General features: G+C 33.2%; 9 protein-coding genes, 1 long non-coding RNA gene and 2 other non-coding genes across 22 annotated transcripts; 4 read left to right on the top strand and 8 right to left on the bottom strand.

Annotated features, from left to right (window-relative positions):
• Nucleotides 1-5976: 5976 nt before the first annotated feature.
• On the bottom strand, nucleotides 5977-9031 carry LOC115705704 (protein LNK3). Of its 7 annotated transcripts, XM_061108557.1 has the most exons (9): nucleotides 8772-9000; nucleotides 8665-8692; nucleotides 8209-8284; nucleotides 7883-8034; nucleotides 7687-7795; nucleotides 7334-7577; nucleotides 7129-7242; nucleotides 6875-7020; nucleotides 5977-6533 (listed from the first exon to the last, which is right to left on the bottom strand). In XM_061108557.1, exons 4-9 carry the CDS (start codon nucleotides 8022-8024, stop codon nucleotides 6230-6232), a joined length of 1059 nt encoding a protein of 352 aa, XP_060964540.1. In that variant the 5' UTR covers nucleotides 8025-8034; nucleotides 8209-8284; nucleotides 8665-8692; nucleotides 8772-9000; the 3' UTR covers nucleotides 5977-6229. The 7 variants fall into 7 exon arrangements, with proteins under 7 accessions (XP_060964540.1, XP_030488977.2, XP_030488975.2 ...); XM_030633117.2 differs by lacking the exon at nucleotides 8665-8692 and having other exon boundaries at nucleotides 8772-9031; XM_030633115.2 differs by having other exon boundaries at nucleotides 7687-8034; nucleotides 8772-9001.
• A 6293-nt stretch (nucleotides 9032-15324) lies between these two features.
• LOC115705540 (retinoblastoma-related protein) lies at nucleotides 15325-21608 on the top strand. The gene is made up of 18 exons (XM_030632895.2): nucleotides 15325-15539; nucleotides 15664-15771; nucleotides 15934-16076; nucleotides 16181-16277; nucleotides 16409-16455; nucleotides 16701-16935; nucleotides 17088-17154; nucleotides 17246-17425; nucleotides 17510-17700; nucleotides 17819-18695; nucleotides 18800-18959; nucleotides 19076-19148; nucleotides 19589-19765; nucleotides 19853-19972; nucleotides 20053-20197; nucleotides 20308-20420; nucleotides 20846-20961; nucleotides 21045-21608. The coding sequence occupies exons 1-18, from the start codon at nucleotides 15447-15449 to the stop codon at nucleotides 21196-21198; spliced, it is 3096 nt and encodes a 1031-aa protein (XP_030488755.2). The 5' UTR covers nucleotides 15325-15446; the 3' UTR covers nucleotides 21199-21608.
• A 963-nt stretch (nucleotides 21609-22571) lies between these two features.
• On the bottom strand, nucleotides 22572-26022 carry LOC115707040 (probable protein arginine N-methyltransferase 3). Its single transcript, XM_030634862.2, has 7 exons — nucleotides 25550-26022; nucleotides 24845-25381; nucleotides 24649-24746; nucleotides 23948-24026; nucleotides 23601-23861; nucleotides 23342-23509; nucleotides 22572-23215 (listed from the first exon to the last, which is right to left on the bottom strand). Exons 1-7 carry the CDS (start codon nucleotides 25862-25864, stop codon nucleotides 22757-22759), a joined length of 1917 nt encoding a protein of 638 aa, XP_030490722.2. The 5' UTR covers nucleotides 25865-26022; the 3' UTR covers nucleotides 22572-22756.
• A 1180-nt stretch (nucleotides 26023-27202) lies between these two features.
• LOC133033603 (uncharacterized) lies at nucleotides 27203-29229 on the bottom strand. The gene is made up of 3 exons (XR_009685749.1): nucleotides 28655-29229; nucleotides 27981-28045; nucleotides 27203-27454 (listed from the first exon to the last, which is right to left on the bottom strand). It is a non-coding gene; the product is annotated as an uncharacterized LOC133033603 (long non-coding RNA).
• A 453-nt stretch (nucleotides 29230-29682) lies between these two features.
• Nucleotides 29683-33045, bottom strand: LOC115708109 (probable U3 small nucleolar RNA-associated protein 11). Its single transcript, XM_030636302.2, has 9 exons — nucleotides 32837-33045; nucleotides 31886-31964; nucleotides 31694-31784; nucleotides 31492-31583; nucleotides 31286-31379; nucleotides 31072-31151; nucleotides 30356-30439; nucleotides 30097-30196; nucleotides 29683-30002 (listed from the first exon to the last, which is right to left on the bottom strand). The coding sequence occupies exons 2-9, from the start codon at nucleotides 31939-31941 to the stop codon at nucleotides 29910-29912; spliced, it is 690 nt and encodes a 229-aa protein (XP_030492162.1). The 5' UTR covers nucleotides 31942-31964; nucleotides 32837-33045; the 3' UTR covers nucleotides 29683-29909.
• Nucleotides 33046-39935: 6890 nt separating this feature from the next.
• LOC115704739 (two-component response regulator ORR4) lies at nucleotides 39936-41322 on the bottom strand. Its single transcript, XM_030631947.2, has 4 exons — nucleotides 40950-41322; nucleotides 40636-40850; nucleotides 40362-40432; nucleotides 39936-40264 (listed from the first exon to the last, which is right to left on the bottom strand). Exons 1-4 carry the CDS (start codon nucleotides 41059-41061, stop codon nucleotides 40087-40089), a joined length of 576 nt encoding a protein of 191 aa, XP_030487807.1. The 5' UTR covers nucleotides 41062-41322; the 3' UTR covers nucleotides 39936-40086.
• A 15669-nt stretch (nucleotides 41323-56991) lies between these two features.
• Nucleotides 56992-62067, bottom strand: LOC115707337 (uncharacterized). Of its 4 annotated transcripts, none has more exons than XR_009685747.1 (12): nucleotides 61448-61709; nucleotides 61117-61353; nucleotides 60977-61042; nucleotides 60679-60818; nucleotides 59851-59977; nucleotides 59076-59227; nucleotides 58718-58853; nucleotides 58237-58321; nucleotides 57912-58150; nucleotides 57634-57777; nucleotides 57395-57519; nucleotides 56992-57295 (listed from the first exon to the last, which is right to left on the bottom strand). XR_009685747.1 is itself a non-coding variant. In XM_030635265.2 (11 exons), exons 1-10 carry the CDS (start codon nucleotides 61529-61531, stop codon nucleotides 57634-57636), a joined length of 1410 nt encoding a protein of 469 aa, XP_030491125.1. In that variant the 5' UTR covers nucleotides 61532-62067; the 3' UTR covers nucleotides 56992-57519. The 4 variants fall into 4 exon arrangements, 2 of the variants coding, with proteins under 2 accessions (XP_030491125.1, XP_030491127.1); XR_009685748.1 differs by having other exon boundaries at nucleotides 57395-57515; XM_030635265.2 differs by having other exon boundaries at nucleotides 56992-57519; nucleotides 61448-62067.
• LOC115704079 (uncharacterized) lies at nucleotides 61876-62712 on the top strand. Its single transcript, XM_030631302.1, has one exon. The coding sequence runs from the start codon at nucleotides 61876-61878 to the stop codon at nucleotides 62710-62712; it is 837 nt and encodes a 278-aa protein (XP_030487162.1).
• A 29222-nt stretch (nucleotides 62713-91934) lies between these two features.
• LOC115708422 (small nucleolar RNA R71) lies at nucleotides 91935-92041 on the bottom strand. Its single transcript, XR_004009923.2, has one exon. It is a non-coding gene; the product is annotated as a small nucleolar RNA R71 (small nucleolar RNA).
• Nucleotides 92042-100416: 8375 nt separating this feature from the next.
• Nucleotides 100417-100523, top strand: LOC133033799 (small nucleolar RNA R71). Its single transcript, XR_009685863.1, has one exon. It is a non-coding gene; the product is annotated as a small nucleolar RNA R71 (small nucleolar RNA).
• A 3111-nt stretch (nucleotides 100524-103634) lies between these two features.
• LOC115705206 (protein unc-13 homolog) lies at nucleotides 103635-117370 on the bottom strand. The gene is made up of 26 exons (XM_030632471.2): nucleotides 117005-117370; nucleotides 116746-116921; nucleotides 116600-116664; nucleotides 116086-116449; nucleotides 114883-114949; nucleotides 114069-114222; nucleotides 113764-113931; nucleotides 113536-113646; nucleotides 113232-113441; nucleotides 112817-112918; nucleotides 112227-112457; nucleotides 111878-111949; nucleotides 111501-111584; nucleotides 110817-110999; nucleotides 110568-110723; nucleotides 109345-109437; nucleotides 108577-108648; nucleotides 107906-108023; nucleotides 107438-107616; nucleotides 106533-106614; nucleotides 105341-105445; nucleotides 105152-105258; nucleotides 104477-104554; nucleotides 104305-104400; nucleotides 104098-104193; nucleotides 103635-103991 (listed from the first exon to the last, which is right to left on the bottom strand). The coding sequence occupies exons 1-26, from the start codon at nucleotides 117010-117012 to the stop codon at nucleotides 103818-103820; spliced, it is 3351 nt and encodes a 1116-aa protein (XP_030488331.1). The 5' UTR covers nucleotides 117013-117370; the 3' UTR covers nucleotides 103635-103817.
• Nucleotides 117371-128940: 11570 nt separating this feature from the next.
• On the top strand, nucleotides 128941-132931 carry LOC115705383 (peptidyl-prolyl cis-trans isomerase CYP22). 2 transcript variants are annotated; one of them, XM_030632717.2, is made up of 7 exons: nucleotides 128941-129090; nucleotides 129253-129296; nucleotides 129834-130103; nucleotides 130271-130363; nucleotides 131787-131819; nucleotides 132223-132279; nucleotides 132504-132931. In XM_030632717.2, the coding sequence occupies exons 3-7, from the start codon at nucleotides 129840-129842 to the stop codon at nucleotides 132612-132614; spliced, it is 558 nt and encodes a 185-aa protein (XP_030488577.1). In that variant the 5' UTR covers nucleotides 128941-129090; nucleotides 129253-129296; nucleotides 129834-129839; the 3' UTR covers nucleotides 132615-132931. The 2 variants fall into 2 exon arrangements, with proteins under 2 accessions (XP_030488577.1, XP_030488578.1); XM_030632718.2 differs by having other exon boundaries at nucleotides 128996-129110.
• The last annotated feature ends 11248 nt before the right edge of the window (nucleotides 132932-144179 follow it).

Here is a 144179-nt window from a genome sequence, read left to right as displayed (position 1 = left end):
TATATAGAGGATCATTGATCAAATTAGGATTATAACAATGGATAATTAATGACGTGTCTATATGGTGGAACATATAGAGCGTTCTATATAGCTAAGAGTGCAATTCTAAGTTCTATGCGTGGATTCAACGAAGAATTAATAAGTCAGTGAATTTAAGATGTAAATTCTTGATCTGCTTATTGGAAGTTCGGATATATAGACCCATGGTCCCCACACTAGTTGAGACAATACTACTTGTAAGACTCATCTAATTGGTTTTGATTAATCAATTATAATTCTCAAATTAGACTATGTCTATTTGTGAATTTTTCACTAAGCAAGGGCAAAACTGTAAAGAAAGAGTTTCTAGGATATATTTGTTAATTAAGATACTTTGGTTGGTCTAATTAATAAATATAATAAATGACAATATTATTTAATAATAAATTATAGTTATTAAATAGTTGAAACTGACATTTAAATGGTTGAATTTGAAAATTGGCGTTTTTGAAAAAATGAGATGCAGAAATGATAAAACAGAAAAATTGCAAAAGTGGGGCCCAAATCCACTTGCCATGGCCGGCCACTTATGTAGGGTTTATCATTTAATATTTTCATTATTTTAATGCCAAATAATTCAAACCTAACCCTATGTGGCATACTATAAATAGATAGTGATGGCTTCAGGAAAAGTAAGATTGCATCTTATTCCTTTCAGAGAAAAACCTGAGCCATCTCACTAAACCTAGCCGCCACTCTCTTTCCTTCTTCTTCCTTGATTGTTTCGAAACCTCTTAGTGATAGAGTATTGCTCACACACAGCAAGTAGTACCTCAATCATAGTGTGGAAGATCGTGAAGAAAGCAATTCAACAAGAAGGACATTCGGGCTCAGATCTTGATAATACTCTGCGACAGAAAGGATACAAGGGTTAGAGATCTGAGTGGAAGGAGACATATTATTCCGCTGCACCCAATGTAAGGTTTCTCATACTTTATATGTGTTTACTTATACTCGTTTTAGAAGTTCATATTTAGGGTGTTAATCAACATACTTGTGAGTAGATCTAAGATCCTGGTAAAATAATTTCCAACACTCATTTCTCTCTAGCTCCGCTGCCTACAACCATTGAGGATGTCCGGCCACCTACTCGAACCAGCCCAACCACCGTGAAGGACGCCGACGATCCTTCATGCCTCATTCCGACCACCGCGCCGCCCCTCCTCGACCTCTCTTTCATTGTGGATTAATGGGTAAGTGTTTTTTTAAAACATTTGTTAAATAATTGTAAAAGTATAGCATATTTCAGTAAATCTATGGTGTTGTTCGTAAAATTTTCGTCAAAATTGCGAGATTTATTTTTTCAGAGTATTCAGGGTTTTGTATTTTTCTCGACTGATTATCAATTAGTTCTCGAAAGCTTCTCGAAGCAGATGTTCCAAAGTTAGGGATGACCTTTCTCGAATGCTTTTCGATAGGTTTTCGATAGGTTCTCAAAGCCAATATTTATCGATATGAGTCTTTTGGGTTTTGTATTTTTCTCGACTGGTTATCGATTAGTTCTCGAAGCAGATGTTGCAAGGTCAGGGATGACCTTTCTCGAATGCTATTCGATAGGTTTTCGAAGCCAATATTTATCGATATGATATCGATGATATGTCGATAGTTCTATATAGTGTCTCAACTACCTCAATGTCATGTTATGACATTATTTTTCTCGAATGGTTATCGATAAGTTTTCGAAAGATTCTCGAAGAAGATGTTTCAAGGTCAGGGATGACCTTTCTTGAATGCTATTCAATAGATTTTTGATAGGCTCTTGAAGCCAATCTTTATCGATATGTCGACAATTTTGTTGAGTGTCTCAAATGCCTCAATGTCATGACATTATATCGATATATTATCGACACTTTGTCGATTTTTCTCACTACTCGAAATCCTGACACTTCTTATTAATGGGATATCGATGAGATGTCGATAGGTTGTCGATTATATTAAATTTCTCTATTTTTGGTTTTTTATATTTTTTTGGTACTGTTCCCTAACGAACATTTTGTTGTTTCAAATTACAGGATCGATTGTGTTTCTTGTTATATCGTACGGTGGTGTTTTGTGTGTTGAGGGTTTTAATTGGGTTTATAAAGTTGAAGGCAGTTTGACGTTAACAATTAGAACTGACACAACCATACAACAATTGCGTCAGATTTTATATGAAGAGTTGGAGGTTGATCCTTTGGCGTATGATTTGAAATTGAAGATTTATTCCTTGTATATGAAGGGACAAATGATTCCGCCAGAGGTTATTAAGAAAGAACGCCAACTAAGAACGTTCTTAAAGATGAGGGCAACAATGTCAAACACAGAATTTATGCCATTATTTGTGACTAAGGTAAAAAAAGTTGGGAATTCGGAGTACAATCTAATATAAAAAATACTAAATCCTATCGAGAACCTGTCGAGAACCCATCGATAATCAGTAAACACATACCAAACATGAATTAATACTTTCGAGAACCTATCGAAAATCCATCGACAATATGTCGATAATCAAACTTACATAAATTAAAAGAAATTATCATCAAAATGAAATGTATTTCAACACAAATAATATATTATTGAACTAACTAAAAAAAACCAAAAATAAACTTTTTTTAACAATATCTTGTCGATAACCTATCAAGAATCTGTCGATAAATAATCGAGAACATACATAACCACCACCACCACACTAGATCGGAAAACACCATAACTACCATATAAAACCGACCATAAATTAAGAAAAATTCATCAAAATAAAATATATTTCAACACAAATAATATATAATCTCTCTAAATTAATCACAAAAAAAAACTAAAAACAAACTTTTTTTAAACAACATCTTGTCGATAACCTATCGAGAATCTGTCGATAATTAATCAAGAACATACATAACCACCACCACCACACTAGATCAGAAAACACCATAACCACCATATAAAACCGATTATAAATTAAGAAAATTCATCAAAATAAAATCTATTTCAACATAAATAATATATAATCTCTGTAAATTAACCAAAAAAAAAACTAAAAATAAACTTTTTTATTAACAATACTTTCTTGCTGCTGAAAATATCTTGAAGGTTAAGGGCTCCTTCATGATGTCATCTTCAAAATCCCCTTCTGCACCGGTGAAGAAGAACGCTGCGACTCCGAAAGCAAAGGCTTCGAAAGCTGGTTGCGAGAGAGGAAAAGTGGCTGGGGGAGGTGGGGACGCGGCTGGGGGTCGGCTGGGGGATGGCTGGGGTACGGTTGGGGGATGGCTGGTCGACTTGGGGAGGCGAAGAAGAAATCGAGAGGGGCGGCTAGAGAGAGAGAGAGATTGTTTTTGAGTTTATTTAGGTTTTGAAAATAAATAAATAATAAGGGTATTTTTGGAAAAAGAAGAAGTTAATAGATTACTATTGTACAAAATATTTTAGAGGGTATTTTTTAAAATAGGAGTTTTTTTTTTATGTATATTAAATGAAATTTCCCTCTAATAATCTATATTTTCTAAGTGGTAGATTTTTCTAATTTTTTCATTTCATTTTCTCTTTTTCAACATTTTTTATACTTTTAATTCTTTTGAAAAAGTCCCACATGTTTAAAAACCATAGTGAGTTTATACTTTTAGGTTATATATAGATCTTAATTTTTTCACTTTAGTTTGTCTCAAAATTAACTTTATTTATTTTTTTAGGTGGGTGATTGATAAATTTAAAATCATCCAATTAGCATAATTAGTTGTACATATGAAGCAACACAAAGAATTCATTAAAATTTATAGTTCTTGAATAATGAATTAAACTCACCTAATCAGGGTGGCAATTGTGTGGATCAAGAACATATCCGCATTTACATCTCTTCTTTTAGAACACATCGAGATGTGTTGAACGTTTATGCTTCTGTAGACCACTTTCATCTTTGAACTCCTTTTCGAAGTACACATAGTACAATGGTAATTGTCATTGGTATTTGCATTTGCATCATCCATGGTTTATTCTTTCTTTCTAAGAATTGAAAGAAAGAGTGGAAGAAAGAACAAGGAGTGGAGAGTGGAAAATAAAAAATAGGTTCAATTATGTAAGCAAATTTAAGTTATATAAACTTAATACATGTGTATATATATAATTTTTTTTATTTAAAAAAGCAAGGCTATTGGTGGCAAACAAAAGCCCAATGCCTAAAGTTATTCGGGTGGTAGATGGCGGGGCTCTAAGCCCAAAGTTCTGTAGCTCATATGAGAAGGAAAAATGAGGAACTGCATGATGTGAATTAGAAAATTTACACTAAATACTAATTTTTTTTCAAGCTTTATATTTATACTTTGAAAAGAAAATTTTTACATCTTTCCCTACTTAATTTTTTATTTTTACTTTTTTTTGTCTTTCTATCTTTCTCTTCTCTCTCTCCCTATTTCTCTTTGTTATTTTTTTTCTAACTCTCTCTCTATTTTTTTTCTCAGACTAATTTTTTTTATCTTTGTATATATATAAATATATATAATAAGTGTACATTTTTATATCTTGTTTTTTAACACTCTTTATCTCTCTTACAAAAAAAATTAAAAGCACTCATCCTATATTTTTGTATCTTTTACATGATTAATAAAAATAGTATATTTTCTTGGATGTCGTGTAGTTTATTCAGAGTTAATTTATGAATGATTTGCATATTTTAACAAGATTGATGTCTTGTTATTTGTTTGTTGATTTATAGTTGTCTTTTTGTTACTTTATAGTTATTTTTATGTTTTTTGTTTAAGTGTTCTGTTATATTGCGATTTTTTCGCCTAGAAACTCAAAATCAGTCTCCTATAAAATTGACACGTGGATCCAATCCTCAAAGGATAGATGAGTTGTTAGTTAATGACTCTCTGAGAGTTGACCTCGCTTGAACCAAACTCGCGAGATGATGTGGCCTTGACAGGGTCTAATCGCATACTATGTCTTGCGTAGTGTAAGATAAGCAAGGCCGAGAAGGATTTATACAAGTTGTGCATATATCGAAACATATGCGATGGCTAAGTAGCCTTCTCTTGCGACTAAGTAAAGATCGCTTCTTTACGAAACGATTTATCTAAATGACAAAACGTGTTCGATGACTTGATAGAGACTCACGTGTCTCATGTTGTCGACACATAAGATGTCCATCAATGCAACTCAGATAGAACGCAAACATCCTAGTGGTAGGCTCATTAGCCCTTTTACGAATATAGAGCGCACCTAAAGCCTGCGAGCTTGTGTAAGAATATAGAACACACCTAAAACCTGCAAGCTTGTGTAAGAATATAGAACGCACCTAAAGCCTTCAAGCTTGTGCGAGAATATGAACAGACAACTCGCATTCTATAGTTCACATACGTTGCTGCACTTATTAGAACAGATTAAACGGTTCTTTATTTATTCTAATTTAATATTGTTATATATTGTAAAACGGTTCTATAATCGATCAGTTATGTATAATTAAAAGGACACTTGTTTTCTATATAAAGGAGTGATCCAAGATGAATAAACTAAGCAGAATTCATTTGCAACAGTGGACTAAGCGGACTGTAATCTGACTGAACCACTATATTTCCTTGTGTTTATTTTATTTTTCCAGTTGTTCTATTATTTTGGCAGTTTTCTTTAAATACCCGCTATTCTAAGTTGAGTATTCGCTATTCAAATACAACTTTTTTCAATTTCTTTAAAATTTTCAAAAAATTATTTGGGCTCAAAAAGTCGTTATCATCTTTATTAGAAAGTAACATGAAATGCGAAAGCTCAAGGGAAATAATAATTAAACTCCCAATAAAATTCATGCATTAAGGTGTTGTATTCATATGTTTGAAAACAAAAGGACAAAGCTATAATAGAAATAAGAATTGTACAAAAAGAGAAGATAGATTGAATCATTGTAAGTGCCAAAATGGATTGTTACTCATCAAAGAACTCCTTTCTTTATCTCATCCAAAGAAAGAGAAAAAAAAATCAACAAATGGAGAAACATATATTATCATCATTATAATAAGAGACTGAGATTAGTTATTGATTATCTAAAATTTGGATTCAGGATCAAAACTGATACAGCAAGTTTGTATCTAAATCTTGCCCACTATAGCTAGCTACTAGTACTAATGATATTATTATTTACAAACAAAATATATAATAATAAAAAAGCATTCAAATGCCACTTAAAATCCATCATCATCATCATCATGATCATCAAAACAATGATTTAAACTCAAACACCATTTCCTGAAAAATCGCAACTCAAGCTTTCCATTTCCATATCCACCCCGCCCGGATACATTAACATTGGAAAGTCAGAATCATCAAGTACATTTGAATGCTGCTGCTGTTGTTGTTGAGATTGAGATGTGTAGGATTGGTACTCAGATGATGACGGTTCAACCTCGTCTTTGGAGCTTGAGGATGTTGCACCAGTAAGATCTTGGTAGTCCAACTCGGTTTTGTTGAACATCAAGTTCGCAATAGCTCTGTCAATGATGTTGGTCTCTGTCTCAGTTCCTTTATTTGTTCCACACCTGAGATCATCAAAAGTAAAAGTTGTGATCAGAAAGCTTATAATTATTGAACACATTCTTATGAAATAACATATGTGTGAACCTCACTTATTCGGCCACATGACCCAATAAGTGAGAGTCACTTGGCTCGGGCTGAACTCTGCCTCAGGGCCAAGCAACAATGCTCCTTGTACAAAAGTATCCTAACAATATTTTATAAACTGAAAAAACAGAAAGGAACAAAGATTGACTAATTGTAACCATTCCCTTCTCTGCAATCCCACAGAATTGTGTAAAGGGTAAACTTGACATGAACTAAAATTGGTATATAAAACATAGCTTGTAGAAACTATGTAAAATACCTTGTTGTTTCCATGCCAGGAGTCCACAAAGAATTATTTTCCACACAGTGGTTTCCATCTTGATTCTGTCTCATGGGACGTTTTTCTGAGCTTTTTGCAAGGCGATACAATGCATCACGGAGTGAAAGTCGAGTACTTACATTGAGCTGTGTTTGAGTTTTTGTCAAAAACTTGCTCAAGAAATAAATCCAATACTATACTGAGACCTGTCTACATTTCCTTTTTCAATATAAAAAACAAACTGAAAAAATCACCTGTTTCGTTACTGATTGAAGTCCTTGCAGTACAGTTTCTTCGGGGGATGGCTCTTCATCAGACCTAGTCATGCTGCTACTCTCAGAATTGACAGAGAACTCCATTCCAGTTGCCTTTAAAAAACAAAAAAAATATTGGTAAATAAACTTTTAACAACAGCAGAATTTGAGAAATGGGCAACTGAAAGGGAATATTGTATCTCACCTGATCTGGTAAGAAATCATTTTTCTGCAAATTGCGAGGAACAACAAACATCGAGGCATTGTTATCGTCGATGTCAAATGTTGAAAGATATGTTGGGTGCAGACTTGGAAAATCAGTTGAAGTATTTCTAGAATCTGAAGTCATGTCTTGTAGGGAATTTCTATTGAACTCTATCCCACCACATTGAGATTTAGGCGAAAAACAATAGGATCTCTCTTGATTATCCATCTCAGAAAAATAAGAACTGCATTAAGAAAACAACAAAACAAGTGATTCATGTAAGCAAGAGGAAAGCAAACAAGGCAATGGGAATGAAAAAGTTAGGCAAAAAATGAAGAGTTAAAGATTGGTACAAGAACATGTCATCAGTCTGAGAGGATTCTGCTAGGCCAAGCTGATGATTAGTAGGACTGGTAGATTGATACTTATCATAAAAACTATCTTCTTCCATCTCATGATGAGCTGTTCCATTGAAGCAATTTTCTTCAGCATAGAATTTTTGATCAGAATCACCATCTTTGTAATGTGTTTGAAATGTTTCAAACTCACCTACTCTTCCCCATTCCGACCATCTATCAGGTGATGGAAGTCTATCTGGCAATATTCTTCTTCCTTTTTGAACTGGAACCATACACTCATCATTAGCACCGCCGCCACTACCACCGCCGCCACTCTTAAGACACCAATCCATTACTTCAAATCTGTACCAAAACAAGAAAATAACAACAATTACAACATAATTAAATTATATGAGAATTGTACTATATCTCCAAACATGTAAATTGACAAGAAAACCTTTACTTACTTACAAACAAGACACATAATTTGCAAAAACTATCTTGTAAAAAGTGGAAACTATCATGTAGAAAACGTACCTGAGACAATGGTTACTTTACAAGTTGTGAAGTTGAGGTCTTCCATAGACTGATCAAGTTGAAAGAGTTCTCTCTCCTATGGTGGAGAAAGAGAACTAGTCAATGATTAGTCTTGGGAATAAGACCATAACTCTAAATTTATAAAAGTAATATTAGGTTAACTGTAATTTTCTGGGCTTATTAATATGAGAGCCCATTATACAAAATATTAATTTCTTCACAATAAATAAATCGTTCTTAATATTAATTAACTGTTTTCCCCAACTATAAAAGCAAATAAATAAACAAACCAATTACTCAATTCAACTAATTTTCCTACTTATGCCTTAATTTTTGTAAATTTTTTTTTCAGATTGAGAATTTGTCTCAACCCTAAATATTCAAGATAACATATTTAATAACCTTAAAATCTTATATGTGCTCTGAATTTTGAATCTCAAGTTCAAAGCTTCTTACCAAATTCTAAGAAGACTTTTCCTTGGTTCTGTACGGACAGACAGACAGACAGATCAACACAGAAAAAGAACACTTTAAAGTTTAAACCCAGATAGAAAAACACATACCTGTGATGAATTATAGGAGAAAAGAAAGAACCCAGTTGATGATTGAGAAAAATAAGAAGACCCAGATCAAGAAACGATGTAACTAAGAACAAGTGAGAGAGAAAGAGAGAGTGGCAAATGAAAAGAAGGCGGCTTTTGGTTCTTTAACAGAGTTTTCGGTTTCTTTTATCACAAAAATGAAAATTAACCAAAGCGAGTGTATAGAGAATTTGTATCTAAAAATTATATAATAATAAATAATAATGAAATATATATAACGAGTAGAGTGAGTCCAGGTTTTCACTCATGGGAATTTGTGGCTGAGAACTGAGACTCTAGACTAGTGGCTGAGACTGCTCCATCTAAAACTGCTTTCTCATTGGTCCACGTGTCGAATCCAGTCCTACTTGGACCCCTGAAAATCAAATTGATGGACGATATCATCTGTTGTGCTGTGACCAAGCAATTCTCGTCCAGGAGTTTTATTTACGGATTTACCCCCAACTGATGGAGAAGTTGACTCGTGCTGAGTGGATAACCACATGGGTAGTTTGGTCTTTTTGAGTCCAACATTTTGAGAAAACTTAGACCTAGAAAGAGAAAAAGGAGAATTCTTTTTTTATGTGTGTGAAGTGGACACGTGATTTATCAGATTCATGTCGATGGGTGACACGTTTTGTTTGCTTCTATTCAATTTCAAGGCAAACAAAAGCTTCTTTTTTTTCCCTTTGGAGAAACTTGTGTTATTAATTTAGAAAGATTCTATTACACCAATAGAATAGTTAGAATATCCTTTATTTAAATATATATTCCTCATCCATTTATTTTTAAAATAAAATATGCTAAATCATTAATGGTGCGTTTGGAAAGTCACAATGTAATTGAATTTATGTGTAATTGGAGGTAATTACACAATTTGTCATGTTTATCTGACCATGTAATTACACTGTAACTATGTAATTGGAAGTAATTGAGGAGTTCCAATTACACTCTCCAATTCTCATGGCCCCCCATGAGAATTGTTATTTTTTCCATGTAATTACTAACTATTTTGCCAAATAAGATATTATGAATTCATATGTAATTACCACCTCATATCCAAACATACCTTGCATTTTAAAATATAGTGTAATTACTACACTATGTAATTACCACCCTAGTAATTACCCTATCTAGTAATTACACAGTTACTTCCAAACGCACCCTAAAAGACACAATATTTTTATTTTTTTTATTTTGAGCATTGGTATTGAGTCTTATTGCTTAACAATTTCTAAACATTTGGTTACCTGATTGTTGGTAAGTTGCTCCTATATTCTTCAGTCTAAAGGACATAATTAGGTAACAATACACTCTCTTGTCTGTTCGGAAACTAGTACATTATCGGTCAGCTACATGCTTCTTAATCTGGTGATAACCAGAGTAAACATCCATGAAGCAAAACAATTTATAGGCGGATGTGGCATCAACCGTTTGGTCAATTTGGAGAAGAGGGAGGTAATCTTTAGGATAGGCTTTGTTCAAGTCTGTAAAATCAATGCACACTTGTCATGTGCTGTTAGGCTTTGGTGCTAGTACCACATTAGCTAACCACTCCGAGTAATAGACATCCTAGATGAAGATATTTGAAAACATCTTGTCTATTTAAAGCTTTTGATATAATTGGATCAAGGGAACGTCTTTTCTGCTGCACATCTGGCATATTCTTGTCAACGTTTAGAACATGGGTAATTACGTTTGGACTGATGTCAGTCATGTCCCTGTGAGTCCACGCAAAGACATTTGTCGACTCTTTGATGGTTTCCACTATTTCACTTATTTCGTTGGGGCCAATGCTTTTCCCAACGTGGATCACTTTTTTTAGATCATGCTCGCAAATTTGGATTTCTTCCACTTCCTCTGTAGGTTCAAGTGTGGTTTCGACTCTTATTCAGGGATCCAGCTCATCCTGTAACCCCCACTGGGTTTCTTTTTTCAGTTTGTTGGACCATTAAGACAGCTTGTTTGGTGGCCACACTATAACACTTTCTTGCCTCTCCTTGGTTTCCTCAAACAGTCCCCACTCCTGTGGAGTGGGTGGGAAATTTAAGGCACAAGTGCCTAATTGAGGTTATAACTTTGAAATCCACCAAAGTCGGACGTCCCATTATAGTGTTATAAGTTGTTGGACAATCCGCCACAACGAAGGTACAATATTTGAATGTGCTCTAAGGAGTGTCAGGACACAAAGTCATTGGGAGCCTTATTTTTCCCATGGGAATAAGGGAATTCCCATTGAATCTCATGAGCTGAGAACCACTCGGAGGCGAGTCTTGGTCCGCGAGGCCGGTGGCAAGAAAAGCTTCTTTGAACAGAATATTCACTGAACTCCTCTTGTCTACCAAGATTCGAGCAACTATCTTATTTGCAATGGGAGGCTCAATCACCAACGGGTCATGGTGTGGAAAATGCACCGTCTGGGCATCTTCTTCAGTGAACATTAGAGGTTGGTCAATGAGGCGAGGTCTTTGTGTCGGCAATTGGCCTACTTCCCATACCTCTTCATCATGATCCAGGGGTTCGGCATAGCATTTTAACTCATTACGAGTCGAACTCCCTATATGAGGGCCTTCGGAGATCATAGCCACTCTCCCGGTGGCCTAGGAAATTGTTCGAGAAGAGCTCCTTAGTTCAGTGGGAGTGCTCCCGAAGGAACCTACACATATGGAGTCTACACTACTCCTCTGGGTGGTGCTTGGGCTTCGACTTGTCATTCTCTCATGTGTGGCAAATGGTTTCTTATCCACTCGTACAAATGGCCTAGATGTATCAATCAACTCTCGATTTTGTCTTGTAAATTTTTTCGTTCATTGGTTGCATGTCCAATATCATTATGATACTCGCATCTTTTGTTGGGATCTTTCCAAGAACTGTCTCAAAATAAAGGAGGCAGCCTCTGATAATGAACATTCTATCTAGTAGCCAAATACACACGTTCTTGTGTGTCTACCAAATCAGTATACTGAGTATACTGAGGAATGTATCTAGAGCCTCTCTTTAGCTTTTTGTTCTCACTCTGGGTACTTCCTTTAGATTACCTTTTGCTTTAGGACACTTTAAGAGTTGCAGCTGCACTTGTCGCAAGTGAAGCAAATTGAATAGGATGCTGCATGCATGCTCTGGGAATGGGGCCACCACCTGGCAATCCGTAGTCAAATTGAGCTGGTGCCACGACAAGATTTTACGAGTACTCAGGCGTACACTAGGCATCCCACTTATTTAAGGAGCAACAAGAAGTGTGGTTCTATGGAATTGCACTCTGGGAGCATACCTGGGGCCTCCAATAGGGTAATATCCTCCCAAAGCTTTTATTTGGGCCTCTTTAAAGTTGATGTACTTTTGAGCTGTTTTCTGAAAATACTGAAGGCTAGCCACACCTTCTTGTTGTAGTTCATTCCAGAAGGTAGTTCCCGTCTAGATACCAACTTGTAACGATGCTAATTGTTGTTCATCATCTACTTTCTTTGTTTAGGAAGCCTCCTCTTTGAACCTCTTGATGAAATTCTTCAAAGTTTCCAAAGGTAGTTGTTTAATGTTACTCAAGGCACTAACTTCGAGATTTATCTTTCTGGCTGCAACGAACTGTCTTCTAAAATTAATCTACAACTTATTCCAACAATCCATGTATTCGGGATCTAACTTCTTGAACTATTCTTCTGTAAATCCTCTCAATGTTAGTGGGAAACATAAGCATTTAGCGTCGTTGCTAACCCTCATAACTCTGTTAAATCTATACAAGTAAGCACTTTGATCCATGTCACCTGTATATAAAGTCATTTTAGACATTTTGAAGTTTTTCGAGAGTTTAGCCTCAAGGACATTTCTGACACAAGGCTCCCAGTCTTCACAATCAAACTACGAGTCATCTTCCTTTTGTCTCTGAGAGACCCTTGCTATGTCCTTCTAAAGGATATCAAGTTCTACCAAAAATCCTTCGTTTAGGATACTCCCAGAGGCTAGAACAACTTTCTTTTTTTTGGTCAAGACGCACTTTGAGGAATCGTGTTTGGCATTGAGCTTTTGTCGCAAGTCGACCAGGGGGTCTTTCTAGGCGAAGCCCTTCTTTTCCTCTGGTTCTTGGTGCACGGACACACTCCTCTAAGCTTCACGGTCCTGGGGGCCAGTTTTCCCCTTGGAAAACCTACCCCTGTAGACATTTCCCTTTTGGGAGATAAAAATGAACTTTCAGTGTATCCCATGCCGTTTTGTTCTTTTTCATGTATGGTCGTAGGGTTCCCCTTTGGGGGAGGTCTTTCTCGAGGGTAACTGATGGGACTAGGTTCCCTATCCTTATGCTTTTAGCCTATCGCAGGCTGAGAAGCTCTTTCCCCTGTCTTCTCTTGTACATACGGGACTGCAATTGGATTTATATGAATGCTTACATTTTTCATTTCCTTTTTATGACAATCAATATTTCTTGCATTCTCTTATTTTGTTTTGCCAATTCAGCCTCATGGTTAGCAGATTTTTGCCTTAACTCAACTAATTTTGTATAGTTGTTTTCATCATACTCTTTTGTACTCCTCTTGGTATGTACACTCTTTATCACTGGTCTCTCATTTCCTTCAACATCCACCCAAGAAGCCGCTTCTTCTTATGGACCTTTTGGGTCGTTAGGTTATTGTGGATGTGAAGTTTTTCTTATTAACACCATTATACCACGAGGCTTTTTACGACTTCCTCTTATGGTAAGCTTCCTACAACTCTCAATGAAAGCTTCAAAATATTGACCGAGATTTTCAACAATTGTTAATTAAAGTTGTTTGAAGTAATTAATGAGTATTAGATAAGATAATTTTTTACGTGGTTAAGGCATTAATGAGCCTTAGTCCACGAGCCACTATTATTAATGAGCGCCTTTTCTTACAGAGAGTTCTGAAAAATCCCCTATTCTATACATCATTGGGGTATTTATATGCTCATAATGGTGGTAAAAGGCTACCATTGTCGTGATTGTATGAGTCATGCTTCGCACGATTTCTCAAATTTGATCGTAGGACATTGTTTTATGATTTGCTTAGGCTTCTTATAGGTGTTTGGTAAGATCTGACTTATCTCTTGCTTGTGATTTGATAGCTCATTATGCAGCCATCAATTAATGTATGTGGCATTGTGAAATTAGTGAATTATGAGTTACACACTTGAGCACGTCTTTAGATACGTATATAGTGACTTAACCTCGAGCAGTGTGCTATACTCCGTCTGTCCTTCCATATCTTCTTTAAGTCGAATTCACTCACGGAGAGGAAAAGACAAGAACCACCCGTCATCTAGGTAAACCCTCTCGGAGATGATCAATCCTTTGTAATTATTGCAGAATAACAAACTCCAGAAGTGATTAAAGATGACACGTCTCATAATGTGGGTCCCATTGCCACCTAACTTGCTCTTGAACTCACCTATTTTTGGAAAAATTTTAGGCAACACATCTCACCTTTTTAAGACTTGTTTTTTCCTGTTTGAATGATAATCTTCCCTCAAGAAAAAAAGGAATTGAGATGTATTGGTAATTATTTTCTTTTTTGTTAGTTGATATATTGATAAATTTGTGTTATGTAAATAAAATTTTGGATGATTCTACAATGCACCCCCTTAAAAGGGATGTACTGGTGCACCCTTAACTTGTTTCGGCATCTAAAAAAATTTTTTAGTCTAATTTTTTTTTTCATATTTATGTACGTTATAGCTATTTAAGATATCCTACAAAATTTTGAAAAATTCGGAATAATTTACAATATAAAAAATAATGTTTAAACAATTTATTTTACACGCGTATAAAATAAAATAGTCACGCGTGCAAAACACTGTTTGAACATAATTTTCGACATGTTAAACTTTTTCAAATTACTTAAAATTTTGCAGGATGTCTTAAAAAACTATAACGTTTATGACAATGAGAAAAAATTTAACTAAAAAATTATTTCGGATGCTAAATAGATAGGGGTGCATCAATATATCCATTTTAAGAGGGTGTATTGTAGAATTTTCCTAAAATTTTTATTTTGTAAAAATTTCATCAACCTTAAATAATTTCTACAAACCAAATACATATAATTTATTTAACAAATTTCATGAAACTATAGTTAATTTTATTTTTTTTTTGAAAGGTTTCGTAAACAATATATACTAATTTTGTTTCCATAATATAGTATTTAATATTCTAAATTTGAGTCGTCATAGCATAACTTAGTAGTTTCACACTTAAATCTCCTCCATAATATTAAAAAAAAATCTAAATTTGAAGTCTAAAAATAATTAGCCGTTTCAAGAGTAAAATAAAATAAAGAGATACCAAAGAGAATAGTAAGTCTATAATTTTAATATTTATTAAAAAATAAACAAATGAGTAGTTTAGTAGGTCACACGTTAATGATGTATGAATCTATAAATTTTTTAAATGAATACGAGGTATTTTCGAAAAATATTTGTGGAAAAATGATATTGGGCTTTATACAAACAAGGCCCATTATGATTGGGCCCATTAGATGATGGGGATGTTTCCCCCCTTTTCCTTAGTGTTTCCCTCCTTTTCTTCTTTTTCCATCATCATCATCATCGAGTTGTACTATCACTACCAGATCAGCCGTTGTAATTTCCCCGATAATATGCACCTTTTCTAGGGTTTCAATTCCGATTTCAAAACTTCTCACCTCTTCCATGGCCGATTCCAAACCTTCCAATTCCAATCCCAATCCCACTGCCAATGCCAATGCTAGTGCTGCCCGTTCTCGCTTCGATGATTTCTGCAAGGTCTTTTTCTTAATTCGATTTTTCTCGTACTATTGCTACGGCTACTTTTTTTCTTATTTTAATTCTTTTCACTTTCGTACTCGTTTCAATTTAGGGTTTTTATGTCTCTTTTTTGTGAACGCAGAATAATGGGTTTGCTTTGGATGCGACTGCTTTTAATGAAGCCATGAAACTTTTTGAAGAAACTAAGGATCTAGTACAGACGAACGCTTCTGCAATTGGCGGTGGAACGGTAGAATTTGTGGATTTTTTTTTGTTTTGATAGTGTGATTTGTTGTGATTAATTTGTGATGTTGAAATATGGCGGGAGATTTCTCTCTCATTGTTGACTAAATGTAGAAACTTTTTTTTTTAATAATTATTTATTTTTATTTTTTAATTTTTGGGGGCATAGCCTGAAGAAGCAGAACGCTACTGGTTTTCCTTTATTTTGTTCTCGGTGAAGAGGCTAAGTAATAAGGATGAAAGTGAAGTGAAACGTGGCTCTGAGGATGGTGGGGTTACGTTATGGCAGATTTTGAGAGCTGCGAAGCTTAAGTATGTTGATGTTGATGTTGATGAGGGTCTTTTTGTTTTGTTTAAACTTTTGGTTGTTTGTTGCGGGGTTTTGAATTGTATAATCGTTTTTGTTGGCTTACCAGCATTGTCGATTTTTTCAAAGAGCTTCCTCAGTTTGTTGATAAAGCTGGACCAGTCATGACTGATGTTTATGGCGCGGATTGGGAAAACAGACTTGAGGTATGACTTGGTACAGGTTTATGTTTACGCTTCATTAAGGCGGTATCATTCTCTATTATAATCTTTTATGCAGTTTATATCTCTATATGCTTTTGCTCATTTATTGTTTGTACATTATTTGATCTTATTAGGCCAAGGAGTTGCAGACCAATTTTGTGTTTTTGAACGTTTTAAGCAAGTGAGTATTTTGCTTCTCTGTAGTCTTTCTTTGTCTAACTAAATGTTCATGAATCTTCCTTGAAAGCTGTATGGTCAGTCATATGCTGTAAAATGTAAATATAACTCTTCTGTTGAATTATGTGGAGATCATATTTCCTAACAATTGATTTTGTTTATATGTAAACTTTTGTTTCTCAATGTGCCCTTCCTACTCTTGCCCAAATAATTAAATATCTGATTTTTTTTTCTTCTTAACTCTGAAAGGTTCTATAAGCGAGCATACCTGGAACTGTTTATTACTAGCGGTGCAAATATGGAAAATCAGTTAACAACGGCAAGCGATGCAAATATGGATAAGCAATCAACTGTTGGCAATCACACTGGTTATCTGTCAGAGTACCATCGTTTTGGATGGTTGATGTTCTTGGCTTTTCGCTCGCATGTGCTCAGCCGCTTTGTAGACCTGGTGACTTGCACCAACTGTTTGATTGCTATATTGGTCAGTCATGCAGCTTTTTTTTCTTCGTTCTTTCTTTACTTGATCAATTTTATCATATTAACGTGAGGATGCTAGGCTATGTATTTCATACAACATGTATTGTTAAGTCTTATTGCTTGATGTTTTTTTCTTTCTCGTTCTTCATTTTTCAGGCCGTACTAGTTATTCATGTCCCTGTTCGCTTCAGGAATTTTGACATCCATGACTTTTCAAAACTAGGTCATAATCTTTTGGGTTTTTAGAAGTTGTGTAAGATTATCATTGTATTTTCTATTAAAATGTGATGCTAATTCCATTGATCCTTGTTCAGTTAAAAAGGAAAAGAAAGGGGTTGATTTGCTTGCGTCACTCAGCAACATTCATAATGCCTCAGAAGATGAATTAAAAAGGAGAATGGAAGAGGCCAATACTTTGATAACTAAAATTTTGGGGAAGAAGCCTTGTTTGGCATCTGAAAGTAAAAGTGAAACGCTGAAGAACATCATTCCAGGTTCAGTTGAAATCTTTGTGATACATAGAATATGTTTTGTTATGCCATTTATTGAAATTTGTTGAATGTTCCTCGTTAATGCAGATGGTTTGACCTATTTTGATGATCTGATGGATGCATCACTATCATCAAATTTGGATATTTTAGAAAAGGATTATACTGATGCTATCTGGAATAAGTGTGGACTGGATGAGAGGGTATTTGTTAATGAGGATGACAGCGTTCTTGGTTCAGGGTGCCTATCTGCAGGTTCTATGACTATGTCTGGTGTTAAGGTTTGTTCCCACATCAAGTAGCATCTTTCAAGTTATGCATAAATATTAGTGGTGCTTTTTTTACTCTCTATTCTCGAGGTAAATTGATTTGGTGTGGCTCTTCTCTTGTTCTATGTAGAGGAAATTTGATTTAATGTCATCTCCAACAAAGACAATTACAAGTCCACTCTCTCCGCATCGTTCTCCTGCATCTCACTCTAACCGCACTCTTGGAGGTAGTAGTTCAAAGATAGCTGCTACGCCAGTGAGTACTGCAATGACAACGGCCAAGTGGCTTCGGACTGTCATTTCTCCACTACCAGCAAAACCCTCACCAGAGCTGGAACGCTTCCTGGTATCATGTGATAAAGATGTTACTAGTGATGTGGTACGTAGGGCACACATAATACTTGAAGCCATATTTCCTAGCAGTGCACTAGGAGATCGATGTGTGACGGGAAATCTACAAACTCCCAATCTTATTGACAAAATTTGGGCAGAACAACGAAGATTAGAAGCACTTAAACTATATTACAGGGTTTTGGAAGCAATGTGTAGAGCAGAGGCTCAAATACTGCATGCAACTAATTTAACCTCTTTATTAACCAATGAGAGGTTTCATAGATGCATGCTTGCCTGCTCGGCAGAATTAGTTCTTGCTACACATAAGACTGTTACAATGCTGTTTCCTGCAGTGCTGGAGAGGACTGGTATTACAGCTTTTGATCTTAGCAAGGTGATAGAGAGTTTCATTCGGCACGAAGAATCTCTCCCAAGAGAATTGAGAAGACATTTAAATTCCTTGGAAGAACGACTTTTGGAGAGTTTGGTATGGGAAAAGGGCTCCTCAATGTACAATTCTTTGACAGTTGCAAGACCTGCCCTCTCTGCAGAAATAAATCGCCTTTGTTTATTAGCAGAACCAATGCCATCTTTGGATGCAATTGCTGTGCATATAAACTTCTCGTCTGGAGCAGTTCCTCCCATACCTTTACAGAAGCATGAGACTTCACCAGGTAGACATCCAAACTAGATTCCTTGGTGCACTAAATGGTGGTGCATGACCGTATTCACTTACAAAAAATCATTAGATGTATCGAAAGTAACTAGTATTTTTCAGGTAAGAATGGTGATATGAGATCTCCAAAGAGATTGTCCACGGATTATCGAAGTGTACTAGTCGAAAGGAATACATTTACATCACCAGTAAAAGATCGTTTTCTAGCTTTAAATAACCTCAAATCAAAGCTTCCTCCTCCTTTGCAATCTGCGTTTGCAAGGTACCAAGTTCAACCCTAGGAAGAAAAAATATAATTTATTTTCAGTTTCCTTTTACATACTTTCTTCTTCCAAATGTTTCCTGAGTTGATATTATTTTGTGGTTTTTGTTGAACAGTCCAACACGGCCAAATCCAGGTGGTGGAGGTGAAACATGTGCAGAGACCGGAATAAATGTTTTCTTCAGCAAGGTATTATCCCAGTCCAAAGACTACTTCCATTCCACCGACTCAAGAATCTAGGAGATTATTATTATTATTGCTGTTGCTGTGCTTTTGTTGTTGTTGTTGTTGGTGGTGGTGGTGGTGGTGGTGTGGTTTTTCTTACAATGATATATCAAACAAGTGGGTACTCAAAAACAAACATTAAATGGTGAAAAGGTTGTTGGAGGTTTTTCATGATTATGACGTGGTTGACATTTGACAACTTTAGATCTTAATTATTAAAGGCAAAAATCTACTTTCTAATGTAAGCGCTATTTTGTTTTTTATGCTTTTTTCTTTGGGATTTATTGTTGTGGTGTCATACCTGAATTACCTTTAAGCAACCTTAGGAATCAATTTTGCGCTGTAGTTCCTCTTTTTAGTTCTGACTTACATTAACAGCCTTATTTATATCTTGTATCATATAGATAAATAAGTTGGCTGCTGTCAGAATCAGTGGTATGGTTGAAAGGCTTCAACTATCTCAGCAGATTAGGGAGAATGTCTACTGTCTCTTCCAACAAATACTCAGTCAGCGGACATCTCTCTTTTTCAACCGCCATATTGACCAGATAATCCTCTGTTGTTTCTACGGAGTTGCAAAGGTGAATTATTTTAGTAAACCAAAACCTTTGTGAATATATAGTCATATTGTTATATTATGTTTACCCGTCAAATGTTCTGGCTTGCAGATTTCTCAGCTGAAGCTCACCTTTAAAGAAATAATTTACAACTATAGGAAACAACCACAATGTAAACCCCAAGTTCTTCGGAGTGTTTTTGTTGATTGTCCAGCAACACGCTGCAATGGGGTATGTTGCCCAATCTAAATTCTCTTAGCTCTCCAGTTTTAAGCTTTATCTAATCTTTCAAATGCATGGCTGGATTGCAGAGATCTGCTCAAGACCATGTTGATATAATTACGTTTTACAATGGAACTTTCATTCCTGCTGTAAAACCTCTACTGGTTGAGCTTGGTCCTGCCGCGGCAAACACAAAAGCCAACAGAGCTCCTGAGGTTAATAATAACAACGAAGGTATGTGTTTGTGATTTTGGTCTGTATGCCTTGTCAGTGTACTTTTGTCAAGATGCATTGCCATTCTTTGAATACCCATCCCTGATAAGATCATTGTTGTGGTAAATCAGCTCAATGTCCTGAATCTCCTAAGGTGTCTCCATTCCCGAGTCTCCCTGATATGTCCCCAAAGAAAGTGTCTGCATCACATAATGTATATGTTTCACCATTGCGGTCTTCTAAGGTATATGTTTAAATATTATTCAGATATGCCTGTTTCTTAGTTTTTGAATTACTTAATATTGCATGCTTTACCAAACTCAAGAGTCATAAAAATGGAAAAGAACTGGTTGAAATTTGATTAAATTTTCACATCCTCTTATCCCTTGTTAGTGGTTGGTATGAAGCTCATATGTATTTCATTGTTAATAAGTACTTTTTAATAGTACTTTGGGCATGTTCAATCATGATATTTGCTAGTATGTATACCTAGTTGCATAACATATTTTAATGCTATGATTGATACTTATGCATGTTTCTTCTTTGGGGTTCTATTGATCACCATTTGTAGACATGTATAAAAAGAATAGCTTCGAAAAATATAGATAAATATATGCTCTTTAAATAATGAATTCATAACTTTGGGTACACTTGTGATCATTAAAACAGATGGATGCTCTAATCTCACATAGCTCAAAAAGTTACTACGCTTGTGTTGGAGAAAGCACTCATGCATATCAAAGCCCTTCCAAAGATTTGACTGCCATCAACAATCGATTAAATGGGTAATGTCTGAGCTCTTCTATATGTTGTGAGGGTGTTCTCATTTGTTCGAGTTCAGTAGTTAATATTTTCCTATGGTATCCAGTAATCGAAAGATCAGGGGCATTCTCAATTTCGATGATGTTGATGCTGGCCTGGTCAGCGATTCAATGGTAGCCAACAGCTTGTACCTTCAAAACGGGAGTTCAGCATCCTCATCAGGCGCACCACCGTTGAAAACCGAGCAACCTGATTTCTAATTCGACAGCTTCCCAACCTTTTTTTACTTTTACTTTTGCTGTATGTAAATTCTAATCTCATGTTAATCTTAACCTCCCCTATGTATCTTTTATTATAGTAAAGTAAAGCTTTCGTGACACGGGGTAATGTATGATGAGCGGTAAGTTATTGTAGAAAGGCCGCCACCCGCCCCTACGCGCCCCTCTTCTTTCCATCATGTGCTACTGATGTATGTTATTTGTTAGTAATTAGGTGCCAAACTTGGAAATTGTAGCCTAATCTCTACTCATTCAATAAAAATTGTTGAGTTGAAATTAGAGTTTTTCTTTTTCAGCTAGAAAGAGTGTTTAGAAATTTACTTAAGAGTGTTTTGTAGGTTGGTGTAACACGTTAACTGACCATTCAGGAATGGATTTTATGATTGCTTGTATTTAATTGTGTTATTTTGTTTTATTATTTCAGAGTAATACTAAATCACAATATCAATTATGGGTATTTTAAGTGGAGATTATATAATATTAAATTGTAGATAGTGCATTTATACGAGTTGTTAAAAATGTCTATCATTACTCTATTATATATTTATCATTATTCTATTATTGTTGGTGGAATTTGTTAATTAAAGAAAGGTGAAGGGTTATTTTGTAATGGTCACCCAATGCACCCATAAAAGGGGAAATATTGCTATAATTTTTTATTTATTCTTTATATATTATAAATATATTTAATATTGATTTGAGATGGGTTCTACTAATTTAAAAAGCAGTGCCATATAAGTATGTCTAATAATTTTGGTGTAAAAGGTGTGGAGATATTATTACTCTTTTTCTTATTTAGGAGGAGAGGTGACTTGGCCACAAAATTAATAAAATTTGTAATACAATTTTTTTTTTAATTTAAGAGAGATTTTTAATCTATTTTTTTTTTAATAATTATATATGTTATAATTTTTTAAATTTTCAAAATAAATGTTTTAAAGTATCGAAAATAAATAACAAATATTTGTTGTGACTGTTTTTCTGCTTAAACTTTATTATACAATATTAATTAATTTATTTTTAGTATTTATTTTTGAACTAATATAAATATAATACTATCGTGCATCATTTTGAAGTTAATATTGCCACTCTTATTAAATGAGTGTCATACACTAACAAAAGAGTGTAAAAAGTGTTGCACCATAAAACAAAATGTTTTATTTAATTTTCTCTAATAATTGAAAATCATATATCGTTTTCCTTAGAAAGTAATTATTATTATTATTATAAGTTCACATTCATAATATTATTATTCAATTCTGTTTGGTTTTATTTTGTTTTCAAACTTAATTTAGGAATAAAAATATATTCATATCCCAATATGGATTCCCTATGTCCCTTGGCCGAAATAACGATTAGTGAAACTTTGCTTTTGTAGTTTTGATGATAATTCACAACATTTTGCACCAATTCACTTCAAAAACTTTTATAGGAAAGGAAAAATGGTTGAAACAACAACAAGATGAAGCAGAAGGCCTCGACCAAAATCGAACAGCACCAACAGACCTGAAAAGTAGCTGCTGCCTTTGAAAGAATCAGATCATGACATATTAAAAAGTTGCACCGGCCAGCTACGTTTTCGACCATCAGGGCCCACTCCGACAGTTTCCATGGAAATGTCGATGCTGCGATGCTGTGATGCACGGGCAATGCTTATACGTAGACTGATCTTTACAGCAGGACAGCCATCACTACCAATCTCTGCCGATTTGTCCAAGTTAGATTTACCTGATGAAATGGCAATTGGTTCGCGGAATGTTAGGATTGTCTGTGACCAATGTGTTTTTGGGGTGTAAGGAGAAGTGGACAGATTGGCTGGCATTTCTTTGCAGAATCTGCTTGTAAAACCAGTCTCAAACCACAAAAGAGCACCGTAACACCACGTTGTTTTGGATGCAAAATCAAGTGAATTGGTTTCTGTACTGCACAAATTTGGTTCTAACTCAACACTGGCTGTAAAATCCACTTCATCTGGTTTCATCGTCACCAAGTCGAATGTCTGAATGGGAAAAATATAAACCAAATCAAGAAAGGAGTACAAGATGTTTAATACCGAATCGTAACAAAAACCCTACCACATAACGTGGAAAAGAACTAATATCTTAAATATCAAATAAGCACTAACCTTAAGAACTGCAGCATTTGTTACTAAATCATCTCCTTCAATAACATCAACGATCGGCATTTGAGCAGCACCTTCAACAAGTTCTTTGCCTACACAAGACATGTTGAAACCATATACATTTTCCCAAAAAGGTATACTAGTGCCACCTTTTCCAAAGCCAGCAACAATCTAAAGGAAAAATAGAAAGGCGACAATTAGCAACAGTTGTTGGGATAAAATTTAATCCGAACAAACAAGGAAACATATAGAAGAAACTCACAATGGTTGCTGTGTCAGGAAGTATTGCACCTCCAGGTTTTAACCACTTATCCCGTGCATAAAGCACAGAACTAAGCATGGACTCATAGAGTAGACAATATCCCATCCATTCACTTAATAATACATCAACACTATGGGGTTCAATTGATGTTTTTTTGTCAAGTTCCTCAACCATACATTGAACAATTTCTACTACTCCAGTGGATTGGCTAGTACCATCAGTTGGTTTCTTAATCCGCAAATGACCATTTTCTTTTGCTATCTGCAATTAAAAAAAATCTGAGAAGCATTCGACACCCAACTCTTAAAATCAAGAGGTTTAACAACAATAGTATTGAAAAACTTTACTTGAGTAGCAACAGCAGCCATCTTCTCACTTGCTTCAACTGCGATAACCCTAGATGCCTTGGCTTGAGCTGAAAATAAACTAAAGGCGGAAAAAGATTAGATCCAAACACACAGACACATAGAGAGAGACATAATACAAATAAAACAAAAATGATCTTCATGGTAAGAAGTGGAATATCAAATATAAATGCTGATTTAAATCAGTACTAGATGAAACTCCAAAAAGCACCCAGTACAAAATTCCACATTAGAAAGCTAAACGAACGACAAACTATGATAGCGTTAATGATGATACAGTGACCAAGGGGGAAATGTCTCAACTTGATTTGCTCAAATAAACATATGGGGTAACCAAATACAGCTCTAAAACTTAAAAGAAGGGGTAACTTTGGCTTATCTCTTTAAATTGATCTGAAACAGATAACTACACGACAACCAGCTTCAGAAAAGAAAACTCGAGGACCAATGAGAGTAGTATAATACAAAACCATATCAGAGTTGAGAACTTTAGTGTTTTCTTAATCAAGACATAAGCTCCTTAGAGCAAATATGTAATTACAAGAAAAATTAAACCAGTGTTTAGGACATCATCATTGGACAAAGTAAAGGTCAAATTTTTCCAATAGGAAGAACCCATATCTACACATAAACACATCTAATGATAAATACACAGGCAGAGCAAGCCAGGCCAGCCATCTTACCTAAGTATGCCAGTTCCGCAACCAACATCTATCACAACTGCACCATTCAGGAGAGATGGATTGTCCACGATAGCTTTCCTATAAGCATCCGTTCTTACCTGAACAACAAAAAAGAGTCTTAGTAATTCTATATACAGACACACAACTTGCATTTAAAAAGTTAAAAATCAAATCTTAGTTATCCAAAAACCCATGCCTTATCACTAAGCATCTCTCTGTGGATTCCAAATGAGCTATACGACCCAAAATAATCCGCATTGACAATCTTCACATCCTTCAGATCACGATTTGGAAAATAAGCTCTTAAAGCTTTATCATTAGTATGTCTTTCGGGTTCCCTTAAAGTAGACCCATTCACAGCACTCTTTCCAGAAGAACTGCCCACATTCAAATGGCTACCCGAAATAGAGTCAACATGTTCTTTCCCACATTGGTCATATGTATCCTGAATCTCACTATCAATGCAAATATCTTTAAACCTCCTCAGATTGGTCATAAGTTCCTCTTTCTCGGCGATATCAACAACAACAACATCATCACCATCATCTACAGCTTCCTCATCTTCATTAAAACTGTACAAGAGTGAATCATCTTGCAAAAAAGGTTTTAGGTATTGATCATTCTCCAAAAGAGGTTTAATGTCATCAAGACTGACTGCTTCATGTAAATGATTCCAAAGATCTTCCTTAGACTGAAAATTCAGTCCACAACTCCAACATCTCTTTTGGGAAACCTGGTAATTCAAAATAATAAATAAATACAAGTACTTCACAATCCTAGCTCAATTCACTGAAAATTGTAAGTTTGTTCAAGAAGTCACCATTTTGGTCAACCATTCAATCTCAAGTTCAATATCAAAGAAACCCAATTGAAGGAAAATGGGAGTGAGAGTGTATTGTACCTGGGAACGGACATAGTTAATGAGCTTGAAAGAAGCATAGAAATCCAAAGTAAGAGTTTTCCTAATGCTCTGAAAATCAAAATGGTGAGTGGAAATGCAGTGATGGAACAAGGCTTGGGTATCAGTGTAAGTGGAATCGCAGAAGAGACAGAGAAAGGCAGAGTCTTCTGTTTCGTCTTGGTCTTGGTCGTCTTCTCTCCAGTCATCCCAGCCATGGAGGTCATCATCTTCTTCTTCTTCTTGGTCTTCGTATTCATCATCGTGGTCGTCTTCTTCAATCCGTTTGGGTCGGAGTGTTTCTTCATCGTTCGCCATTACTAACCGAAAATGGTGTTCTGTTAAACCCTAAGCAAAACCCTAACAACCAACAACATGTAATAATAATTCTCAAATCAAATCTCAATACATATATTTACTTAGACACACTTAACTAAGTTTTTTCTTAGCCAAAAAAAATATATATCTAAACTACCTTAAGTTTATTATTATTATTATTATTATTTTTTTTTTTGTAAATTTGAAGCATGAGTTGAATATTTCCGTTAAATGACTATTGTGTACACCCAGGGGCGGACGCCGCAGTTGCCTCTCGAAAAAAAATTAGAAAAAAATGTATATATAATTTAATTAGGTACGACACATATTTGTAATAAAATCATTATATTTATAGGCATAATATTAACTTTAGGATAATAGTTAAACTAGATTACATATAGGGTAGAGGTTAATGGTTTAATTTCTATGAAGAGCATTGTTTTTTTTTCTTTTTATGTTTTTACAAAAAAAAAAAAAATGCCCCCACTTTAAATTCTGGAAGTAAATCTTTAAAGACAATACAATAATAATTTAGTTGGTATCTAACAGTGATATCCAACTGACACCTCAAATTTGCAAAGAAAAATGAACATAAAAAATTTTGCCACAAAAAAAAAGATAAGTGTAAAAAAATAAAACATAAAAGGATTTCGCTACAAATAACTCTTTTCTTTTCTAATATAAAAAGTTTAAAAATTTTATTTCACGTATAAAATAAAAGAAAAATGATCATGAAAATCTATCATGATATTGTATCATGAATGACATGTCATGTTATAATTATTATTTTATTAAGAAAAAATTATGACAAAAGTTCACTTTAATACCGATAAGTTTTCAATCTCAAAAAATAGCAATAATAGTATCTAAACTCGAGATTTTTATAAGTCCGTTGGTCTTCATTTTAACAAATTCGTTAGTTGCTCTCAAAATGTCACGTGTCGAAGCAACATAAATTCTCAAAAAGTTCACTTTGATGTAAATAAGTCCTTTATCTCAAAAAATTATAGTTATAGCCTCACGCTCAAGATTCTCGTTAGTCTGTAGGTACATAATTTAACTATTACATTTGTAGTTCTTAAAATTTCCACATGTCAAAATTTTATTTGTCCACATCATAAAGAAATGATTAAGATTTTAATAACTTTTTTTTTATTAAAGATAAAAAAAATTTATATATAAAAAAAATAAAAATTTTTACAAACTTCTACAATTTTCCACCCACCCTTCTTGCTAGTGGAGACTTACTGTAATCCCCTACTAATTTAGGCACGTTACAGTGCTTTCTTAATTATTGTGCGTTCCTTTACTAATAAAAGTTTTTATCGAAAAAACGTATTTAATTAAAACTTTCTTAAATAAACTTAAACTTTAATAATTAAACATAATTTACATAGTTTTGGGATCCCGATCCCGTTAAAAGTTTCACAACTGCTTTCAAAATATATTTATTACAAAGTTGTTGCCTAGCGACTATTAAAAAATGAGTCTAACTTGTTGCGAAGACCCGAACACTCCAAGTCTAATTTTCTTGATATGTACAATCTTCATCCAGCTCTAGACTCATTCTGATTTAATTCCGGCTCTTATCTGCACATGCAAATAATAATTGTGAGTCAAAAGTATAAAACATAAACATGTAACTGACGTATAACCAGGCACCCATACACCTACCTATAGGTCTGAAACTAGGTCATGAACGTTCTTGATTAAAGTATGACTAACCACGAATTTAGCCTATACTCAGTACTCTAGTCGTACTGATGTGGTAGCAATTAGTTCATACTTTCTGAAAGCCTAGTATATATTTATTGATATCTCAGTGCAACTCTATGTACACTTCACCAATATCCTGAAATGCTAATCCGATGGCTACTACTTCACCTAGCATATATCTATTGATATCTCAGTGCAACTCTATGCACAGTTCACCAATATCCTGATATGCTAATCTGATGGCAACTAAACATGCATGCTAAATATGTATACATATATGCATCTATTTATACTAATCTTACCTTGATTCTGAATGAAAGTGTACTGGTAACTCTGAATGGATGCTAAACATGCATGCTAAATATGTATACATATATGCATCTATTTATACTAATCTTACCTTGATTCTGAATGAAAGTATACTGGTAACTCTGAATGGAAACTGTTGCTCGACGATTTAAGGCCCTAAGTCACAAATTTACGTAAAACTGATAAGTGACCCGCTAACTCACTTTTTTGAGGACTTAGACTTAAAACTAAAAAAATTCTTATTGATAAATACTGTGGCAATACCTGAAATATCGATAAAACATGAAAAACTAAACACTAAAATTTAAAAAATCTAGTGAATCGAAACCCCAAACGGTGAACTATTTTATGGGGTTCTGTCTTGGAAAACGGTTCACCATTTCTGGAAAAACAATGGACCATTTTTCTACAAAAAAAACACCCAAAATTTGATTCCAATCTCAATTCTACCCCAAATTTCGTGAAACTCTCCAAAACACCTAATTTGAGTCCAATAAACATATTTCAACCACAACAAAACCCAAAAAGCCTCTGAATTGAGTTTTGCCATTAATGAGCTAAGTTTGAGCTCATAAACTCAAACTTAACTAACCAACACCAAACTCTCACCAAAACTAGAGGAACTAGCTCCAAACATCTTCAAACAACATTAGAAATCAACCCTCAAACATCCCAAACACTACAAAAACTAATTCTCAAAACAGCATGCTCAAACCTAACTTTTACACTTAAAAAATCAAAGAAAATATGAGTTTAAAAGCTTACCTTAGCTTGGCTATCACAATCCTTGAATCATACATTGAATACTCCTTGACTTATGGTCTCAAAATGGAGAAGTTGGCTTTTTCTTTTAGACTGATATTTATCAATAATAAAGCTTTTATTTTATTCAGCAAAGCTTATCCTAAAATAATCTAAAGGTTACTACAAAAAATCCACTATCTCCCAACAAAATCAATTAAAGGCCAAAAGACTGATTTGCCATTTACTTCACTAAGAAGTATTCTAATAACTTAGGGATAAAATAGTCTAAAATCATAACCACGTGACATCCCAATATTCCAAATGTCAAATTATCTTACCTCGCTAATTCTAAGATACTCAACAGTATTTAAGTGACTCTAATGACCAAACCGTTGCACTCCACTATCACTGGGCACAAAACATGAAAAACATAAAATTTTATATATAACATATATAATTACTTAGAATTCAAATATATCTCTATAATTGAGAAATTATTTTTATATACCTATTTCTGACAATAAGCCCTAATTTCTACTTGAAAACACATAATCACAACACTTACTGCAGACTAGTACCATCCCTTCATCTCTACCTTCTTCCTCGTCCTATCCCATTATCTCACTATCCCAAAAAATTAATTTAAGTAAAAGAAAAAAGAAGAGATATGATCGTGATAGAAATTAGGATCTTAGAGAAAGATAAAACTTTTTTTTTACTTTATATTTCTAAAAAACCGAGAGATATGGATGTAGTATGCAGTATAGAAAGAGAGATATGGGTAGTGGTGAGTAGTGAGTTTTGGTGGCCAATTCTTGACATCGAATTTTCTGGAGTAAGGTTTACTCAGACAATTTTTTGTTTTTTTGTTTTTAGAGTCGCCCCTATTCTTAATGGAAATTGGAGAGTTTCAGTAGAACAAATCGGGACTAGACATGTTGGGCTGAAGTGATCGGGAAGAAGAAGAAAGAAAAAAATATGAAAGATAAAAAAAAAATAAAGTTAATTAATTAATTTTAAAATTTATTTGCAAATTTATAAAGGAAGAGTTCATAAATCAAAATTTTGACTAATAATCATAGTTGGTAATACACCATACAAAATTGTTATATAAATAAAGAGATAACCGTTATACAATAATCTGGATTAACTAGAGCCTAGTTTTCCCAAAGTAGATGTCTTTGAAAATTGGCATGCCTAAAATGTAGAAGCAAACTTGTTTTATATAAACAAAATTGTTTTGATCCAATCCAACCACACTGTCTCACTATTCTTTTCAACGCTTCCGCTCTGCCCTCCATTTGAAAACCGGTTTGGATGTTGGCGTGACAATCTCATCCTCGCGTAGTTTGCGCTTCCGACCCTTTTTCTACAAGTTTATAAAGAATGGTTTATTTCTAGAAACTCTAATTTAGTTTCATATAGAGAAAGAAAAACATGGAAAAGTTTTTGTATGTCATTACCTGCAATTCCTGCTGCATTGACATATCCATGTAGATTTTCTCCAACTCATTGACCCTTTTCTTTCTTGCTTCTAGTTCTCTGTAGGAAGCTGCTGTTTTCCTGTCCATGAAAGATAAAATAGCATGAGACATGAAAATAATAGGTGATGTTTGGAGAATAATAGGTAAGAACTAATTAAGAATCTAAATAGTGAGTTTAGTCAGATTTCACAATGTGCACACTGACAAATATAAAAATTCTGTTCTACAATGGTTATACCTTTTAATACGCTCAGGAATGTCCTCAGACGCTAAGGGTATTCTAGGCTTTGAAGAACGTGACTGGATATCTTTAGCCTCCTCCCTACAAGAAATGATAAAAAGAATTTCAGCCGAGATATATTAGTTCATCCACAAAAGAAAAATGACCATGAAAAGATTGTATGAGTGTCTGAATGTGATCACAAAATAAAAATAGTTGATAATTTGAAATTGTAAACAACAAACACATGAAACACCAAGAAATAAACTATAAGTCAATGAGATTGGCACCAGTGAAAGATTTGTAAGATGTTCACTTTGTTAATAGTATTCCAAGTTTCCCAGTAAAAAGAGGTTTGAGTTAAACTTGGTACAAAGAAGAACTCACTAACAACCAACTAATCTATAGTTGGTAAAGGAAACAAGTGCTCTTTTCCCAAAAAAACAATCTGAAAAGTGTAGTGAACTTTTCTATTTGATGGTCTATTATTAGTAGAATGTAAACTTTGTTAATGAGATTGACACCAAGAAACAAATTTTTAAGCTAATGAGATTTGCACCAGCGAAAGACTTCTAAAATGTTCACTTTGTTAAAATTTCCCAGTAAATAGTGGTTTGAGGTTTTTTTTTTTTTTTTAAATACTCAAAGACTACCAACTAATCTATCGTTAGTAAAAGAAGAGAGTTCTTTCTTCCCCAAAAAAAAAAAACTATTTGAGAGGTAGGAGATCTAACCTGTCTTCAGCGTAGTAAACTTTTCTATTTGATGGTTCGTTATCAATAGAGTGTAGAACAGCATTCAGCTTTTCGATTTTCTGCAACAAACAAAGCACAATCAATCTACAGCAATTTTTTTTTTATAAAACTAGGACGATAAAGACAATTATTACTTTTGTCTCTTTTTCTGATAAACCTAATCACACCAAATACATCATTACTCAATTATTACTTTTTTCTCACTCTGAACTTTCTGAAGTATGTATCCTATATCTTGGCTCTTCATGAGCATAAGCTCTTCCGGAGTGTATTTGTTTGCCTCACTCCTGCATTACCCCCCAAAAAAAACACTTTCAGTAAATTAATGTACTAAAGTTAAAGGTAAGAATATACATTGACATAGAGAAAATAACAAACAACAAAACAAATATAACTTACTCTAATTTATGGACACCGCCAACAGTTCGAGTGTTGATCATCTTAAAGTAAAATTCATCAGGATTCCTGAAGGAAGCTTTCTCTTTAAGTCTCTGAGAAATAAACAAATACATAATATTAGAATAAACAAGGCCCATTAGTATTACCAGCAGAAACCAAAAAACTAAATATTTGAATACACAAAATTTATCCTAGTGTTTACCCGTAAAGTCTCCTCCTTTTTGTGGAATACTTTTGCACGCTCAACATAGTCCTTGTGTTTTTCCAAAAATCCAAATTTTTTCCTTGCTTGTCTGACAAACAACACACATAGACCTTAATATGAAAAAAATTACAAAAAATTGGCATTGTTTATTTAGAAAGTACACAATAAGATAATTATGTAATGACTTACGGTTGAGCTCGTTCTTTATGTGCCCGTCTGCTAATGGCATTCCTCAGGGATGACATTTTGTTAGTTACTAAGTGTATCACTGAAAACAGAACATAAAAAATGTTGATTCGAAGGGTAATAAAAACAATTGGTCAATAATTTCAATCACCATATATACAAAATGTTTTGGATTCCAAAGCCAAATTACTAATAGAGAAAGAAATCATACTGCTAGTTCTTGAGAGTGAAGAGAGAACCTAACAGATAGGGGTGAACTAGACCAAAACCCCTATCTATACTTGTGAAACACTCAAAAAATGTAAAAAAACAGCAGTAGAAAATCTCCAACCAAAAGCTTGATTTCAATCACCATATATACAAAATGTTTTGGATTCCACAGCTAATTACTAATAGAGAAAGAAACCATACTGCTAGTTCTTGAGAGTGAAGAGAGAACCTAACAGATAGGAGTGAGCTAGACCACAACCCCTATCTATACTTGTAAAACACTCAAAAAACGTAAAAAAACAGCACTAGAAGATCTCCAACCACAAGCTTGAGTGTTCTCCAATAATTAAGAAAAGATCATGTTACAGCATATCAATACTTCAATTTATATTCATCATCACTTCTTTTCCAGCCCAATTTAAGAAAACCAGAAACACTAGAAACCATATTGAATTAAAGCCAAATGACTCCAAGGCGATACAACGGAAAGGAACCAATCATACACTGCATCAAAGTTAACTTGTACTAAAAAAACAAACTTTACACAATGCTAAAAAAACAAAGTCTTTAGAAAATAAAGCCATGCACTGATGTTTAAATTTCACATGAACAACAGTAAAATTATATATCAAACTTAACCTAAAACCAATTAGCTTTATTCAAAACTATAACAACACATACATCAAATTCCCGGATATAAAGAAACATTCTTCTTCGTGTTGATTTGGGGAAAGAACAAATTACCTTGAGCCGAGACAAAAGAAGGAGTTGCAGGGTCGGGCGGTGGTGAGGGGTCGAGCGGCGGCGGTGTACGGACGGCGATGAGATGAGCGGAGTTGAGGTTTGTGGTTTGAGCGAAACAAAGAAAGGGGTTTTGATTGTTCTATTTTTGATTGACGAAAGAAAAAGGGCAAATATGTAATACACCATTTTAGTGGGGAGTTTTATTATAAGGGTAATTATATTTGCACCCCAAAAATATATAAGTACACCCCATATCTAAGTTTACCCCCTCTTTATTTTTAAAATTGTTATTTTTTATAAAAGCACCCCATTTTTATTACAAAAGTAGGTCTTGTTTAAATGGAGAAGTGCACCCCATATTTTTTTATAGAGACCATCTTCTTCTTTTAATCTTTAATTGGAAAATCTCTAACCTCCCTTTTAATCTCTATATGTTACTACTCAAAGGATTTTTTTTATAAGGTAACCGCAATTTTTTTTTTGAAAGAAAGGTAATCACCATTTTGATTTTTCTATATATAATCGCTGATTTATTTTTTTGTGTGATGAATGATCTTTAATTATTTAAAAACTCAAAGAATCGTGTTTTTTTTTTTGAGAAATTTTCACTATTATTATAAATCAAAGTTCATTTACAATAATAGAAAAAATAGGATGAGGTATTTCAAAGAATCATGTTTTGATACCATGAAACAGTACTATTTTTATTATTTTTGGCACAATAAAAAAGAAAGTTATATATATATATAGGGTGATTCTACAATGCATCCCCTTAAAAGGGATGTACTGGTGGACCCTTAACTTATTTCGGCATCCAGAAAAATTTTTTAGTCTAATTTTTTTTTTATATTCATGTACGTTATAACTATTTAAGATGTCTTACAAAATTTTGAAAAATTCGGAATAATTTACAATATAGAAAACAATGTTCAAACAGTCTATTTTACACGCGTATAAAATAAAATAGTCACGCGTACAACACACTGTTTAAACATAATTTTCGACATGTTAAACTTTTTCAAATTTCTTAAAATTTTGCAGAATGTCTTAAATAACTATAATGTACATGACCATGAGAAAAAATTTGATTAAAAAATTATTTCGGATACTAAAACAAATAGGGGTGCATCAATATATCCATTTTAAAGGTGTGCATTATAAAATTTTCCATATATATATATGTGCAGACAGCAATATAAATTTTTTTTTTGAAGTAATACAAAGAAAGTGAATACTCTATTTATATACAATCCCACTTTGTAAATGATTCATACAATGAAACTTTCATATGTGTTGTTATTTATTTTTCTATATGTAATTTCTAATTTCTTTTGGATAAATAATCTTTTCTATACTGTGTTACTATTTATTTTTCTTTTAGGATTTAAAATTACTCAATTTAACTAAGGAAATAGGGTCTCGTTCAAAAAAGAAAAAAAAAAGTAAATGAGGTGTATTTATTAGAAATAATTGATTTAATATAAATTCCTTAAAAATTAATTTTATTTAATTTTAAAATGTCTATTTTTGTCATTTTACACAAGGTTAAGAATGTATATAAAATGTTGGGGTGTACTTAATAATATTAGGGGTGTAAATATAACTACCCTTATTATAAATACACTCTATTATTAACAAAAATACAAACTTAAATAATTTTTATAAATTACTCTTAATAATTCTTTTAAATTTTTTCTTTATATTATTTTATATTAATTTTAATATGATTTTATTTTCATAATTTTTTCTAACTCATATATATATGTTTTTTTTTAAAAAAAATTATACAATTTTTTATTGTAATTTTTTTGTCATAATATTTAAATATACTTTATTTTTATTTGATAGGTATATTTTTTTAAGAATATAAATCAGAAGAAAAAAGTTAAAAAAAACTTAGTACAATTAAAGATGTAAATTTAATATAAAATAAAAATTATTAAAATAGAGTGTCTTTAAAAATTTTTGAGGTGCAAATAAAATTTTTCTTTATTATATTTGAGACTTGACCTAACAAAAATATATAAACTCATCCCTTAGAGCATTGTTATTGCGTATTAGTGGTGCCTAATACCTTTCATATGTGGTACCTTACGATTGGTTAGCGATATTTTCTAAAAGTTATTTTCTTAAGTTATATGAGACCCGCTACTTAATTACACTAATAGCGGTATGACACTAAGGAAGGTGCTAGACACCAATAATACCTTTTGATATTTCTCATATTATTATTATTATTATTATTATTATTATTATTATTATTATTATTATTATTATTATTATTATTATTATTATTATTATTATCAACAAAAAAAAATCAAATTAAATTATTTTCTTAAGATTTATTCTTCATTTTTTATACTACATTTTGTTAGTTTTAATAATATTTGTATTATCATTTCAAAAAAAAAAAAATTTGTATTTGTTGGTTATGGCTATAAGTTTTGTCATCTAAGATAGAAGTCGTTAATCCGAAAGAGCGATATCAGAAGCTTAGTGTGAATCCGAAAAGCACTGTGCAGAAGGTCTTATGGAATTCTTAAGGTACTTCTAGATAAGCTTGTACCGTGTATGGAATGTCTCTCTTGGATAGCTTGTTATTAATCCGGAAATACATTCCCAGACAACTTATTGTCAGTCTTGAAGATCTATCCGGGAAGGAAGCTATGTACGTATCCGAAAGGCTTGTTTTATAAAGCTTCCAGATTGTTCGAATTGAAAGTGTGTTTTTTAAGTTAGCGTGGATTATTATTGCTAGTGATGAGCTAGATCATTTAAGGTGGTGTAAATGTGTCACGGTGATTTAGGATATATTTTAGGCAATAATGCAAATCTATAAATAGTTGTAAATTTTTATAACCTATGTGAGAATTAGACCAGATTTGTTTGATTGAAAATCGTGATAATGTAAGGTTAAGAGAGAGAGTCTAAACTAGAGAGATAAACTTGTTCTCGTAATTTCTGAGAGTTTATGAGGATTCTTGTAACCTTGTAAACACTAATATCAATAAAGATATGGTTGTTGTTGTTCCGATCGAGATGTAAAGCATTGTACATGGCTCGAACTCGTTAAACCTGGTGTTATTCTTTTCTGGTTTATTGCTTAATTCATTACTTGAATCTTGAAATGTCTTGGTATATTATTTCTTGATTGCGTTGCGTGTTTGTTGATACTGTAAACTAAATCATAAGTCATTGATTATTTCTGTTTTGCACAATAAATTGGTATCAAAGCTTGGTTTGTAATCATGGTTGCTGCAAAATACGAAGTCTCTTCCTGATTTAATATCTGAAAAAGACAAGAAAAAGACTCCTACAAAGGCTCATAGTGTGATCATTTTGAATCTTGGAAATAAGATTATGAGAAAGGTTGCTAAAGAAGATGCAATCGCAGGTGTGTGGCTAAAACTTGAAAGTTTGTATATGGCTAAATCATTAGTGAATAGATTATATTTGAAACATGCCCTGTATTCATTTAAGATGACAGAAGACAAATCTGTTGGAGAACAAATTGATGAGTTTAACAAGTTGATTCTCGATCTTGAAAATATTGGTGTCACTATTGAAGACAAAGATCTAGCCTTGTGGTTGCTCAGTTCTTTACCAAAGTTTTATGTACACTTTAAAGATACAATGTTGTATGGAAGAGAATCGATCACAATCGATGATGTGCAATCAACCTTGAATTCGAAAGAGCTGAATCAAAGGAGTGAGTCAAAATTTTTTAAAAGTGGTGATGGATTGTAAGGGCAAAAGTGAGAAAAGATAAAGTCACAAAGATTCAAAAGTAAAATCTAGATCTAAAGAACAAGTATTTTTTTTTAAAAAATCTAAATCTAAAGCACAATCTGATAACCAGAAGAATTTTAGATGTTGGATTTATAAGAAAACATGGCATCTCAGAAAGGCGTGTCCAAAGCGGCATAAGACAGGTAATTCAAGATCTGAAGGAAATGCAACAATAAGTAGTGACAGTTATGACTCATCTGGCACTTTGCTGGTAACCTTTGAGAATTCATATTCTGAATGGATCTTGGGCTTTTGGTGTTCATTTCATATAACACCGAATAAATCTTGGTTAGAAGAATTTACATCTGAAAATTATGAGACTATGTATCTTGGAGATAACAAGTCTTGTAAGATGGTGGGAATTGGAACTGTAAGGTTGAAACTTCACGATGGTGTTGAAGGACGTCCGACTAGTACATGATTTTAAAAGAAATTTGATCTCTGTTGGTGTTATCCCTAGATGTGTTCATAAAATACCTAATCCAATCAGCAAAATACGGATATCTACACTTGTGCGGATTAGATTGGATTGGAAAATTTAAAATCTGTACTTGTGCGAATTAGATGTTGATTGATATGTAAAAGTAACTGATCCAATCCAATCTACACATATTTATATATCTATTTAAAAAAAATTATATATATACAATTAATATTTTAATATAAAAATAATAATTTGAAAATATAATACATATTATACAAATATATTTTAAAATATAGTATACCAAATGTATATTTCATCCTTACTTACAAGGAAAATATTATATAAAACAATGTTAAATATTTTTTTATACATATAATTATTTTCGTCTTGCTTTGAATATTTTTTTTTTTGTTTTCCTCAAAAAAAATTTTTGTTATTTTTTATTTTATTTATTTTAATTTTTTATTTGATACATAAAATAACAATAATTTATTTTATTTTGTTATTAGTTATGTAAGCAAAAATATTTTTGATAATAAATATTAAATAATTCAATATTAAAAAAGTAACCAATCTAAAATAACAGATTAAATCCGAACTTTTACGGATTAGATTGGATTAGATTAGAGTTACTATATGGATTGAATTGGATTCAAAATATAAAATCTGCACTTAGTGCAGATCAGATGCACTATGAGTAAAATAATACGAATTGGATCGGATGAACACCTATAGTTATCCCATTTTTTTTTCACATGACGTGCCATGTCTACATAGTCAAAACAAAAGACACGTGAAATACAACATGTCAACAACCGAACAGGTACACTCCGTGCAGCTTCCAAGTAAAACAAGACAAGTTTTTAAACCCTGGCCAGACCATTGCTGACCAACCAAGGAGGTTTGTCCGGCCAAGTTAAGCAGCAAAGTTGTACGAAGAATATGTATATAAAGTTGTACAAAGAAGCTGAACAACAAAGCTGTATAGAAACCATACCTGGCCGGCCAATGAAGCCTTACATGTCGGCCAGACCCTAAAAATAGAGTTGGTTGGCCAGCACATGCAAACAGCCTCAAAAAAGGCTGAACGAATTATGGGGTCCACAACAACCTTCTAGAGGATTCTCAAGCTGACCTACTATATCGGGACAGATAGATCCAACAACCCATGAAGATAGAGATATTCCCTCAAGATATTAGTCTTATATTTTAGGGATTTAATTATCCTTTTTTGTAATTCAAATACAAGATATAAAATATGTTTTCTTTTCTTATTTTAAAGGGATATCTTTGCCTATTTGAATTAGGATATTTTGTAAGTCCTACACAATATAAAAGGCATTAGATCACTCTCTCAAGGCTTAAGTCATTCTACACACACTAAAGAGTCTCCACAAGTCCTCTCACACGCACCTAAGAGCTTAAGCCTCTCTAAGTCTCTCTGTTCTTCTAAGTTATTCTCATATTTTCCATCTATAACATGCATTCTCACAATTGTAATATTGAGAGAGCCGTAGCTAAAACTCACAAGGTTTTAACTTGTGATTTGTATGGTATTATGTGTCTTTCTTATTAATTAGTTAACTCATATTTTATCTTGTCAATCTACCAAGTCGATGTTGGCCCATAAATTAAGTTGTTAGACTTTTGCACATATATATATACTTTAATAAATATAAATATTATTTTGAGCAAAAACAAATATATATAAATTAATATTTTTGTAAAAAAATTATTATCTTTCCATAGGACATGTAAAATTGTCTTCAATATATATGCCACAATTTGTTTATGATTAACATATGTACATATCATTGTTCTTATTTAAATTTTAAACCTTACAATTTTAAAAAATAAACACAAACTATAATTGTGCCACAAAAAAATTTAAACTAAATTTTTTTTATACCATGGATTATTTTATGAATACTCTTGACTTAAACTAATTATTTTTTATTAAAAAAAAAAAACAAATAGGCCATAATTAAGAATTTCAATATAAAACCGTATTTTTGCATACAATTTATTATTGTTTCTTTTTTGTTTGTAAGGAAGCATACAATTTATAAAAATATAACATATATGATTTCCAATATTTTTTATTTTAACTAAAAAGATCCTAATTGTAATTATTCAAGAATGGAATATGTAAAAGATACATAAACTCAATTGAAAGAATAAGTGTCAAATGAGAAAAGTAGACTAATAGATATATTACCATAAACTTATTTTACTTTTAAATTTACGATAAAAGTTTTCAAAAAATTTAGTTTAATACAAATAAATTTTTAATCTTAAAAAATAACGATAATAATTTTTAAAGTGATATTTTCCGTAAGTTCATTAATCCTATTTTTTAATTGAATGGTTTACTTATTAGTTTTTTTTTTTAATTTTAAATAAATTAAATCAAAATTAAAATTTAGACTAATAATAGGTGGTATTTTTAATAAGTAAACAACTTAATTAAAAAAGTGATTACCTACAAAAAAAAATATTATTACTTTTTTAAGTTGTGAATTTATTTGTATCAAACTAATTTTTTTTTAGAACTTTTGACATAAATTTTCCTATTATTATTAGTATTATAAAATAAATAAAAAATTGTACCTTTTCTACTTTTCCCTATTTTACAAAAACCACACTAATAAAGTTGGAACCAGCTATGAATGAGGTGGCAAAGCTAACAATTTCAATTATTATTATTCTCCAATCACTATTTTTTTTTTTAATTTTTATTTATTATTCAATATTTCCAATCAACTTGATTGAAATGAAATCATGCATTTCTCTTTCATAAGATCTTTGACTTCAAAAAACAATTCAAATCTTATTGCCCTGTTCAATTAATATCAATAGAGGCAAAAATTTAATGACTTAAAAAAATAAATAATTGTAAAAAATGTTGTTGATATTTGAATAATATAATAATACTAGCATAGATCAATAATGTTATTTCTCTCCACTAAATCTGATCTAATAAATACCTATGAAATAATTAAAACAACATATGTATATGAAATTCATATGGTTATTTTCATAGAGATTGAAATTCCAATTCAACAGCAGATTGGGTTTTTTCCATAATGTTGGGTTGATTTTCAATTATATGATGATCAGATCTTATTCCCTTTACCAAATGAGATCTTAGTTTCTTCACATCTGATAACTGAACTGGTTTCAAGAAGAATTCCTCAGCTCCATCTTCCAAACACCTTTATAAAGTAATCATTATATATATTATAATTTATATATTCAAACAAAATTTCAGATTATATGTAATTAATTAATTTGTATTAAAGATAAAATTACCTGTTGATTCTGGATGGTTCATTCTCAGATGACATGATAACAACTGGTATATCTCTAAGAGATTTTGATTCCTGCAATACCATATAAAAAAAAAACAATATCTAAATTAATTGAAATTTGAATAGTGAATTGTTAAACTAATTAAATTATAATATTAAGAGTATTATTATTTATTTTATTACTAATTATATTTAAGCGGTGCGAGGCTTCAGGCCACCGCCTCCTTCGTCTCAGATTAGGACTGGCACTGATAATATTATATAAATTATGTTACCTTAACTTTCTTGAGGAGATCATAGCCAGTCATTCCAGGCATAAAGTAATCTGTTATGATCAAATTAACTTCCATAATATCATGATCATGATCATCATGATCAGTTGTTGAAGAAAAAGATGGGAAATTTGTTACTTCTTCATTTTCTTCTTCTTCTTGAATAGTATTTAGACCAAGAAATTCTAGTGCTTTAGTTCCAGAATCTACTGCAGTAACTACAAAATTTCATAAATAACAACAATGCATCATTAAACAAAATACATCAATTCTTTTTGGAGATGAAAAGTTAAATATATGTATATATATAAAAATACCTTGATAGGAAGAAGTCTTGAGAAGAGTTTCAATCAATTTTCTATCTATGATGCTATCATCCACAGCCAACACATGAAAGTGATCCAATTCTAAGTTAGTAGCCAAACCCATGATGATAATAATGTTTTAGAGAGAAAATTGAGAAGAGAGAAAGGAGAGAGAAAAGAATTGAAGAGAAAGAATGGTGAAAAGTGAGAATATAAAATGAAGAAGAGAAGAGGAGAGGAGAGGAGACATGATGAGAATGAAGATAGGATACCAAATATTGACAGTTTGGAAAGTAAGATCCCACAGATTTGCTCAACAATCATCCGGATCTTCTACCTTGTCTTTTTTTTAATATTTGGTGAACACGCAAACAAGCTCCTCTAATCTTTATTCCTATTATATATATATAATAAATATACAAATAATAATGATATGAAAATTACCCTCAAATTTTACTATATGCACCTTTTCAAAATAAGTGTAATTGATGATTCTTCCTATATATATATATTGGTGTATATTATAAATATTTGAAATTATTGAGTTGAAAATATTGTGAAAAAGATTTGTTACACTGAGAGGATATTTTATTTTATAAGCATGCGAGATAGATTGTTTGAATTTCGTTTTTTGTTATACAAGTGCGTGTATCTAAATCTCAAAAATACATAAAGTAACAAGTTGTCAAATTGTTGCTACCAAGTATTTTTTTTATTGTAAAAGAAATGGATTAGGTATTTTTTTAAAAGGAAAAGAAATTCATTAAGAAGATAAATCATTTAACAATATAGAGATAAACTTAGCGATAACAGTACTCCCGCTAAAAATTAAATCGAGAAAAGAACAAGAAGCTCTAGCAATGAGCTACACTGTTAGCAAAACGATAAACAAACACTAAAGATACTTCGCTCATACAGATAATCAATTGTCTACTATCATTAGCAACTACAATAAAAGAAATGGTTAGCATTAAATGACTAGGAATGACTTCAACTACCATTAAACAATTTGTTTCAAGAAGTACAGTCAGCTATCCTTTGTTCTTTATCCAACTAAGAGCTTGAATTGTTGCAACTTTAGTATTTTTACTATGAGAAATGTAGTATAGTTCCTCCAAATGAAAATGTCTCAAGTCGAGTCTTCAAGAAAGTTATACGTCGTTCGAAAAGGAGTTTCGAAAGCAGTCTTGTGGAAAGCTAGTCGGCCGGAAAGGAGTTTTGGAAGGCTAACTTATCCATCTGGAAAGAAGTCTCGTGGATCTTGTAGTTTCTCTAGGATGTGGTTTAGGAAAGCTAGTCGTCCTCTGAAAAGAAGTTTCAGAAGGCTAGCTATTCCTTCCAGGAAAGGGTTTCAGATAGTATCTGGAACGTCCTTCCAGAATGCGCTTCAACAGTTTGGGATGTCCGTCTAGGAAGCGTGATACATGTCCGGAGAGAGCTTGATGCCCAGAGCTGACTTGGAGATCTCATTGTAAGGAGACAGATAAGTCTTAACCGAATTAACTTCTTAGTTGTTTGATGACACCACCTTTAGAATTCATATCCTCGATCTATAAATACAACCATCCTCTTCATTTGAGATAACAATGAGGAAACACCAGAAGTAGAGTACGCAAGTTCTTTGAGACAGAGTTTTAATAGAGAGGTACAGAGAAAAGAGAGGATTGGGTTTTGTAAAAGGAAAGCTTTTGTAGATGAAGAAACTTCTCATGAAGAGTGTTAGAGAGAAAACACTTTGAGAGAATCCAAACAGATTATCGTTCTCAACTATTTGTACCTGTGTTCTTGCCCAATCAATAAAGGAAGTTTCGGTGGAGCTCTAGAACTGGATTAGAGCTATAGATCACATTGATCTATCAGACTTGAACTAGTTTAATTCTTAGTGTTATTTTCACGATTTATTTCTAGTTTTATCGTCTCTGTTCTGCTTTGTTATTCTTTCAATTCTTAAATTGTGTTTGGTTTATTTTTGTCATCACTAATTGTGTGGTGATTCATTTTAAGTTAGTTTGATTTTACACAATAATTGAAATTTCCCACAAGAAAGAAAAATTAAAAGTATTTGAATCATAATTGTTATCGTAAAAAGGTATAATTAAGCGCTTGAATTGTAAAATCTTAAGTATTTTAACTGTCAATATCCTATCATTAAACAATATTATATCTTCGATACAAACTATTTTATTAAAAAAATAATAATAATTTATATATAATTATCTTATAATATAAAATGACATTTCCATATTTTATCTATAATTAGTATTTTTTCCACTTTATCTAACTTACTCCAATCCATATCGAGAAAATATTACGTATAGTTAAGAAAGAAAATAATTTATTTTGTAGTTAATATTAATTATATATGATAAGAGTATGTTCTTAAATTTATAGCTACAGGAGGTTATCTTTTTTCTTCGGTCTGGCCCGTCGGTGTTCCCTGGGTATAAGTGCAGCTTAGTCGGGATTGTGTTTTGCTATTGTGATTCATTTTTTTATATTGCGATTAGTCTTGTCTCTGTGACATGGTTAATGGAATTAAATTCCCTTACAAGATTACAGTACACGTGAACATAACTAGACTCATCTCACTTACAGTTAGTTGCATCTGGAGGCAACTTAAAACTATTATAACAAACATAACAGACCCCTCAACTACCAAGACTGCTATATATAGCAAAGTCTCTCCTTTCAGATTAAGAGATCACAGCCTGAGCAAGATTGAGCTCGAAGAGAGCTAGAGAGATAAGGATTCTCAAATGAGAGAAACATAAGAGAGTTAAGAGGAAAAATACTTTGTAAAAGAAAGATTGAGAGAGAAAGAGCGTGATATTGAAATTACAAGTCAGTGTGTGACTTGGAATTTCCACAACATTGTTGTAATTTGAGATTGATTATAGTACGAGGGAAAACTAGTTCTATCGCGAGCTCAACGGGGATGTAATCCTATTATTTAGGTGAACCTTGGGAAAATCTTTTGTTTGTTCTCTTCTTCTTTCTTACATTATCTTTCTTTATGTTTTCTATAATTACTTATGTTTGAATTCCTAATCCTACTGGTTTTGTGTGCAAATTGAATCCTCCAAGATTGTTTAATTCAGTTTGTGTTCAATGATTATAATTTGAATGTGAAATGTATACAATTTGTTATGTCATGATTGTGAATTGTTTGATTGAATACTATGGTTGGTTTGGACCTTGATGATCTAATGTGTATGTTGAGTTGGTGTAGGGATTGAGTCTATAAATCCCAACAGTGGTATCAACCAAATATTGGTTAAAGATTCAACTAAAGAAAGTGATCAAGAATCAAGCAAAGGCTGAAGAAAATTGATCCTCAGCAGGAAGTTCATGACATTGAAGATTTAATGGATGTTCATTTGAATGATCCAATAGAATACTCTCAACTTAAAACTCTGACTTATTTTGATTTTGTTAACATGAGTAATATAAAGATTGATGTTGATAGGTTTGATGGAATGGAGAAGAAACATTAGATCTCTTCTTGCACAACAGAAGCTATTGAGAGTGCTTGAAGATCCAATCGAGTGGCCACAAGATCTTACCAAGATTTTGAAAGAAGAACTCTTAGATATAGCCACAGAATCATTATCTTCAACCTTTCAGATTCAATTATTCGATTGGTAGATAAGGAAGAAACACCAGCTAAAATATGGAAGAAATTAGAAGATCAATTTCAATAGAAATCACTCACCAATAAGATCTATTTGAAGGAAAGGATATTGAGTTCAAGATGAGTCACTATAAATTCCTAGATTAGAATCTTGATGAGTTCTTGAGGATGCATGTTAAACTTGAAAACTTAGGAGAAAATGAAGCCTTGAGTGATGAAAATTAGGCCATTATTATCTTGAGTTCCTTTCCAAAATCTTGCAAGGAAGTCAAGACTGCTATCAAATATGGTAGAACATCAATCACCCTAGAAGAGGTGATTTCACCTCTCAAATCTAAGGATCTTAAAATGAAGAATGAAAGAATAAGCTCCTCAAATGCTGAATTGAATTACAATAAAGGAAAGAACAAATACAAAAAGCCTTACAGAATTAGAAGCCAGAGTAAAGAACCAAGTAAAGGATCTGATAATGGAAGAGGAAGATCTCCGGCAAAGGACCCTAAGGATCCAAATAATTGTTACCATTGTGGAAAACTTGGACAAATGAGAAGGGATTGTTACTTCTGGAAGAAAAGTAGCAATTACAAGGGATCCAGTCAAGACTCAAGCAACCAGAAAGAAGATAACAGATTCAGATCATATCAACAATATGCAAAAAATTGTGATGGATATGATAGTGGAGAAGTCTATCTTGTTGCAACTAATTTTACGGATGATTGGATTTTATATTTAGGATGTACATTTTATATGACCAACAATAAACACTTGTTGTCTGATTTCAGGGAATCCAAAGGTGAAAAATTTGTCTTGGGAAGCAATCAATCATGCCAAATTGAAGGATCAGATGCTATAAGTTTTAAGATATTTGATGGGGTTGTAAGGTCTTTGACAGGGGTCAAGTATGTACCTAATCTTGCTAGAATTTTGATCTCTATTAGTGTACTTGATGACTTAGGTATTGTGAGCAAGATTGAAACAGGAACTATGAAGTTGAGCAAATGTTCCATCACCATTATTAAAGGTATAAAACATAAATGTCTGTACTACTTGCAAGGAGAACTAGTTTCAAAATGCCACAACACAACAGTACACTCACCAGAGGATCAAAAGGCAATACCACGACACATGAGATTAGGCTATATCACTGAGAAATGATTGCAAATCATGAGTGACCAAAACTTGCTATGCAAAGATAAGGTTAGTAAGGTTGACTTCTATGAATATTGTGTCCTTGGGAAGCATCATAGGCTTAAGTTCAAAACTGGAACTCACAAGACAAAAAAGATCCTTGAGTATATACCCTCATATTTATGGGGTCCTGAGAAAACTCCTACACATGATGGGAGTGCCTATTTTCTATCTCTAGTAGATGATCATTCATGGAAAGTATGGGTTTATTTACCCAAATTGAAAAATGATGCTTTCAATAAATTTTTTGAATGGAAAATCCTCATGGAAAATTTAACTAATTTGAGACTTAAGAATCTGAGAACTGACAATAGCTTGGATTTTTATAATGATGAGTTTAGCATGTATTGTGCAAAGGTGTAAATTATAGACACAGAACTGTTAGGTTGACACCCCAACAAAATAGAGATGTAGAAAGAATGAACAGAACATTGACGGACAAAGTCAGAGGCCTCTTAATGCAAGCTAGACTGCCAAAATAATTTTGGGAAGAAGTAGTGTTAACAGCAGCATACCTAGTCAACAAATTCTCATGTAGTGCCATTAACCTTAAAATGTCAGAAAAAGTCTAGTCTGGTAAGCCCTTAGATCTGTCTAACTTAAGGGTGTTTGGGTGTGCAATATATGCACACCAAAGTGTGGGAAAGCTAGAGCCTATAACATTGAAGTGTGTGTTCCTAGGATACCCTAAGAGAACCAAAGGCTACAGGTTGTGGGTAAGGGAGAAAACCTGGTTTGAAAACTATGCTTAGTATAAATGGGATTTAAAGAAGATATATTTCCTTGTGTTACTAACTCCAATTCTAGTGCAGGTTTCAATTCTGAAATTAACCATGTAGGTAACACAACGAATTTTCAAACCAGACTAGATCATGGTTCAGAACCACAAGGACCTGACCTAGTTCAAGTGGAATCAGTTTAGGTGGAGCAAACTCAGAAAGAACAAGACGAAGCAAAAATTGAAGTGACAAATGATGACACTGGTCAAGTGAAACCTAATGAAGACAAACCAGAACCTCGAAGACCTTGCAGATTATCAACTCACAAGAGATAGGGCCAAGAGATCTCCAAAGCCAAACCAGAAGTTCAACTACAGTGCTTGGGAAGAGATAATAACATATGTTTTAACATACGTTGCTGGCTTGGACAAAGCAGAACCCGAATCTTATGAAGAAGCACTAACAAGAATTGATTTCAAGAAACGGTTGTAGGCCATGAATGAAGAGATGAGATCATTATTGAAGAATAAAACATGGATACTAGTATATGGCTCCGATATCATTTGTTGGTTATTAGGGTTCATATCAAAATCGCAATTGAAGTAAATAAAATAGGATTTAATAAAAATAAATAAATCTAATATGAACTATAAAAAGCAATTTGGATAATAAAATGCAAGTTTTAGCAATCTTTCGTATTTTACTCAAAAACAAATTTAATGATTTAATTAAATGCTACAATATAAAGTATTTTCACGGGAAAAATATATATAAAAGAAATTTTAATGAGCAGAAGTTCATAATTTGTATAAAAGATTGCATATAAATGCATATGTGATATTAATTTTTATTTATTAAACATATAGACTAGTAGAATAGAAAATACTTTCCATAAATAGTTTAATGGAGCACATAGAATTAATTATTATTGATATTTTTATACAAATTACTTAAAATTATATTATTTTTATCTATTTTTCATTTTTTATTTTTACAAATTATGATTTCTTTTTTATAAATTTATATTTTAACTATATTTTTATGAAACATCATACAAACAACATAAAAATAATATAGTACAAATATAAAAATAATATAGTATGAATATGATGTTGTTGCGAAAACAAAGTAAAAAATAAGTCCATATTTTTGTTAAAAAAAAACTTTAAATTTGTAAGAATATTAACTCTATTTTTGGGATTCTCGACTTTTCTCAACTTTTCCAGACTCTCTCTCTCGACTTCTCAGTATGAACACAGTTTCATCCTCTTCCCCTGCATGTTCACACAGATCTTCTGAACGTTTCCACAAGGTGAAACCCATGCCCAGCTCCAGATCGCTTGATCATGGTGGCTCCTCCTCTGCTGACTCCTCCTCTGCTGAGACACAACGCAGCTCGACTCGACCAAGCCGAGCAAGCCGTTCCCCTCTGCAGGTGCCCAACCACTCCAGTCGCGTCACCATTAACTCCGGCCTTCTCCCATTTCAGTTGAATCGTACCGTGATTAATGAACCTCTTACAGGTACTGATCTTCTTCTACATTTATCCCTATTCATTGTCAAATCATCTCAGAAAAAATGGTTTTTGATAGAACAATATAAATATTTGTTTGGTTTGCCCATTAAATTATACCCTGATTTCTGTACCTTACAAAGGATTTGGGGCCATGGGAACTTCCCTAAATCTGTCGACAACAGGCCCTTATTCCCTTTTGCCATTTTGAGTTTGAATTTATCATTTAATGTGGCCTGCAAAGATGTTCTGTCCATTGCTCTATCCCAATTTTTGGTGCAGACAATTTTCCCAGTATTTAATGCCATCGATTTGACTGTTACTGCCTTGCATTACTCTTCTACCGTGGGTATTTGCCTATATATAGTTAATCTCAGGAAAAACTTTGATGTGTGCGATTTAGTAATATCAAACTTACTCTCTCTGCAAAACTCTTTGATTATTAAGTTATGTTCTAGTAGGAGTTTCAACCGTTTGTCCCCTTTGAAAAATTTTCTGGCATTTCCTCGTCACCTTCCCCACCCGTGGACTCATAATCATAGTCTAGTTCTTCCTTTTCTTCATAAATTGTTTCATTTTCAGAATACCAATCCGGACAATCCCCTTCTCTGTGCTTGTGTTACCTTTGAAATTGTTTCTTGGCTTATTATTATTATTATTCCTGAAGCTGTGTCTATCTCTCAAAGCGGTTCTATACACAGAAAATTCCCTTCCCTGACTAACCGAGCTGTCATAGTCCTTTGCCCATACAAGTTTCTGTGTCTTTTAATATTTATTCAATTTCTTTCTATATTCCTTACTCGGCCGGGACCTTCACTGTCTAAGGTTTCTCATTACATTTTAATTTCCTTCCCTATGGATGATCTAACAAACTCTCTCTCTGTTGCTCTCAATCTCACAGAGACCGAATGTACTATCCAAACTCTGCATGAAATCACCCCTGCAACCACACCTGAAACCGAGATACAACAAGCCCCCCTTTTTCTCGTTGCCAAAGTGCACACAGTCAAGTCTTTTAACCGAAAAAACTTCATCGAAAAAATGACCAAGAATTGGAATCATATTTCCCGAAGCCCCGTAATTATCACCGAGCGCCCTCATGGCCTTTTTCTTGTGGAGTTTGGTTGTGACGGAGATAGACGTCGGGTTTTGTTGCAACAGCCATGGACCTATCTCAACCAAGCTATCCTTATGGATATCCCCAACTCTTTGGATGTTCTCAATGGGGATAGTTTACTCAAAATCCCTCTTTGGGTTCAAGTGTTCAATACCCCGTTTCTCAAAAGATCGGAAGAATTGGCGACTCTTGTTTCATCGTCGCTCGGCCACATGTTGGAATTGTACAAGCCGTCTCTTCGTGAGACATGGGGTCCCTACTTTAGACTTCGTGTCATGTTTGATGTGGCGCAACCCCTGCCTCGAGGCATTCCCATTCACTTCTCTGGTACTAACAAAGTCGTGTGGCTGGAGCTGAAATACGAAAATCTCCCCGACATTTGCTTTTTCTGTGGGAGAATGGGGCATAGTTACAATAAGGGCTGTATGGATTACATGAAAGCTTGCGATGAAGCTCCTTTCCCCCCGGAGCTCAGGTATGACATCAAAACCATTTCCGGGAAAGTTAAAGTTTCCACTAATGCTTTGCTTTGCCCTGAACAGAGTAACTTTGTCAACCCGCCGGTTGCTTCCTTCATGACCACTAATCCCGCTAGCGCTGTCTGTGTTGCCCCTCCGGAGAATATGCCTCCTTTCCCTACCTATGGCTCCCAAGAAATCGGGCCGGCTCAAGGCCAAACTCTGCAAGCGGGTCTATTCAAATCCGGCCCATCCACCCTTCCACCAAATTACTCCCATTGGAACCAACCCGATCCCAACACACCAACCCCTCAGCCATCACAGCCCCCCCCACCCGACACCACCACCCCAACGCACACTGCCCTCCTTCATGCCACTATGAGCAACACTAGTGTCCAAAAAGCCTCACCAGCTTCCACACCGAACCAAGTCATTACCTCTCAACACTCCAGTGGCTCAAACTCTACTAGCTCAAAATATTGCCATGTGCCTTTGCCTGAGAACCTTCCCCTCCTTGACACCAGCAAGAGACTCGAAGCCATGAACCTCACCTACCAACCGGGAACTGCTACTCCCACAGGTTCCAAGGCCTCAAGGAAGAGAAGCAAGCCTGACTCAAAAGAAAAATTTAAAAGGCAAACTGAAATGGTCAATGGAGAGCTTCGTCACCAAATCAAGCGCTCCCGCTCCGACACCCCTCAAGCCACGGAAATCACATCTGGAAGCGCAGGCCCTGCCGCTGAGCGGGCCTGCCCGCCGCCATGAAACTTGTCAGCTGGAATGCACGTGGTATTGGGAGTGATCGTGCATTCCGTAATCTCTCCCGTTTAGTCTATCTTTGTAATCCCACTTTGCTTTTTATTATGGAATCTAGGATGGCTAAGAATGCTGTTGACAATCTTAAGCACAAGCTCCATTTTGACTCGGGTTTGGAAATGCCTAGGTTAGGTAGAAGTGGAGGCTTGCTTTTATTTTGGACTAATGATGTAATTGTCACTTTGCTATCTCAATCTATCAGTCATTTTGATTGCTATGTCTCGTGTTCAATTACCAATGTCTCTTTTCATCTTACTTGTTTTTATGGCTCCCCGGTTGATTCTCTCAAGTCTCATACGTGGAATATTCTTAACCGTATTGGTAGGGGTAATCCTCGAGACCCGTGGCTTATTATTGGGGATTTTAATGCTTTTCTCTTTTCATACGATAAACAAGGGGGCAATCCCGATAGAGGCCCTTCCTCGGATTTCAGACATTTCCTTGACTCTTTTAATCTCTCCCCTCTCGATCCTTCTGGACCCTTACTCACGTGGAATAATAATGTTGCATCCCCAAAAAACATTCAAGAGCGTCTTGACTGGGGCATTGTCAACAACCACTGGGTAGATACCTTCCCTGATGCCACCCTTGCCCATTTGGGATTCTTCGGCTCTGACCACCGTGCCCTTGAACTCAACACTTCTAATCCTCCGGGCACTTGCCTTAATAACAAAAACAAACGTTTTCACTTCGAGAACGTCTGGCTCAAGGATCCAAATTGGAATCAAGTTCTTGACCGATCTTGGACTAGTCACCCGAACCAGCATGACCCCATCCTCAAGCTTGTCTCGACTCAAGCCTCTTGTGCTGAGATGCTTAACAATTGGAACCATAAAAAGGATTTCAATTTTAAAAAGCACATCACCAGGCTAGAGAGAGACTTGGAATTTGCCCGATCTGCTTCCGTTTGGGATGACAATACCATCAGGAAAATAAAGGAGCTCCAATCCAGGCTTGACTCTCTTCTGTACAAAGAAGAAACCTATTGGAAGCAGAGAGCTAGGACCCAGTGGTTAGCCCAGGGTGATAAGAACACCAAATTCTTTCACCGTCATGCCTCCCACAGAAAGAAAATCAATAAAATCAACAAACTCCACCTTGCTAATGGAGGTATTGTCTCTGATGATGAAGGCATCTCCCGCGAAATGGAATCCCATTTTAACCAACTCTTCTCGTCCACAAACCCCTCCGAGGAGGATTTCCATCAAGTTCTTCAAGGCATCACAATCTCCCTCTCCGAGATGGACAAATCTTTCCTTGCTGAGGAGTTTTCCTTGGACGAAATTGAGAAAGCTTTTTTCCAACTTCCTTCAGATAAAGCTCCTGGTCCTGATGGTTTCAATTCTAATTTCTACAAATCCAACTGGACCTCTGTCAGGCACGACGTCCTCAAAGCAGCTACAAGCTTTCTTAATGGGAATGGGGACATCACCCCTTTGAACGCAACCCTCATCACCCTTATCCCCAAGGTCAAACGACCCTCCTCCCTGTCCGATTTCAGGCCGATCAGTCTCTGCAACGTCATCTACAAAGTTATCTCCAAGACGCTGGCTAATCGGCTAAAATCTGTCCTTAATTCTTTGATCTCCCCCAATCAAAGTGCGTTTCTCCCGGGTAGACTCATTTCGGATAACATTATTATTGCCCAGGAAGTTGCGCATTCCATCAAGCTGAAAACTAGGGGAAAAAAAGGTTGGATGGCGGTCAAGCTTGATTTGGCAAAAGCTTTTGACCGAGTGGAGTGGCCCTTCATTGAGGCTATTCTTAGTAAATTCCAATTTCCTCCCCGATTCACTAACCTGGTGCTCTCATGCATCTCCACGGCCACTTTTCAATTCAACCTAAACGGCAATATCGCAGGCCGTGTTTTCCCCTCCAGAGGAATTCGCCAAGGCGATCCTCTCTCGCCCTACCTTTTCCTTCTCTGTGCAGAAGGATTCTCTTCTCTCCTGCGTCAGAAAGAGCGTGATAAGTCCTTCCCGGGTTTTAAGGTTGCTAGACGGGCCCCGGCCATCTCCCACCTTCTTTTTGCGGACGACAGTTTTCTTTTCTGTCCAGCTTCCATTAGATCTTGTAACGTCATCAAGGAGGTTTTGGATTTGTACGAAAGAGCCACTGGGCAAAAAGTTAATTTCCAAAAATCCTCCCTGTACTTTTCGCCCAATGTAGAACTAAGAGACCAAACCTTGATTTCTGACTTCATGCGGATCCCTGTTCGCCCGTCCTTTGAAAAATATCTTGGGCTTCCTCAACACATAGGCCGAACCAAAAAGCAACTGTTTCATTACCTTCATGACAAAGTTTGGGGCCATCTTCATAACTGGCGGAATAAAATCTTTTCCAAAGGAGGAAAAGAAATTCTCTTAAAATCGGTCATTCAAGCCATTCCTACCTACAGCATGGCTTGCTTCCGTATTCCTGTCGCCACCTGCCGCTCTCTCGAGTCAACCATGGCAAATTTTTGGTGGGGAACTAATGAAAACAACCGTCCTAAAACCCACTGGCAAAGCTGGAACAAACTCTGTCGCTCTAAGAAAGATGGCGGGCTTGGTTTTCGCTCCCTGGTCCATTTCAACCAAGCCATGCTCGCTAAACAAGCCTGGCGCATCCTAAAGCAACCAAACTCCACTGTCTCCAGAATTTTATCTGCCCGTTACTACCCTCAGTCATCCTTCCTCAGTAGCTCCACGGGGCATTCTCCGTCCTTTGTTTGGCGTAGCATTTGCTGGGGAAAAGAACTGCTCCAAAAAGGTCTCATCTCTAAAATTGGCAATGGACAGAACACTTGCACCACCACAGATTATTGGATTCCGGGATGTCGACAGATCACCACTTTACTCCCTGTCCCTGACAGAGTAGCCTATTTCATCACCCCTTCTTTATCCTGGGATACTGCTGAAATTCATCGTTGTTTTCCCCCCCATGTGGCCCATAATATCCTTTCTATCCCTCTCCCCCTTACCCCAACCCAGGATGACCTGGTCTGGGAACACACAACCTCTGGGATCTTCTCAGTCAAATCCGGCTATCACCTTAGTTTTTCATCTGCTAGCTCTCTTGATATCCCTTCCTCCTCTTCTCCCTCGCCTTGGTGGAAAAACCTTTGGCATCTCCCGATTCCTCCCAAGGTGAAACACTTTGCTTTTCGTGCCACAAACCTCACCCTCCCCACCGCTAAAAACTTAGCCATTAGGAAAATCATCCAATCCCCGGGTTGTAACCGTTGTGGAAACCATGAAGAATCGGTGTCACATGCATTGTTCTACTGTCAGAATGTCCGGAGAGTCTGGAAAGGTACGCAATTTCAATCTTATATTTTTTCCTGCTCTTCTGAAATTTTGTTCCATGATTTAGCTTACCAAATTTACACATCTTTCTCCAAGAACGATGTTGCTCTTTTTCTGTGTATCTCTTGGTTTGTTTGGTTTAACAGGAATAAAGCTCTCAAAGGTCAACCTCCAGACCAATCGCATGCAATTATCAGTCTGGCTCAAAGCTTTTTAGCAGATTACAACTTGACGTCCTCAGCCTCGTCACTCTCAGGCCGGCCAATTACGACCCCTGCCCCTGCTCCCTGGATTCCCCCAAAGCCCGGCACTCTCAAGCTCAATGTGGATGCGGCAGTTCCTAAGTATGGCGGAAAAGTGGGTTTTGGTGGAGTAATCCGGAATAGTGAAGGTTTAGTGGTTGCAGCCCTCGCCCAACCCTATCAGGGAGGTGGTTCTGTCGCCACTTTGGAAGCTAAGGCTCTCCTCTCTCTGCTTCGCTGGTGCATTGACGAGCACTTTCTGGTCCAAGAAGTAGAATCGGACTGTAAAGCTGTAATTGACGCCATTTGTCATCACAAAGACGATATCTCAGTGTTTGGAGATCTCATTCGGCAAATCAAGGAAACTTTGTCTCTTCTACCTGACGTTCATATCTTCCACACCAATCGTACTGCAAACTCTCTAGCTGATAAATTGGCACATTGGGCCTCAGGTTCAGATGAAGTAGCTGTTTGGATAGGCGATGACCCCTGCAATCTAGTGGATTTCCTTTCTCCTTAGCGGGCTCCCTTTCTCTCAAAAAAAAAAAAAAAAAAAAAAAAAAAAACTCTATTTTTGGAAGTTAGATTTTGATAGAAAAAAAAAAATAAGAAAAAAAAATAAAATTCTCATAGATAGTATGAAATGAAAAATTGTACGGAAAAATTCTTAATCAACAAAATTTTCCTAACACAAAAATTTGATTTTTTTTTTTTAATTCTCCATATTCTTTTTCTACATTTTTCTTACTTTTTTTTCATCACAAAAATTCATCTTTCAAACATAACTTAAAAGAACTTACATTTGTAATATTTTTTATCTTTTTTTGAGTATTTATAAAAAAAAATCCCATTATTAAAATTAGAAGAGAACTTTATGGACCAAATTAAAATAAGGGAGTATAAGGAGGACCACCATTCCATTATGCATCAAGATAAAATATTTTCAAAAAAGATCTTTGTTTATTATTTATAAAGGTGGTGCTTTGATTCAAATAAAGGAAACAATCTTATAAATAAATTGTTTATTTGTTGTCTTTTCGTTAAGGTTTAAAGGTACTATTATTTTCATTATTGCATGCACGTCACCAAGTGCATGACCAAAACTTATATATATAAATATAATAATGTTAAGATCTCATATGATACATTTAACAATTTCTTTGAGGCTTCCCTTCCTTTTGTTAGTTTATATATATATATTTCGAAATTAATTAATTGATTATTATTGACTATGTTTTTTCTCAGTCAAATACTAATTTAAGAAATTAATTAAGTAATTAAACAATGATATTGACAATAATATTATTTATTTCATATAAATTAAGTAATTACTTTCCTTACCAAAAATTAAAGTAATTACATTGGAAGGAATAATTGGTTTTGTGGATCAACGATTATGGCACACCGAGTACAGAATAACACTATTAAAAAGTAAGCCTTTGATTATTCAAACTAATTAATGGTCAAATATTTTAGAATATTAATGTATCTCCATTAATGGTCAAATATTTTAGAATATTAATGTATCTCCAAAAATTAGATTTAGATATTTTGGAATCATAATTGATTCTAAGTTCTAACCATTAACATGATAAGTGACACACTCAAAAAATATATATATAAAAAACTCTCTTTGTGATTAGGGTTTCTTCTGCAATTGGGTGACGACAATGGAATCATGCCTTCTGAAATCTCTGCCTAGCTAGGGCTTTGTTGGCTCATCTTTGGGCTTGGCCTTGGCCGAGTAGATTGGTAGGGGCTATTAGGCAATATATTCTCGGATCGTCCTGTTTATCCTTCTAACACGGTAGGCTCTTTTTTCCATTTGCTTGTCCGCGCTACTTCAAAAACGAATTTTAGAAGCAGTGTTGGAGAAATTCGCAATTGTTGGGGTTGCAAGGATTGCTAAATGGGATTAACAACTACAACCATAAGGGACCCTATGGCAGCAATTATTATGTAAGGCCCTTATGGCTCATGTGCAACTTCAATATTTTTTTTGTAATAGCCAATTCTTTTATTTAAAATTTGATTTTTTTTTTCATATATTATTAAGTATAAATTCTATAAAATAATCATAAGTAAAAATTACATTAAAAAAATTAAATAAATACACATTTACATTACTCTAAGTAAATATATTACACTAATATTCTAAATTACTCTAAGTGTCTAAGGGCTCATTCGGTATGACGTATTGTATTATATTGTATTAGATTGCATTGTTTTAGTATTATTTAATACAAGACTATGTTTGGTATTGACTTGCATTAATATATTATGTAAAGTTATAATATATTTCAATACACTCGACCCCAACACCAACTACGAGTCGGGTTCGGGTTCGGGTCCGTGTCTAGGTCTGTGTCCTAGATCCTGGGTCGCGGATCTGGGGTCCATGTCTCGAGTCCTGAGTCCGGGTCTCAAATCTAAGTTTGGATCCGGGTTTGAGTCTCAGGTCCGGGTCTGGATCTCGGGTCCCAAGTCCGGGATCCAAGTTTAGGTTCAGGTCCGGGTCTCGGGTCTAGGTCGTAGGTTCGAGTTTGAGTTTGAGTTCAGGTCTCGAGTCTCAGGTCTAAGTCTAGGTCTGGGTCCCGAGTCTTGAGTCTGGGTCCGAAACCTAGGTCTGAGTCCAGGTCCGGGGTCCGAAGTCCGGGTCCAGGTTTGGATTCGGGTCCTGGGTTCGAGGCTAGGTTCGGGTCAGAGATTGGTGTTGACCCTAAATCCTTTGTAAATATTATAATACAAACTAACACGGACCATTTATTATATATTAAATAATACAACATACATTGTATTAAAAATTTTGGTCGTAATAATTAATACAATGCATTGCTTTATCCAAACATAGTGTTATTTATTATTTAATACAATACGACCCTTATACAATGTATCAAACGAGCCTTAAGTATTTAAGAGGTAGACTAAGAGGTTGCAATTAACACTCCACTTTATGCAATTATTCATAACTTACATAATAATATGAATAAAATTTCTTGTATACACAGATCTCTAAATGAGACTTGCATACTATTCCCTTAAGCTATGCATTTTCCTTATTATAGCAAGTATCAATCTTCAGATTTCTGACAAATTCAATTTGCATGAGCTTTTCATAATTAAATTCCTCACCTATAATGTATTGTTTCAGTACCAGAATAAGTACATATACTCACTTATTCTCACTTCATCTCCTCATAGTTCCTCTTAAAAATAAAAAAAAAAGTAGACATTCTAGTGCCAATTAACAGCTTCAAAATTTAGACCTGGTGGTACATGAGTATCATACCTGCAACATGCCAGGCTTAAGCAGCCATACATGGTTCTGTACTTGCCCCCACATATCGCTCATTGCAGCTTCTCGAGCCATTATGGCTGCTTTGTCATCTGTTTTAACAAATCATAACATGGCCGAGGGTAGGGACAGGCACAGAGTACCAGATAAAATTCCTTTCATCCATTTAGCATAGTAACAAAATATCATACCAGGGCTTATTTGATTAATTTATCAGCAAATTCTGGAAACAGATGCATCCTTTGTCCTATCAATTTCGCCATCAGAGTGTACTTTCAATCAATTGCAGTGTCATTCTCTCCTCCTAGATTGCTTACTTGTGTGTTCAGAAAAATTAGCATTTAGTAAGGGAAAATAAAAATTCATAAGAATGTCACCAGTACACTACCACCCATAAGTGTACCAAAATTAATAGTGGGGAAGCACTCACTCATTCGGTATGCCTTCTGCAACAATCCAACAATCTACTGATATCTACATTGGCTGTTTGATTTTCAGCCGCCATTTGACCATTCTCTTCGGGCTCATCCTTTGATGCAGTCCACAGATTTAAGATGTTGATTATCCTTCTAAGCTGTTTCAAAGTAAAGGGCACAAAACTATTTGATATGACAAAAAGAAAGAGCTATTGGCGATTTCATAAAGCTACAACTACTCTGCTATAATCCGCCTTATAGCATTGATACAGAGAAGTTAATCCAAGGATACAGCTGTAGTTCTAGCATTAGATTTTAGGCCATCTAGTTGATAGCCAAGAAGATCATCTTCAATCAGATCAGATTTGCTTGCTAAAACAGAAACATATTCATATAGAGCCGGCAAACTCATCTCACTTTCTCGAACTTGGAGGAGTAACCCTGCCATGATGCTCCAAAGTGCACTTCGTGCTTCTAAATCATCTGAAGCAAAAGGAAATATATCGAGCAAACCCTGCAAAAAATTCAAATCTAGATGCATCCAAAATGTTAACACTTGATCATAAGAAATTCCATCTGTAATGGAAAAATATATTTGTATATATAACCAAAAGTACCATTTGAAATCTCAGACGCTAAATCAGGTACATCTGACAGAATATTTGCAATTAAAACTGCAGCAGTGACGCAAGAGTTTGCGACCTACAGATAATAACAGCATCATAAAATACCATCTACAATTACTCCGTAGCTCTGTGATACTGACTTGAAAACAAACAATAATAATTGCAGAATGGTTGAATGAATATTTCATTCTTCTCAAAGGAATATTTATACACAAGTATACATAAACTATTCTGGAAACTAAACTACACAATCAATCTCACCACTAATATCCTAATATATTATTCCTATCTAAATAAGAGAACACTTTAGTACTGTACACTACAATTGTAATTAATGCCAAAAAGCAGCAGTGTTAGAAGAAAATATAACATAGTTGCAAAAACTTGGTATAAGCAAACTAGTTCAGAATATGTGATTATCTTCAGAAGACCATTAACTCTGAGCAATGGAAAATGAAGCAGGATAGTGTACCTCAGCTTTATCAGAAACTTTGATTAATTGGCAAACCAGTTGAAAAAGTTCCTTGTTTGAAGAGATCTCTTGAGAATGTCCATCAATGACAGATATAGCTTCAATTGCACGTAGTGTTACATCAAGAATCGACAACCTGATATTGCTTAAAAACCAACATTAGACAGGAGCAAACAAGTCTAATTTTCCATCCAAACACATTTTGCTACAGTAAATCACAAAAACCACTAAAAATCATAACTGGAAAATATATATATCTTCCACAAAAACTTACTTTACATACTCGTTATAAGATATCAAAACCAAACTCGTATAATTATTGACAGACTTAAGTAATCTAATTTAAAACAAAATACACCTTTCAAGTACTTTCTCGTTTGACAGTTGACTGATCTCACAAGCCAATAAACTCAGCAATGTGCTTGGTAAACCCATCTTAATTAAAGGAGATAGAAGAATTTCCATGACTTCTTGTGAACTTTCAATGATGGCTAATAATAGTTCCACAGTCTGTAAAAACAGTTAACAAAGCTTCAAATTAGTTTGTAAGATGATTAATTATCACTGTGAATTAAATTTGCATTATAAAGAACTGCTCTATGTGTGAGAATCCATATGTCTCAATGTTAAGGAAGTGTTTGTCTGCCTACAAAGCTTTAACCCTTTATCAATAAGCAGTGACCCACATATATGGTCACTGGTCATCAGCCTACCAATCCAATCAATAAGCCATAGACAAGACAATATTGGTAAAGTCCAATAAGCTTCAATAAAGCACGAACTCCAAGATCCTTACAAGTAAAGAAAATATCTTACTTATTATAGTGGTCAAACGGCTGCCACAATGTTGGAGTAAATTTCATTCATAATCCAGTTAATCAACTGGAGCTTAGCTAAATATATATCCAAAACAACCCATGATTGTTAGCACAGGGAAGTCCTAAACTACCCAGTCCAACATACCCTTATTGTTTCAGAGAGGATACATTTACTTTCTGCAAACTAATCAATAGTTTTATAACTAAAACAAATTTGCTGGATCACAGGTTTTACATGTATAAGTAGTGCATAGGCATATAAAATTGTAAAATCTTTACATTCTTGCAAGCAAACACAAAAATCGAATTTAATACCTTTTCCACAAGTTGCAGATTTAAGCTATTTTCAGCAATCCATAAGATACGGCAAAGAACATTTTCAGACTGAATCGCTGCTGCCCAAGTACCACTCTCACTACTCCGAACACCCAAACTCAACAACCTGTGGACATTATAAATATATTAGAAGCATAAAACTCGTGGAAATAATGTCATTCAAGACCAAAAAAAAAGTATATATGAACACTTTTTAACAATGTTACATAGAAGCACAAGACCGCAGTGGAGTCATTAGAAAATTCAGAGTTTCAGAGAAAAAAACATATATATGACTAGAATTCAACAAGGGCAGAACAGTGGAACCACAGTCAACCAAGAGTGCATTATATTATAACTTAACTTCGCCAAAATACGGTACCATTTCCCGGTGTTATGGATAAAACATAGAAAAGTATCACAAGAAATGAATAAAAATTTGTTTCAATACGACAAAAGGTCAATTTGGAATAGATTCTAAGTACCTTTAAAGCTGTTATTTAATAAGCCATGAGTCAAAAAGTGTTTTGTAAACTTGTAAATTATGGATTATTGAAGAATTTTAGCTCAAGCTAAAGCTAAAAGCCAAAGTTAGCCCAACCCATCTAAGGGATTGTAGCAAGGTACAGTCCTCAGCTTGTAGTTGTTGTTAGAAACAATTAGAAAGAAAGGGTGCAAACCTATTACCAAAAACAAGGAAAAGCCAAAGGGAAAAAGATACCAATTCATAGGAATTATGAATCTAAAAACAAATAGTTTAATCAACAACAATGAAAAAGAAAAACAAATGGAAAAGGTAATATTTGAAAGAGAGTAGCTGTCAATTACCGGCAAGCTTCACATAGACATTGTGTGTCATCTAAAAATATTTGATTGACAATCAATTTAACTAATCCATTTGTACTGACTATAAGTCTCATAGGGTCTTCATGGCAAGCAAGGTTTCCAATGATCCCAAGGCAAATTTCCTAGACCAACAAAAAGGAAATTAATTCCAAATATGCATAAAATCTCTCCTTTTCTTCTTTCGAAAAGAAACAATACATTGTAACTATATCATCAATATCATCCCAAATTAATAAAAAGTGCATAAAATCTGTAATTAAGCGTAGAAGTATACACTTACAATGGCACGCGAAGATTGCTGAACCGTGAGATTTGCTGAAAGCACTTGAAGCAGAAGATTCTCCACCTACATATTTCAAATTAGAGAAGGAATTTTCAACAAAATGAACGTATATGTATAGAGAATTATATATAGCATACCATAAAGTCAGCATGAGTTTTATTAGCAGCAAGATCCCATAAAATGCAGCCATAGTCTTCCCAAGCCTGGTCTCCAACTCCGACCGAGAGAGATTCATGATGATGATTAGGTTGTTGTTGCTGTTGTTGTTGTTGATCAAGCTGCATAGTCTCTTGCTGAGGCTGAGTAGTTGGTAATAGTTTCCGAATGAGAGAGATTACATAGCTAGGATCCACCGTGGTGGAGACCTCGAATAGCTGAGCAAAAACACCCAAAAATAAAATCAATAGAAGGAATGGCTACAGACATTGATACACATGTATATATATATATATATGTATATGTACTTACCTGATCGTGATCGGGGGGAGGAGAAGGGTGATGGGAGGGAGGGTCTTCATCTTGGAAATTTGTTGGGTTTTGAGGAACTGCCATTACTTCCGGCAACCGACTCACTACACAGTACTCACTAAGTTTAAAATAACAAAATCTGTGATTCAGAGCCAGTTTGGCATATCTGTGCTGTGGGAATATAATTTTAAAACAGCTATGAATATATAAATGTTTGGTAAACTAAATGATTAAATAGTAGTTTCGTGTCGTGGTGGTAATCTAAAATAACAAGAATTCAATAGTGATGTCTGATGACATAGTTTTCTCTCTTTTGTTTTCCCTGTTTGCTTATGTTGTAAGCCCTGACCTTCTAATCCATTGACTTATCCCCTCTTTTTTCTATTACTGATCGTGCTGTCCCTTTTGTTGCCCCTTCGGTTGTACTAATGGCCTCCTCAAGTCACAATTTTCAAGAAATCAATGATCTATGTGCCAACCTCAATCTTGAAGAAGAAGAGGAGGATGTTATTATACGCAATACTGGCAGCATTGATACAGGAGTGGATACGAGATGGTGCTTAGTAGGAACTTTCATCCAACATCACCAAATGGATTTTGACACTATCCAACATCAACTTGCTTCTCTGTGGAAACCAGGAATGGGTATGTTTTGTAAGGAATTGGGATCAAATCGTTTTCTCTTTCAATTCTATCATGATGTTGACATCAATAGAGTCATAGATGGCAGCCCCTGGAGATGCCTTCGTAAGCTCATCATATTCGACAGACTCAAAGCCGGTGATGATCCCAGATCAATCCCTTTGTCTAAACTTGACATTTGGGTTCAAATATTCAATCTACAACCAGGTTTTATGTCAGAACATGTGGTTAAAGATGTTGGAAATAGGATGGGAGCTTACATTGAATCTGACCCGAACAATTTCACTGGAGACTGGAAAGAATTTCTCAGGATTCGGGTTACTCTTCATATTGGGAAACCACTTCGAAGGAAAATGAAGATTAGCCCAGAAGGAGAAGATAGCTTTTGGATCAACTTCAAATATGAACGTGCCCCCACGTTTTGTTTCATTTGCGGCATCATAGGCCACACTGAAAACTTCTGCAGCCAACTCTTCCATACTCCTCCTGAAAAAATTGTTAAGCCTTACAGTAATTGGATGAGAGCTCAACCAACCCGTCAATCCAAGTTCATTGGTTCCAAGTGGCTACGCAACGTTGGATGGCAACCGGAGCAAGTTGGTCTTCATCCCTCAGGCCGGTGATCTACCAGCTCAGCAAAAATGATGACAGATTCTGATGCTGAAATCGAGGAAGCCAGCGTGGAGAATATTGGCAAAGTTAATGCCAATCCCAACATTATTGGAGGAAATCAAGGCACTCATTCGGCAATTAACACAAGGGATAGTCAACATATCCAATCCTCTGATCTTCTCAATAAAGCTGGAACACAGAATAATAATGACATTAAAAAGGGGGGTCTACCAATCTCTGATGTCAAACGTAGGAGAACATCTATAGAAGGTTCTATTGATTTGGATCCATTAGATGAAGACATGGATCACAATGACTTAATGGGCCACAATGCTGACTCGGCCCAAACTGTTCCACAACAGCTTATCAAAAATGACACTGAGCTTCCAAAAAATGTGATATTGGCGGGTCTCGACGAGGCTCGCCACGCATTATGAGTATTCTAAGCTGGAATTGCCGGGGGCTTGGGAACCAACGGACTTCTCAGTTCATTATTGTGCTTAATGCTCAAAAGAGACCCAACATCATTTTTTTGTGTGAAACTCTTTGTAAAAAGGCCAAAGTTGATGAAATTAAAAGAACAATTGGTTTTGAAGGGGCTTTTACTGTGGAGGCCCAAGGCCATAGTGGAGGCCTTGCTCTTCTTTGGAAAGATAATGATGAGATTAAATTAAATGGTTATTCTAATAACCATATTGATTGTTTTGTTACCAGTAGCACTTTTCCTACCTACAGACTCACGGGCATCTATGGAGAACCCAACAGGGCTCTTCGTAAGAACACTTGGCAACTCCTTCGCACTCTCCATGTTTCGAACTCCTCTCCTTGGTGTCTTATTGGCGACTTCAATAATGTCACCAGTCAAGCTGATAAAAAAGGGGGTAACCCTTATCCCAATTGGCTCATTGAAGGCTTTCAAAAGGTCCTCTCCGACTGTGCTCTTTTTGATTTGAATCTCTTCGGCTACCAATTCACTTGGGAAAGAGGACGAGGGACTTCGAATTGGATCGAAGTTAGAATCGACCGTGCACTGGCTAATGATTTATGGCTACACAACTTCTCTCTTGCAAGATTGACAAACACCGAGATATCCACTTCAGACCACACACCAATTTTTCTCGAGCCTTCTCCGAAGAACCAGACGCGGCACTCACATCATTTCAGGTTCGAAAATGCCTGGATAGGGGAACCTATGTGTGAACAAATCATCCGTGACACTTGGACCTCTTCTCCACATCTTGATCTCCAAGCAAAGTTGAATCGTTGTGGGCAGCTTCTTCAACAATGGGGTTCTGAAATTACTGGGAATTTTAGTTCGCGTATAAAGGCTTGTAAAGCTAATTTGAAGAATCTTAAAAGGCGGCGTGATGCTGATGGAGTCCGTATTTATTCTGAAGAGCAGAGCAAACTCAATCAAATCCTCAACCAGAAAGAAATATATTGGAAGCAGCGTTCCAAGCAAATGTGGCTTAGTGCGGGTGACAAGAACACAAAGTTTTTTCACAAGGCTGCTTCAAATAGGCGTCGAACAAACCATATCCTCTGCCTAAAAAATAACTCAGGTCAGTCCATTGATTGGGAAAATGGCCTTGCTGATTTTATTAAAGGATATTTCACAAACCTGTTCACCTCTACGGCTTCTAATTGGTCTGAGATAGTTGATATTATTGAGCCTTCAATCACTGAGCAACAGAACTCTGAATTATTAAAGCCCATTTCTGACCTTGAAGTAACGACTGCTCTTTTCCAAATGCATCCCGACAAGTCCCCGGGACCTGATGGCATGAGCCCTGCTTTTTATCAGAATTTTTGGCACATTGTTGGTGTCGATATTACTGTCAAGGATTTCTTTGCTTCAGGTACTCTCCCTATTAATCTCAATGACACTAATGTTGTTCTAATTCCCAAGAAAAAGAATCCTGAGGTTATTTCTGAGTTGCGGCCTATTTCATTATGCAATGTTCTCTACAAAATAATTTCCAAAGTTCTCACTAACCGCATGAAGTATCTCATGAGCTCCATCATCTCAGAAAACCAGAGCGCGTTTATCCCTGGGCGTTTAATTACTGACAACGTCATGATTTCTTTTGAAATTCTACACTACCTCAAAAGAAAACAACAAGGGAAAGAAGGGGTTATGGCTCTCAAATTGGATCTTAGCAAAGCATTTGATAGAATTGAATGGCCATATCTCAATGCAATGCTTCTTAAAATGGGTTTCAACTCTCGGTGGGTAGCTCTTATTCATCACTGCCTTTCTTCTGTCAAGTACAAAGTCATTTGCGGCAATAATGAAACTGATCATTTCTATCCTTCTAGAGGTATAAGGCAAGGAGACCCCCTCTCTCCTTATCTTTTTCTCATCTGTGTTGAAGGTCTTTCAACTCTCATTAGAAAATTTGAAGGTAGAGGATGGTTACATGGCTGTCGTGTTTCAAGAGGAGCTCCTGTTGTTTCTCACATGCTCTTTGCAGACGATAGCTACCTCTATTGTCGAGCTACTTCTACAGAAACTGCTAGAGTAAATGAACTCCTGTCAATTTTCGAAAAAGCTTCTGGCCAACAAGTGAATTTTGGAAAGTCGTCTGCCTTTTTCAATCCAAATACTCCAACTGATACCCGTACAAGAATTTGCTCTGACTTGGGAATTTTGGAAGCATCAAAGGATAGCAAATACCTGGGGTTACCAAGCATGCTTGGTCGAAATAAAAATTCTGTTCTTGGTTATCTTCGGGATAAAATGCAAAAGCGTATTCAAAGTTGGGACAACATTTTCCTTTCTCGAGCCGGCAAAGAGGTCATGATCAAGTCAGTTGTTCAAGCTCTTCCAACATACGCTATGAATGTTTTCCTTCTTACCAAAGACATCTGCAATCAGATGGAAAGTTTAATGACCCGCTTCTGGTGGCAAACAAAAAAAGACTCATCAAAAGGAATTCATTGGAAAAGCTGGAAAAATCTCAGCAAACACAAGCTCAAAGGCGGAATGGGATTTCGAAGTCTAAGAGACTTTAACCTTGCTCTTCTCGGCAAGCAAGGTTGGAGGCTCTTGATTAATCATGACAGTCTTGTGGGAAGAATCTTTAAGGCTCATTACTATCCAACTACCACTTTTTTCAACTCTGAGCTTGGAAATAACCCGAGCTTCATTTGGAGAAGCATTTTTGAGGCTAAACACCTGCTTCGTTCTGGTAGCCGGTTGTGCATTGGATCTGGTCTTTATGCTAATGTTCTAAATGATCCTTGGCTTCCGAATGACACTGATGGTCTCATTCAATCCTCTCACCCTGCTCTTATTGGTACAACTGTCAATTCCCTTATGCAAACCGACGGTATGGCCTGGGATATTGATATCTTAAATGATCTATTCACTGAGAGAGACAAGAACCTTATTCTCCAGATTCCACTTCCTTCCCACTCTGAAACCGATCACTGGTACTGGTATAAGGATCGAATGGGGAATTACTCTGTGAAGACTGCATATCACCTACTCCAGCAGCTTAAAGGCAACTCTGGCACTAACCACCAATCTGAATTTTGGAAAGCTTTGTGGAACTTACAACTCCCCCCTAAAGTGAAAGACTTCTTGTGGAGAGTTTGCTCTAATTGTCTTCCCACAAAGGTTCAGCTCAGAATAAAGCATGTCAACATTGACACTACCTGCCCCCTTTGCAACTCTTTTCCCGAAACTTCAATCCATCTCTTCACCAGTTGCAGCTTCGCACAAAGCTGCTGGAGAAAAGCTTTCGGATCAGTAAGAGGCTCCATTGAAGGAACTTTCACCGCCTGGTTTGATTATGGTCTTACACACTGGCCCAATGATGACATAATACAAATCTCCATGTTATGTTGGGCACTATGGAAAACCAGGAATGATCTTATTTGGAACAAAATTTCTCCTTCTGTAGACAAAGTCATCTCCTCTGCAAAACTCAACCTTGAACAATGGAAATCTGCTCAAAACATGTCTCTCCGCCCACTATCCTTTCCAAATGATAGTGAAGGAATTGAGCAATGGACCAAACCAAGTCATACTCAACTCAAGGTTAATGTAGACGGTGCTACCTTTGCTCAACAGAACCACTTCGGCTATGGTTTTATAGCCAGAGATCACGATGGAATCCTTATTGAAGCCTTCCAATCCTGCAAACCAGGTGCTATTGATGCTGAACTTGCTGAAGCAATTGGTGTCAAAGAAGCTCTTAGCTGGATCAAAAGAAAAGGCTGGCAAAATGTTATTGTTGAAACTGACTGCATTAATGTTGTCCATGCTCTGCGAAGTAAAGTCCATATGATCTCTCCATATGGCTCCATTATTAATGAGTCTAAGCTTTTGTTATCTGTTCTTAATAATGTTTCTGTTATTTTCGTTAAACGATCTGCGAATAAGGTTGCCCATTTCCTTACAAGGGACTCTTATTCTAAAGCTGATTGTATTATTAGTAGGGATTCCATTCCTACTATGTTAATGTCCTTGATTTTGAAGGACAGTTGATTAATAAAGAATCTTCTTTCAAAAAAAAAAATGATTAAATAGTTGTTAAATATATAATTACTAAAATATGTATGACATTTGTTATCTAATTTATTTAAATAATTCTATACATATTAATATATTTATAATTATTATTTATTATAATATAATTTACGATAATTTTTTTTCTTATAATATTTAATTCTTTTAAATATTTATATAATAAATTAAACTTTTACTACTACTACTAATAATAATAATAATAAGATGATGATTGTTAGTAGTTTTTAATCGAAGGGTTTTTTTTTTTTTTTTTTTTGAATAAGGATGAAATTGAAAGAATGTAAGAAGTCCTAAAATTAATTGGTAAATGGAGAATTTTAAAATTAGATGAGGACAATTGGGTCAAGTGAAAAATTCATTAAACCAAAATTGTAACTTCCCTTAAAAGCTAAAATCCCAAAGCCAGGTGGGCCAACTTTTCTTAAAAGTTATAAATTTCACTTAAATTTTTGAAAAAGCTATTTTTTAAATTTTACCAAACACATATTAAATCGTAACTTTTTCCAAAAGTGATTTTAGCTTTTTAAAAAGCTTCCCCAAACAGGGTTTGAGTTATTATTAACACTACATCCATTCTCTTTTCTTTGTCTTGTAACAAATGTTTCATTGATAATTATCCTTAAATATTAAAGTCACGTGTACAAATAAATTGTTATATGTATGATGAATAAGTTACTCTTCTAATTGATTTTTGAGATAGAATCTCATTTATCTTATCCTAAATTCTAACATGGTATCAGAGTCAAACTAAACTCTAATGAATATTCGATTTAAAAAGAGTCTCTTGTGATAAATTGTGAGCCCAAAATGACCGTTTTAACCTCCATTTGAGACCTTTCGACCAATGTGTACTAATTTTTAGTATTAGGGTCTTTGACCTGTTTCAAAACCCCCAAATTTCGCGACGTGTACACCCATAAATTTTCTAATATTTGGCCTTGTGTGATTCTTTTAAATATCACGTTTGGCTCTGTGGTCTTTTAAAGGTCATTCGTTATACCACACTTTTCAGGCCCAAACGTGAGGAGAGTGTATTAAAATTAGTCCCACATTGTTATGTGTGGAAATAAATTATCATATATAAGATGAGTGGGCTACTTTTTCATTGCCAATTAATTTTGAGATAAAACCTCATTCATCTTATTTCAAATTTTAATATTAATTATTCTAATTTGTTTAGAGAAGCCTGTTACGAAAATTATAAACACTACGCAAGTATACGCAATCAAGTAGTAAAACTCACACAGGTGAGGTCGAACCACAGGGAATTGGATTAAATACCACTAAACTATACTTATAATTCTATTTGGCAAATCGAAAACAATTATGATTTAAGAGAATTAAAGTAATTCAGAAAACGTAAAACACAGTTAAAGTTTAAGCAATATGAGATGATAGGGAGGAGAATCCTGTTGTTGTTTACCCAAATCGTTAATGCTTAATTACTATCCTATTCTTGAAGTGAATGACAGATTATAAAGTAACCTAGCTCTTTTCAGATCTTCTAGATTCTAAATCACATGTTATCTAATTAATTCCTTAATTGAACTAACATGAAATCAGCATTAGGTAATAATCTACTCGTCACATAAGTCATGTAAATACTCTCGTTTCACATAGAACATCGATTATCCAAATTTTAGCATTCTCAATTCTCACTTTTCAGATTTCGAATTGAGATCATAAAGCATGCACAAGGTGATCAATCTTAAACATGAAATTAAACGCAAATTAAGATAATTTCACAAACAAGAATGAAGGAATGGTAATTAAACATTAACTAAGCAAAACGTTAAACAACAATCATCATCCTCCCTAAATGGGAAATTTAGTTCAGAAACAAATCCATAACCATTCCTATAGCAATATTCAACATAAAGAAATTAAAGAGGAATAAAGAAAGAAACTGTTGGTGGATGAATTCTGGATCTTCACTTGAATCTCTATGCTCTTCCTGCCGCTCTCTGCTGTATTTTAGGGTTCCGAATTGCTTCCCCTGACTTCCAATCGTAGTTTTCTATTTATAACTAATTTTTAGGGTTCGATGGACGAAAATGCCCCTGAGCCGTACGGGATCTCGCCACGGCCATGCTTCCTCTCGCCGGGCAAAATAATCGCAAAATAAGCATCCCTCTGTATCTCTTAAATGGTCGCGGCGGCACTACCCCTCGCCGTGGCGACTGTAGCCTCGAAAATCCCACTCCTGCGTCACAATCTAGCCGCGGCCAATCTGTGTCTAGCCGCGGACAGATATGCATTTTTCCTCAGAAAGTACTTTTCTTGGCCCAGCTCGTCTTTTATTGGACTTTTTCATCCCGAGACCTCTATTATTCCAAAGAACCTGAAAACATAGAAAACAAGCGTAATTCTATCCCAACACAGCGAAAAACGCGCATAAAATAGATCCAGAATATAGGCTAAAAATAGCCTAACAAACTCCCCCAAACTGAATCTTTACTCATCCCCGAGTAAAACTAAGACTCAAACTAAAAGCAAACAACACAATAGATAACCAAACTTTCTGACGATTGAACTGCTACCACCACCTGCACAACTTCAAGCCATCAATAACCAGAATTTCAATTTGCCAACTCTAAGAACTAATTTGGATGTACAATTTAGAAGTAAGCAATTCATACAAACACAAAACATTGCAATTGTCGTCCATATCACAACCGTTCTAAACTTCCCGACATTCCACTAACACATGATCAATAAGTTTGAATGACATACCTCTCTCCACTAATGTTGACAAATTTCTCTTTGGAATCAATAGGTCTTTTTCGGTTATCACAACGTGGCTTAGGTACATGGGTAGGTGACAAGTCATTTAAGCTACATTATACCATAAGCACTATTAACCAAGCAAGCACCCACATTTATTTTCTTTTTTCTTTCATATATCCCAAAGACAATAGTAAGAGATTGCATATTTTTCCTATGTGCGTACCTCATATTTTCATATTTTTTTTTTCCAAGAAGACATTATCACATATTTTTTCTTCTTCTTATATTTTTTACTAGAGGCACAACACACAATACTTTATCATATATATTTTTTTTTCAATCTCTTACTATACACATTATTTCCCCACTTACAACAATTTATCCCCCCAAACTTGCTTAAAGGCTCATGGCATAATAAGTTATGTTTAGAGTGAAAAGAGTTAAAGATAATGAGTTTAGCTTAGGTAAGTGGTGAGAAATTTTTAGAATAGGTTAAGACTCAACTTTGGGTATACTATGGTAAAATGTTCGGGTAGGCTCAAAAGGCTCAATCGATCCAAAGAAAACTTGCCTAAATCATTTTCCAAACAAAAATCATCAAGGATTTCGCTTCAAGAAAGTATGTCAAACAAATTCTATTTCATGTACAGTCAATCATTCCACAAACCAAATAGAACAGAAGTGATATGCGTCAAAAACAAATGTTTTATATCTACATGAACAACCTCCTAACACACATCCACCTTAATTCAAACAGTTGCAAATGAAGCACACAGTTATGTTTTAATCCATTGCATATATAAGTGAATAACAGTGGTTCAATCAATCTTCCAATTTAGCTATCAACATATGACACTAAAAAAAAAAACTAAAAAACTAATTAACGAAAACAAATAAACTGAAAAAAAATTAAGTCTCTCCCCCCAAACTAAAGATGCACATTGTCCCCAATGTGTGAAAATAAACCAGGATGAGAGAAACTTACCTGAGCCCCTTAGAAGGGGTTTGGCGGCGGTGGCTGATCATAGGGGTTGAAGCGGGGTGGCATGGCAAAGTAATTAGGATCGTCCACACCGACATTCATCCTCGTGACAAGTGCGTTCAATTGGGCCACCTGCTGCTCATCGAAGACACTCCGTTGGGCCATATAATTCTGCATGTGCATGTTTTGCTGAATCAGATAATTCAGCTGATCGTGAGTAAACTGCATGGCTGGGTCGAAAGGCCCGACAAGACGTGGTGGTTCAATATCTTCATGCTCCTCTTGTTCTCTTGCAGGAGGATCTCTCTGAGCTGGCGGTTGACCATAAGGGTGAGGAGGTTTGAGTCGAAGAACAATGGCCAAGTTAATACTGCGTTGTGGCGCCGCCTTGGTATCATATGAGTACTGAGGTACTCCATGTTTCTCACAAAGGTCGGTGATAATTCCAACAAGCCCAAGTCCACCACCAGAAGACCCCTCAACCATTATGTCAAATGTCACTCGAATGATGTCCCCTACATTCAAATTGTAACCTTTCATAATTCCATAAACCCATTTAATCCTGTCAATCTGAGCATCAGAAAAATGTTTGTTCGGGAGCAACCTTGCACTAACAAAGTAAAGCCATGCCTTGGCTACTGGGTTGAGTTCACACCGGTACAATTGATATGGTTCTCCAGCAAGCTCATGGAACCTCAAGCCAGGATACCCTAGAGTTTCAGCTATATCTACATAATTCAAACTCCTTTCCCGAAATTGTTGTTTCAAGGGTTGATGTTCTACAGTGAAGGTTGGTAGCTCATAAAGAGCATGAATTGCAGCTGTGGAAGCAGGCACTCTAACCCCCCTAACTCTCACTTTGTCATCCTCTCTTTCAGGCCAGTTGGCTAAAAATTCTAAAGCTAGAGTTTGGTTGCTACGTTCAGTGACATCCACGAACTTAGTCCACTGCCTATTTAAAATTTGATCTCTAATAGACGAAAATGCAGGAGGAATGTTTGCAGATTGACTCAGGTTAACAATGTCAATCCCTCTATCTTCAATGAATGCCCTATCTTTCAATTTCAGAAACCGCTCTTGAGCATCCATATTGGTAAACCTCACTCTATCAAGATTAGAGCGACCCCTAGGTGGGTTGGATGATGAAGCTCCCCCTTCTTCACTCACTCTTGACCTTTTAGGACCCATGTCACCCAAATTTTCCTAACTTTCAAGATTTTTTTAAAAATTTCGACAGCACTTCCCCTTAAAAATTCACTTCCCGGGAATTAATTCCCTCACAATCAAACCCAATCTTACTCACACAAACAATATTGAACAATGTATAGAAAAAAAATCCCAAACATCCAACAAACTATCCAAAATTCTCCAACAATTCACAAATTCTTCAATAAAAATTGTATAGGGAGTCTTAGAATTAATACCTCAATGAGAATCCTCCTTTAATCATCCTCCATTGGAGACAACTTGAAGTTCTTGAGAAAGAAGAAGATGAATAGAGGTCTTTGAAATTTTGGGTGAGGTTTTAGGGATTTGGGGTTGATTTTGAGTGGGAATGAGTGATTGATGAGAGAAATAATGGTTTAGGATGATTTGGGATGAAGATTTATGGTTAGATTTAAAGGAAAAGGGTTTTGAATGGGATTAGATGAAAAAAATATGGTGGAAAGAAGTATTTTCGGAGGTGAAGGTTAGGGATTTTGAATGGGAGTGTGTTTGAAATGTTTGGGAATTTTGCCTCTTTTAAACTCGTCTGACGCTTCTCGCCGCGGCCAAAATACGTGAAAAAACGGGTCTCTCTGTAAGGCTTAAATGGCCGCGGCGGCATTACCCCTCGCCGCGGCCAGATTTCCTCGAAAAATAGGCCCTTCTGTAATCCTTAAATGGCCGCGGCGGCTCTAAATCTGGCCACGGCCACTGGGCGAATCCCAAAAAAAAACTTTTTTTTTTCTCTATGCAGTGCATAAATAACAAGAATACTAAAAATTGTTTTACCGGTTTTCTAAACAAAACTAGACAGAACAGCAAAAGAAAATAATACTAAAACATAAAGGAGTTCAACTAAATCATAAAGATCGCTTGGGTTGCCTCCCAATTAGCACTGCCTTTATCGTCGCACAGCTAGACGTTGATCGAGTTCTTCATAGTGGCGCCAGAATCGGGGGCGAGTAAAGATTCAGTTTGGGGGAATTTGTTAGGCTATTTTTAGCCTAAGTTTCGGGTCACATTTTATAGTTGTTTTTCTTCTTTATTATTATTTTTGGAATAGAATTACGCTTGTTTTCTTTGATTTCAGGTTTCTACACTTGGGATGTATAAATTGGACAAATTTCGGAAAACAGTGATCTATAAAATAGAGAAAATTTTGAAAGAGAATAAAGCTGAAACTTCAAGCCTGATTTCGACTATGTTCTGATCATATTTTGGAAAAAGTCAAAACATAAAAGTTTTAGATCTCTTTTTTATCTTTCCAACGCATCTTGAATCAGCTCATTTGGAGTTTGGATGAGAAAGTTATGCTCATTTTACTAAAACAGATCGAAGCAGAAAATTCCATCTCGCCGCGGCGAGATTTCCATGGCCGCGGCTAGAAAGTCTGGGCAGAAACGTGGTTTTTTGATGCACTTTTGGCCGCGGTGAGACCACTTTTGGCCACGGCGAGCGTCCGTACGGTCAGGAGTATTTTTGTCCGACGAACCCTAAAAATTAGATATAAATAGAAAACTGCGATTGGAAGTCAGGGGGAGCGATTTGGAACCCTAAAACACAGCAGAGAGCGGCAGGAAGAGCAGAGGAAATCAAAGTGAAGATCCAGAATTCATCCACCAACAGTTTCTTTCTCTATTCCTCTTTAATTTATTTATGTTGAATATTGTCATAGGAATGGTTATGGATTTATTTCTCAACTAAATTTCCCATTTAGGGAGGATGATGATTGTTGTTTAATGTTTTGCCTAGTTAATGTTTAATTGTCATTCCTCCATTCTTGTTTGTGAAATTATCTTAATTTGTGTTTAATTTCATGTTTAAGATTGATCACCTTGTGCATGTTTTATGATCTCAATTCAAAATCTGAAAAGTGAGAATTGAGAATGCTAAAATTGGATAATTGATGTTCTATGTGAAACGAGAGTATTCACATGACTTATGTGACAAGTAGATTATTACCTAATGCTGATTTTGTTGGAATTTATTTTACCAGGATCTTAGATCTACTCACAAGTATGTTGATTAACACCCTAAATATGAACTTTCTAAAACGATGAAATAAACACATATAAAGTTAAGGAACCTTACATTGGTTGCAGCGGAATATAATGACTCCTTCCGTTCAGATATCTAGCCCTTGATTCCTTTCTGTAGCAGAGCATTATCAATATCTGAACTTGGATCTCGTTCTCTGATTCTTTGATGCTGAAACTCCTTCTTGCTGAAAGTCTTTCTTCACGATCTTCCTCACTATGATTGAGGTATCACTTGCTGTGTGTGGGCACTATTCTCACACTAAGATTTTCGAAATTGAAGAGGGAAGGAGAAAGAGAAGGGTTGGCCAAAGATAGGGAGAGAGAAGGCTCAGTTTTTTCTTAATCAGAAGTGTGGAAAATTTAGTATGTTTTTCCTGAAGCCTTCACTTTCTATTTATAGCATTCCACTAGGGTTAGGTTTGAATTATTTGGCATTAAAATAATGAAAATATCAGTTTAAATTTCCTACAAAAGTGGCTGGCCCTATACTAGTGGATTTGAGCCTCACTTTTTGCAATTTTGCAGTTTTACCTTTTCTGCATCTGATTTTCTCAAAAACGCCAATTTTCTAATTCAACCATTTAAATGTCAATTCTAACTATTTAATAACTATAAATAATTATTAAATAATATTGTCATTTATCATATTTATTAATTGAACCATACAAAGTATGATAATTAAGAAATATGCCCCTATAAACTCTTTCTTTACAATTTCGCCCTTACTTAGTGAAAAATTCACAAATAGACATAGTCTAATTTGAGAATTATAATTGATTAATCAAAACCAATTATATGAGTCTTACAAGCAATATTATCTCAACTAGTGCGGGGACCATGGGTCTATATAACCGAGCTTCCAATAAGTAGATCAAGAATTTAGCACTAAAATTCACTAACTTATTAATTCTTCGTTGAATCCACGCATAGAACTTAGAATTGCACTCTCAGTATATAGAATGCTCTATATGTTCCACCATATAGACACATCATTAGTTATCCATTGTTATAATCCTAATGTGATCAATGATCCTCTATATGAATGATCTACACTGTAAAGTGATTAAATTACCGTTACACCCTACAATGTATTTATTCCTTAAAACACTTGACCCCGTATAAATGATATTTCAGCTTATGTGAAATGAGTACTCCACCATTTATGTTCGTTTGGTCAAGCTCGAAGGAGATCATCCTTTGCTTACTATTCGCCAGATAGAAGCTATAGATTCCATGTTTATGATAGCGCTCCCACTCAATTGCACTACCGTGTTCCCAAAATGTACGTATCACCCTGACCTAAAAGTAGGCTTAACTAACAAATCAAAGAACACGAATAGCCTTTCAAGATTGAGCCTAATCATATCAGGATTAAGATCATTTGATCTAGGATCAACTAGGCGATATTGACTTGAATAGATATTACGGTAAGTTTAATAAATCTAAGTCAAAGTTCAATATCGGTCCCTTCCGATGCATACTCCATGCATCCTGAGCTTTACTTTAACCAATGCTCTGGAAAGAACATAGCATTTCTCCAAATGCAAGTAAACTTTGTTGTAGATTATCATATCAGTAAAACCCTATGTCTGATAAATCTAGGAAACTTTATTCACATAGTCATGTTTACTTTCCAATGTGTTGACGGCACAATAAACAGGATCAAGTATGTGAAAAGGGTTTCAAATGAATTTATACATTATGTACATATAATCATGAAATAAATCATGTGAACCATGCAACATTAAATGTTATTTCTGATCTATATTAATAAGTAAATCTGATTATATTGAAATGAGTTTTATTTAGGGCATAAAACCCAACAAACTCCCACTTGCACTAATATAAAACAAAAAGTGCGTTTCAAATAATCTCAACACCTCGATATGCAAATCAAGTGTAGTAGTAGTAAACTCCTCGTAATAGGATCTGAAAGGTTGAATTAAACACAACCTTTTCTCCACCATTACTCTTCCTTAATCACAAAATCATTGATAATGTGAAATTCCTCTCTATATGTCTACTCTCTTGGGATACTGGATTCTATATCTTTGGCAACTACTTTTGGTTAATCAGGAAATTAACACTAGTAGTTTAAGGCAATTTGGAATGCTGCCAAAAATGTATAGAACTTTCCTTAGACTGAATAAGTACCTTTCCTGCAACCTTAACATTCAGTCCCTCTCTGGTAGACCTAGAGAGTTCAGATAGGTTTTTACACTTCTCTAAAATCACTATTCCATCCCCAGAGTAATCACCATCTTATCAGAAAGATTTACTAGCACAAAGGCAAATTTCGAAATCTGATATGGTGTAGTCTAAGAGTTTTTAAACACACCCTTATAGACTAACATATAGTTCCTCTTCTTTATCTTAAGATTTACTTGATTGTCTTCCAATGTTCTTCTCCTGGATTAATCTGATACCTACTCATTCCTCCCACTCAACAGCAGGTGTCTGGTCTAAGGCATGCAAAAGCATATCTAAGACCTCTCACTGTTGATATAAGAAATTCTTTCATGGCTTTATCTTTTCTGGAATAGTTGAGACTTTTCCTTAGATAAATAAAATCTATGCCTAAGAAGTTGTGAAGCTTCTATAGATTGCCATTAGAAAGAAAATGCTTCAGCATCTTACTAAAGTAAGTTGCTTGCATTAGAGTAAGTAATTACCAGGTATACCATAAGCCATAGGTTTAGATAAACTCAAACCTATAATACTAGGAACAGGAAGTTTTGTTAAGTCTATTGAATGGACTTATAAACGAAAATTTCCTTTTATGTCCTTGTAATAGAAAACTTTAGGTTATTCCACGTGAATGGATTAAACCATAGTTCTTTTGGCTTTCTTCTTAGTTTCTTATCTTGACAATCCATTACTTGTTTAAACTCACAATGGATTTAAATCACTAGTGTCTCCCAAGTCATAAGAAGGTGAGTTCCTAGAAACTCTCCCACTGCGACAAGGTACCGTGAATTATGTCTAAGAAAATGGTATTAACCTCTTTGGTTGTGACAAGACAACAGAGGCAGTGGGATCATCATATGTCAAATAAGATGATAGAACATTTTTGGAATCAAGAAAAATATCTCCTTTATTTGCTACTTGTTTTCAGACTTAGTCATTATCTTAGAAAAGTAGTATTTGTTTGAACAAACACTTTCTTATCTATTGACAATGGGATGGTCCACCCCTAATCACTTAGAATAGCTAACAAACCATGGTTAACAGTTCTAGCTTTTCTTAAGATTTTGATTAGGTCATCCATGAATCTAGTAATGATTTACATTAAGTATACAACCATTACATCATTCTGAAATTGTATTACCATAGAAGGAATTAGGCAACGACTAGTAACTAATCATCAACATGCAACTCGAAATTTCTGGGGAGGTAAGTTTGGATATAATTCAAAAATCAATTTAATGATCTTTGAACTGCATATCTACTAACTATTTCTCCACCCCTATCAGTTCGCAAGATCTTTAACAACTTACCTTAATGGTTTTAACCATTGCTAGAAATTAATGAAATTTTTCAAACATTTCAAATTTCTTTGTATAAGGTATAATCTAGAGTTATCGTTTTAAGAATACAACAAAAAACTCATATCCACCCCTGAATGTACATCCATCTGCGAATGAGATGAACTACTTTCAGTGGATATAGGCATATTAACTCTTTGCAGAGATCGATCTTGTCAAATCCACTATGAACAAGATACAAATGCCATAGATTAAAAAAAATGTGGTAGTGTCTTTTGATGACTTAGGTATAGCTACATCAAAGAGTTCTTAGAATAGTGCAAGTGGATCCTGGTCACAGAATATCTAACTCATATTTCATACAGTTTGAATCCATTAATAGAAGATGGATATTAAACACTTGAGAAAGTGTAACTGTATTGTATTCTGGAATTAGAAATATAAGAAAATTTCTATTTGGAATCTAAAATTAAAGTCAAAGACTTAAATTTATACCAAATATAATGAGTAATTCTATCTTGGACCAGCACTACTAATACAAACTCTAAGTCAGATTTGCCCATACAAGTAGGAGATTTCTAAGATTGAGGATTTATATCAATTGGGAATAGAATTTCGGGATTATAATTACATGCGTCATTTAATTTCTTAAGAGAAAATATAGAATGACATGAAATGATTTATAGACCATTCATCCAATGATATGTTATTGAGCTAATTCGAAATGAATAAGCTAAGAGGAATTAGGATAATTTCGTTTAAAATAAGAATCCAACGATGCTTCGATTAGCGAAAGTCAAAGTAATCTTATTTATACAATCTTCTTGTTTCATATCGTAAAAATACTAGTCTAAGGTGTCATCAATTGATGAACAGCTAGATGTCGCATATACAATACTTATCTTTCGAGATCTAACACTATTATGTATGTCTAATGGTAAAAATCCACTAGGGATTTATCTCATTAGATAAACAAGCCAAGTTAGACCAACAATGAAGATTCGAAATTAAACTACAACTTAATAACAGAAAATAACATGGTTCAATATAAATTCATACACAATTCAGAAATTATAAACATATAGCAAGTAGGAATGACTAGTGAAAATACTAAAACATACAATCCTAAATAATTTCCAAGATTTTCAACAACCGATACAAAGGTCCCGTAGGCGAGAGTCAAAGTATCATTTATTGAATAGAGTTGTCAGCTCATCTAAAATAGAAACCATTCTAGCAACCTTTTATTCGATCAAAATAAGAATCCAACGTTGTCCCGGTAGGCGAGAGTCAAGGTTATTCTTATTTTATGAGCTTCCACCATTGTTTCATGTTTTATGAGTTTATCTCTAAGTAGTCACCGTAGGGGAGAGTCTAAATAGAGACGAAAACTCACAAAACACTTATCAAATGAAATCTTACGGTGTTAAATGCGTTCAACGAATAACCATCCATACGGGAACGAAGTCTAGTGTCTCGAGGTTATACTGAAAACATTTAACTTTTGTAAGACCAACAATGGAGATCGAATATCTTAATAATAATCAAGCTCATTATTTAAAGTGAGTTGTATTTTCTTTGATTCTCTTTATTTAATTTATTTATTTTAAATATATATTTATTTAAAATTTCTAATTTAGAATGAAAAATTCTAAATATAAATTTTAATTTAATATTTATAAATTTTACTTAGATGGATAAGAAAATAACATGAATTATTTCCATCTTAGTAATAATTTCCAATAAATATTTAGAAAAATATTCAATTTAAGTTGTTACAAAATTAATTTAAATTAATTTACAACTCAAATTTAATTTTCTATAAATATATATATTGCATTTCGAAAAATTAAAGTATTCTAGGACACAATTTTCGAAAATGCAAGTTAAAATAAAAAATTAATCCTGAAAAAATTATTCTAATTTAATGTTGGCCCAAAATTAATTAATAAAATTAATTTACAACAAAAAATATAATTTTCCTATTTAATTAAATATATATAAGAAAAATTTCAAATATTTAAGTATGATGATGAAAATCAACTTAAACATTAATTTTCTATTTAATTAAATACACTAGAAAAATACTTCAAGCAAAAATATCATTTATCTAGATTTTTCTTTGACTAATTAATTCAATTTCTAATAATATACTTTAATTCAATTTATTTTAAATTAATCAATAAATGAAAAAATCATTGATTTAAGTTGGTCCAAAATTAAAATAAATAATTAACAACTTTAATCTATTTTTCAAATAAAATTCGAAATTCCAGCATTTAAGAAATGCAATTTCGAAATTTGATTATTAAAATAAAGAAAAAATATATTTTGAAAATTATTTAAATTTAGTTGAAAAAATAAATTTCAACTAAAAATAATTTTCTATTTAATTAATGTTATGAAAAAGAAATATTTAAGTATCATGATGAAAATCAACTTAGATATTTAATTTTCAAATTAATTAAATGTATTAAATTCAAGAAATAAATAATTAAGTGTAGAGAAGGCTTAATTATTAATCTCTAGTTTAATCCTAGGAAAAAATATACTTAAAATAAATTGTACCAAAATTAATTATATAAATAATTAATTTCACAATGTATAATATTTTCCGATTTAATATTAGAAATAATAAGTAGTCTAGAAATAACTATCTAGAAAATATCTTATTTGACTAAGTATCTTTTCCACAAAATTTGAAAAAAATATCTAATTTAGGTTGTATTAGAAAAAATCTAGAACCTAAATATTTTTCAAATTTAAATTTAATTAAATATCAAAAATTAAGTTGTAACCACTTAATTTGAAAATATTCCATTTTAAGTTAATATTCGAAAAGATATTAACTTAAAAAATATCTAAAATATTCCATTTTAAGTTAATATTCGAAAAGATATTAACTTAAAAAATATCTAAAGAATCTTAATAACCAATGCCTAAAATTCCTCAACTTAATTTTGAAATTTGAAATTCAAAAGATATTGCATTTAAGTTGGTTAGTTGTAGATAACTAAATATCAACTTAAATAAGAATATTTAATGAAAAATTTAAATTAAGCTCCAGAAAGAATCTAGATGGTTATAATTCTATATTTAATTAAATACAAGAAAATACATATAGTTTAGCTTAGAATAAAGAATTCTTTAAACTATAATTTTCTTAAATTAATTTCAAAATAAATGAAATTAATTATGTTGTTAATCAATTTTATTAGGTTAAACTAGTGTAATTAACCTAGTACAGTTGTTCAAATCAGGCAAATGGGCCTTCACAATTGGGGTGGTTCATGTGAGGGGGTGCTGGGTTCAGTATGTCGTACCCACTTCTATGGCTCCCAACTCTCACACAAGGCCCAAAAGAGAGGAATTTAACCTTAATAAGAACAATTGTTATTAATTGAATAAGCCCAATAACTAAATGGGCCTAAATAAATTCTATCAAGAACTATGATAATTTATTTTAACAACAACAGCATATATGCATCTATAATGAAATTAAACACATAGGCTCACACAGGCACACTTTGGATGGGTCCTATCATGTTGCTAGGTCATACACAGATGAAAGAAGATTGTAAATATACCTGTTACAAATTATTAACTTGACCAAGGGAGCCATCAGATCATTAGATCTGGCAAAAAGTAACCATGGCTATTTGCAATCAAGTAATAATAGGTTTTGAAAACTTACAAACAAGCTAAAACACATACTCCTGCAACAAGGTTAGCTGGATAGTTGGATGTAGGATTTATTTAATTTTAAATTAAATAATTAATTTCGAAATTAAATAATTAATTTAAAAAAAAATTCAAAAATTTTAAAAAAAAATTGAAATAAAAAAAATCGAAATTAAATTAAAATTTAAATTTAAAATTAAACCTACAATTTTGAAAAATTAGGTTTCAACCATCCTAAATATCATTTCAAAATTTGCTAACTACTTTTAAAATTTAAATGTTATTTTATAAATAAAAATTAAATAAAAAATTAAAAAAGATAAATGAATATCTTTTTCAGATTTTAAATGTAATTTAAATAAATAAAATAATAAAATTTAAAAGTTAGTAAAATATCTTATATCTATTTAAAATTACATGATTATAGTTATTTTATTTTAAATTTAAATAAGGTCAAATTATTTAAAAAAAATTAATTTAAAAATTTAAAATCTGACCTTAAATTTAAAAATAAGATAAGATATAATCAAATTTAAAAATAAGATAGATAATTAAGTAAAAAAGATAGATACTAACTATTTTAAATTCAAATTACACTAATATCTTGAATTAAGTTTAAAAAATATTAAATTAATTCATAATGATAATTAGAATTGAATTAGGAATAGTAATAGTATAAATATAGAACTACACAAAAAATCGGAAGTTAATTCCATGAAAAAGCATGAAAAATCGAAGAAAAACGAAAAAAATTGTGAGCTGTACGGACAGTTTTCGCGATCGCAGGAAAATTTCAGCATAACTCCGTTTTTTTCGAATCTTCAAAAAATCATAACTAATTCAAATTAAATCGAAATTGAGTTCTGTAAAAAAGTAACTTGCTTAATTTTTTCCATACTATCCAATAAAAATAATTCCAGAAACAGATATTCAATTATTTTTAACGAAAATTCACAAACACCAATCAATCATCAAATAACACTCAATACAACATGATACCATCCAAAAACAAACAAACAATCGTTTTAAAGTCCAAATTTCTTGCAAGTAAATCAATTACCATGGCTCTGAGGCCAGTTGTTGGAATTTATTTTACCAGGATCTTAGATCTACTCACAAGTATGTTGATTAACACCCTAAATATGAACTTTCTAAAACGATGAAATAAACACATATAAAGTTAAGGAACCTTACATTGGTTGCAGCGGAATATAATGACTCCTTCCGTTCAGATATCTAGCCCTTGATTCCTTTCTGTAGCAGAGCATTATCAATATCTGAACCTGGATCTCTTTCTCTGATTCTTTGATGCTGAAACTCCTTCTTGCTGAAAGTCTTTCTTCACGATCTTCCTCACTATGATTGAGGTATCACTTGCTGTGTGTGGGCACTATTCTCACACTAAGATTTTCGAAATTGAAGAGGGAAGGAGAAAGAGAAGGGTTGGCCAAAGATAGGGAGAGAGAAGGCTCAGTTTTTTCTGAATTAGAAGTGTGGAAAATTTAGTGTGTTTTTCGTGAAGCCTTCACTATCTATTTATAGCATTCCACTAGGGTTAGGTTTGAATTATTTGGCATTAAAATAATGAAAATATCAGTTTAAATTTCCTACAAAAGTGGCTGGCCCTATACTAGTGGATTTGGGCCTCACTTTTTGCAATTTTGCAGTTTTACCTTTTCTGCATCTGATTTTCTCAAAAACGCCAATTTTCTAATTCAACCATTTAAATGTCAATTCTAACTATTTAATAACTATAAATAATTATTAAATAATATTGTAATTTATTATATTTATTAATTGAACCATACAAAGTATGATAATTAAGAAATATGCCCCTATAAACTCTTTCTTTACAATTTCGTCCTTACTTAGTGAAAAATTCACAAATAGACATAGTCTAATTTGAGAATTATAATTGATTAATCAAAACCAATTATATGAGTCTTACAAGCAATATTATCTCAACTAGTGCGGGGACCATGGGTCTATATAACCGAGCTTCCAATAAGTAGATCAAGAATTTAGCACTAAAATTCACTAACTTATTAATTCTTCGTTGAATCCACGCATAGAACTTAGAATTGCACTCTCAGTATATAGAATGTTCTATATGTTCCACCATATAGACACTATTAGCCCAAGATATGTTTCCAAGAGGGGGGGTGAATTGGAAATTTATACTAATTTCGGTAAATCAAAACTTTTAACACAAAATTAAGCAATTAGCCACTTAATCAAATAAAAGCAAGTAATATGGCAAGCAATATATTATGACAAATAATCAAACTTGTAAAGTAAAGAGTTTAAGGATTAGAAAATGCAAACTCTCGATTTTTACAAGGTTCGGTAAAACTATGCCACCTACGTCCTTGGTCTTCAAAGCTATGGACCTAGCTTTGAGTTCCAATATCGAGCCAAGTTAACGGGCTTGACTAACCCTTACAACCGGGGAATTTTTCACCAAGGTTTTTCCCAAACCTCTCACAATAGTTTTCTTCCAAGGACTATCAACCTCGCCGGATTGTTGAAGTGCCAATCTCACTTTTCTCGGGTTGTTTACAAAATCGGTGTCAACCTCACCTACAACCGAGTTGTTTTTCTACCGGTGCCAACCTCACCTCTCAATACAATGAATATGTAATTTTGAAATACAAAGCAAACTCTCTCTAATAAGATAGAAAACAAAGTAAAATCCTAGAGAGAATTGCAAGCACACTAGAGAAGATAAGAACAAGTTTGGCTCAAGTGTGTGTGGTTGGTGTGTTTATGAAAAGATGATAACTCTTTAGTTTAGAACACTTAGAATGATGTTATATGATGAATAGAAGCTCAACCAACCTCCATTTTTGAGTGAAAAACGAGTTTATATAGTGTAGGAATGAAAACTAGCCGTTTATAGCCGTTAGCACATTTTTTGAGGCCACTTCAGCCGTGATCCGGAATTCCAGATTGGTTACAACCGGAATTCCGGATGGGAACCGGAATTCTAGATGCAAAAGGTTCATTTTTTCGAACTAAAACGTGCATAACTTTTTACTCGTTTATCCGATTTCAAAAATTCCAGTTGTGTTCTCTTAGTTAAATGATATGTGATCTTAAAAATCAATTTAGAAAATTTAGATATCATTTTTTGTGAAATAACTTGTCGCACAAGTTAGTGAGCCAAACTTTTGAACTTATAAATCCTAGTGTACTATGCAAATCACTTTAACAAGACTAAAGCAAATTTATACCATTTGATTGTTTGTAGTCTTGATGTAGATGAGCTTTCTAGCTTGATTTGCATGTTTTGATCCAAAGTTGACTTTTCCCGAGAGTTGACTTTGACTTTGACTTTGACTTTGGGTTGACTTTTGACTTTGGACTTTTGAAGACCTCTTTTGAATAGGGTCTTGAGTTGTTGATCCCTTGATGAATCTTTTGCTCTTATGAAGTATGAAGTAGTTTATATACTTGTTGAATCTACTTCTTTGATTATGTTTGACTTTACCGAGCAAATATAGATACTCTGTGAACTTGCTTGCAAAATGATCAAGAAAAGATTAGTAACAAATAATAATCAAATATTTGTTTATCATCAAAATAAATGAGTGAATGACTTTTGGTCAACATTCTCCCCCTTTTTGATGATATCAAAATATTTGATTATTTTAACGGAAAGAAAAAGTAAATTGAAACATGTTGAGTTTAGCTCTCCTTTAATGTATGCATATGTTGTTTATACCATTTTACCTTTGCATATTTATTGTTATCCTTTCTTAACATGAAAAAGCTCCCCCTTAATCATATACTCAATAAACTTGTTAATACTTGAAAACATAATATGATTAATGCCAAAATAATTAATTCCAATATTTCTCCCCCTTTTGATTTCATCAAAAAGGGTGGCAGAGGAAGCAAGGTCAAGCTAAATATATTTCTCCCCCTTAATCATACAAGATATGACTTGTATCAATGAAGCACAATGGGTAAAGAGAAATTTCAAAATGCATAAAAAGATGAAAGTTCATATAGTCAAAACAAGTTTAAACATTTAATCTACCTAAAAAAATATGTCAAAAACCTTGAAAGTAAGAGATGCAGGTAAATAATGGCATGGTTATGATTTCAAACCTTTTCTCATACCTCAAGTATGATAAAACAAATGTGTTCATGCACTTAAATTAATTAGATGACAAGAGTTGAGACTTTTTGGTAAGTTTTTCAAAAATTTAAGCAAAAACAACATATGTACCAAAAATTAGTTTTATGCATCCTTTTTGAAAAATTCTTTTTGTATCAGCTTAAACATGATTAATATGAAGTGTACAAGCTGGAAAAATAGAAAAAGCTTCAAAAATGAGAGATTTTGGCAAGTTTTACTCGTTTTGGTCATATAAGGTCATTTTAAGCAACTTACTTATTAAAAATTGATTTTATGCAAAATTTTCATGCAAAATATTTTTTGACACCTGATATATGATAAAACAAACATGCTCAAACAAGAAAATCAGAAAAAAGTCAAAAATCCTAACTTTTCGGTAAGCTTTTCGATTTGCTTAAAAACTAGAAATCTACCACAAATGAGTTCTATGCAACCAAATTGAAAAATTCTTTTTCCAGTAGGTCAAAAATATCAAATGTGAGGTGTACAAACTTACGGAATTGAAAAATAATGAAAATTGAGCACGTTTGGAGAAAAACACTCTTTTAGGTCTTAAAAAGTCAAAATTATGCAAGATAGTACCAAAATCAAGATTTGAGCATTATTTTTGAAAAATTCTTTTTGAGACAGTTTATATATGAGTATTTAGAGATGTACAAGCTTTCAAAACAACAATTTTCTCAACAATATGAAATTTTGGCTAATTTCACCCATTATGGCCTTAAAAAGTTGAAAATAAGCAAATGACATACCAAAATTTTGTTTAAAGTATATTTCAATCAAGAAAAACCTTTAGGCGTGCTAAATACACTCATTTGGACATGTTCAAACATATAAACACATATACTAGCCAAATATGTAAAAATTCACATATTCACTAGTTCAAATGTATGTCCAAAGTTCACCAAAAATTTGCATAATGACCTATAATGTGAATTTTTCACCATGTATAGTTCAAGAATGTCAAAACTCAACTAATCAAAACTTTTATTCATAGAAATAGTATGTGACATACCAATTAAGCATGTATGCATAAGAGAGTGAACAAGAAGGATCAAAAGCAAGTCAATTAGCCAAACACTTCAAATTTCATTTTCTTTTTATCTAGGCATCTTAATCTCATCAAAATAAGTAGAATGAATAAGAATGATATTACCGATTCCCCAATTTGTTAATTTAGGTTGTGTTCAAGAATTGACACGCTCTTTTTCTATGCTTTTTGAGACTTGTTGGTAATGTAGGAAATTGGCATTCTTCTTTAAGCATCAACACCCAAGAGCCAACTTTGGTTCCTCTTTATTAATACCTATAAAACAAACTTATATCTTTCTTTTTGGTACCCACATGACTTTGGGTCCTTTGATGTTAGTCTTTAAAACCTTTGGTATCCAAATAGCCTTACCAAAATAGGCATTCTTTTTCACATGGCAATAGGATTTAGTATGACCATCTTGGTTACAATAAGTGCAAGTTAAGTTCAAATTACTAGATGATTTGACAAAGAAATTCCTAAGAAATTTTTGTTTCACACTAGTGTTATATCCTATACAACTTTTTGAAAAAGCACATTTTTGACTCCCAAGCATCATTTCAAAATTCTCTTTTCCTTTTGTAAAATTGTAAACCACCTTGTTTAAATCATCAATTTTAGCTTTCAAGTTTACAACATCTTTTTCAAATAAGGAACACTTTTTGCATTGGGTTTCAATCAAAAACTCAATTTCTTTGACTTTCAAAGCCTCAACTTCTTCAAGCAATAAACTTATTTTCTTTCTTTGAGTTGAGTTCTTAGCAAGCAATTTTTCAAAATCAACAAGCAAACCATTGAAGGATTTTGATAATTCATCATAAGACATATCAAGTGCATCATCATCACTTTCACTTTCAAAATCACTTGTATGGTTAGGATTACTTACCTTATCATCAATGGCCATAAAGCAAGTGTTGGCTATCTCATGTTGTTCATCTTCGGAACTTTCTTTCTCACTTTCACTCCAAGTAGCCATCATTGCCCTTCTTCTACTCCTCTTTCTCAAAGGACAATCCGTTTTCATATGACCGGGCTTTTTGCATTCATAGCAAATAATTTGATCATCTTTTCTTGAGCTCTCCCTTGAGTTGTAAAATCTATTTGCATTCTTCTTGAAGTTCAAAAACTTCTTAAATTTCTTTGTGAGTAGGGTTATATCCTCCATATCACTATCACCATCCTCACTAGCTTCACTATCATCATGTGAAGTGGATTTGAATGCAATTGTGTTCTTCTTCTTTTTATCAACTTCCTCTTCTTCTTGAGCATTCATGAAAATCTCATGATTCATGAGAGAACCAATGAGCTCTTCCAATGGTAGAGTTGAGAGGTCCTTGGCTTCTTGGATGGAAACTACTTTGCCTTGGTAGGCTTTGGTGAGACTTCTCAAAATTTTGGTCACCATATCCTTTTGTGTAAGTACCTTGCCAAGAGAGTTCAAACCATTAGTAATAGTTGTGAAACGAGTATACATGTTAGCAATGGTATCATGTTGTAACATCTTGAAATTTTCATATTGAGTAACTAAAAGTTGAATTTTAGTTTCTTTCATGGTACTAGTTCCTTGATGAGTTACTTCTAACATTTTCCACATGTCATGAGCCGAGGAGGCATGCTCAATATTTTTAAATATATCTCTATCTAGTCCACATATTAAAGCATACTTAGCCTTAGCATTCTTAGACATCATCTTCTTATCATTTTCATTATATGCATCATATTTCTTTATAGTTTCTACACCATCTACAACATGCATAGGAATGTAAGGACCATAACATAAAATATGCCACAAATCATAATCAATGAATTGAAGATACGTTTCCATTCTAATTTTCCAATAAGGAAAGTCTACCCCATCAAAGAATGGTGCTCTACTTGTGCTTAAACCTTCTAGTATGTTATTGTGTGAATTGCTTGGAAACGCCATGCTCTAGATTGTGAAATCTAATCAAATTATTTGAGCCCTTGCTCTGATACCAATTGTTAGCCCAAGATATGTTTCCAAGAGGGGGGGTGAATTGGAAATTTATACTAATTTCGGTAAATCAAAACTTTTAACACAAAATTAAGCAATTAGCCACTTAATCAAATAAAAGCAAGTAATATGGCAAGCAATATATTATGACAAATAATCAAACTTGTAAAGTAAAGAGTTTAAGGATTAGAAAATGCAAACTCTCGATTTTTACAAGGTTCGGTAGAACTATGCCACCTACGTCCTTGGTCTTCAAAGCTATGGACCTAGCTTTGAGTTCCAATATCGAGCCAAGTTAACGGGCTTGACTAACCCTTACAACCGGGGAATTTTTCACCAAGGTTTTCCCCAAACCTCTCACAATAGTTTTCTTCCAAGGACTATCAATCTCGCCGGATTGTTGAAGTGCCAATCTCACTTTTCTCGGGTTATTTACAAAATCGGTGTCAACCTCACCTACAACCGAGTTGTTTTTCTACCGGTGCCAACCTCACCTCTCAATACAATGAATATGTAATTTTGAAATACAAAGCAAACTCTCTCTAATAAGATAGAAAACAAAGTAAAATCCTAGAGAGAATTGCAAGCACACTAGAGAAGATAAGAACAAGTTTGGCTCAAGTGTGTGTGGTTGGTGTGTTTATGAAAAGATGATAACTCTTTAGTTTAGAACACTTAGAATGATGTTATATGATGAATAGAAGCTCAACCAACCTCCATTTTTGAGTGAAAAACGAGTTTATATAGTGTAGGAATGAAAACTAGCCGTTTATAGCCGTTAGCACATTTTTTGAGGCCACTTCAGTCGTGATCCAGAATTCTGGATTGGTTACAACCGGAATTCCGCTTGGCAACCGGAATTCCGGATGGGAACCGGAATTCCAGATGCAAAAGGTTCATTTTTTCGAACTAAAACGTGCATAACTTTTTACTCGTTTATCCGATTTCAAAAATTCCAGTTGTGTTCTCTTAGTTAAATGATATGTGATCTTAAAAATCAATTTAGAAAATTTAGATATCATTTTTTGTGAAATAACTTGTCGCACAAGTTAGTGAGCCAAAATTTTGAACTTATAAATCCTAGTGTACTATGCAAATCACTTTAACAAGACTAAAGCAAATTTATACCATTTGATTGTTTGTAGTCTTGATGTAGATGAGCTTTCTAGCTTGATTTGCATGTTTTGATCCAAAGTTGACTTTTCCCGAGAGTTGACTTTGACTTTGACTTTGACTTTGGGTTGACTTTTGACTTTTGACTTTTGAATAGGGTCTTGAGTTGTTGATCCCTTGATGAATCTTTTGCTCTTATGAAGTATGAAGTAGTTTATATACTTGTTGAATCTACTTCTTTGATTATGTTTGACTTTACCGAGAAAATATAGATACTCTGTGAACTTGCTTGCAAAATGATCAAGAAAAGATTAGTAACAAATAATAATCAAATATTTGTTTATCATCAAAATAAATGAGTGAATGACTTTTGGTCAACAGACACATCATTAGTTATCCATTGTTATAATCCTAATGTGATCAATGATCCTCTATATGAATGATCTACACTGTAAAGGGATTAAATTACCGTTACACCCTACAATGTATTTATTCCTTAAAACACTTGACCCCGTATAAATGATATTTTAGCTTATGTGAAATGATTACTCCACCATTTATGTTCGTTTGGTCAAGCTCGAAGGAGATCATCCTTTGCTTACTATTCGCCAGATAGAAGCTATAGATTCCATGTTTATGATAGCGCTCCCACTCAATTGCACTACCGTGTTCCCAAAATGTACGTATCACCCTGACCTAAAAGTAGGCTTAACTAACAAATCAAATAACACGAATAGCCTTTCAAGATTGAGCCTAATCATATCAGGATTAAGATCATTTGATCTAGGATCAACTAGGCGATATTGACTTGAATAGATATTACGGTAAGTTTAATAAATCTAAGTCAAAGTTCAATATCGGTCCCTTCCGATGCATACTCCATGCATCCAACCTGAGCTTTACTTTAACCAATGCTCTGGAAAGAACATAGCATTTCTCCAAATGCAAGTAAACTCTGTTGTAGATTATCATATCAGTAAAACCCTATGTCTGATAAATCTAGGAAACTTTATTCACATAGTCATGTTTACTTTCCAATGTGTTGACGGCACAATAAACAGGATCAAGTATGTGAAAGGGGTTTCAGATGAATTTATACATTATGTACATATAATCATGAAATAAATCATGTGAACCATGCAACATTAAATGTTATTTCTGATCTATATTAATAAGTAAATCTGATTATATTGAAATGAGTTTTATTTAGGGCATAAAACCCAATAGATTTCATGTTAGTTTAATTAAGGAATTAATTAGATAACATGTGATTTAGAACCTAGAAGATCTAAAAAGAGCTAGGTTACTTTATAATCTGTCATTCACTTCAAGAATAGGATAGCAATTAGGCATTAACGATTTGGGTAAACAACAACAGGATTCTCCTCCCTATTATCTCATCTTGCTCAACTTTTAATTGTGTTATTTAAGTTTTCTGAATTACTTTCATTCTTTTTAAATCATAAATACTTTTGATTTGCCAAATAGAATTATAAGTATAGTTTAGTAGTAATTAATCCAATTCCCTGTGGTTCGACCTCACTTGCGTGAGTATACTACTTGATTGCGTGCACTTGCGTAGTGTTTATAATTGTCGTAACAAGTTTTTGGCGCCGTTGCCGGGGAATTGTATAAAGATTGATATTACATAAAATTATACTAACTTCTACTTTGGTTTATTTTTTTTTCTTGCTAATTGCTAATCTGTTCTTGCAAGATTGTTTCTATCTATTTCAAGAATTCTAAGTGTATGCGCCGTGAAGGACAATCAGTCATAGTACCAGTTGATCCTGAAATTGAGAAGACTTGTAGGAGAAACAGAAAGAAGAAGAGGCAAGAAAGAGTTTCAGCAACTGCTGAAACATCAGAAATCATGGCTGCTAATGTTAATGCGAATGCTCCAAATAACGGTAATAATGGTGGTGCCGTTGAAGATCAAGCTAATGGTCGTAGCTTGAGAGATTACATTCTCCCTACTCTTACTGGAGTGCAGTCATGTATCAGGCCACCGGCAGTGGATGCGAATAACTTTGAGATCAAACCTGCCATACTCCAGATGGTGCAGTCTTCAGTCCAGTTTGGTGGGCTCCCTTCAGAAGATCCTAATCTGCATCTCTCGAACTTCATGGAACTTTGTGAAACTTTTAAAGTTAATGGAGTTAGTGATGATGCCATTCGACTGAGACTGTTTCCATTCTCTCTCAGAGAACGAGCCAAGAGCTGGTTAAACTCTTTGCCACCCAACTCTATTGCCACTTGGAATGACTTAGCCACAAAATTTTTGTCAAAGTTCTTTCCTCCAGCAAAGTCAGCCAAGTTGCGAGGTGAAATCAACAACTTCTGTCAACAAGATAATGAATCTCTCCATGAGGCTTGGGAGAGGTTTAAAGATCTAATCAGAAAATGCCCTCATCATGGCATAGAGAAGTGGATGCTGGTTCACAATTTCTACAACGGGTTGGTTGGTAACACTAGAACTCTGATAGATGCAGCAGCTGGTGGAGCTTTTATGAGAAAGAGTGCTAATGAGGCTTACGATCTATTGAAGGAGATGGCTCTAAACAATCAGCAGTGGCCAACTGAAAGGAGTCAAACTAAGAAAGTAGCTGGTGTGCTAGAGGTTGATGCCATCACAAAGTTGACAGCTCAGGTTGAGGCCTTGACAAAGCTGATTGCAGGGCAAGCTAAACAAGCCCAAGTTATTTGTGAGATATGTGGAGGAAACCATCACTTTTCAGAGTGTCAGGCAGATGTGGATAATTTGCCAATGGATCAAGCAAAAGCCATTGGGAACTACTCCCAAAATAATAATTATGGGCACAACCAACAGGGGTTCTACCAGCAGAGAAATCAGCCCCAACAAAACCAACAACAAAGTCCTAGTGGAGGCTCCAATATCCAAGCTGATTTATTGCTCCAATTCGTGATGGAAACTAGAGCCTCTATTAAAACTCTAGAAACTCAAATGGAACAATTGGCTACTCAAGTGGCAAAACAAGCTCAAGGAAATTCACCTAGCACTAGTGAGGCAAAAGGAAAAGAGCAATGTAAAGCAATTTCCTTGAGGAGTGGAAAGAATTATGATGGGCCTGATGTGGTACAACCATTGAATGAAGAAGTTAAAGATCAATCAGCACCAACTCCAACATCAATAGAAAAGAAGGCTACTGATAGTCCTGCACCACAATAACAGTCTCCACCAGTCAGTATCGATCATCATGTGAAGATACCTTATCCTCAGAGACTCCGAAAGACCAATCTAGACAAGCAGTTCTCAAAATTTCTAGAGGTCTTTAAAAGACTACATATCAATATTCCTTTTGCGGAGGCCTTGGAGCAAATGCCAACTTACCTGAAGTTCATGAGAGAAATTTTGGCTAAGAAAAGGAAGTTGGAAGAATTCGAGACACTGGCACTCACTGAGGAGTGCAGTGCAATTTTGTAAAAGAAACTACCGCCCAAGCTTAAAGATCCGGGTAGTTTCAATATTCCATGCTCTATAGGGGTTCGGTGGAAACTAAAGCTCTATGTGATCTGGGAGCAAGCATTAATCTAATGCCTTTGTCTGTCTTCAAAAGGCTAGGATTGGGAAAAGCAAAGCCCACAACAGTGACTTTACAACTAGCGGATCGTTCTCTAACTCATCCTCGTGGGATAATTGAAGATGTACTGGTGAAGGTTGGTAAGTTTATCTTCCCTGCTGATTTCCTAATTCTTGATATGGAGGAAGATTCAACTATTCCCATTATTTTGGGAAGACCATTCTTAGCCACGGGGCGAGCATTAATAGATGTTCAAAAGGGGGAGTTAAAGTTGCGAGTGCAAGATGAAGATGTCAATTTTAATGTTTTTGCCCCAACTAACATTCCTACCTATTGCAAGATTGAGGTGGTGAATGGTTCTTTTGTTAAAACTGATAAGAAGAAAGCAAAGCCTAAAGAGCGACTTCGAACGATTCAGCGTCGTTGGAAAAGATTGATGTGTGGTAGTTCTGAAGGTGAGCTTACTCTTGTGCAAAACTCTAAAATCAACACTATTGGTGGTAAATTTTCTTCATTTAGTACGAGGGCTCTTTTGGATGCAAAGGGTGGACTTGATCCCTTCTGATGGGGCTCAGGTAAGTTTCTCTCAACCACAATTTTATTTTAACACATTGGGGACAATGTGCATCTTTAGTTTGGGGGGAGAGATTTAATATTTTTAGTTTTTTTGTTCAGTTTTTTTTTCGTTTTTTTTAGTTAGTCTTTGTTATTGTTAGTGTCATGTGTTGATATCTGAGCTAGAAGATTGATTGAACTATTGTTGTTTACTTGTACAATGGATTAGAATCTTAACTGTGTGCTTGACTTGTAACTGTTTGAATTAAGGTGGATGTGTATTAGAAGGTTGTTCATGTAGATGTAAAACATTTGTTTTTGACGCATATCACTTGTGTTCTATTTGGATTGTGGAATGATTGACTTGACATGAAATAGAATTTGTTTGACATACTCTCTTGAAGCGAAATCCTTGATGATTTTTGTTTGGAAAATGATTTAGGCAAATTTTCTTTGGATCGATTGAGCCTTCCAAGCCTACCTAAAAAATTTTATCCTTAGTATACCCAAAGTTGAGCCTTAGCCTATTTTAAAAAAATTTCACCACTTAACTAAGCTGAATTCGTTATCTTTAACTATTTTCCTTCTCAACATGCCTTACTATGCCATAAGCTGTTAAGCAAGTTTGGGGGGGAATAGGAATAATCTTTGAGAGTAAGAGATTGGAAAAAAATAGTTGTTATGTGATGTGCCTCTGTTGTAAAAAAAAAAAAAAGAACGAAGAAAAGAAAAAAAGAAAAAAACAAAAGAAAAATAAATGTGATAATTTCTTCTTGAGAATCAAATGTGACAATGAGGTAGGCACATAGGAAAAAATATGCAATCTCTTACTATCTTCTTTGGGATGAAAGAATGGATAAGTGTGGGTACTTGTTTGGTATAATTGTGCTTATGGTATAATGTAGCCTAAATGACTTCTCATCTACCTGTTTTACCTAAGCCATGCTATTATTACCGAAAAAGACCTTTTGATTCCGAGCAAGAATTGTCAACATTAGTGGAGAAAGGTATGTCACTCAAGCTTATCGAACATGGGTTAGCGGAATGTCAGAGAGTGTAGAATGACTGTGATATGATTGTCAAAAGAGGTGTTTTGTGTCCATATGAATTACTTACTTCTGAATTGTGCATCCAAGTTAGTTCTTAGAGTTATTGAGTTAAAATTCTGGTTATTGATTTGCTTGAAGTTGTGCAGGTGGTAGTGGTAGTTCAATCATTGGAAGGTTTAGTTATCTATTGCATTCTTTTTTTTTCTTTAGTTTAGTTGAGTTTTAGCTTTACTCGGGGGCGAGTAAAGATTCAGTTTGGGGGAATTTGTTAGGCTATTTTTAGCTTAAGTTTCGGGTCACATTTTATAGTTGTTTTTCTTCTTTATTATTATTTTTAGAATAGAATTACGCTTGTTTTCTTTGATTTCAGGTTTCTACACTTGGGATGTATAAATTGGACAAATTTCGGAAAACAGTGATCTATAAAATAGAGAAAATTTTGAAAGAGAATAAAGCTGAAACTTCAAGCCTAAATTCGACTATGTTCTGATCATATTTTGGAAAAAGTCAAAACATAAAAGTTTTAGATCTCTTTTTTATCTTTCCAACGCATCTTGAATCAGCTCATTTGGAGTTTGGATGAGAAAGTTATGCTCATTTTACTAAAACAGATCGAAGCAGAAAATTCCATCTCGCCGCGGCGAGATTTCCATGGCCGCGGCTAGAAAGTCTGGGCAGAAACGTGGTTTTTTGATGCACTTTTGGCCGCGGCGAGACCACTTTTGGCTGCGGCGAGCGTCCATACGGTCAGGGGTATTTTTGTCTGACGAACCCTAAAAATTAGTTATATATAGAAAACTGCGATTGGAAGTCAGGGGGAGCGATTTGGAACCCTAAAACACAGCAGAGAGTGGCAGGAAGAGCAGAGGAAATCAAAGTGAAGACCCAGAATTCATCCACCAACAGTTTCTTTCTCTATTCCTCTTTAATTTATTTATGTTGAATATTGTCATAGGAATGGTTATGGATTTATTTCTGAACTAAATTTCCCATTTAGGGAGGATGATGATTGTTGTTTAATGTTTTGCCTAGTTAATGTTTAATTGCCATTCCTCCATTCTTGTTTGTGAAATTATCTTAATTTGTGTTTAATTTCATGTTTAAGATTGATCACCTTGTGCATGTTTTATGATCTCAATTCAAAATCTAAAAAGTGAGAATTGAGAATGCTAAAATTGGATAATCGATGTTCTATGTGAAACGAGAGAATTCACATGACTTATGTGACAAGTAGATTATTACCTAATGCTGATTTCATGTTAGTTTAATTAAGGAATTAATTAGATAACATGTGATTTAGAACCTAGAAGATCTGAAAAGAGCTAGGTTACTTTATAATCTGTCATTCACTTCAAGAATAGGATAGCAATTAGGCATTAACGATTTGGGTAAACAACAACAGGATTCTCCTCCCTATTATCTCATCTTGCTCAACTTTTAACTGTGTTATTTAAGTTTTCTGAATTACTTTCATTCTTTTTAAATCATAAATACTTTTGATTTGCCAAATAGAATTATAAGTATAGTTTAGTAGTAATTAATCCAATTCCCTGTGGTTCGACCTCACTTGCGTGAGTATACTACTTGATTGCGTGCACTTGCGTAGTGTTTATAATTGTCGTAACAATAAGGTAGAGCAGTTCTATGACGAACACCATATCTCGAAAGGAGTGCTTCGAACTGTTTGTTGCAGAAGTGACTCCCTTCATCGTTTATGATTGCTCGGGGAGTACCAAACCGAGTGAATATATTCTTTTGAAGGAACCGAAGAACTGTTTTACCATCATTAGCTGGTGTTGCTGCAGCTTCCACCCATTTTGACACATAATCCACAGCTAATAGGATGTATAGATTGCTAAAAGATGAAGGAAAAGGACCCATGAAGTCTATCCCCCATACATCAAACAATTCTACTTCCAAGATTCCTGTCAAAGGCATTTCGTTTCTCCTCGAGATGTTTCCTGTACGCTGACAACGATCACATGCCTTCACAAAAGTACTAGCGTCTTTAAAAAGTGTTGGCCAAAAGAATCCGCTTTGCAACACCTTGGCAGTTGTTCTAGTTCCACTGAAGTGTCCCCCACACGGTAGAGCATGACAGTGATTGAGAATAGAGTACATCTCCTCTTCAGGAACACATCTTCTTATTATCTGATCCGCACAGTGCTTGCAGAGGATTGGCTCTTCCCAGTAGTAATGTTTCACCTCAGAAAAGAATTTCTTTAGTTGTTGTCGAGAGAACTCAGGAGGAGTGATATTAGCAGCCAAGAAGTTAACATAGTCAGCATACCATGGTACCATTAGACTTTCCCTCACACTAAAGAGTTGTTCATCAGGAAATTGTTCATTTATTTGTACCTCTTTCGTATTCTGACTTTCTTCCAGCTCTAGTCTTGACAAGTGATCTGCTACCAGATTCTCAGTGCCCTTCTTATCTTTTATCTCTAAGTCAAATTCTTGAAGTAAAAGTACCCATCGAATCAGCCTCGATTTTGCATCCTTCTTGGTCATAAGGTACTTGATCGCTGAATGATCTGTGTAGACAATAACCTTATTCCCAATCAGGTAGGGTCGGAACTTATCACAAGCAAACACAATTGCCAGCATCTCTTTCTCCGTTGTGGCATAATTCAGTTGAGCATCATTTAGGGTTCTACTAGCATAGTAGATTGTGTGAAACACCCTGTCAACCCTTTGACCCAAGACCGCTCCAATTGCATAGTCACTTGCATCACACATCAATTCAAAAGGTAACTCCCAATTCGGTGAAGTAACTATTGGTGCTGAAATCAGTTTCTCCTTAAGAACTTTGAACGCTTTTAAACAGTCATCTCCAAATTCGAAGGGTACACCATTAACAAGTAAGCTGGACAATGGCTTAGAGATCTTTAAGAAGTCTTTAATGAATCATCGATAGAAACCAGCATGTCCTAGAAAACTCCTCACTCCTTTTACAGAAACTGGAGGTGGTAAATTTTCTATTGTTGAAACTTTAGCCTTATCCACCTCAATTCCTGCTTTCGAAATTTTGTGCCTAAGAACAATTCCTTCTGTCACCATAAAGTGGCACTTCTCCCAGTTTAACACCAAGTTAGACTTCTCGCACCTGGTTAGCACCTTTTCTAAATTTTCTAAACAATGATCAAAGGAGGAACCAAAGACCGAGAAATCATCCATAAAAATTTCAATGCAGGATTCAATCAAATCTGAAAAGATAGCCATCATACACCGTTGAAAAGTAGCAATGGCGTTACACAAACCGAATGGCATTCTTCTGAAAGCAAAGGTACCGTAAGGACATGTGAAAGTCGTCTTCTCCTGATCTTCAGGTGCTATAGCTATCTGGTGGTATCCAGAGTAGCCATCAAGAAAGCAGTAATACTCTTGCCCCGCCAATCTGTCTAGCATTTGATCAATGAAGGGCAAAGGAAAGTGATCCTTTCGTGTTGCTTTATTGAGTTTCCTGTAGTCGATGCAAATCCTCCAACCAGTGACTGTTCTTGTAGGAATCAACTCATTCTTTTCATTCTTAATCACAGTCATTCCACCTTTCTTTGGAACCACTTGCACCGGGCTAACCCACTTACTATCTGAAATAGGATAAGCGACTCCAGCATCCAACCACTTGACTACTTCCTTTCTGACAACTTCCTTCATGGGTGGATTGAGTCTTCGTTGAGCATCGATTGTCGGTTTGTCATTATCTTCCATTAGAATTCGGTGCATCACTGTTGAAGGACTGATTCCTTTGACGTCACCCAGTGTCCAAGCGATGGCCTTGTTGTGAGCTCGGAGTACCCTCAGTAGTCTATCAGTTTCCACATCAGAAAGAGAAGCTGACACAATAACTGGCAGCTTTTTATCTTTACCCGAAAACTCATACCTCAAGTGATTAGGAAGCACCTTCAATTCAAGTTCTGGAGGCTTTTCAGTAGATGGCATTAGCTCTTTTGGAATTGCTCCCAATTCCTCAAAATATTTTCTATTCAAAGGCCCATAGGAATCAAGCCACTTCACATAGCCCATGACCTCTTGTCCCTCTTGCTCCGTCAATTCATCTTCAGTTAAACTTAGTTCAAGAGGATCATCTAGCAGCTTTTTCTCACCCACAATTTCATCAATCAAATCAATGAAGAAACAGTTATCACTTGCCTTTGGGTATGTCATAGCCTTTAGTACATTAAAGACCACTTCTTCTCCTTGGACTCTCAGCTTTAATTCACCCTTCTGAACATCAATTAAGGCTTGGCCAGTTGCCAAGAATGGTCTCCCAAGAATGATTGGGACGCTGCTATCTTCTTCCATATCTAGAACAATGAAATCAGCTGGAAAGATGAACTTGTCAACTTTAACTAACACATCCTCAATGACTCCTCTAGGATGAGCTAGTGATCGATCCGCCAATTGGAGAGTTACCGTGGTTGGCTTTGCTTCACCCAGCTGCAATCTTTTAAACACTGACAGAAGCATTAAGTTAATGCTGGCTCCCAAGTCACATAGTGCATTTATTCCTTCAATTCTTCCGATAGTACAAGAAATAGTGAAGCTCCCTGGATCTCTGAGTTTTGGAGGGAGTTTCTTCTGTAGAATAGCGCTGCACTCTTCAGTTAGAGCCACTGTCTCATAATTCTCCATCTTTCTCTTCTTTGACAGAATTTCCTTCATGAACTTCACATAACTTGGCATCTGCTCTAAAGCTTTAGCAAAGGGAATGTTAATGTGAAGTCTTTTGAAGACTTCTAGAAACTTGGTGAACTGCTTGTCTAAGCTTGACTTTCTAAGCCTCTAAGGGTAGGGTATTTTCACATGGTGATCAATGCTAATTGGTGGAGACTGTTGTGGTTGTGCTGGGCTATCAGTAGCCTTCTCTGCTGTTGGTGTTGGGGTTGGCACTGGTTGAACTTTTATCTCCTCATCTACCTCAACTGGTTGTGGTAACTCAGGCCCATCGTACTTCTTACCGCTCCTCAGGGTAATTGCCTTGCAGTTTTCTTTGGGATTAACTTCAGTTGTGCTAGGCAAATTTCCTTGAGGGCGGGTTGCTACCTGAGTTGCTAGCTAGCCCATCTGAGTCTGCAGGTCTTTAATTGAAGATCTAGTTTCAGTCATGAATTGAAGCAGTAAATCTGTTTGCAAACTAGAATTTCCACCAGAGGCTTGTTGCTGATTAAACTGTTGGTTCTGATTCTAGTTCTGATTTCGTTGCTGATAGAACCCACTATTTCTTCGGTTATTACCCTGGTTGAACCCATAATTGTTGTTGTTATTCTGTGAAAAATTTTCAATGGCTTCAGCTTCATCCATTGGCAAATCATCCACATCTGCTTGACACTCTGAAAAGTGATGATTTCCTCCACATATCTCACAAACAATTTGGACTTGTTTAGCTTGCCCTGCAATTATTTTTGTCAATGCCTCAACCTGAGTTGTTAACTTTGTGATGGCATCAACCTCTAACACACCAGCTACCTTCTTAGATTGACTCCTTTCAGTTGGCCACTGCTGATTGTTTAGAGCCATCTCCTCCAATAGATCATAAGCCTCATTAGCACTCTTTCTCATAAAGGCTCTGCCAGCTGCTGCATCTATTAGAGTTCTAGTGTTACCAACCAACCCGTTGTAGAAGTTGTGGACAAGCATCCACTTCTCTATACCGTGATGAGGGCACTTTCTGATCAGATCTTTAAACCTCTCCCAAGCCTCATGGAGAGATTCATTATCTTGTTGGCAGAAGTTGTTGATTTCTCCTCTCAACTTTGCAGACTTGGCTGGAGGAAAGAACTTTGACAATAATTTTGTTGCCAGATCATTCCAGGTGGCAATAGAGTTGGGTGGCAAAGAGTTTAACCAACTCTTGGCTCGTTCTCTGAGCGAGAATGGGAACAGTCTCAATCGAATGGCATCATCACTAACTCCATTAATTTTAAAAGTTTCACAAAGTTCCATGAAGTTAGAGAGATGCAGATTAGGATCTTCAGAAGGGAGGCCACCAAACTGAACTGAAGACTGCACCATTTGAAGGATGGCAGGTTTAATCTCAAAGTTGTTCGCATCCGCTGCAGGTGGCCTGATACATGACTGCACTCCCGTCAGAGTAGGGAGAATGTAATCTCTCAAGCTACGGCCATTAGCTTGATCTTCCACGGCACCACCATTATTACTGTTATTATTTCCATTATTTGCAGCGTTAGCATTCGCATTAGCAGCCATGATTTCTGAAGTTTCAGCAGTTGCTGAAACTCCTTCTTGCATCTTGTTCTTTCGGTTTCTCCTGCAAGTTTTCTCGATTTCAGGATCAACTGGTAATATGACAGCTTGTCCTTGACGGCGCATACACTAGGATTCCTGAAATGGATCACGAAAATATTGCAAGAAAAAGGTTAGAAACTCAGCAAGAGAAAATATACCAAAGTAGAAGTTAGTATAATTTTATGTAATATTAATCTTTAAACAATTCCCCGGCAACGGCGCCAAAAACTTGTTACGAAAATTATAAATATTGCGCAAGTATACGCAATCAAGTAGTAAAACTCACACAGGTGAGGTCGAACCACAGGGAATTGGATTAAATACCACTAAACTATACTTATAATTCTATTTGGCAAATCGAAAACAATTATGATTTAAGAGAATTAAGGTAATTCAAAAAACGTAAAACACAGTTAAAGTTTAAGCAAGATGAGATGATAGGGAGGAGAATCCTGTTGTTGTTTACCCAAATCGTTAATGCTTAATTACTATCCTATTCTTGAAGTGAATGACAGATTATAAAGTAACCTAGCTCTTTTCGGATCTTCTAGATTCTAAATCACATGTTATCTAATTAATTCCTTAATTGAACTAACATGAAATCAGCATTAGGTAATATTCTACTCGTCACATAAGTCATGTAAATACTCTCGTTTCACATAGAACATCGATTATCCAAATTTTAGCATTCTCAATTCTCACTTTTCAGATTTCGAATTGAGATCATAAAGCATGCACAAGGTGATCAATCTTAAACATGAAATTAAACGCAAATTAAGATAATTTCACAAACAAGAATGAAGGAATGGTAATTAAACATTAACTAGGCAAAACGTTAAACAACAATCATCATCCTCCCTAAATGGGAAATTTAGTTCAGAAACAAATCCATAACCATTCCTATAGCAATATTCAACATAAAGAAATTAAAGAGGAATAAAGAAAGAAATTGTTGGTCGATGAATTTTGGATCTTCACTTGAATCTCTATGCTCTTCTTGCCGCTCTCTGCTGTATTTTAGGATTCCAAATTGCTTCCCCTGACTTCCAATCGCAGTTTTCTATTTATAACTAATTTTTAGGGTTCGATGGACGAAAATGCCCCTGAGCCGTACGGGATCTCGCCGCGGCCATGCTTCCTCTCGCCGCGGCAAAATAATCGCAAAATAAGCATCCCTCTGTATCTCTTAAATGGCCGCGGCGGCACTACCCCTCGCCGCGGCGACTATAGCCTCGAAAATCCCACTCCTGCTTCACAATCTAGCCGCAGCCAATCTGTGTCTAGCCGCGGCCAGATATGCATTTTTCCTCAGAAAGTACTTTTCTTGGCCCAGCTCGTCTTTTATTGGACTTTTTCATCCCGAGACCTCTATTATTCCAAAGAACCTGAAAATATAGAAAACAAGCGTAATTCTATCCCCACAGCGAAAAACGCGCATAAAATAGATCCAGAATATAGGCTAAAAATAGCCTAACAAAGCCCTTCTCCTAATTTCTTCATACCAAAGTAACACTATGTTTGGCATTGAGAAATTTAACACCTTTTCTTTCTCTTCTCTCCATGGTTATGTTTGGTAGCCATCCATCTTCAACACTCCTCATCCTTTATTCAATTCTTCATTTTCTTTTTCATTTCTCATTTCTATTTTTCTTCCTACCAAACATAACATTAGCAAACTATAATTAGTTAATATTTTTTATAATAATTATTAAATTAAAATATTTAGGTTAAATTATACTAATGACAACATAATATCAATAATTGAATTTTAAGACATTTGAGAGAGAGAGAGAGAGAGCCAACTCTCTTTCTATCCTCTTCATTCATCCATTTTAAGACATGTGTCTCCGCTTATTCATGGACATTTTCCTTGGTTTGCAGTATTTAGCTTCTATGGAACATGGCCTACACCTCCAAGAGACCTCATGGTATGTAAATTGGCCATGATGAGAACTATTCAAACAATATTAAATGAGAGGCATTGCACTTTGCACATCAGCTTGGTCTTGACACTTGGCTAGACATTATGGGTGTTTTTCAAATTACCTACATTGTATAAATATAAATAGTTGCTTTGCACTACATTACACTAAAAAAAATATGTTATTGGAGTTTAAATTTAAAAGGGAATTACTATTTTATTCTAATATTTAGATGATTATCCATTTTAGTGAACTACTACTTAATTTAATATCAACACAATTTTTATCAAAACAAAAAATTAATATTAACACAATTGAATTGAATTAGATTTTAATTGTACATGTTGGAGTGAAAGTAAAATTTGAAATCAGCACTTAATAAAATGTACTATGACCAAAATAGTACATATGTATCAATATCCCTAAACTCAAAATTTTGCCAGAGCTAGTTTGATAGTAGTTTTTCCTTTATTAACTAACAGATAAATTTAGTTTTAATTAAAAATATCCCACAATTGAATAATGGTATTATTTTTAATTTTAAGTTATACAAACTCTTTCTATGTACCTAGAAACATGTACGCACAAATATATTTTCACATAGCCTGGGCAATACAATTTGTTATTGTTGCACAAACTTAAACAACTCCAATACTTCAAATTAAATTAATCAAATAAGTACATATTAATAGCCAACTGCGCCCAACAAAACTCAAAACTATTAACATTAATCAGAATGGTTAATTTGAATCCATCTATTGGTTAAACAATACAACCAATAAAAAGAACATAAATGGACAAAAATCATAACGGCATTTTCTTTGGGAGATGTACAAAAAATAACAGTGCCATTTTTATATTAAAAAAGTAGGGAGGGAAGCTAAACTGTAGACTTGGGTATCTTATACTGCTTCTTGAGGAACTGAGAAGCCTCAGAATCAGACCTGTGGCATAAAATTCGCAATAGAGTCTTGGTATCGGCTCCCAATTTGCTTCGGCTACCCTGCGTTTCCAGGCCTCCAGAAGATCTTAAATCCTCAATCAGTTCCCTAGTCTGCATGTTCAAAACCAACTTAAACTCCTCTCCTTTGTTTAAATCTCTACATCTTCTAATCTAATTTAATCAATATGAAGATAATCGACTTAAAAGAGATGCTAACCTCAAAGCCGAGCAACTTGACAACATTTCGAGCACGAGCCACCTGATTTTCAACAACTCCTCGGGGAAGTCCATCTCCTCCAGAAATAAAGAACTCCTACAACCAAGCAAGCCCAAGAAATGTTTATAGTTTATATATAGAATTAAGCAATCTACATTTGCTTTCAAAAGTGCACTTCTTTTAGTTTTCAAAGATTGCTGCAAATACCTTTAAGATCTCTAAATCTTCTTCTATTAGTTTTGCATCACTTGTTGAAAAAACTCGTGACGGTCCACCATCTAATAGAACGCGGAGTAAACCATCCTGGAAAAATACATTTTATATAAATTTAAGACACATATATGTCGTTAGATTCGAAATACGAAGCTAAGGCACATACCAGAGTCGCTTGAAGAAGGCTCGTCACTATATGGTCCCTAAGTGGCTCTACAATGACGTTACATAGTTGACTAAGTTCCTGCACAACAATAATTTTTGCAGCTGAAGACTTTATAGTAATAAGTAATCTTTAATCTCCATACAATCAATAATCTTGTCATCTTGAAATGTAAACATAACACATGCACAAGGACACACAACTTCACTAATTAAGGTTGAAATAGAATATACAGGTTGTCCTTTTTTCCATGCCTATGATTTATCCCACACTATTTCGAATATTTTTTCAGTAGCAGATGAGTAATGACTAGCAAAATTTATACTATATGGCCATGTTGTTGAATCACATTGTGAAAACAAATTACACAGCGAAGTGACCTTTCTATATACATTGTGAAACTTTTTAATCTAATTGAAAGCTGAAGCATATCCCAAGATGAGATGAATATGAAATGTGCTACCGTTACGTGCATTGAACAAAATCAGCCACGGTACTTGTGCCACTTTACTTGCCCATGTCTAAGAGAAGTCAAAGATATAGCAGTAGCAGCCACACCACACTCAATAGTGACGGGGTGATATAACCATAAAGTACTATGCATCCATTTCAGCAGTTTTAACAACACCACAACATAATTTATGTTTAGCTTATAGGTCAAGGAAAAGAAAAACTGACTATATCAAGTGGTTCAATAACTGCGTCAAACCGAGATTGAGAACAATTTGGTTTATACAAATTGTTGATGAGCGGTTCCCTTAAATCCCAGAAGACAATTTTAGTTCCTGAAACATGCAGATGGTAGCAAATCAACAACTGAAACTTTTCTTCTCTCAAAGTAGACGCTACAATTGCACAAATTGTTACCGGTGAACTCGCAAATGCGGTCAATAGCAGCATTAATGTCTTTTCTACTTCCATCAAATGTATCCTTTTGCACGAAACTTTTAGATCTCTCATCCAAGGATTTCTCTATAACCAAGAAAAAGGACAGTGTACTAAGCATTAAAGAATTGATCAGTCATTCAATGTATAGTAATGAAAGCATTATAAAGATTAACAGCTAAACATCTCCCATGGAAGAATAACAGTCAAAATAACAATATAATCTGTCATAGACCCAAGGATGAAAAAAAAATCAATAATATTGGCCTACAAACCAGCAATGCATCTAAGAAAAAAAATGGTGCTACAAATATTAATTTATTTATTTTTTGAGTTAAAAAACTATGTCTGTCCAAATTTCTTTGATGTATTAGGCAATGAAAATATTGATATTTGTGAAATTTCATTTATGTGCAGTTGGAAATTTCTTACATTTTACCCAAAATAAATTGAAAAAGAGACATTTGAACTATCTTAGACTGATCTTCCAAATTTATTAGGAAGTCTTACTTGTGACGGAGGAACACCGTGATAGAAAAAAGACAAGAATTTAAAGAAAAGACCATAATTATAAGACTTCCAATACATGCCACAATACATTTAGAACTATATCTTTAACCCCAAAGATGAAGTTTAGTGCAGAATAAGTCCCCATTCTCTTTGGAAAGTTACTCACACAAAAATTATCAATGTCAATAACACAGCGGTCAACAGAGATGTGATAAATATTTCTGCAGAAAGATGGAAACATTTCTCTTTTCCATCTCACTAGTAACTTTAGCTTTTTTATATTAAAAATTGTTGATTTACTTCATATATTAAATATATATCATCATATATGAAGATTTTATAATACATAACTAATCTTTCATTTACTATGATTAAATTACTATAAAGTTATTGTATATATTCATGTAATTATTGAATACTTTTGTATGCTTACAAGTATTATGATTTAAGTAATTGCTCTTTGCATATAATTTGGAAGGCTATGTATTCCCAAATTCATGGAGGTAATTAATATTTCTATATAAAAAAAAAAGGAAAGGTGTATGCATTCTCAAATTAATGAAACTGGTCTTCATCACAACGAAGTTAATTGAATTAAAAGAAAAAAGTAACTGAAAAAGATGTTAGGTAGGCAGTGAAAGAAAACAAAAACCGAGATACGTACTTAAAGGCTTCTCATTGGGCTTTTTCGTTGTCCACCTTTGCCAAATGCTATCTTCAAGCTTATTCAGCTGACTAATTGCATACTGTGGGTTGTCACAAATATATATATATATGTGTGTGTAGCAATATATATAAACATTAGTTATATGACCCAAAAAAACAATTAGATGTATATTATAAGAAAAAAAAAATTCTAATGTAAATAAAATTCAGAATTACAAAACAATGCGGATATGATATCTTGTAAGATAATAAAACATAATAAACAAAACAAAACATAGAAGGTTATAGTTTGGTTCTGGGGAATCTATCTCTTACTTTATCCATTCTAGTTTCTTTTTTATTCTCTCTTCTTTCTTCTTTCTCCCTCTCCCCTTTTCCTCTCTCACCTGTCTTTCGAGGGAGGGGAAGAAAATACCTACTTTATCAAATCTCTCTTTCTCTCTCTCTCACTCTTTCCCACAGTCTATTAAGAGATGGAAAGAAATGGGTACTTTATCAAATCTGTCTAACAAGCATTATTCTGATTGTTCTTTTTATACAAAAGTATCTTAGAAAGAGGGGAAATTACAAAAGACCATAAGTTGTCATCTTCAAATATAGAAGATGATATGGGATCATCTAAAAGAAATTACAACCAACACATTCTAATCTATAAGAAGATTGTAAAAAGAAAAAGCTTTTATTCAAGCCTCCTCCTACTATCGTGTTAAAAATCCAAACCTTATTTTGATTGTTGAGAGAGTCTACTATAGTAATCAAATGCATTTGATGATGATACTTATGTTTAGTTAGATGTAAATGTGAGAGAGGATACTTAAAAAGAATCATTATAGCTAAATTCCTTTGCCCACCAAAAAATAAATGAAGGAAAATGATTCTAGATAAGGACTGGATTGGACTCACATATAGTGTGTTTAACTGAATGCATAGTGTGGGAGTTGTTCGGACACTGATTTCAGTGGACCTTCTCTCATCAGGAAGCCTAGGGTCAAAGAGTTCCTTCTTTACAAAAGCCTTTATTCCAGCCTCCTTCCTGTATCGTGTGAGAATTGGTACGGGAGGAATTAAATCGTCTTTGCTACCTGCATCAACAATTAATTATTCAAGGTATATGCAGACAAAAAATTGGTAGATTATAATAGATAGAAAAAATTGATTAAACACATTGTTTGGGAAGACAATAGATGAATAATAGAAATAAGAACTGTTAAGAAAGTAGTTCCTATTTTCAAAGGCGTAGAAGTAGCAGCGTTTATATTTTGCTAAGAAAACCAGTGAAAAAAAAAACATACAACTCTAACATGAATGAAAATCAAAACTGCTTCACAATGAAAAAAAAAATGAATGGATTAATTAAGCGTATGTGCTCACCTAACTTGTCAACAACATGATTTGCATATACTTGAAATGCATTATCAATGCCACGAAATAAACTGCTCAATTCGGAAGATCTCATTGGAACTTTCAAAGCGAAAAATTGATCAACAGTCTGCCTCAGAGAAAAGAAATTGAATTTTAACAATATTTATATAAACAATAGCAACAGTGAATTTTGAACAGATACAAATACTATAACATTAGCTACAATTATGAGATACTGAAAGCTCCAAAAATGCTAGTTCTAAAATTAAAAACCATTTGTTTGAGCAACAACCATTTTTTTTTATTAGATAAAGAAGAAATCATAAGTTATTTCCTTATAAAATAAACATCCTCATTTAAAACAACTCTTAGTACCTACGTTGCAGACATTAACTTCATACCAATTATCAGTTTCAATGTTCAGTACCTGAATTGTTGAAGCTTTGGTTTCAAGCAGTCTTTATATTTTAAGAGCAATCAAATACCATTGTTTTTTCACTGAATATATATTTAAGGGACTTAAATCCCATCCCACTCACATGTAACCCCCAACCCAAGCAGAGGAAAGAAGAAGACTAGGTAAAAATTGATTATGTTTACTATTAAAGATCTTAACAATAATCAAAATAACTAAGGGTAGTTTAAGAAACACACACAATTTACAATAAAAAGGCTTGTACCTCCTCAACGATTCTATATACTTCAACGATTGAGCTCCCATGCCTCTGCTGAGGTGATATTGGGTCCCACCGCTGTTAAAAAACATATATTAGTATGGCATGACCTTACATTTCAATCTTTTTCTTAGTAATAAGAAAGCATTACATTAATTGAGAACTCGATAACAAAAGGAAAAGTCATTCTAATGAAAAAAAGAAGGTAAAAGTCAAAAGAATTATTCAAAACAAGTTTAAGTTTCCATGAATTTTCAACAGAGGCCCTTCTTACATACTTAACCAATCCTTTTAACAGCATTCCAAATTTTCACAGCCTGCCCCTCAATACAACTAAGCTTAGAACAAATATCCCAAGCTACCAAAGCACCCTTCACCATAAATCATTCCTTTCAAAAAGAAAATCTCATTAGTTTTTGAAAACATCACAGAATAAACAAAGCTATGCCAGCTTTCACAACCACAATCGAAGAGTCGTGGAATATCCCTAAAGCAGAATAGCTGCCCTGGCATTAATTGTTAAGAAAAAGGATTTCCATATCCATTGACATAAATATCCCATCAAGTGCTCTTTGCAGTTATTTAGTACCAAATAACTTAACCAACATAGAAGTAAGCTGCTAGAAATTAATCTCAAAGAAACTTAATTTAATTATTGACTTCAAGTTATGTTTCAAAAAAACACATATGAGCGAAGAGATTGAGTTGAATAGCACAAAAGTGCCAAAATTAAAACCACAAACAAACAAAACAGCAAAATTGTTTTTCCTTTACCTCCTGTGTAATTGCACGCTCCACCCAACCTAAGATTCTTCCAAGTTGCGCATTGACCCAACGCAGTACCAATGTTCCAGATATGGATTCAATCTGAAAAGTTTGTTCAAAAATTAAATTGTGAAGTATGGACTATAGATGATAACAAGAATGAAATTACAAAACGCAACTAACATGTTTGGCTACAATTTATCCATCCCTAAGTATAGAACTAATAGTTTCACACGATTTAGGCTCAGTGATCATAGAAGTAAACCATAACTGGCAAAACTTTGTGCATGCCCCAGTCAGGCATACATATGATTTCTGAATATAAAAAACAATGTAGTGAAAATTCAGATGATTATCGAGCACATGTAATATCAAAGCATATAACAACTCTCTACGTGATAATTCTTTATTCATCAAATGTGGATTGACAAATTAACAATTGTGCCAATTGTGATTATCAAAGATGAGGGAGGGTTGGGGTAACTGGTTGAGATCTCAGATTTGCACCTGGGACCTCCCTGTTATTTACTTTATAGAAGCACCAAGTCTGCTAATAATATCTTAATAATATAAAAGTACAAAAACAAAAAAGACTAATGAGCCATTAACTTTTCAAACTATAAGAACTGTATGAAAAACATGATGAAGTACAGCATTTTTAGAAGTATTTTGTATAGCATAAAAAGATATCTCCTCCTATGACCTGTAGATTCTGTCAGATGACATAATATCTTTTATTAGCATATGCATCCAAGTATATCTGAGCCATTCATAAGATGAGGAACCATTATATCCCTGTCTGGTTACAACAGTTGTCAAGCCTATAACCATTTCCAAGCTTTTCCTACACCAAGAAGTTTGGTCCTAGACTCCTAGTTGCCACATTTCATTAGGATCTACAGGTCCGATAACCAACTAATGGCATAGAGATGAAGATGTTAGAGTATGCAACATGTGGCTTTTATGGAATGGGAGTGCGAAGGAAACAAATATATCAGGAGTCCGGAGAATTTACAATATCTCAAATGAAACAATTTCTAGGGCAGCAGGAAACCGTTCTTTTGATAAATATCAAGTGCTGAACCAAATCTTTTACCTTTCTTTTTAGCTAGCTAACTAAAACATCTAACTTTGTTATTTCCTCACGGAGAAGAGTAAAAAAATTCTAAGTTGTGAGGAGTAATGGAGATTTTAACTAGGCTGACAACAAATAAAAGATCCAAGGGTAATACCTGATATAGAGATAATCTTTTGCACAAAGCATCTCCAATTTCCTCTTCACAAGAAGACTTAATGAGTGCAATAGTAAACTGCTCAAAGCTATCAGCTGCTGGAAATACAGATACTATATCCTCAGTCAGATGTTCAGCACCATCAAGAAAAGGTTTCTGAAATAAGTGTTTCAATCAAGATGCTAGTCTCATAGTAAAGTGAAGAAACCAAGGGAAATGGCATCTGATCTTAAATTGAGATACACTAACCAACTTGTTTCCATAAAGCCTGTGGACAAGTGAAGCAGAGACAACAAGTGCTTGTGGGTGCCTCTGAGATAATATTGGCAAGAACATGGTTGAATCTTTTTTCATAAGTTTCTTGCTTTCTTCTGCAAGCAATGCCAAAGGATGCTCATGCTTTGTTTCCAATTTATCAACAATCTGCAATACCTGTTATGAAGAGTTAAATGACAAATTGATTTTCTACCAATCCTAGCATGAGACTAACTACGTTATGGCTATGACAAGTATCACTTGATTTCTTGAGTGTGTTCTACCTTTGCCAAATTATGAATAAAATGAAACATATTTGCTCTCAATTACTAGGCAGGCAAGTCATCACCCCTTTATTTTAACCACTCTCCCTTCCCTTGCAAATTATACAAAATCCCCTGTAGGGAAAGTAGAAACAAAAATTTTAAAGAAACGTTTTGTTCCATCCATCCTGTAATGAAACTAACAAAGCCTGAAAATAACAACCCAATATTCTTTGTACTTTTTTAGTCAACCCACAAGGAACTCTCAACCTCAAGACAAACCCACTGGCAATAAGTGTAAAAATATGGTCTTTCCCTCAACTGTCAAGACCAAACTAACATTAACATCTCACTAAGTTAAAAAAATTGCCTAAGCGAGAAAATATTATGATTTCATAATAAGTTAGAGACCTACCCTTGCAAATGCATTCTTAATTGATGATGATATATACAATTCTATCTGATCTCTATCTGTCGTGGATGTGAACTGTTTCATTGCCTGTTCAAAACAAAAATTACAAATGTTGCTAAGAATAAGAATTTACATAGCTTTTAAGAAAAATTCTGAGAGCAAGTATAATTTGACGAGCATAGTGTTTCATGAAGAAACTTCAAAATTTTGAGTTGCCATGTTCGAAAATTGTGCTGGCTTTTTTGAAAAGTTTCAAGACGATGCTTCATAATTTTGAGCTGGTTTTGTGAGATTACTTTCACAAAATAATCATTTGAGAAAGCTACAAAGGCTACAAATACAATAAAGCAACAAATTTGTTAATAAATCATTATGCATACTTCAGGATCTTCCAAAAGTAGCCTCCGAGAAATCATTGCAACTGCTACCATATTCTCCATCATGGCCGAGTCCTACAGGGTTTTGGAGTACAAAAATGAGCTGCAGAACTATAAAGAATTACCCAGAAGCAAAAAGAAAACAGTGATCAATGTTAAACATGTGAAGCCTAATTGTACTTGACAACAATAACCCTAGGCGGAGCCTTCCCAGTACATAAAGAACATACATAGCAACTGCTGTAGTGTCATAGGCTGCTCAAATTTCAAACTTTGGCTTTTTAAGTGAGTTTGGGGGGAATTTCTAGGTGACAACATAAAACTTAAAAAAAGAAAACTTTTAAAAATATACCTCAGCATAATGAAGATGGTAATCTCCTAGGTGCTTATCAGCCCATTTCTGGATGGGTGATAAGAAGGACTGTAAGAAAGAAACATCTCGAGAACCATGTTCACCTTCAATCTTAGCATACAAACTTTTCAGGTGTGACCTCTCTTGTGCACCCCGTTGTTCCTTCAGTGGTATTTTCTTCAACTGCTCAATTGCTTGCTTTAGGATCCCTTGGTCATTTGTAATAACATACTGTTGACATAAATAACCAAAATTCATGAACAAAGGGAAAATAAAGATAATAGTAAAATATGAATAGCAAATATCATTTTAGACAATAACATCAAGCATTTTACTGACAAAAAAACACCTAAAGAATATCGGCTATAAGGTAGATAGAGGCCACAAGTGTTAAGTTCTACAAAGCACAATGTCAGTTCCAGCAGTTGTTGTGGGGGTTATTGATTATGACATCAATAATTTAGCATGATAGTTTGTATTCAGCCTCAAATCAAGAGTCTCACCATTAAGTTCACGTATACGATATGGAAAGATATCACACATAAGGAGCTATTAGTACAAAAGAAAAGCCAACTCCAACTGAATCTTACCTGACGAAATAATACCCAAGCATAGCAGGTGTGATGAATGGTCTCTGTGATGCCTAAAACACGCCAGGTTGACTTCAAAAGTTCAAGAATCTCTTCTACTTCCTGGAAACAATAAGACAGGGTCTTAGAAGGTATCAAGCTAATTTAAACTTTTCACTTCTCAGAGAATTTTTTAAAGCATGATAGAAAAAACTACACGTAAAAAATAAACATAAAATAAAAATTGAATTATAGAGGATCCCTTGCTTCAAGAAAACGTTTAGCGCCTTATAATAATTTGCAAAAATCAAGAAAATTCAAGAATCTAATAAACATAGTTTTCAACTGGATCTTTCTCTGTCCGATGGTGATTTAACGTCATAAAAAAGTGTTCAACTTGATATGATGTTATCATGCCAAGAGCAAGAGTACTCACCTCTGTCAGTTTTCCCTCATCTAGTACATCAAAGACACTGAGAAGTAGTTTTTCATACAGCCTGACATTTAGGTGATAACCATCTGCCCAATGACATACTTCTCCAGTTAAATCACCCCTAGCAGGTCTCTCAGCTAGAGGAATTGCTATCTCTCTGAGAGATCTTAAACAATCTGTTCGCTGGAGTTCTCCGGTAGAAGAGGGATTAAACTGAAATCAAAGAAACAGAGATTAAAAAAAGGCTAATTCAACAAAAAAAATTTAAAAAAAAAACAGAGACTTAAAAAAATCCACTAAAACACACCTCAGATTCTTCAATCTTCGCCAAAAGGATCCTCATCTCACTTGCCTTGCGTCCAGATTCCCCAAAACCAACAACAGGGAAATTAATAAGCCCCTCCTCCAGCATGTTTAGCTGCATCAAAATAAAAATACTAAAGTTGAGTATATGTTTACATCCCCAATTCCACGGAAACTTCAAGGCCACTACTTGGCAAGGCCAAATAAAGGGGAAACAACGAAAATAACACACCTGCCTTTTTTGCCACCTTATATATGCCTTCTTGTCAGAAAATTCTGTCCTAGAAATACAACATAAAAGCTCCAGAGGTACTAGTAGGGCATCCATTCTCTTTCCCACTTTTCCTGAAAGAGCGTTAAGCAGCCCTTGTCTTGTCCTGATGTCCATTGCCTCAGATATCTGCAGTCAAACAAAAAACCCCATGAAATCCCAAATATATACATGTGTGAACACACATCAATACTAGAATAAGAAAGCACCCCAAACTCCATATAAAAGATATATATTTGTATAAATACTAAATGCTTTTCTTGTACCTCCATCTGGACACGCATTGTCTCTAATAAACCAACCAATCCAGGTGCTTGTAGAGATTGACTCGAAATGCTTTCAGTTCTACTACGCCCTAGCTTCCTCATTAGCTTGGACCTCTTGTCTTTCTTTTTTTCTTTTGATGGTACAATGAGACCCCTGTTTGCAAGTTTAACTGAGGATAAAAAATTCAAGAATATAGAAGAAAAAACTAGACCAAAGCTACGCATACAGAAGAATTCAATGGCATTCTAAGTGACAGTGACAAAAATGCTGTTTAGATGATTTATAAAAACTTTTGATTTTGAATGGTTTTAAAAGTTTTGCATTAATTTAAAATTACACTTGTCTTTCTGTTCTATTATTGCTCATGAAAAATACACAAGATAAAATCTACTCCAGAAACATTATCTTGTATTTGAAAACAACTCTATAATGAAAAAAATAATACTGAACCCCATTTTCTTCAAACATTACAAATCAACAAGAAGTGGCATAAAAAGTTTATTTTTTTGCATCATCTAAAAACATTGAATGTACTGTCTTTGTTTCTAATATATAAATATATATTGAAATGTAATAAAGTGAAGGAAGAACCGAAGAAGTATGACCTCACAAAACAAAGCAAGAACTTTTATGCAAAATAGTTAAATAAAATAGATAAAAGGGAAATTATTTTAAAAACAAAAATTATAACATACTCATCCCTCAAAGTTCAGTTTCTGGTGCCTGTAAATGTGCTGCCTATATATACAGTTGTAAAATAAAATATATATATAAATATAGATATATATATATCTAACAAGATAATGAGCATACCCTGATGCTCCAGCACATGCCAACAGGATTTCGTAAGCAGTTTCTCTGAGGTCATCATCTGTGATACCTAAATGCATAATAACCATCCCGCACAGGTTTAGGTGTCACAATTCAGTCCCAACATTGATGCTGAAATACTTCCAAAATTGTAGTTTTGAATCTCAATAATAAATTAACGTTATGCCATGTGGCATAGATACTTCAACAGGAATACAATTTTCATATAAATTTCTTTTAAAAGAGATGTCAATAGGTATTAGGTAGGCCATTATCATAGAAAGGTTTTCCAACTTAGCATACTACCTGAATAGCCAAAAAAATTAAAGTCTTAATCCCTTTATATATAGTATTGCAATTATGGTTCACAAATAATTGCAATACTTCTCTTTTTTCTTAAAATTAGAATCAAATATAGGTTAGAGCCTCAGCAGCACCAGCTTTGGTAACTAAGTAGACTATAAACATGCATAGATGAATTCACATGGCTCCACTGTACAAATTAGGGATATAAGGCAAAAGTGCAACTATTTCTTAATCTTATTCAAAACAAACAAAATAAAGTTGGGTTCTTTCAACTGTTGTTTATATTCTCTACAACTTCTCACAATTATCCATAAAAAGCATTTTTTGTTGAAAAAAAAAATGTACCAATTAGGTCACATTAGTCCATTTTCTTAAGTTTTGTGCAAGAGTCACATTTTTTACGCATATCAAGATTATTTCAGCTTTAAAAAATTTGGAGTGAAGTTACTAAATAACTACAAGTCTCCCCCTTGTCTTAATTCAATTTGCTCTAATAAATGACTGTAAAGTTTCTTTATGACTGCTTAGCACTTGAACATAGAAAAGGAAAATGAGAGTTGAATTTGAGAAAACGAGTCTATTTGACAGTTCCAAATTTTTGAGGACCTAAATAATCCTGATCACTTGTGAAAATGAGACTTTTGAAGGAAAAACACTGTCCCAAAGGGCTTTCGAGCACTTTCGTAATACATAATTAAAACCTTAAGATCTAAACACTAAAAAATATTTTTGGTGAGCTAAGTTCTTACACTTCTTCAGGCAAGATTAGGTGCATAGTTCTCATGAAAATTTCAAATTAATCTTTAAAAGGTAACTTGTATCATGTTTACTGATAGTTTAAGCTACACATACAAGACATTTACCACAATATCTAAATTGATCAGTACACCTACAACATACCTGTAACAAAAGAAGGCAATCCCACTCCAACATCAGTAGCATCATTCCGATTTCTTCGTGAAGTCCTGATATCACTAACTTCTTCAATATCATCATCATCAAAATCATCAATGTCATCCACAGTTAGTTCATGAACTTGTGTGGAGTTAAAAGATTGTGATTTTGACACACTCGACATAACAGGTGATGAAGCTTCATCTTCAATGGGTGAACCAAGACCAGGTGGTGGCACAAGAACAGACGGGGCAGTATAAGCAGGGGGCGGTATGAATTCTGGTACCGAGGGTGGTGCCCTCCTAGGAGGAGAACCCGAAAACTCAGGATCCGTAACCAAAAAAAATTCACCAGCAGAACTTGTATTATTCTGGTCAAGTTTTAAGGAAGTTAAATGATAAAACTATAAGGCAATCACATTTAAAAAAGAAAAAAGTTTATGTAATTAATTTAACAGGAATCATTTAGCCATAAAAGTGAAACTACCAACTAAATTGGCAAGGATTTGATAACAACTTACCATTTGGGGTAAACCAATATGATCATAATAATCTCTAATAGCTTCTGAGAGGTCAAGCATTCCACCTACATTGACAAAGAACATTATGCTTAATAATTAAAAAGATAAAATAAAGGCATTTGCAATGAATTAAGGTTGTATTCTACCTTTTCTAGCACAAGTGAGGACATAATCAACACTAACTTGATCAAGATCGACATCATCAAGTGTAACAGCACCAGGAGGCATTACAACTTTCTTGATTAAGCTACCAGAGAGTAAAAAATCAAGAAGTACTCGCCTATCTCGGCGATATCTTTGTAAAAGCTCTAAAGTATTTTCCCTGAGAAAATTTGTACCAAAAAATCTTAATTTTCTTCATCGCATATTTATAATAATTAATTAAAAGTGAAAAGCGATACATACTCTTCCATCTCGAACAGATACAACGCAACTTGATCACTCGAGCCTAAGTTCAGAAGAACCACATTGCTTTCCAATTAGTATACAAAGCTTTGTTTGGTTGGCGTGAAACAGGAGGATAGCAGGAAAAGAAAACTGATGAGATCTGCGGAAATTTGAGAACAAGAAATGAAAATGGTGATTGTGATTGTGTTTTAGCTGAGAATCCCGGGAACCAAACAGAAAAAAGAAAAAGAATTGGGAGTCAAATGTGAAGCCACAAGAGTCAAAAGACAGATAAGGAATTGAAATGAAGATTGAGATTGGATCCAATCCAAACCAAATACTCTTCTTTCTTTCTTTTAGTTATTTATGAATTTTTACACCACTTAATCAAATTTCTAATTTTTTTAGGTGGGGAATTTATGTTTTTTTTTTCAAAACTACTATATTTTTTTTAAGTTTTATACTGTACTGTGTTAAATTTTTACAGTTGTTCCATAGTTATTTTTTAGTTGTTTCTTTAATTGTTTAATTTTGTTGTTTTACAGTTGTGACAGTAAAATTGTAAACTTTTATTTAAAATAATTTTTTTATAAGGGATATTAACGTCAAAACTACCTAAACTCTAGGCTTAGTGACACTTAACCACATAATCGATTTTTTTGTGGTAAAATCTTTCAAACTTCACTTCTGTTAGCTATTTACCCTTGTCCTTCAAAAGAATTTATTAGGTGTCATAGTAGACATGTCACAGTGTACACAAGTGTACACGTAGCAAATTTTTAGTGGGGATATTAATTGCAAAACTACTTGAACTCTATGATTAGTATCACTTAACCACATAAGCTGCGTTTTTGGTACTAGAACCCTCCAAACTTCAATTATGTTAGCTATTTACACATTCCGTTCAAAAAAAATCTGTTAAGTGCTCTAGGACTGGAACCATCAGATTTCTTCTTCTCATGTTCATTCTTCTTCTTTTGCAATGAATCCACCAGGCCATGACAAACCTAGGGACGAATCAGCAAACCCCTCCAGTTGTGGTAATATCCGCAAAGATTTGTGGGAGAGGGAGAATTAGATCCGGTGAGGTCGAGGCGAGAAAGAGAAACTCCAAAGAAGGGTTGGGTCTCGAGGCTTAAAGAGGGTTGGGTTTGTGAGGTCATGACGTCAGTTTTGTGGTTCGTTTATGTTGAAGGTGGTCGAAGATGACTTGTCAGAGCTGTGCGAGAAGGTGAACGAGAAAGATCGAGGGAGTGCGAGTGGAAATTAGGATTACAGGGAGAAAAATGTAAAAGAAAGAGAAAAATAGGAAAAGAGAAGTTTTTTTTTAAAAATTATTTTTATAGTTTTTAAATCATTTTTTAAAATATTTAATCAATTAAAATTATGTGGACTACTAAAAATTTACCATGTGTACACTTGTGTACGCTGTGACATGTCCATCATTGCACTTAATAGAGTTTTTTAGACAGAAGAGATAAATAACTAACAGAAGTGAGGTTTGGAGAGTTTTACCACCAAAAAAATCGATTTATGTGATTAAGTGCCACTAATCATAGAGTTCAGGTAATTTTTTCTCCAATATCCTTTACTAAATTTTTTCCACGTGGCATGTCTACCGTAGCACTTAACAAAACCTTTTGAACGAAATGGATAAATAACTAACAGAAGTGAACTTAATTTATGTAGTTAAGTGTCACTAATCATAAATCTATATATATATATAATCCTGTTGTTAAGTAGGATGATGTGGCGCTCTAACATTTCTTCTTTTTACATTATCATTTTCCTCCATTTCTTGATTTTTAATTACTTTTGTTCTTCATTTTTGCTTTTTAAATTTAATAATATATTGAAAAACGATTCAATTAATAGGTTCAATTAATGGTGCATTTTTATTTTTATTCAGTTACAAAACAAATAATTTATATTGATAAATAATATATGTAACTGCACTCCAATAAATAATTGTAACTTTCATGCATTATACAATTGTAACTTTCAACATTACAAAACTTAATTGCTATATTTTAATCAAGAAGGAAGTATAACATGGTAAAAAAAAATTATAATACGACTAGCTTAGTAACTGAGTTTAATAACATGAAATATATATCATCGTATAACTTTAATAATAGCAATTACCACAAAAAAAAAATAATCTATCTATCTATCTATGTATTTATATAATTGTGTTGTTAAGGTATGTGACATGGCATCTTCTATGAGCTTTGTTTCATTTTTTCTATTTTCTCTATTTTTCTTATTTATTTAGAGTTTCTAACCAAAAAAAAAAAAGTTGTATATTAATTATAATTTATTATTATTTTTCAGTTTTAAGTTATAAAACTAATGAGTGCATATTGTTTTATTTAATACAATAAAAAATCGGTTACAACTTTTGGTTTTTCTATGATATTTTACTTATCACTCCACTTTCATACATCTATATATATGTACATGTATTTGTTGGAGTGTGTAGTAATATTTTAATTTGTGTATATGTACATGTTATTGTTGGCATTGAGCATCGTGAAGAAGTTCAATAATATTCTCACATGTAGTTTTTTTTTTTTTCTGAAATGATTCACACATTAGTTTGTAATGCATTAATGAGATAAATGATCATTTTTGTAACAAAACAAAACCAAAAAGCAAGAAAGAAGAGGAAGAAGAAGAGTTTTTGGGTCGATGACTCACCAACCCCAATTCAAAAAGCTTGGCGCGGAGTTAGGGTGGAGTATGGAAGGCCACATTCGGAGTGGGACAGTAGAGGGACGAAGCAGAACATGGTAGGAAAAAATAGTTTTTTTCAATATTTTTTTTTTATTATTTTCTATATGTATTTTAGTTTTTTCAATTATTTTTTTCTTTTTTTCATCTTCCCTAATTAATATTGAATCTGTAATATATATTTTTTTTAAGAGAACCTGTAAAACATACTTTTTTTTTATCAAGAAAGAGATAATCTTTATTAATAACTATAAAATGTTTTTTTTCTTTGGTACCGATAACCGTTCCTACTATTATTTGATATTTAACTACTGTCAAAAAACAGAAAAAAAAAAAAGAGTATTATTGGATTCAAATTGCAATTTTAGTATAAATTTCTTCCTAAAAAAATACATTTCTAATTCTAAGTATTACAATATTATATTATATATATGCATTATATAAAAGAAGTGTGTTTTTTTTTTTTTATTTTGTAGTATTTTTAGATGAATTTTTATATACTAACTAATAGTCTAATAACAAATTTATACTCATTAATTAAATAAAAATAGCAAAAATAGTAATAATAATTGTAATAAAAACATGCATACATTATTCAAATTTTTATATATTCATTATTCATTATCTATTATTAATAATTTAATAATCTTTTATTATTTATCATGAGTTAATAATAATATTTTTATTTAAATGAAAAGTGTCCTTTCGTTCTCTTAACTCCCATTCTAATTATTATATTAGCATTTAAAATTATAGTAAGTTTAATTTTGATGAAATGTGTAATTATAGGTTCTTTTATTTATGATATATAAAACTCAATTGTTATTTTCTTTAAATGCGTGTAGTGTATATTAATTATATTATTATAACCTATACTATAATAGATTTGACTGTAGCAATATCTTGCCCTATTTCATTTGCACTAATTTATATATATATACTTGAGATATATGAGAATTAGTTAGAAGATAAGTGATTTTTTTTTACTACTTTTATATTTTAATATATAGTATTTTGTTCTTTAATTAATAAGGCACATAAAAAGATACCCTACAAAAGAAAATATAATTTTATTGCCCTAGAGTTAGAATAAAAATATTATTATAGAATTGTTATTTACATTCTTATTATATATCTATATATAATTTCTATATATAATAAATATAAACCATGAAATGATTATGTTGTTTTTATTAATAATATCTATATATAATATTATATGTACATTCTTATTATATATTTCAATATTTCTTTTAATATTTTCATATTTAATAAATATGTAATGTTTACTATAATAAAATTAAAAAATAAAATAAGTAACGTATATATTATTATGATAGCATTATCTTACTATTATCTCTATAAATATTTCAGTTACCTTAATGACATTATTTGAGCAATATTAAGGAACCATATATTTTACCATAATGTGTGTTTAAATATACACTTATAAATCTCTATATATTATAGGTGTGCATAAATGGATCCAATATTATGAGAATCGACCGATCCAATTACAATTGACCACCAAACATTGGATATCCAATTGTGATCGGATCGAATTAGATGTTATTTTTAAATATTCAATTGGATCGGATCAGATGGTGAGGTTTCTAAAAATCCAATACATCCAACATCCAATCGAAATAAAATCTATATGTATATATGAAAATTAACATTAAAATTTTACTCTTTTTTTCTTGGATTGGATGAATCCAATCCAATCCAATACATACTGGACCTAAAATATTGGATGGATCCGATCTAATCCAAAAAATACTAAGTCTAAAATATTGGATAAACTCAAATTAAACCAATAAATATATATGATATACATCTAATGGATAGAACCGATCCAATCCAACATTCAATGAATGTTGGATCTATTGGATGATCGAAATTAATTGGATCGGATCGGATAGTAAAATCTAACATCCAATATATGATTAGATCGGATCTGGGTAGACATAAAAATATTAGATGTGATCCAATGAATATATGATTTTGTGCTATTATTTTTTATTTGGTAGTTACTATAATAATATTAATTAATTAGAAGTTAACATTATAAATAATATTAAATATATATTCATAAAATAAATTAATATATAAGTTCAATTATTATTATTATGAGACCGCGCAACGCGCGGTTATATATATAAATAAAGGAAAGCATAAGAGCATTGATGTGGCATCTTTTCCTTCCATTTCTCTATTTTCTCTATTTTCTTATGTTTTGTAATTTTTTTCTATTGAATAATAAGAAATAAATAATGTAACCTCCCCATTCTTAATTTTTTATAATCTATTAGTATTCTTTTAAACTATTAGTATTCTCATCTATATATATATAAATATTTTATTACACCCAAAAAATATGATATATGTATAGTAATTTTGTAAACCTATATAATTGATTAATCTTTAACAATTCAAAATATATGCATAGATATTTATATTGCAAAAAAATATATACATATAGCTATATTTATATATCTATCTATATATTTATCTATATATCTATATAAAGGAATGTTTTAAGGAGATGATGTGGCATCTTAAGCTTCTTATAATCTCTAATACTTATTTTTTACTTTTTTTAATTTTTTTCTTTTTAAATTGTGTTAAGTGTAACTTATCTACTTTTAATTTAATTATTTTTATCTCTTTTATTCACATTTCTTAACCTTTCCTCTTCTCTTCACATTTATTTTACATTATTTTTTTTAAACTCAAAAAAGAAAATTACCAATCTTTTTATTATCATATATTTTCTTCAATCTACCATATTTATTTGGTAAGATTTTCATACTCATTATTAGTCAATCAATATTCAATGAATATATGGATGTATAATTTCATTCGAAATGTAAGTTTAAAAAATTAATAAATAATAAATTATTCAATTCAAATAATAACAATTATAATAATTATAATAATAATAATAATAAACCATAAAAAAATGAGGTAATATTTTATATGAATTTTTTTCCATTTTTTTGTTTTCTCAATTTTCACATTGTTTAATTTTTTTTTTTTCATCAATTAAAATCTTTAAATCATTTATTATTTAATAATAAAAGTAGCATTATTTAATTGAAAAAATAAGTGACTTTTCATTTTTTATAACTCATAATCTAATATTATTTTGTGTTTTTCATCATTTTATTTTTCTTATTATTCAAATATATATTTTGCTGGCATTTTTTTAAAATTTTTTACTTTTTCTAATTTAATTTTTTTAAAATTTTAAAATAATAATAATAATAATAACATTCCCTATTTAAATAATTTTAAGCATTATAAATATATATTATTTTCCAATATAAAAATATACATAAAAGAATAAATTTATATATTTATATTTATTTATATTGTATTTGCTCTTTCATTTTTTTTTTTTAATTTTCTTTTGTTAATTTTTTTCTATTTAATCATTTATGTTCAATATTAATGTAGTTTTATTTAGTTGAAAAAGTTAATGACCTTTCATTTTTATAACTCTAATTCTAAATTATTTTATTATTATAACCCCTTTCTTATTTATTATTTTATTATTAACTCCATTCAATTTATAAAAAATATAATTAATATTCGGTTACAATATAATTATTCCACTTCAAAACTTCTATTAGATTGAATACCACTATATATACATGTATTGGGATGTGCAATATGTAAGGGTTTGTAAATTAGAATATCTTTTAAAATGTAAATTCTTAATTTTCATTACTATTTTGTTTAATGTTGTTTATATATTTTAGTATGTATTATTTTTTTCTTTCTTTGAATCAATCAAACTATGTTTATCATTTTTTTAATTGAAGAAGTTGTCTAATTCTAACACTTTTTTTCAGTATAAATTTTGTCTTCGTCGTAGTCCACCACGGCTCCAACTACAAAGCTTATGGAAAAACAACTCTATTCATTATATTTTTATCATCGAATTCAATACCAATAACGAAATCGTGAATAAAAATAAAATTTTTGTACATCTATAATTGTGATGTTAAAATATGTGAGGTGACATCTTCTTCTTTTAATATTCTTTTTTTTTTTTTAAATTGCAGTGTTTTTTTAATAATTTTTTTCACTTAATGATTATAATAAAAAATATAACATCCTTATCTTTAATCCCTAATAATACTATTAGTTATACGTTTTTTTCAATTCAATTTCTCCATCTATATAGCAATTTTAACTAAATACAAAATTTATGTAATATCTATCTATATATCTATATAATATTGATGTTAAACAATATAAAATGACATCCTAGAGTTATGTTTCATATTTTTATTTTTTCAATTTTTTTATTTATTTAGAATTTTTATTATTACCTCAAGATAAAAATTTGTAACAAAAAATAACTATGTATTATTTGTATAATTTTATTATTTATGTTTGTATTAATATTTTTTTTATTAATTATTACAACTATTTGTTTTCTTCTATTAAAAAAACTATTTATATTCTTTGTATAGTTTTTATTTTTTTAATGTTCGTATATAGTCCCAAATACAATTGTTTATTGGGTTAAAATTTTAGAGTTTAGTTATATATTAATGTTTATATATATGTATTAATTTTTTATATTCCATTTTCATATTATAAAATTTTCCTAATGTGCTCTATCTTTTTTTATTATTAATCTATATAATTAAACGAGTAACTCACATTTACATTTATTATTATTATTATTATTATTATTATTATTATTATTATTATTATTATTGGTGTAACTTATGACTACATCTATTATAATCTAATCATATTAAATAATAATAATAATAATAAATTGTATATTATTACAATTAAATTATATGCACAGAACTCATGTCTTTTCATATTTTTTTATAAATCTTATTATTTATTGTTATATAAGATATTCTTATTCTTATAAATAATATATATGCATGAAATTTATTGAATCTTTTAGTTTTCTAAAATTTCCAATACATATATATTGAAAAATATATTTATAATTTAAATTTATATATATAGTTCATATAAATTGAAAAAAATTATATATATAAATTTTTATGAATTTTATTTTTTAAAAGATTTATTAGTGACTAATATAATATATATTTCCTATGCATATAAGTTTCTAATACTATACAAATGAGTAAAAGATCTGCTATATTTTCTAAATCGAAATAAATTTAAGTGACATCTTATATTCATTTAGTTAAAATTTTAGAGTTTTGAGAATAGCACATATATTTGGTACCAAAAAAGTAATAACAATTTACTGTATACTACATAATATTTTTTTCTTTTACATATTTTATACACAAAATTGTGTATTTTTTTCTTTCTATATAGTCCTATTAGCTTGATTTATTACAAACACTCTTTTTATTATTACACTTTAAGATACAAATTTCATATTGTTAAAACTAATTCTATAATCTAAAATTTTAAATATTTATATAATAACAAACTATCTTAATATTTTTTATAAATATTTGTTTTTTTTTGGTTCATTTATTCAGTAAGTCAAACATATCAAGTAAGCTACACACAAAAAAAAAATAATATTACAGAATAATAAATGATACTTAGATAGTTTTAACATCATTCTTTGTAGTTAAAAGGAAAAAAAGTCTAAATAGGTTTTTAAATAATAATAAAAAAAATTGCATAATCAGTCACAAGACGAGTTTATTAAACTTAAAAATTATTAGTTTTATTTATTTTATTATAAAAATACATGCAATTTCTTTGTTAATTCTACAATTTTTAATATTTGTCATAAAATTACAATTTTCTACATATTTTGACAATAACAAATTATTCGTTTAAAATTTCAAGTGTTATTTCATTTATAATACACACATTAAAATGTTATATTTTATTTTATAAAAAAAAAATATTATATTTTATATTATATCACTTAATTAATATAAAATTTTCAAAATATAAAGATATTACAAAAATTGGGTAACACCGCGCAAAGCGCGGCTTAGTTCCCTAGTTTTAGATAGTTTTGCTGCTAATATTCTTTTTATTATAATTATTAAATTAAATTATATTTATTTATTTTTTTGAGAATAAATTATATTTGAGTTAATAATAATAATAATAATAATAATGAGTTTTTTTATTTTTGCACTTCAAAGTAGTTTTTTTTTTGTGCATTTTTACGGAATTCTACATGGAAACTCCAATTGCAACTAGCGCTGCAACCTAAATCACAACAAAAAATCGTATATAAACTTATATTGCAATTAAAGCTGCAACCACTTTAGAAACTAAACCGTAAATTTAAAAAAGAAAAAAAAATAAAAAAAACAGTAAATGGGTAATCCCCTAATAATAATAATAATAATAATAATAATAATCTATATCTATATATAAAGGAAAGTTTAGAAGAGTTGATGTGGCATGCTTAACTTCTTATTATTCTCCAAAGCTTATTTTTCTCTTTTTCTAATTATTTTATTCTCCTTTTTTTTTGTTGAAATTATTAATGTATGTATTTTTACAAATGTTTCAGTTCAAAAATATGTAACCTATATACGTTAACTTAATCCTTATTAATATTCTAACTTAAAAAAAAAACCTATAAAAATCATTAATGTATATCCTATGAAAAGTTATACCAAATGTTAACTTATACGTTAACTTATTAATTATTACATTAATACCAAAATTTATATTGAGTTATTTTATATTATGTCTTATTATATGACTTTAAGTTAAAATATTAGAATTATATATGCATTGATTTTGATATTTTGACCGACATTTTTTATTTATTCCAACTTTAATGTTGCATACATAAATAAAAAAGAGTTAAATTTGAAAGGTGTAAGATAGTCTTGGAGCTATATATATGCTTCATTAGTTGTCTTTGTTATTGATATACATTGCTTTAGATTTCTTTATATACACTATACTATCAATAGTACTATGTGTGGTCTGGGTGAAGTCCATGACTGATTCCATGTAATTATTTTTTTTTTAATGATCGATATATATATCATGTGTGGTCTGAGGTATGTATAGATTGCATACGATATATTATTTGAGAATATAGTTTAATTTATATATTTTTTTTATCATATTTAGATTTTTTCGCTTTTTTTTTTTTTTTTTTTTTTTGAAACAGAGATTTTATGCATTTAGTTAATTTTTTTTTATGTATTTACATTGCAGGAAAGATTCTTAATACTTTGATAAGACATAACTGGTATTATGTTGGCTGTATAAGACTTGCATTTTTTTTTCCAAGAAGCCGAACAAACTCTAAGAAAGTTCTTGCCCAAATATTATTATAATATGATTGAGCACAGTACATTCTATACAATTTTCTATTTTTACATCTTGCAACAATTTTATGTTGTTGCTCAAAAAATGATTTTGGTAATTTTTTTACCTCTATATTTATCTATATATATATATATATATATATATTTAGGGTTAAGATTTATATTACTTGTCCTTTCCCTTAAGGTAGAATTTTTATTTCTCCATATACAGTATATATAATGGTCTTTTTCTTTTTTTTTTTTCTATGAATTTTGGCAATTTAGGATTCAATATTATTAATCCACTAAACTTATTGAAGATCATTCCAATCCTTACCAAGTAGTCTATTCAATATAGATGGCGTAAGTACGTATAATGCTAATTTATTTATCTAGATACTAATATTACTGGTATAATTAGATTTCTCTCAATAATGTTTATATATTTATGTATTCTCTGTAATTTTATGTCTCCCATTATAATTGTTTTCCACAAAATATAAATGAAAAATATAAAAGGAAGCAATGAAATTTTTTTGGAGTTGATATTATATATTTTGGAGATTCATTTCACTTATTGCAGTTTATTTATATATATAAATATATATATTAATCACTTTATTCTCCATATATATATTTTTAATTTAACAAATAAAAATTCTTCATATAGATATATTATTTTTTTTGAAGATTTGTTTCAGTAACTACAGTATGTATATATATTAATAATTGAATGGAGCTAGGTTCTAATTAGCACAAAAAAAGAAGGATAAATTAATGAAAGATTTAGGCTCTATGCTTGCCATTAAAATATATATATTGTTAATAGATTTTATAGTGCTAAATAAATACTATTTAATGATAATTTGTTCAAGAATAAAAATTTGACCAATAAGTCGTTGAACAAAACTTGATACTTTTTTTAAGCTACCATGATTAGTTTGTATAACTTTTTTTGAGGGATTGATGTAGGTTTGGGCAATACGATTAGTGTTATGTGTATAACATACTCTTTATGTGAATGCATTATGTAAATAATGTATTTTCATTCAATGCTTTCACATATTAAAATGATAAGAAAAATAAGAAGAGCTAGAACAAATTTAAGAATTAATTTTAGAGAAATAAAAAGAAGTTTCTAATACTATACAAATAAGTAAAAGACGGTTATATTTTCTAAATCACAAATAAGTTTAAGTGACATTTTATATTCATTTAGTTAAAATTTTAGAATTTTGAGAATAACACATATATTTGGTCTCAAAAAAAATTAAACTGAGCATGCATGCTTATATTAATCTTGTAATAACAATTCATTCTATACTACATAATATTTTTTTTCTTTTACATATTTTATATACAAAATTGTGTATTTTTTTTATACGGTCCTATTAGCTTGGTGTATTACAAGCTCTTTTTTTATTATATTATACTTTAAGATACAAATTTCATATTTATATAATTTGATAAAATTAATTCTATAATCTAAACTTTTAAATACTTATATAATAACAAGCTATCTTAATAATTTTATAGATATTTGTCTTTTTTTTTCGTTTATTTAGTGAGTCAAACATATCATACTTAGATAGTTTTACATCATTCTTTGTAGTTGAAGGAGAAAAAGTCTAAATAGGTTTTTAAATAATAATAAATAAATTGCATAATCAGTCATAAGACGAGTTTATTAAACTTAAAAATTATTTTTTATTTGTTTTATTATAAAAATATATGCAATTTTTCTATTAATTCTACAATTTTTAATATTTGTCATAAAATTACAATTTTCTACATATTTTGACAATAACAAATTTCGTTTATAATTTCAAGTGTTATTTCATGTATAATACACACATCAAAATGTTAAATATTATTCTATAAAAAAATGTTATATTGTATACTATATCACTTAATTAATTTAAAAAATTCAAAATATAAAAATATTACAAAAATTGGATAATACCGCGCAAAGCGCGGCTTAATTTACTAGTAATAATAATAAAGCAAATTTCATATTTTAACCCTAAAAATCCTCACCATTTGCCGCCCTGACCATCTCCGTCGACACGCAGCCCTTCCCTACTGTGGACTGGCGCCATCACCCACCTAACGAAGGTATCAATCGATGTGCTTTGGTTAGGGTTTCAATCTTTATGCAAAATCTCAACCTTTGAAGCTTTTCCTATGAAATTTTACGTTCTTCAGTGACTCTCTGATTTTGTTGCTTCAGTCTTTGGAAGTTAGGTAACTAACAACTTTTCTCTTTTGATTCCACAGATAAATCACGACAAAGTTTGTAAATCTCCTTCTACTAATTTGAGGTACACTACTCAAGCAATTCCCGTTCTTTCAATTCAATTTTTGTTCATCTTTAATGCTCATTCTATACGTGTATTTTACATCTTTTCTCAAGGAAATTGCTTAATTATTTAAGTTCCATAGGAGGTTTGTGCTAGCAAATATAAGTTAAAGATATGGATGATCCAATTTCTGTCTGTAGGTGCTTAAATCAAATCAACCACGAACATTTTAAGTGATACATAATTGAAAGTGGAGTTTTCAAGAGTTGGAGATTTGTGTGGTTGAACTTGAACTGTTCTATTTTTCTTTCCTTTTTAGGCATTCATTTGATTTTGAAACTATTGAGTTGCCAGGAGTAATAATTCAAATTTTTGCTGTCTAATAGTTTGGTTTTTCATAAGTAGTTTATTAATTTAAACTGTCTGTTTATACATTGAAAAATCCAAGGATTTTGAAGTTTGCTCAATTTGGATGAAATTTTATATGTTATACGTATGTCCATTTGGGCCTAGATGTAATCAAATGTTTTTAAATTTGAAAACCTTATTTTTGATCAGTTTATAATGGCGGCTCCTGGTGTGGAGTGGCACGTGCGACCTCCAAACCCAAAGAATCCGATCGTTTTCTTTGACATTACAATCGGCACCATCCCTGCCGGGCGCATCAAAATGGAGCTGTTCGCTGACATTGCACCCAAAACTTCCGAAAACTTCAGGCAGTTCTGTACTGGGGAGTACAGAAAAGCTGGGCTCCCTGTTGGCTATAAAGGCTCTCAGTTTCACAGGGTCATTAAAGATTTCATGATTCAAGCTGGTGATTTTCTCAAGGTTACCTGTCTCTTTCTCTCTCTCTCTCTATAGTAATTGCTATGTGGCACGTAGGTACCGGGGACTCAAACATCAGACCTACCCCTCTTGAGTCATCCTCTCTCTTCTTTAAGTTCCTCAACAACTCTATTCAGATTTTGATTTGGAAGATTCTTTTGGCTTTGCAGGGTGATGGCAGTGGTTGTGTTTCTGTCTATGGTCATAAGTTTGACGATGAAAATTTCACTGCTAAACACACTGGTCCTGGCCTCTTATCAATGGTATGCTTCCACTTCTATCACACTAATGTTATGTTGTTTCTGATCACTCATATAATTTTTTTTTTCTTTAAAGTTCCAACTCGAAGACATTCTCAATTCTAGTTTCCAGCTAATTTATTTTATAAAGTTTATCTTATTATTGTGAGTTGTTCATTCAAATTATCCAATCAGATATTGTTGTTTGATGCTTGCTTAGGATAACTTTGCATCACATGAAAATAAGATAGCTACAAATGCAAATGACTGAGTGAGTTGCTTGTCTTTTTACAGTGAAATAAATAAGAAAAAAGAATAGGGTATGAATAGTTTGCTCATTTAGAAACAGAAATTCCTCTTTTTGATTAAATACCGCATTTTTTATTGATGGGGGAAAGAATAACATATGGTGATGATAAGGTATGATCTCCTACAATGGAAGATGATAAGAGATCATCTTGATGAATATCACAGGTTCCAATTTCTTAGTAAAAAGAAACACATTAAAATCCCTAGTCTTATAGATACAAACAGCTACCCATAATTTGATTAATCCCTCAAATTCTACACCCTAAAGATCCTATTGTTTTTTTCTAGCCAAAGAGCCCAAGGAGAGTAGCCAGCTGAAAACTTTGACCTCTGAAGGGATTACGGTCTTCCAAATGTAGGGAAATTATGAGAAGTGCCTCTTGAAATGATTAGGATAAAGATAGTCCAAAGTTCTTACTGGAATAGTATTATTTCATACCAGGTGGATTATATGAATATATGATAAAAAACACATTGGAAAATTATATAATCTCAGCCCTCTTCTATCTAGCATTCCAAACACATCCTTAAGGAAACCAACTTTACATAAGATAAGTCACAGAATTTCTAGTGAATTTTTTTTTCCCTTGAGTGGTATACTGGTATAGTTGTGAAGTTTCAGCTAACATCGTGTAGTTCCTTGGTATACTGATATAGCTGTAAAGTTTCAACCAACACAGTATGGTTCCTTCAAGTTTCTCATTGTAATATTCCTTGGGGTTGGAGCCCTCTTTAGGTTTGACAGAATTCAAATTTAAAGTCCCTCTCTCTTTATGATGGCTCTTCCCACTGAAATTTTATCTGTGTGTAATTCACATAGGCATCCTTGGGGTTTTGGGTATATCTTGTTCTCCAACCCTTGAGAAGCGATGCAATTCTGGTGGAGTTTTTACTAAAATTTGCAGTGTGCCTCCAAAAGAGCTTCCAAATCGTGTTTGGAATTTTTCTCGCCATTTCTCCTCTTTGCTTATGTATTTTTCTCGTCAACATGCTAATGGTGATACTGAATATGCACTGCTAATATTATTTAGTTATCAATTAGTTTCTTTGGTGAAATCCTTTCTTTCTCAAGTTTTATGAGAAAAAAGATTTGATTTTGTAGACTGATGGCAAGTTTTTCATTTTCCTCCTCTTTCAGGCAAACAGTGGGCCAAATACCAATGGATGTCAGGTAATCTCTTAAACTTTTAACATTCGAACAGACATACATAAGGATACCCACAAAGCCACTACTCTCAAATGCATTTACTAATCATATATTAAGTGATTGGCACTTTGTGTGTGTTTTCAAATGGCCTAGTATTCATATTCAACTTTTCAGTTCTTTAGTACTAATTATTTATTTCTTCTTACGACTAACATCACTAAAATTTCCTTGTTTATATAAAGTAAATGGCATACATTATGATCTGCATTCTTCCCCTTGTCCTTTTCATTATAAAATAAATTCCATAGTGGAATGAAGAGTATCAAAATTTTCAAGGAGTTTTTGTTTTTCGAATTTGTTAAATATTCAAATTGTATCAACTACCGAGTATTGACTAAACTTTTTCTCATTCCATTGTTGAACACAGTTCTTCATTACTTGTGCTAAGTGCGATTGGCTGGATAACAAGCATGTTGTTTTCGGGGTATGTACAGTACATTCTAAGATATGTTGTTTTCTGTGACAAATTGTTTTCTTTCCCTGGTAAATTTTCTATATAGATAGTCATGATATTAGATCTGAAGTTGATCGTGGAACCGATCGAAATTTAAAAAATTGTATATTTAATTTATTATGTATAAGGTCATGCTTTATAGTTTTCATGCATTCAATTGTGTTTTTTTTTGTTTCTTTTTCTTTTGGGTGCAGAGAGTACTTGGAGATGGTCTTTTGGTAGTTAGGAAGATTGAGAATGTGGCTACTGGACCCAACAACAGGCCTAAATTGGCATGTATCATTGCGGAGTGTGGGGAGATGTAAGAGACTTTTCACTGCAACTCTTTTTATTATTGACCACTTAATGTGTAGAGATTTTCTTATTATAAAAATAAAAAGAATAATATTATATTTTAGTTTTTATGAAAAGCATAAACGAAAACATACCCAAATTGGTAAGCTAGCAAGAGCGGCGGGTCATATGAAAGATCCATCTTTGGAAATTTAAGAGAGGTGAAAAGGGTAAGAAAATAGAAAAGTCTTGATGATGATGAGATATTATTTGAAAATACTATCTGCTATTAACAAATGTTATAATTAGGTTAAAATGTGACATATTATATATTAATGTGAAGTTAATGTATATAATGTGTTTGGTGATTAAATTATATAATATATAGTTTGATAATTTAGTAACATTAGAAAAATGGATTTGTAACTTATGAATCACATTTGCTTAATTGTGGAAATATGCGAGTTATTACACAAAGATGTCATGAGATTAAAAACTATGATAATGTCGTTGTTGGAAAATGTTTTTAACTCATTTATATCAGTAAAATGAGTGTTGAAACGTTTGTGGAAAAGTTGGCTGGGAGAGGGAGGTACAAAATTGAAATTTGAGTTGGCTGGAAATGCATCTGGCGATGTTGCCTGGCATTGGGCGACATGTCACCTGGAAGTTGACGTTATGGGGTTTTCGATGTTTTAAACGTATTTGAAGAGGCTTAATGGTTTTGCTCCCAATTTCTAAAAAAACATTGCAAAATGTGTCTCTTAAATGGGGACGTTTTCAGCATCAATGCCAACATTCTAAACCCTATTTACTCCCCTAAATTCAATTGGTAACTATCATGAGGTGTGAGGTTCAAATGTAGTTCACCTACACCATAAATGAGTACCTATGACTCACTCTTTGACACATTTGTTTTCTATCTATTGAACACTAGTTAGAAGACTCTCTAGGCTTGATTATTCTCAAAAACTTTTACATCTTTCACCGAGTGCTTGGTAGTAGGGGGGAAATAATTTTTTGAACAAAGGTGTTGAAACCTTGTTCAAGTTTTAGTGATCCCCCTCTTGCTACACTTATGCGTTCTTTTTTCTCTCTTATACAATAGTATACTATATTATATTCTCCAATTGCTTTTTATATTTACATGTATTTCATGCTTTGAGTTATAATTATAATCGTATTCTTCTTTTGTCTTTGTGTGTTTTTAGAATTGTAACACTTATTTATATCTTTTTATAGTCCTTGTATTGTTAGTATTGAGTTGTAATTTTCTTGATTTATTTTATTCATCTTAATATATTGCTTCTATTGATTTGTATTTTTCCTTAAAGAGCCTCCATCTTGTTGAGTCCTATCAAGTCAATGCCAAAGTCATAAAAAGACTGCTCATTGAGCCAACCCCAAAGCCATAAATAAGATTGCCTTTCGAGCCTCTATCGAGAGTCATCGAGATTATCAAAAAAAGAAACAATCTTTTTATCTGACTGTATAAGGAATTGTCAGTGCAGTGTGCTAGACTGGGAGGGTGAAGCAATGTCATGTATGGGGTTCGAGATGCCTGTTTGAGGTGGAGTTTTGTTGATATCTAGGAAATAGAAAGTGGGGGAAAGGTAAGGATGAAGAAGGTGGCGGTTCGTCTGGGGTGGCATATGTGTGTGCGTGTGTGTGTGAGAGAGAGAGAGAGAGAGAGAGAGAGAGAGAGAGAGAGATTAATAAGAGAAGTATTTAGGAGTACTAAAATACAAAATAATATATTTAGGTATAGTGTAAAAGATGATATATTTTTATGAATAAATATTGTTTTGGATCCCGTGTTTAGTAAAAATTATTAATTGGACCATCTGTTTTGTTAAATGATAAATTAAATTTTGTATTTTGAAAATTGTACGAAATAGTACCTTGAATTGATTTTTTTTTGAATAATTAGCATATTTGCCCCCTCAACTTATGACACTACTGTATTATGCCCCCTAAAATATATGGTCTGTTAATAATACCCCTTTATATTTTACACTTGTAGAAATATAGTCCTTCTGTTAGCATTCCATCCATTTTGCTGTTAATTGCTAATTAAAACGACAGGTGTCACCTATTTATTTGTCTAAAAAACTAATATTCTAAAAATTATTTAATATATATAAAATAAAAACACATAATTAATAAATACATAAAATATTAATAATTAAATTAATTTTAAAATAGAATGTTTACACAAAAATGTTAAAACTGTTTTTTAATTAAAAAAAATTAATCATTCTGCTTCTTCATCTTCTTCTTTTTTTTTATTTTTTCTTTTTCTTACTTACTTTCTCAATAACCAAAAACGTTATATTACCACCTAAAAATATGCCAGCCGCTTGAACTTTCGTCAAATCTCTCGTCCAGTCCCTCACCCATTCCTCATCGTTCGCCACCCCTACTTACCTAAGCAAATAGAGGACGAAAGTGAGAAAGAAAGAGATTTGAGAGATGAGAGACACGTAGGCGCATAGGGCTTCAAATCAGAATAATGAGACAGAGGGAGAGAGGAGTATATGAGAATTAGAAGCATCAAACTTTTGGGTTTTGTGAGTGCATTAGATCTGATTTAGGGTACTTTTATTTGTCTTTCACGATTTTCTCTGCACAGTAACCTGTAATGTTTTTTTTCTTTTATCAATTACTAACCTTTTAATTTGAATAGGAATATATAGATGATCTTTAATTTAATATGAATCTTTCATATATATAGAAGCATCGGTGATGCAATGGTTTTTCTGGGTTGTGATTTTTGGTTTTATTGTAATTATTTTTAATTTATAAATTATAAATTTAATGTTCAAATTGAATTAAAATAATTTTAAAATAAATTTTTTTGTGGACCAATAAAAGATTGACACATATCATTTTAACAGTAAAATCAAACAGATGCTAACAGAAGGACTATAATAATGCAATGGTTATATTTTAAGGGGAGTTTTTAACATGTCATATAGTTTAGGGGGCACAATATAGTAGTGTCATAAGTTGAGGGGGTAAAAATGCTAATTATTCTTTTTTTTTTTATCAAATATAAAACTAAATAATAATTCGATCTAGATGTATTATGACAATATTGATTATATTTTCTATATCTATTTGTGTTAGGAATTGTCTTTAAGTTGGTTTTATTAAAAAAAATTGTCGAAAATTGAGCTAAGACCATCTCCAATGGAGGGCAACGCATATAGTTACTAAAATACATATATCATCCTAAAATATTTTTTTTTATTTTCTCTCTCATCCACATAAGATTTGTCTTATTCTCTTAAAATAAATACTCCAATAATTGACAACTCTAAAAGTTACCCACCATGATCTCACATCACATTGAATTAATGACTTTTTAGGTAAATAATAATTTTATCCTAATAAATAAAATTAAAAAAAAATATCATGTGACCATTGTTTATATTGAGCAACACTTCACATAAATTACTCTTTGAAAAATAGACCACATTGCATGTGTGGCAAGATCACTCCAATGGACAACCGTCATTGGAGATGCTCTAAGGGTACCATTTAAAAAAAAAAAAATGGTGAGTTCTATCATGGAATAATTACATAAGGCACCATTTTTTGTAAAATATTTACATTTTTACGTTCAAAGAATGTTTTTTTTACATTTTTACGGTTTTCCAAAAAATAACACGAAAACAACATAAAATCAACAAGAAAACAACATAAAAGTAACATGAAAATAACAACAAAAAAATAACATACATATAACAAAAAATTAACAACAAATGAACAAAATTTCAACATAAAAAGACCGTATTTCATGTAAATAATATCAAAAAAATCGTAAAAATGTTTAAAATTCCGCGAAACTGTATTTTTGTTGTTTTTGTGCATTTGTGAAATTAATCATTCTATCATTTAACAAAATAGAGAATCTAATAAATAATTTTTGCAAAACATAAAGATATGGTATTAATCTTATTTTTATTAATTATCTTACCATTTTAAATATAGAAGGTCAAATTTCTATCATTTTCTAAAAATATATTTAGATATTTTAATAAAAAAAATTAAAATATATTTTTGACAATTCACCTAAAAATAAATCAAACATCACCAAACTTGTCATCCATAATAAGTGAAATTGGCATTAAATTTTCTTTATATTTTAATTTTTATACTTAATCCCTTATTTTTATTTGTAGCAAAACTCAAATTTATTTTTCTTTACAAATTTGAGGCGTTAATTAAATATATCGTTAAATATCAACTAGATAATCACCGTGTGTACCTGTGTATATGTAAAAATAAAACTTCAAAACTAATACATTAATAATCTAGTTGGTATTTAATGGTAAGAAAAGTAAACATAAAGAAATTTTACTACTGGAAAAAAATAAAGAAGTAAAGTGTAATAAAGAAGAAATTACATTGTATACCCACTTTATTTTAATTTTTATCTTTATTTTTCATATTTTTTGAGATATAACCACTTTTATAAATAATGTTCCCATTATACCCCTTAGTTAAAAAAATTATGTGCTAAACTTAAGTGAAGGGTAAGAGTATATTGAGCAACCCACAAAGTGGTACATTTTAATGAAATATAATATGAAAATATTTTTGATTAATGGGTATTGTTAGATATTAGTTATATATTAGCTGTAAAAGAATTAGATATTTAGTAGATATTTAGTCTCCTAATTTTGTATATAAATATGTACCATTCTATGAAATAGACATATAATTCGAATCACTATTTTCTACATGGTATTAGAGCATTGTGATCCGAAATTCGAAATTCGAAATTAGATTTCATTAAAAAAAAAAAAAAAAACTTAGGGTTTGAGTTTAGGGTTCTTTTTCAAAAATCTTTTTTGGAGTGCGAATCTATTCTCACCGCCCACTCAGGAGTGTTGCCCAGCCGCCGATCTACAGAACCCCAAAGTCCGGTCACTGGATTCCTCGCGCATGGGGCTCACGCGCCGTCCAAAGATTTTGCCCGTTCTCCCACGCGCCGGCGCGTGAGACGGCTTCTTCGACGGCGTTGTTTTGCCGGTTCTCTACTGGGTTCTTCTAAGCCCACCCGCCTCTGTTCAAGGTTGTAATTCGGTATTTGTTTGCCTTCTTCGTGTTTGGGTGTTCATTCTTTGGTGTTGTTTTTGTTCCTTTTCTCTGTCAATTGTGTTTGCTTTTGAGATTATGGCAGAGATAAAATCAGATTCAAAATCAGTTGTTGTTTCTGATGTGGTTCCCGTGATGTCTAAAATCACGGACCATAAGTTGATTGGTTCGAATTATTTGGAATGGAGTAAGAGAATTCGACTGTATTTGAGAAGTATTGACACAGATGATCACTTGACTGACGATCCTCCTGAAGAAACAAACGATTCAAGGAAAATATGGCTCCGTGAGGATGCTCGTTTGTTCCTTCAAATTTGAAATTCTATTGATAATGAGGTAATTAGTTTGATTAATCATTGTGAATTGGTTAAAGAACTAATGGATTACTTAGAGTTTTTGTACTCTGGCAAAGACAACATATCTCGCATATATGATGTTTGCAAAGCCTTTTATCGCGCGGAGAAACAAGATAAGTCTCTTATGAATTATTTTATGGCTTTCAAGAAAACGTATGAAGAACTTAATGTGCTATTACCCTTTAGTCCTGATGTCAAAGTTCAACAGCGCCAACGAGAACAGATGGCTATTATGAGTTTTCTTGCAGGACTCTCGTCTGAATTTGACTCTGTAAAGTCACAAGTTCTCTCTGGTTCTGATGTCTCCTCTTTACAAGATGTGTTTACTCGTGTTCTTCGCACAGAGACTACCTCTTCGACTCCTCTTAATAGCGCCTTGGTGATGTTGGGTTTTATGCCCTAAATAAAACTCATTACAATCTGATTAGTTATCAATTTAGAAGTGAAGTATGTTTACATGTATGTTACATGTTTATGGTTTAATACATATACTTGATATATGCACAAAATCAGTTAAATCCAGAACATATAGTTATTCACAATTACAGTATCGTCAATACAGTGGAATGTGATTGTGATTATATGATTCAAAAGATTTGGTCCCTGTTCATCAGTGTTTTGGATTTACACTGATGTGATAATCAGCGATGAAGTATACTTACACTTGGAGTAAGTGTTATGTTCTTTCCAGAACATTGGCAAAGTATACTGGTTTCGAATGCATGGAGTATGCATTGGACTGGACCGATATTGAACTTGGTTAAAGATATTGTAAACTTACTGTTGTATCTTTCCAAGTCAATGTCAGAAGTTGATCTTAGATTAAGAGAATCTAAATCCTGATATGCTTAGGCTCAATCTCAGGAGTGTTATTCTTGTTCTTTGATTTATTAGTTAAAGCCTGTTTTGAGTCAGGATAATACATATATTTTGGGAACATGATAGCATAACTGAATAGGGAGTGCTAAACATAAATATGGAAATCTATAGCTTCTACTGGTGTATAGAAGTAAAATGATGATTCCTTTTGAGCTTAGTTAAATAGAAGTAAATGGATGAGCTCTTGTTTCAGTGACTATATATTAGATCACTAAAACATCATTTACAGGTAACTAAGTGTTCAAATGGGCAAAATACATTGAGGGGTGTAAACGGTAAATTAGTCCCGTCTCGATGTAAATCATCTATATAGAGGATCTCTAAATCACATTAAGATTATAACAATGGTTAAATGAGATAGCATATTGATATCGTGAAACATATGATATGCTCTATATAAGTCTGAGAGTGCAATTCCAAGTTCTAAGAGTGGATTCAACGAGGAATTAATAAGTTAGGGATTTACTTGGTAAATCGGTTCAACTTATTGGAAGCTCAGAATATAGATCCATGGTCCCCATTCTAGTTGAGACTATACTGTTTGTAGGACTCTATAATTGATTTATGATTAATCAATTATAATTCTAAAAGTTAGACTATGTCTAATTTGTGAATTCTCACAGTTTAGGGATGAAATTGTAAATAAGAGGGTTTCTAGGTTTAATTATTAATTATGAGACTTTGCATGTCTGAATTAATAATTAATTTTTAAATGGCAATATTATTTAATAATCTATTTTAGTTATTAAATAATTGGTTTTGGCATTTAAATGATTAGAATTGGAAAAATGGCATTTTTGGAGAAATAGAAATAAAATTGAGGAAACTGCAAAATCAATGTGAGGCCCATTCACACCATGGCCGGCCACATCATTGTTTTTGTCCTAATTATTATTTTTCAATTTAATTTGTCATTTAATTGCTAATCAAAGCCTAGCCTAAATAGGAAAGTGGTGAATCACACTAAATAAGACAGTTATTCAATTACACAGTAAAAGAGGAAACTGTTTATTTGGAAAGTTGTGATCTTCCCTTTTCCTAGTTATAGCAGCCCCTCTCCTCTCTTTGTATGCATGAATTTGCTTGAGAAAACTTTGCTCTGCAAAGTGTGTCACACGAAATCAAGAGAGAAAAACAAGAGAGAGATTTCGAAATCCCTAGTGAGAGAGAGGTGCCCACTCACATCATTCAGTATCTCATCATAGTTTGGAAGACTATGAAGGATCACATCCAACTGAAGAACTTTCGGGCTCAGATCTTGATTATACTCTGCTACAGACAAGAATCAAGGGTTAGAGATCTGAGTGGAAGGAGACATTAATTCCGCTGCAATCACTGTAAGTTATTCTTAACTTTTATGTGTTTAGTTCATCGTTTTAGAAGTTCAATATTAGGTTGTTAAATCAACATACTTGCAAATAGATCTAAGATCCTGGATAAATATAATTCCAACAGGTGAGTCGTCATACTTCTGCACCAGAAAAAAACTCTACTCCAAGTGGTTTCAAAGGAGGCAATTCACAAGGACCTGATAATCGAACACCAAATTCTGGAAGCATCATGTGCAACTATTGTAAGAAACCAGGCCACACCAAGTTTGAGTGTAGGAAGTTACAGTTTAAGAATCGACAACAACACTCTGCCCATATTGCAAGCACTAGTGATGCATCTGACAAATCAGTCCTTATTTCTGCTGATGAATTTGCCAAGTTCTCAAGGTATCAGGAAACACTTAAGTCTTCATCTTCTTCTGTCACTGCGATTGCTGATTCAGGTAACTCTAATACATGCCTTCTTTCCAAATCCTCAAAATGGGTCATTGATTCTGGTGCCACAGATCATATGACAGGTAATTCCCGTCTCTTTTCCACTTTTCAGTCTCATAGTCCCACTTCTATTGTCACCTTAGCTGATGGGTCAACAACTTCTGTTCTTGGATCTGGCACTATTGTTCCTACACCTATGCTATCTTTGTCATCAGTCTTACATTTACCTGATTTGTCCTTTAATTTGCTTTCTGTTAGTCAACTCAATCATAATTTAAATTGTTGCATCTCATTCTTTCCTGATCATTGTTTGTTTCAGGATCTTATGACGAAGAAGATTATTGGTAAAGGACATGAATCTGGAGGCTTGTATGTTCTTGACCCACTTCCGCCAACCTTTATTGCTTGTTCGAGTGGTGCTTCCGCTTTTGAGGCTCATTGTCGTTTAGGTCATCCATCCCTTCCTTTGCTCAAGAAACTGTGTCCCCAATATAGTAGTTTATCTTCATTAGATTGTGAGTCATGTCAGTTTGCCAAACATCATCGTGTTGTTGGATTATTTATTTTACCAGGATCTTAGATCTACTCACAAGTATGTTGTTTAAACACCATAAACATGAACTTTCTAAAACGATAAATTAAACACATATAAAGTTAAGAAAACCTTGGTTTCGGCCAGGTATAGAAAGTGGGGAAGGCTCAGTTTTTCTGAAGAGAGAAATTTCTGTCAGATTACTAATGAAAGCATTTGAAAGCATTTTTGTGACTGAGCCATCACTTTCTATTTATAGGCAACTACTAGGTTTAGGTTAAGAATTATTTGGCATTAAAATAATGAAAATATTAATTTGAAATCCCACATTAAGTGGCCGGCCATGGTGTTATAATGGGCCTCACTTGATTTTGCAGTTTTATCAAATTTTATCTCTATTTTCTCAAAAACGCCAATTTTCCAATTCTAACCTTTTAAATGCCAAAACTAATTATTTAATAACTAAAATAGATTATTAAATAATATTGTCATTTAATTTAATTATTAATTAGACATATAAAGTCCATTAATAAATAAATAAACCTAGAAACTCTTTTCTTTACAATTTCACCCCTGCTTAGTGAAAATTCATAAAATTAGACATAGTCTAACTTTAGAATTATAATTGATCAATCACGAATCAATTAATGAGTCTTACAAGCAGAATGTTCTCAACTAGAATGGGGACCATGGATCTATATGCTGAGCTTCCAATAAGTGAACCAAATTTACCAAGTAAATTCCTACTTATTAATTCTTCGTTGAATCCACTCTTAGAACTTAGAATTGCACTCTCAGACTTATATAGAGCATATTGTATGTTCCACGATATCAATATGCTATCTCATTTAACCATTGTTATAATCTTATTGTGATTTAAAGATCCTCTATATAGATGATCTACATCGAGATGGGATTTCTTTACCGTTCTCACCCCTCAATGTATTTTGCCCCTTAAAACACTTAGCTACCTGTAAATGGTGTTTAGTGATCTAATAATTAGTCAGTTAAACAAGAGCTCATCCATTTACTTCTATTTGCTAAGCTCGAAGGGAATCATCACTTGACTTCTATACACCAGTAGAAGCTATAGATTCCATATTTATGTTCAGCACTCCCACTCAATCATACTATCATGTTCCCAAAATATACGTATCACCCTGACCCAAAAGTAGGCTTAACTAATAAATCAAAGAACATGAATAGCACTCCTGAGTTGAGCCCAAGCATATCAGGATTTAGATTCTTTTAATCTTAAGATCAACTACTGATATTGACTTGGAAAGATATGTATAACGGTAAGTTTGTAATATCTTAACTTAGTTGTAATATCGGTCCAGTCCAATGTATACTCCATACATTCGAAACTAGTATACTTTACTAATGTCCTGGAAAGAACATAACACTTACTCCAAGTGTAAGTACACATCATCGCTGATTATCACATTAGTGTAAATCCAATAACACCGATGAAATAGGGACAGTCTTTTGATTCATATGATCACAATCACATTCCACTGTGTTGACGATACTGTAATTGTGAATTAAACATATGATCTGGATTTAACTGATTCTGTGTGTATGAATGTAATAAACATATTAAACCATTAGCATGTAAAATTCATGCAAACATCAATCACTTCAAATTTTTTATTTTGATAACTAATCAGATTGTAAAGAGTTTTATTTAGGGCATAAAACCCAACACGTGTTAGTTTGAGTCCTCGCGTCAATAAACGTGCTAGTGTTCCTTTTGAGTTAGTTCATTCTGATGTTTGGGGTCCTTCTCCTATTTTGTCTCAACCTGGATTCAGGTATTTTGTTACTTTTGTGGATGATTATTCTCGTGTAACTTGGTTATATTTAATGAAAAATCGTTCTGAGTTGTTTTCTATATTCTGTGCTTTTTGTGCTCAGATTCAAACTCAATTTAATGTATCTATTCGTACTTTGAGAAGTGATAATGCCAAAGAGTACACGTCTGCTCAATTTCAATCTTATATGACCTCTAATGGCATGCTTCATGAAACTTCTTGTGTTGATACGGCACCTCAAAATGGTGTTGTAGAACGTAAAAACAGACATCTTCTTGAAACTGCACGTGCCCTCTGTTGGAATTATTTTACCAGGATCTTAGATCTACTCACAAGTATGTTTATTAACATCCTAAATATGAACTTTCTAAAACGATAAATTAAACACATATAAAGTTTAAGAAACCTTACATTGGGTGCAGCGGAATATAATGACTCCTTCCGTTCAGATATCTAGCCCTTGATTCCTTTCTGTAGCAGAGCATTATCAATATCTGAACCTGGATCTCTTCTCTCGAATCTTTGATGCCGAAACTCCTTCGTCGATGATCTTTCTTCACGATCTTCCTCACTATGATCGAGGTATCACTTCGATGTGTGTGGGCACTACTGTAATCACTAAGGATTTCGAAATTCTCAAGAGGAAGAGAAGAAGTGATGTACGAAGATAGGAGAGAGAAGGCCTGTGTTTTTCTCTCGAAGGAAAAATAGAAAATTTAAGTGTAAATTTCCTGAAGCCTTCACTATCTATTTATAGCATTCCACTAGGGTTAGGTTTGAATTATTTGGCATTAAAATAATGAAAAAATCAGTTTAAATTTCCTACAAAAGTGGCTGGCCCTACACTTAGTGGATTGGGCCTTGCTTTTTGCAATTTTGCAATTTTAACACCTTTTGTATCTGATTTTCTCAAAAATACCAATTTCCTAATTCAACCATTTAAATGCCAATTCTAACTATTTAATAACTATAAATAATTATTAAATAATATTGTCATTTATCATATTTATTAATTGAACCATACAAAGTATCATAATTAACAAATATGCCCCTATAAACTCTTTCTTTACAATTTCGCCCTTACTTAGTGAAAAATTCACAAATAGACATAGTCTAATTTGAGAATTATAATTGATTAATCAAA

Source organism: Cannabis sativa, chromosome 1 (assembly GCF_029168945.1).
Source record: "Cannabis sativa cultivar Pink pepper isolate KNU-18-1 chromosome 1, ASM2916894v1, whole genome shotgun sequence".
Taxonomy (NCBI): domain Eukaryota; kingdom Viridiplantae; phylum Streptophyta; class Magnoliopsida; order Rosales; family Cannabaceae; genus Cannabis; species Cannabis sativa.
The sequence above is the reverse complement of the archived record's forward strand: the minus strand, read 5'-3'. Positions and strand labels throughout refer to the sequence as shown.

Excerpts from the sequence above, each read along its gene's own strand:
- LOC115707337 (XM_030635265.2), bottom strand. The coding sequence starts at position 61,531 with ATGGCAGTTCCTCAAAACCCAACAAATTTCCAAGATGAAGACCCTCCC. Across the intron at positions 61,354-61,447 it reads CTCCCCCCGATCACGATCAG|CTATTCGAGGTCTCCACCAC; the intron begins GTAAGTACATAT and ends GTTTTTGCTCAG. Across the intron at positions 57,778-57,911 it reads CTAATGCTAGAACTACAGCT|CTTAGAAGGATAATCAACAT; the intron begins GTATCCTTGGAT and ends ACTTTGAAACAG.
- LOC115705540 (XM_030632895.2), top strand. The coding sequence starts at position 15,447 with ATGGCCGATTCCAAACCTTCCAATTCCAATCCCAATCCCACTGCCAAT. Across the intron at positions 16,077-16,180 it reads TTGAGAGCTGCGAAGCTTAA|CATTGTCGATTTTTTCAAAG; the intron begins GTATGTTGATGT and ends TTGGCTTACCAG. Across the intron at positions 16,456-16,700 it reads TTTTTGAACGTTTTAAGCAA|GTTCTATAAGCGAGCATACC; the intron begins GTGAGTATTTTG and ends TAACTCTGAAAG.
- LOC115707040 (XM_030634862.2), bottom strand. The coding sequence starts at position 25,864 with ATGGCGAACGATGAAGAAACACTCCGACCCAAACGGATTGAAGAAGAC. Across the intron at positions 24,027-24,648 it reads TGCGGAACTGGCATACTTAG|TTTATTTTCAGCTCAAGCCA; the intron begins GTAAGATGGCTG and ends TTCCGCCTTTAG. Across the intron at positions 23,216-23,341 it reads CAAATGCTGCAGTTCTTAAG|ACATTCGACTTGGTGACGAT; the intron begins GTTAGTGCTTAT and ends TTTCCCATTCAG.
- LOC115705206 (XM_030632471.2), bottom strand. Across the intron at positions 113,442-113,535 it reads CGAAGATTGAAGAATCTGAG|TTTAATCCCTCTTCTACCGG; the intron begins GTGTGTTTTAGT and ends CTTTGATTTCAG. Across the intron at positions 109,438-110,567 it reads AAAGATTATCTCTATATCAG|ATTGAATCCATATCTGGAAC; the intron begins GTATTACCCTTG and ends CAAACTTTTCAG.
- LOC115705383 (XM_030632717.2), top strand. The coding sequence starts at position 129,840 with ATGGCGGCTCCTGGTGTGGAGTGGCACGTGCGACCTCCAAACCCAAAG. Across the intron at positions 130,104-130,270 it reads AAGCTGGTGATTTTCTCAAG|GGTGATGGCAGTGGTTGTGT; the intron begins GTTACCTGTCTC and ends TTGGCTTTGCAG. Across the intron at positions 131,820-132,222 it reads CAAATACCAATGGATGTCAG|TTCTTCATTACTTGTGCTAA; the intron begins GTAATCTCTTAA and ends TGTTGAACACAG.
- LOC115704739 (XM_030631947.2), bottom strand. The coding sequence starts at position 41,061 with ATGGGTTTGGCTACTAACTTAGAATTGGATCACTTTCATGTGTTGGCT. Across the intron at positions 40,851-40,949 it reads CAAGACTTCTTCCTATCAAG|TTACTGCAGTAGATTCTGGA; the intron begins GTATTTTTATAT and ends GAAATTTTGTAG. Across the intron at positions 40,433-40,635 it reads ATCTCCTCAAGAAAGTTAAG|GAATCAAAATCTCTTAGAGA; the intron begins GTAACATAATTT and ends ATGGTATTGCAG.
- LOC115704079 (XM_030631302.1), top strand. The coding sequence starts at position 61,876 with ATGGCCTCCTCAAGTCACAATTTTCAAGAAATCAATGATCTATGTGCC.
- LOC115705704 (XM_030633113.2), bottom strand. The coding sequence starts at position 8,024 with ATGGATTGGTGTCTTAAGAGTGGCGGCGGTGGTAGTGGCGGCGGTGCT. Across the intron at positions 7,578-7,686 it reads CAGACTGATGACATGTTCTT|TTCTTATTTTTCTGAGATGG; the intron begins GTACCAATCTTT and ends TTCTTAATGCAG. Across the intron at positions 7,243-7,333 it reads ATGATTTCTTACCAGATCAG|GCAACTGGAATGGAGTTCTC; the intron begins GTGAGATACAAT and ends TGTTTTTTAAAG.
- LOC115708109 (XM_030636302.2), bottom strand. The coding sequence starts at position 31,941 with ATGTCATCCCTGAGGAATGCCATTAGCAGACGGGCACATAAAGAACGA. Across the intron at positions 31,152-31,285 it reads AAGTTCAGAGTGAGAAAAAA|AAAATCGAAAAGCTGAATGC; the intron begins GTAATAATTGAG and ends TGTTTGTTGCAG. Across the intron at positions 30,197-30,355 it reads ATTCCTGAGCGTATTAAAAG|GAAAACAGCAGCTTCCTACA; the intron begins GTATAACCATTG and ends TTTCATGGACAG.